The 110881-nt window shown below is 43.7% G+C and overlaps 2 protein-coding genes across 3 annotated transcripts in view; one reads left to right on the plus strand and one right to left on the minus strand.

The window, feature by feature from the left end:
• The window catches only part of LOC137304748 (E3 ubiquitin-protein ligase ARIH1), a 53695-nt gene extending 44177 nt beyond the window's left edge, over positions 1-9518 (minus strand). For both annotated transcript variants that reach the window (XM_067973442.1, XM_067973441.1), the window contains exons 1-2: positions 9078-9518; positions 1448-1515 (exon numbers count right to left, since the gene is read on the minus strand). In XM_067973442.1, the coding sequence (XP_067829543.1) occupies positions 1448-1515; positions 9078-9365 (356 nt within the window). In that variant the 5' untranslated portion in view covers positions 9366-9518. The remainder of the gene's footprint in view (positions 1-1447; positions 1516-9077) is intronic.
• An 18811-nt stretch (positions 9519-28329) lies between these two features.
• LOC137304583 (chondroitin sulfate proteoglycan 4-like) lies at positions 28330-84050 on the plus strand. The gene is made up of 12 exons (XM_067973228.1): positions 28330-28403; positions 29937-30064; positions 43501-43569; positions 46448-46611; positions 51189-54746; positions 63436-63897; positions 64317-64493; positions 71055-71253; positions 72203-72334; positions 72927-73105; positions 74484-74667; positions 78729-84050. The coding sequence occupies exons 1-12, from the start codon at positions 28330-28332 to the stop codon at positions 80651-80653; spliced, it is 7251 nt and encodes a 2416-aa protein (XP_067829329.1). The 3' UTR covers positions 80654-84050.
• Positions 84051-110881: the final 26831 nt, after the last annotated feature.

Consider the following 110881-nt stretch of genomic DNA (forward strand, 5'->3'; position numbering starts at 1 on the left):
AAAACTTTTGAAAATTTTCAATTTGAAATATTATTTCTACTGGGGCTAGTAACTGTTAATTGTTGGCAATTTTTCCTGTTTCAATGCATAATCTGTTTGTTTGCAATGATGGAAAAACAGGGGGGGGGGGGGGGGGGAGGTGTCACGATTCCATCTAATTTTCTAGCCGGGCCCTGTTAGAATGGCTGGATACAGTAATGTGAAACCAGCACAGACACAAAGCTTAGTTGGAAAAGCAATCATTGCTCAAACAATGGGAAAGTCCCACACTGGGGGACAGTACTGTAAACCATTGCTGGGCAAGTGATAAATGGGATATGGAAACATAAGTAGCACTCTACATAGCATAGCTTTGCAAGTGGATTCAAAGCTTTCTTTAGGTCATCTTCAGCACAACATATCACTGGATCCCTGTGCCAGAAATGCTGTGGTCAACTTTCAAAAGAGAAACACTGAGGGACCAGTCAGTCCGTGCCTACTGTTCCCTTTGCATTCAGCATACTTTGTTTTAAATTAATAACTCCCATCTGAAATTGGCCCTTCTGCACTTTCAGTTTAAATCCACTATTGAACACCTGACCTCTCCTGAAAACAAACTTGAAATGAGCAAATCTCTGTGCATTCATAATCTGTAACTGAAGACAGAATTTGGGCAAGAGATTTTACTGTCAATAATGTGGAAAATATCCATTTATTCTGGAGCCGATGTTTGTAAACTCTTGGAGGTTAGATACCCAGTTCAACAGATCACCAGACATGCCAAAAGAGTTCAAGCCTGTTGAGACAATTTTATATTTAGTGCTACTGTAGCTTGGAACTTTAGAGGCTCATGTCCTCGTGTCAGGTCCCCACATTTACATTGCTAAAACTGTCTCTCTAATCCTGACCGCACGTTTGTGGGGCTACAATTCTGACATCAGGATTTAGCGATATAAACGCGGGGATGTGGTTCACATACACCAATCTCCTGCCAACTAAACTACGGAAGAGCTAAATGTAAAAGCACCTTTAAAGATTTTAGAATTCTTCACTCCTATCAAAGGCTCTGAAAATGTCAAGTATTGTTACTATAGCTTTACCCCGGGCCTTAAGAGAATCTCTCCTTGGATCAGCCCGAGAACATCTCATCACAACATAACGAGCTGAGGCCAGCTCGCTGACCAGAGAGCAGGCTGCTGCAGCCAAATGTGGTTTCCATGACTTTGCACAATCAATCAGTGCTCACCAGGACCTAACTTTGATCCTTTCTTGTGGATATGCATTGTGTTTGCTGTTTTCCATTCAAATGGGTCAATCCAGTTAGAAGGATATCTGTTTCTAGCTGGGAAGAGCTACTTGTTCACTCCAGCTTGCAAAATAGTATCTACATATACTCCTTATCCCACAGCTGATATCCTTACACTGTACACAGGCCCATTACCTTCCCCACTATAGACAAACTGCTTACCTTTCCATTAGTTTCTCCTTATCCCAGTTGAAGTGGCTGAGAAGTATCCTCGTGATAGTGGCTGGATTCTGGGGGTAAAACACAGGATCGAATTACACAATGCATTTACTCTGAAGCACATTTCCTGTGACTGAGGCCTTTAAATGTAGGCAGAAATTGGTGTCAGTGTACTTTGGGTTTCATCAGTTACTAAATTTTGTACTAAGGGACATACAGTCTACATATGAACAACATCCAGAATTGTCATACTGGTACTAATGCTCCACAGCAGAAAGAAACCACCTCAGCCAATGGACCTATAATTGCATGATGCATTTCTTGTATGAAACACTTAATTCCAACTCCTCAAATAGCACCCACCAGTGCCACTGTGGCTCCTTTGGTACCAATTCCACCTGAGTCAGAAGGCTGTGGGTTCAAGCCACTTCAAGCGAACACATAACCTAGGCTGACATATAGTGCAATACTGAGGGTGTGCGGCATTATCGGAGATGATGTTAAACTATGGCCCCACCTGCCTGTTCCAATTGATACCTGCGGGTTAAAGATTCAATTGCACTAGTCATGCACTAGCATGATAAGGGGTTGCATAAATGCATTTCTCATTCACCACTACCACCATCAGTAACAAACCTGTAGCCACTCTAAACACTGGGATTTTTAGCATCACCTAGCAATGACTAAACATGGATAATCCCACCCTACCTAGCAGCACAAAGAATGGGAATCCATCAAAACACAATCGTGCATTATAATGCAGAAGAGGCTATGAGAGTCTCAAATTGCCGAGTAACAAAACGCTAGTGTGCTTTCAAGACCTCTCAGAAAAAATCTGCCAACAGAGACAACCCTGGTTATAGGTACATTAATTTTCATACATACAAAGCTGTTTTATTTTTTAAAAATTAATTTTATAATGCATTACCATATGTCCTACCTCATAGGAGCTTATGAAGTGTGTGACTCACCCTCGTACATACTACAATCTGGAGTTGACAAAGCTGGGAGTGCAACATTGTAAATAAAAAACTCCCACTAAAGCAGTGATTCTGCCATAGAAACACATGGGTAACATACACTCCTCATTCACCCTGTCGTTCTAATAGGGGTGTGAGCAGTCAGGGTTCCTTCAAGGATATGGTACCACATGTGCCATGTGGACTGTTCCCACCTCCATCATATTGCAGACGACGTTATAGAATTGCACCGTAACTTGTTCTGCAAGGCACTGGCAACAAACACATAGAATGGGGAATTTAAACACTTCAGATGCAGCATGGCCAAGAGAGAACTTAGGGGTAAGGGTGGGACACGGCTTGTTATGCTATATGCAAAAAGAAGGGGGAAGTCTTGAAAATCAGGCTCCAACCTTTCTCTGTGTGAATTCCACATTGTATTGCCCAGTTTGCTGAAAGGTAAACCCACGGCAAAAACCAACGGTTTGGTGTAGAATCCATGGTAGGAGTGCTAAACACAAAGTGAATCTGCCAGAGATGAAAGCTCACTTGCACTAGCTCTGAACTAAGAAACAGGAAGAGCATGCAGGATATCTTAAAAAAAAACAATCAGAAGCTGATGTCCAGCAATCTGCTATCACCGCTGTAAGACAGTCTTTGCCAGCCGTGGCTCAGCGGGTAGCACTCTCGCCTGAGTCAGAAGGCTGCGGATTCAAGTCCCACTCCAGAGACTTGAGCGCAAAATCCAGGCTGACACTCCAGTGCAGTACTGCACTGTCGGAGGCGCCGTCTTTTGGATGAGATGTTAAACAGAGGCCCCGCCTGCCCTCTCAGATGGACATAAACGATCCCATGGCACTATTTTGAAGAAGAGCTGGGAAGTTATCCGCAGTGCCCTGGCCAACATCACTAAAACAGATGATCTGGTTATTATCACATTGCTGTTTGTGGGAGCTTGCTGTGCACAAATTGGCTGCCATGTTGACGACCTAAGGTCATGAAAGGCGCTATCTAAATGCAAGTCTTCCTTATAACTATCCTGCCTGAATGGTACATCACATGACCTTGAAAAATAAACTGTTCTTTGGGATATTCTTCATTTAATAAGTGAAAAATTATGAGTTGGTCACATGAATGGAGGAAAATTTCCAGTACTTCTTTTCAACCATAAGGCTGCTCTGTCAGCATTACGACAGAGCACTGATTTACAGTGGCTGAATAAGCCAAATTCAGGTCTTAGTGCATGGGATTTTGTCCATATTTCCTCGAGAACCAAAGCCCTTCGCGGCTAATGAATTACATATTGAAGTGTAGTCATTGTTGTTATGTAGGCAAATGCAGCACCCAAAAGAAACTAATGAGAAAAATGCGCAGTTTATCTGTTTTGGTGGTGTTGGTTGAGGGAGGAATGTTGGCCAGGGCACCAGGAGGACTTCTTGCTCTTCTTCAAATAATGCTTTGGGATCTTTCACATCCACCTCAACAGGCAGGGCCATTAATTTAATTCACATCTGAAAGACTGCGCTGCCAACAATGCAGCACTCCCTTAGAACTACAGTGAAGGTCAGTCAAGATTATGTGCTGAAGTTCTGGAGAGGGGCTTGATTCAGAGGCAAGCGTGCTACCGTTTAGCCAAGTATACAAACCTGATATACAAACCAACAGCACATCAGTAAGCTGGCCACAAAGCAAAAGCTAATGTAGCATCTCGAAGCTGCTGGATAAAGCTCTAGGGACCTTTGCGAGCTACAATGAGACAATGTCATATGCGGAGAGAAACCTCAAGTTACGATGTAGACCACCCCCCCCAATACAAAACTTGGTTTTTGCAACAATTTCTTTTTTAAATGACTGAATAGCTGGAACCGAACAGGCACAAATACCTTACAGCTCATACAATATACATTACACAGAGAACAGAAGAGTGGGTGGGAACCATCAAGAAAACAAATCTCGCCATGGGGTTCAGAGTACGCTGTAAACCTTAGCAGCAAAGCTCTTTATGAAACTCTTAATGGGACAACGTCTCAAGAGATTTTTTTCCCTGCTGTAGAATGGTCCAATTCACCGGGACGTAAATAAGTGAGAAAGAAACCATCCAGCAGGATAGAAGATTACAGCTAATATTTTCTAGTTTAAAGTAACACACACATTCACAGAATTACAGCACAGAAGGCAGCCATGAGGCCCATCCAGGCTTTCTAGCTCTCCAATTGGAGCTATCTTAACGAATCCAAATCTCCGTGCTTTCCTGTATCCTTCTATAATCGTCCCTTTCAAATACTTCTCCAGTTCCCTTTTGAATAACATTATAGCATCTGCCTCAATAGTCACTTGTGGTAAAGCATTTTAGCCATGCCCAATAAACAAACCAGCAGTGTTCTGACTAGGCTTTTTTTTTAAGAGCATTGGTATCATATATAGGGGCCCATGTAAACCTAGGTGCAATATTCTTTACTCAACCCCTCAAACTGCTCCCACCATGCAATACAACTCAACATGCTCTCTCCAGACACAGCCCAAGTTTGGAAGGATAGAACATATACTTCATATCACTGGGTATTTTTCACAGCTCAAGATGTGTCAACAGTTATAACACGGTATAGATGTATGTATTATTTTCATTAACAAGAGAAAAGTGACTTGTGAAGCCATTGAATGTGACTCTGCTACATTATTGCACACATACCCAATCTGGTTAATTCAGATCCTTGCTCCATAGAAGCCCGCAACAGCAAAATGAACATTGAAATCTATTTACAGACTGTACACTGGCTGTATGAGCTGGAGGAAGAGAGCAACATGTCATTCTGCAGACATTTAAATGCACATTTAAACCGGGACCGTCCACCATTTTAATGATCGCTTGATGGCTGTGACAAAAAAATGTTGAACTCACAATAAACCACACACCACACCGACCGTTGCTGTGGGAAACTTTCGCTGCTGTGAGCAGTGGCCATCAACAACACGATTCATGTGCAAACAGCTCCACCCAGGCACAAATTTCAGTCTCCACTGGGCAGAACAAGCTGCTGCCACCACGGCTGCTCTGGAAGACAGCAGCAATATAGCTAACCGTGAGCAGTCGAGGATTGGACCGTGGCCAGGAGTCTGGCTGCACACTCACCATAGAGGCAAGCTTAAAAGTAATACATTCCCAAAATGACGGGCAGGCTTAGCATCACCTCACTCAAACAAAGGAATAATCACCCATACTGTTCCTGGGCAGCGCAGCAGTAGCACTGGAATTCAAGGCAACCATTCACCCTGCTTGGAACCCGTGTCTCTGTGACTCCAACACCATTTGTTGTCAATCGTGAAGTGTTCCAGCCAGAAAGGGTTATTCTGATCAGCTGCTTATGGGGTGGAAAATCTGAGGTTCCATCCTTCTAACGGAAAATCTGTAACATTTTTGAGCAATTGTCAACGTTGTCACCGGGCGTGCTGGGTAACGGAGTCGCGATACTTATATATCAAAGGGTATACATTATACATGAGGAAATAATCACAAATAAAATAATAAACATTCAAATTGTGCAATACTCAGTTCAACCCTTCAAAATGCTCCCATCCCCAATGACAAAACTGTCACCCCAGTTCGTCACCAGCCTAAAATATTCTTTCAAAACACAACCCAAGTTTAGAATTACAGAACCTAGAACTGTGCTGCTGGCTGCCGTCCAAGTGGTCACACTAAAGAGAACTCCATACTCCCACCATCATGTTATGTTGAAATCCTAGTACAAAATCTCAGCGAACTAGGCCATTCCTGGCTAAGGCCAAAAACGTGTGTGTGGAAAAGTGTGAGCATGTGCCCAGCCTCACATTTGGCATTAGGGCGAGTGTGAGAAATTAACTTCCTCTTCTGAAGGAAAAAGGGGAAGGTTTTCTGAACTATCTAGAATGCAAAGGTTCTGCAACCCCAGAGAGAGCTGGAAATTAAAGCATCAGCCAGTCACTTGTCCCAGGATAACATATCAACAATATCATCCCTTGAGGCAGGGTTATACTGCACCAGCTGAGTGTACAATCACAAGACTACAGGCAGAATTAAGCCACACAGGACTCAAATTAAATCAGAGCCATGCACAAAGATTCTTTTCCATCAGTGTTGCAAATCAAGTCAAAGCAGAGTTAGAATTTATGAGTGAAACGGAACACTGCTCTAACATAGAGTATCAAAACTCGAAGAAAAGCTCCCTTGACAGTTCCACTGGGAAAAGCAACGTGTAAACGAGCCACACAGACCAGTCACAGGTTTGATACTTAAGTTGGTATAGGGTAGGGAGTAAAGAAAAAAAGAAATCCAGTGAGGTTCCTATGGCCCGATCGCTGGAAAGTGTGTGCGTGTGTGGTCATGAACAACATGGTGCCACTCTCTCCGTGGCCAAATACACTGACACTCAGAGTGTAAGAATGGCCATTTGGATGAGGTACCAATGCACAACCAGCACGCATGGACCTGTGCCCCGGTGAACATTGGTACACTCCAGAGGAGGGGAGCAAATTGGAGGGAGGGAGAGAAATCTACTTGTACTGAATTGGAGCCCGGGCAGCAAATCTTGGGAACCAACCCCTGGAGGCCAATTAAACTTCTGCTCAAAACAGCTCTTCAAGCAGCAATTTGCTTTTGTAAATAACTTGGGGAATTTTATTTTCATCACTCTAGAGGTTGTTGGATTCATTTCTAGTGATTCCGCCATTGCCAATCAAAAAAAAATTACCCTCCCTCCAACCACACAGGCTCAGCCATGTACTGGGCTCTACTGAAGAAAGCAGTGTAATTGCATTGCTAAAGGAATACAAAATCCCTCAGCTAAATGAGGTGGGTCTTTAACACTTCAAATGTCAAGTTACAGTCACAGCTGGATGTTAGTTTCTAAAGGATATCTCCCTGTCACCGCTCACTGCCCGGCTGCACTCACTGGACTTCCAAAGGTTGCCTCCAGGTCAGCACCTGCAAGGCACAAATCTTCTGGATTCATTCCAGAGCTGTTCAACCCCCTGGAGCATTTACAAAGAACAAATTCTCCTCCTCTCCCCAAGTCTCAGTGGGCGATTGCACTGGCTGGTGTGGAATCAATCACACAAACTAGGGAAATGCCATGCTCAAACCCTGGCCTGTGCCGAGTTAGCTGGCATTAGCCTGCAATAGTGATGCTGAAATTCATCTCCACATTCTAGGGGGAATAAAGAGTTAAACAACGTTCCCACTCCTGATTGTTCAATGACCCCCAAGTACACGGATCTCAGGTAAAGACCAGATTAGGCTCAACGTTTACCCCGTTATGAATAGCCTACCCACACTTGTTAGCTTCAAACCCAAAGCTGCTGGTCCTTAAACAAAGAGCTTGCATGGTTGGAATACCTAGTGCAGTCACTAGGCACATTCAGCAAATTAAAGTTTCACACCACTGAAAACCAGTGACAAACACGGATACAGATTTTGCTAATAGAGCAGTGAATCACATTTAGGTATTAACATAGCCAACAATTTGAATCCTAGAAGGTTGGTGACCTTTCAGTGCTGGCATTTAATCCAAGGTCTGTTACCAAGCACATTAATGAGCAACAACTACTACTCTAGGTCTTCAAAAATACATGGCATGAGTACTGGAAACTGGCCAGTGTTCTTAGACAACATGAATCTAAAAGAGCCCATCTACTAACAGGGCAGTAATGGAGGGGGGGAGCAAGGAACGGTTCACTGGAAGCCTGGCCAGCGAATGGTCCAAGCTCTTCCAGGACTAAAGCCAAAAGCCCATATAAAAACTCAAACCTCCAGCTCAATCTACTCAGTGCTCCAATCCACTTTAAAATGTTGCAGTCTGAGTGCTACATGCTGCCTTGTGGTGGGATCATATCTTTCCCAATTGTTGTACCCAATGTTTATTAAAAGAGGATCTCAAACCTCATGCTTTTTGTCCACCTGCGCAATTTGCTTTTCTTTTCTATTGAGACATCTACGAAGTGGCAAAGCACACAGCACAGAACATCAACAAGGTTGAAAACTACAGGCAGTTAACTTGGTTGTTACCAAAATTAATAGCTCAAACTATCCAAATATCAATTTCAACCAGTACAGTAGAATTGCTCTGCAATCAAAATCACAGGCATAAAAAACCCCAAGAAACTCCAGGTGATAAATTGTGAACTACCCCAATTTATGGAACTTTCCCAACCAGAAACATTAAACAGAGGGAAAATACTGATCAGTGGGGTCAGTATTATATCATATGGGGCTGCATGAAGATCTCATTCTGCAGATCCCCAACACTACAGTGGGCATTGGGCAAAGCAAGGATCAGATATGTACAAACTGACCAGTGAAACAAGAGACTCCGTCACTGCCCTCCCGGTTTGCTCAAACTCCCACAGTGAACTCCAGAACCCTGTTCAAACTCCCACAGTGAACCCCAGAATCCTGCTCAAAATTCCCAGTGAACCCCATTGACTCCCCCTCACTCTGTCCCCAAGGTCTCGGCCAGCATTCCACCCCCTCGTTTTCAAACCTACACCTCCACAGCACTCCCTCTCTTCTCCCCAACCCTACTGGGGATTTTCCCCGGCTCCTTGTGTGATAGTCATGTCTAGGCCCGGGGCCTCTTGAGGCCTGCTTACTCGGGCTTTTAGCGTGTTTTCCTGCGGTGCACTGGCCGGATCAGGCTTACCTCGATGACCTCGTTGACCTCCCGAATACACTCCACCATGTGCTGGACGATCTGCTCGGCGCTCAACACCTCGTAGCGGTAATCCTCCTCCTCCTGCTCGGCGCCCAGGCCGCCCAGCCCACCGAGGCCTCCAAGGCCGCCGCCTCCTCCGCCGACCCCGTCGCCGTCCTGTCCGGGCTCCAGGCCGGGTTCCTGCATCTCCACCTCGCCGATCTCGAAGTTATCCTCGGGCTCGCTCTCCTCGCTGTACTCATCCTCATCATACATGTAGCCCTCGTCCGAGTCCATGTTCGTGTCGGTGCCGGGTGTGTGGTGCCGATGTGTGGGGGTGTCCCTGCCTCAGGCTCAGGCTCCGCTCCGCTCTCCCCCCGGCAGCGCTACCGCAACAAAGGGACTGGGCCGCGCTCTCTCTCCCGGCGACACCCGCGCCTGCGCCGCCCGCCCTCAATCGTCACTTCCGCCCCGCAAGCGCGGCCGCATCCGCTACACAATAGTGCCCCCCTGTGACGTCACCCTCCCGCTCGCGGGTTCGCAGGTTTCGCGCCCAAGGCGCGCGCGCCCTCCCTCTCTCCCGCCAGCCCGTTCGTCCGCCAGCTGCTCGCGCCCGCCCGGCCGCTTGAGGGACGCAGTCATCAGTCAACTGCTTGCTGCCGGACAGTCTCACATTTACTGACGCCAACTCTCCACACTCAGTTATCATACACTTTTTTTTTTACATTCACCACACTTATTTTTATACTCTCCACACACTCAGTTTTTCCATTCTCACCTCTTTCAGACTCACACATTCACTTTTTGATTCAGGCACTCTGCCCCTCTCGAAGATTTTTGCACAGCTTCTGTGTCACAGCTTCTCTTACACCACACTGATTCTAATTCACATCTCCTGTCTGCCAACTTTTTGCTAGCTTACCTGCTCACGCTTACTCAGCCTCTCATATTTGTCATTGTCACTCACCGTCAATCATGCATCCACATTCTGTGCCAGCCAAACACTTATTCACACTTACAGTCAGTCTTTCACACTCCCACACTCAGCCTCAAACATTCAGTCATATTCTCACTGCTGTAACTAGCACCCAGAATGGTCGAGTCAGGCAGTCCCAAAAAAAAACATTCAGCATGAGTCAACTTGCCAGTTTCCCAATCCTGCTTCCTGATGGAGAGGTCAGTCTGACTCCCTCACCTTCCCCATGCAGTGGCTCCAATGCTGTGGGAAGTAGAATGAAAAGAGGCAAAAAGGAGAAAGAGGTAAGAAAGAGGAAAAATGAGGAAAGAGTAACAGGAGAAAGAAGAAAAGTGAGGGAGAAGAGAAATAAAAGTTGAGAAGAGACAAAAGTGAAGGAAAGAGCCAGAAACAAGTGGAGAACGACTTGTATTTTATGGGAAAATTAGTTGTTTAGCATGAAAGAGCAAGCTGAGCTTCTTGGAACTAGTGCAGTTACACCTTTCTAAAGTTATGGAACACTAAACATCTTCCACTGTCCCACTTGCGCTTTTTCTCATTGACTCTCAGTCACACATTCTTTCACACCGATTTACTACCTCAAAATCTCTAACTCTTACTTTCCTACACTTTCTCTCTTTCATACTCTGTCCTTCATTCTCTGATATACTCTCACATGCATTCATTACATGTGCATTTTCTTACCCCTTCTTATTGTCACACTCTGTCTCTCACACCGCTTTGTACTCTGTGAGTCTCAGCCATGACACTTACAGTTTCACTCTCATTTTCCCACATTCTTCTGTCACTCTCACACTTAATTTGCAGCTTTTGGTAAATTTTCACCTGAATTCTACCAGGTAGTAGATTAAAATTTTCGACGGGAAAAGAAATAACACCCTCTGTTTACATGAGGAGAAACTGTTTACCGCATCATCTCCAAAGCCACCAATTTTTGCCACTGAATGGGATGTGGACCGAACACTTTTCCCAACATGACTACAGGCTTCCTCTCAATCAAACCTGATTTAAAAACCCCACATAATCTTCATTTTTCTTTCCATTTTGGAAAATGGCTTTGATTGGGCTTGCTGTAAACATCCATCTTGCTGAGATGGAGTGCAAGGAGCAATAGGTCTGAGTGTGGAGGATTTGGCTTATCTAAGGAGCTGTATCTGAAGCGGTTTAGATTAAGATTTATAGAGCATAGATGAAGTATCTTGAGGGTATCTAAGGAGCAATGTTTGAGGAGGTTTATGTTTTTTTGCTGAGAATATGAGGATCACTTCTGTAAGTTCCACCCCTCTTCCTATAGTTGTGAACCACAGCAGCCCTGTTTTTTCATGAAGTCCCTTCAAGATCCTGTGGAGATTTTTTAAATTCATTCATGGGATGTGGGTGTCACTGGCGAGGCAAGCATTTATTGCCCATCCCTAATTGCCTTTGAGAAGGTGGTGGTGAGCCGCCTTCTTGAACCGCTGCAGTCCGTGTGGTGAAAGTTCTCCTACAGTGCTGTTAGGTAGGGAGTTCCAGGATTTTGACCCAGCGACGATGAAGGAACGGTGATATATTTCCAAGTCGGGATGGTGTGTGACTTGGAAGGGAATGTGCAGGTGGTGTTTTCCCATGTGCCTGCTGCCCTTGTCCTTCTAGGTGGTAGAGGTCGTGGATTTGGGAGGTGCTGTTGAAGAAGCCTTGGTGAGTTGCTGCAGTGCATCGTGTGGATGGTACACACAGCAGCCACGGTGCACCGGTGATGAAGGGAGTGAATGTTTAGGGTGGTGGATGGGGTGCCAATCAAGCGGGCCGCTTTGTCCTGGATGGTGTCGAGCTTCTTGAGTGTTGTTGGAATTGCACTCATCCAGGCAAATGGAGAGTATTCCATCAAACTCCAGACCTGTGCCTTGTAGATGGTGGAAAGGCTTTGGGGAGTCAGGAGGTGAGTCACTTGCCGCAGAATACCCAGCCTCTGACCTGTTCTTGTAGTCACAGTATTTATGTGGCTGGTCCTAATACTGCTAATACAGACAGCACCTTGTATACAGGAGGTTACTAAAGCTATAGCAACATATTCTTTTGTTATACTTCAAAAGTGCTTCATTGGCAGTGAAGCCCTTTGGGACAATTCTGAGGATGTGAAAGATGTTATATAAGTGCAAGTTCTTTTTCTTTCATTCAAGTTTTATACAATTTTTAACAAAACAAGTTGTTACAGGAGCAGAAAATTTGAAGCTGGTTCAGTAGCTTAGTGGCGTGGAATGCTGCTCCAGACTGAGCAGAAAGAATCCAGAATCAATTCCTGGTCTCTGCTGAATTAACTGATCTCAGCAGTAGAGGTGCTACGTTGGGCCTCCGCGCCCTGGAGCTTCAGAGGGAAGAAAATCACTATAAATGGCCTCCGTTGAAAAGTATTCATGCATGGTGAGGATGAGCACTGGACTGGGCTCAGCTGGGATGCATGCTCCCATTGAGTTCAATAGCTTGCATCAGACATTTACTGTCTGAATTCACCATGAAGAATAGTCATTTGGGCGCATGTCTACGTAATGGTTTCCCCAGTAAAAATCAGTACCTTTAGTAGAGATGAAAGGAAATAAGAAAATTGCAGTTGTTGGGAGAGCACCTTGCTGGACAATACAGGCCACCAGTTTTCTAGCCTCAGGTGAGCTCAGTACTCATCCTGCCCATTCAGGACATCACATTGCAGTCTTGTGCAGACCCCCTTCAGCTAGTGGAAAAGATACCTGGCCACGGAATGAAAGTTGCAATTGTGACTTCTAAACAGTTGCACGTACAAAGTTGTTTTTGTATTGCCATCAGCGCTCTGAAATCCACCTGCAATGTGAATAAGACAAATTCCAATGCACCTGGAGCCAACGTATGCAGAACCACTTCTACATGTAGTTGTTCTGTCATATAAAAGAGAAAGGAGCCCAGGTGACTTACTGTCACGCTGCAAACTGATTAAGTTGCCTTTGGGTGGTAATAAAGCTGGTTTGTAATTTCTAACTGCATTAATATGATGTTAAATCTTTTATGCTGGTGGTCTAGAAACATCAATTTAGCCAATTATTCTTACGCTGCACTTTCTGAATAGTTACTGGGTGTATTCTGTGGGAGTTATAAGCCCTTATTCTACACCATCAGACATCAGTCAGATGATTGAAGCTTTCTTTAAGATTTTTCAGAATATGCCAATCAATATGAGTGCGAATACCATACTAATGACGTGGAGGCATCATATATGAATTCTGATCTGTTGCATAAACATTGGTGTGCACTGCAATGTGTGAAATTAACCCCTTTTGTATCACATTATTCTGAATGCATTTGTTGGACATTGTTCCAAGGATAACATTGATGTGGATAAAATAATTTATCTTATTCAACTGGCCCAAGTCAAAACAACCTCTATATGAAAACATTAATGATAGCAGCACCCACAGGATAAATGAGCACCACATATGACTGAGCATTCCAGAAAATATAACAGTTACACATAGAAGAATGAACATCCAACACATTGAAAATTCCAGTTAACATGTGAACTGCCATACGAGGGGAGGAAGCAGATGCTGGAGACTGAAGTGCAAAAAACAAAGAACTTTTATTGGAAAAATACTGTAAGTAAATGAAATGTAGCTCAATGTCAAATTTTGTTTGATAATGCTCCTGTGAAGTGCCTTGGGATGTTTTACTATGTTAAAGGTGCTATATAAATACAAGTAGTTGTTGAAATATCAGCTTGTTTTCTAAAATTGATGCACATAGCAACTTAGTTATCTCTGTCAGGCAGTAAATGTAAAGCAACATGTAGCACTTTAAAAAAAACAAGTATGTTTGCAATGTCCACAGCACAACAATAATTCAATTCACTGCAGCAATGATATGTACCACAGTAAAACATAGGAAAATCAGATTCCATCAGTGAATATAATTTTAGATCATAAATCATACTAAAACTGTGTCACTAAAATACCGACAGCTGGGAGCCCAAAACTGAATCATTAACAAAGTGACAGGGGCCATCGCAGCCACAGTGAAACTGGATGGCCGTGCAGAAACGCTTTCAAGGTTCTAAGTAGAGCTTTGAATGGCAATATATTGAATTAAAGTGGAGGATCATTGCTGGTTAAGCACCAGTGTGAAGATTGAAGAATCAATCTATTCCACCAACCATGTTCAGCCAAGTTTCAACATTACTAAATTTGACCAAATCAATGTGAGTCTGAGTATCACCAAATGACACGTCGCACTAGCACTGACATTGTCAATCAGCGCACGCCTTCTTGCCTGATCTGGGATGTTGGTGGGTTATAAATGTGCCAGCGTTTGTCTTTTCTGGCTGATATGTTCCCTAGTCTTGTTGCAGAACCTTCTGACTTCTTCGTTGTTCCACAGAAAAAGCTCACAAAGAATGTCTGGTCTTCTCGCTGCTCAACACCACAGTACAGACCCAGTTCCTTGAGTTTCCTCTCACCCAAGGATTTGATATCCTCCTGTGCCCCATTGCTGCCCTCATCTGAGAAGCCAATAATCTCAAGAATGGTTTCAACAGAGCTGGATGACAATGGCTGATGTGTGGAGGCGCAAAGGACATTGTGCCATTAAATATTTTGGATAGCACATGTATCGAGACATAGCACATTCAGAGAGACTTGGGTGTCCTTTCAGAGAGACTTGGGTGTCCTTGTACAAGAAACACAAAAACTTAGCATGCAGGTGCAGCAAACAATTCGGAAGGCAAATGGCATGTCGGCCTTTGTTGCAAGGGGGTTGGAGTACAAGAGTAAGGAAGTCTTACTACAATGGTTCAGGGCTTTGGTGAGAGCTCACCTGGAGTACTGCGTATCTATGGAAGGTGGAAGGAATCTTAGAGGCGGTGTAACAAAGGTTCATTAGATTGATTCCTGGGATAAGAGGGTTCTCCTATGAGGAGAGGTTGAGTAGAATGGGCCTATACTCTCTGGAGTTTAGAAGAATGAGAGGTGATCTCATTGAAACATATAAGATTCTGAGGGGGCTTGACAGGGTAGATGCTGAGATGTTGTTTACCCTGGGTCTATACTGTGGTGTTGAGCAGCGAGAAGACCAGACATTCTTTGTGAGCTTTTTCTGTGGAACAACGAAGAAGTCAGAAGGTTCTGCAACAAGACTAGGGAACATATCAGCCAGAAAAGACAAACGCTGGCACATTTATAACCCACCAACATCCCAGATCAGGCAAGAAGTCTAGAACTAGGGGGCATAGTCGCAGGATAAGGGCCATTTAAGACTGAGATAGGGAGGAATTTCTTCATTCAGAGAGTTATGAATCTTTGGAATTCTCTACCCCAGAGGGCTGTGGATGCTGAGTCGTTGAGTATATTCAACGCTGAGATAGACTGATCTCTGGACAATAGAGGAATCAAGGGGTATGGAGATCGGGCAGGAAAGTGGAGTTGACGTCAAAGATCAGCCAAGATCTGATTGAATGGTGGAGCAGGCTCGAGGGGTCATATGGCCTACTCCTGCTCCTATTTCTTATGTTCTAGGAAACACAGGACTGCTGCAGACACCAGATTGAGAAATAATTTATACAGATCAAAATCCACATGACTTTATTGATGTGAATTAATGTCTTTTCAAATTGCTGTTGACAAGCTGATTCAGGACAATGTTATGAACATTACTTTTAAACTACTTTTCCTTTACGGGGTGATTCTTTTGGGGAACAAACTACATTTTACACTTATCAGATTGCTGAGACTAGTGAAGGATGTTTTTCCTTGAGGAATATGTTGAATTCAGGCAACATAAATGTGTGTTTTTTTTCAGTTTAGGGTTTCTGTGTTGTGCATTGAACCATTTTTTATTGTAATCTACTTTCCTGAGTTCACTGGTATGTTCGTATAATGCTATTACATTTGTGGAATTTTGGAAACTGTTAACCTCCTTAGATATAAGTCTATGCATATGTTTATATGTTTGCCCTTCTGCGAGTTGGTAGTAAAAAATGCATCCTTGATTTTCTGTAATTCTTTGACTAAGTAAAACATGAATGGCATTTGAATTTAGTTTTTGCCTCCATTTCATAATCTTTACTGCCACCAAATTATGATGTCACATTCATTAGGATCATTCGTGTGGCTTGTTGTTGTTGCTGAGATTTTAGATTTGAATTATTCCAACTAACTTCTAGTTGGGTGTCATAATTTCCTAAAAATGGTAAAATGAAGTGCTGGATATGAGAATTTGCAGGTGTTCCTGGCTGGGTAATCTAAGATGGTCACTGCTGGAATACTGTCTAAAGTACTTAACACCTACATGCTCGGAAATTACTCCCATAAAAGTACAGAACAAAGGAGAAAAGAAAGAAAGAAGACATAGAGACAAAGGGAGCAGAAAGGCAGATAAGGAGACAGAGAAAGAAAAAAGAAAACAGGGACACAGCTATTAAAGGAAACAGACAAAGGAATCATAGATTAAGGATATATAATCACAGAATTTTACAGCACAGAAGGAGGTCATTTGGCCCATCGCCTTCATGCTGGCTTTCTGAAAGAGCTGTACATTTAGTCCCATCCCCTGCGTTTTCCCCATATCCCTTTGAAAATTTTATTGAAAATATTTACCCACTTCCCTTTTAAAAGCTATTATGAATTCTGTTTGCAGGACTCACAAAAATATCAGTCTCCAACGTAGAGTCTGCAGGAGTTATCAACTTTATATTAGGCACTCAATATTACAAAGAATGTACAGCACAGAAACAGGCCATTCAGCCCAACAGGTCCATGCTGCTGTTTATGCTCCAAGTGAGCCAATATAAAATTGCCTAGTGAGACACAGTTCAGCATCTCAATTCGTTCCCTGTTAGGATTCAAAATCGACTCATTCTCAAGTTCTCCAGCACTTAATTGCCCCAACCAGAGAAGAATGCAAACCTGTAATTACCTAAAGCACAACCTGTAACTGTCATCCAGAAAACAAATAGTTCTTGTCATCCAGCTCACACATCAAGGCTTGGGAATTTTACAAAACATTTTAGAGTTTGGAATTCGAATTGTTGGTAACTTGATCACTCAATTACCTTTGAACAGAAAATGGCACTTTATGTAATAAGGGTACTGCCTCTTCTTGATTCTGGATTTCGATTTAACACAGCAGTAAATGTTTGCGGCTAATGCATCAGGAATTGGAATGAGTGCAATTGTTTTGCTCATTGCTTAGAGTGCTTCTCAATAAGGAATCTTACAACACCAGGTTATAGTCCAACTGTTTTATTTGAAAATCACAAGCTTTCGGAGGCTTTCTCCTTCGTCAGGTGAGCTCACCTAACGAAGGAGAAAGCCTCCGAAAGCTTGTGATTTTCAAATAAAACAGTTGGACTATAACCTGGTGTTGTAAGATTCCTTACATTTGTCAACCCCAGTCCATCACCGGCATCTCCACATCATCTCAATAAGGAGCTTTTTACGTTGGCGCTTGTTTTGTTTAAATCGTGGAAGAATAGCATCCTGCGCCAGCTCCTCACATTTACGTTGTTAAAACCAGCTCCCATATCCCAACAATAGAATCCTTAGACCCACTGTCAATAACTACAAATTGTATTTATATAGCGCTTTAATGTTGAAAATGTCCCAATGCATTTTACAGAGGGGAATAAGATGCCATTCCATGGTGGGAAAAATAGAAGTGATGACCTAAAGTTTGGTCAAAAAAATTTGCAAGGGCCGACGTAGCCTCGGTTTAACGTCTTATCTGAAAGATGGCACCTCCGAGAGTGCAGCACTCCCTCAGTGCTGCACTTATGTTTGAGCCTGGAGTAGGTGCTTAAGAAATCTCTGGAGTGGGGCCTCAACCCACAACCTTCTGACTCAGAGGCGAGAGTGCTACCACTGAGCCAAGGCTGATACCTTGTCCGATATAACCAGTCCAGTATCTGAGGGTCTGTCTTGAGGGGGGAGACGGGGGTGGCGTGAAGTCTGGTTCTACGGATGCCAACAATATGGTGAAGGTTCAGCTTCGAGCCAGTGTCTGGCAAAGACCTGGCCACGAGCCAGTGGGGGAGTGAAGTCTGGTTCAGGAGCTATAGAGTGAGTGATCCAGGAGCTGTCGGTGGAGCAGAGTATGGACCAGAGGCTAGTGGAGTTTAAACCTAGAAACCAGCAGAAGAGCAAGAATGGAGCCCAGGAAACCTGGTGTCAGTGGAGCAAGAACCAGAGCGCAGAAGCCAATAGAGCAAATAGAAAACAGTAGAACAACTCGATGGAATCCGGCGCTAGAGAAAAGCATTTGAGGTTGGGGCAGTGGTCTCCAAGGCAACAGGTAGGGACTGCATATGGAATTGGCAGCTGGAGCATCCCCAGTCGAAAGCAGATCCAGCAAAGGGGCAAGACGGTAGTAAAATAAGTAGAGGAGCAGCTGAAAGCAGCGATTCCCAGTCATAAACCAGGGAAGCAGCAACCAGATTAAGAGGCGACAAGGGAGAAGCCGTTCCCGTTACATAGTTGATGTTGTGCAACATGGTCAGGAGGACAGCAGGACTTTAAAACTGCAGCGGCCCGAGCCGATGGACGTAAGGAGGCTGAAAGGTGCCAGTGGACCCCCAGGTGGTGAGGGGGGGTGCTTTCTTTGATAGTTGCTGATGAGGTCCAAGTCCAAGCAAAGGTTAAATAAATTGCTGGGCTTTTTTTATTAAACCAATTGGGATGACACTAAGTTGCCCCTGTGTCATCCAGCAAAAAAAATACATAAAATCATTGTAACAACTGCCCTAGGGGACTACTAATATAATAAAATAAACAAACGGTCCAATTTACATAACATGCTTAGTAAAGCAACAGAAAAAAAATTGGAAATGATTCAACGATTAAATTATATTATCAGTGTCTAGGAGACACTCTATACCCAGCAGTGCCCATCGGTCGCTTGAAGGCCTCAAGCATGCTACCTCTCCAAGGTCACCCGGCCACGGGCAATGCCGTGGAAGAGAGGCGGGATGCTAGAGCATCCGTCCATCTTGGATCTGTAAATTGCTGTTATTGCTGAGCCCAGGAGTAGACCCACGAGATGGGAATAAATTGCTGGGGGCAAAAGTCAGAAAGGAATATTTAACTTTCCTGGGGTAAGGAAGGGAGTTTTAGCAATGTACACATGGGGAGCCAACACATGGGCACCATTTTTCCATGATCCAAACTAAAGCAGCACAAGCATCAAAACACTAATAAGTAGGTCAGTTTCTACTGCACGTAATTAAAATGCAAAAACGGCCATCTTTTATGAAAAAATGACCTATTTGTTTTTTTATAAAAAACAATTTATCAAATCCAGAGATGTGAGAGTTACCTAAGTTTTTCTAACAACTCATCAGTGATCACCAGAAGATGCAGCGTCATCTAGCAGCACTACTTAAATTGTGAAGATGACTCATGGGCATACCATCGTGGACAAAATAGGTGAGTCAAATGCTCGATTTATATTACCGTCTTCAGAAGCAGACCACCTTTTGAAGGCAGAGCTGTAATATAAGCCAGGCAATGCCAGTGAATTCCAGAGGCAACGAGACCCACCTCAGGTTGGTTTCTATGGGACCTCTGGGAGCAAAGCGCCAGTAGCAGCAAACATAGGCAGGCGCTGGCAATAGTGCTTGATGCTGCTGGCTGCCATTCTTCTGGCTACAGATGGGCCCACTTGTACAGGCAGCAATGGGATTTGTATATTGCTGCTCTGCATGGATATTCTCCCTGACATGGAGGCACGATCCAGGCGGGTCAGAATCGTAATGCTGCGAATGAGAGTTTTGAGCATCTCCACAACCTCTGAATCCAGTTATCACAGATATTGTGATATTTCACTTCTGTGTCTTGGGTTCACATCCAGCCCAGACTGATGAGATAAAGTTCTTCTTCCTCTTCTGGTTGAAAGGGCTCTACATTAAATGAGTTTTGACAATCTCCGCACAATTCCTCGTGGCTATGAGCTCGCAACACAAAACTGACACTTAATTGGCAATAAATTTGCTACTAGCATGGCTGTTGTGGCAAACGGAACTATCACATTGGTTTATTTGGGGAAGAAGGGATGGGGGGGGGGGGTGGGGGGGGAAAGAGAGGTTGGGCTTCCCGGACATTCTTAAGGTGAATTGAGAGAACTTTATCTTGAGGCTGGCTGTGCTACATATGATGTGTGTGCTTGGTAGTGACAATGGGTGAAATGGAAAAGTGTGCGATTGCCGAGCACTAACATCCCTTTTCTAGGTAAGCACAAAAATAAAATAAACTTTAGGATATAACCTCACTTAATCTTTCTCTGCTGAAAGGTAAGGGCCCTGAGCAGAACTGTTATGAAAACTCTAAAGCCCAGGTGTGAGGGAAAATAATTCTGAGGGGTTGTCACTAGAGGGCATTGTTAGTCTGCGGCCTGATCAAGATAAGAGCAATGCAAAGAAGCCCTGTTCAAGGGCAAATAATGAGAAATGCAACAGCTATTAAGAATTATGACAAAAAGACTCAGGAGAAACATGTAATGTATTTTCCTCTTTTCAGCTTTTTTTTTTAAAAGTGCTGGTGCAGAAAATATTTAAATTATACAACTGCCAGCAGTCTATTCTTTGTCCCATCTTTCCAGTGGGAAAACTAGAGCAATTGAGCAACAACATGAACACGTGGCAATAAATATCCCTTTGAAGATTAGCAATGAAAACAGGACTTCTACCAAATGCTAACAGAATAACAGTCATGGAAACCAATGTGAAATGAATCCCCTCTGTACACTCATGCAAGTGCAGATTCTCTTCAATCAGGCAGAAGTGTTGCTGAACACACCAAACGACACTTATGATAAGCTGCTGCCCTCCAGTGGCTGTTGCTGATGATTCTGACTGAATAATGTCCCAAACCAGGCCTGATTTACATCCCACTCATCCAAATGGCAAAGGGGAGACTCCAGCCACACTTCAGTATCTTGCCTAAGTGTCTATTACCTTCTTGTATGAGCTTCATCAGCAAGTGCCAGCAGCCCAATTGACAATGGATGTTATCACAACTAATGGGGGTTAGACACATTGACTTTTCATTGATTTGCCACACTACACTTGTTGAATAAATAGTGCTAGAAGGTCAAAAGTCACAGATATTAAATAATCTACCTTCCAATTCATTTCATATTCCCTGCATAACCAGAGGTACAAAATATAATACTCGAAACAAAATTAATACAAATATTATAATACTTTTCAGAGAATCATTTCAGCTCTTACCTGTGATTGAATAAACAGACTATTTCATTGGGCTATGGTTGGGCATATATAGTGAAAACCAAAAGCTCAAAGCAAAAAAATATTAGATTAACTTGCATCTTTCCTTTTTCACCAAATGTCTTGGCAATAAGACATATTACTACTTAAAATTCAAGACTTGTTTTCTAGAAATCCCCTCCCCAATTAAATGGTGGTACAGTCCTTCCAGGATTTCCCTTCTTTAAATTAACCCTTCCTCTGTTATTTTTGTTTTTATGTTCTCTCAGATATAAAACATAGAAGGGATTCATCAATCCCAGACAATTACAAAATAAACAAGCAATGCAACATTTTAAATGTAACAATTTCACTTGTCACGTAAGCCCAATGTTATCCTCACCCTCAGTCCATACATGCATACTTTCCAACAGGAGTTGCTGGATAGTATCAGGAGCTGAAATCTTGGCCGATATTTCTCTCCTTAGCCCAGTGGCACTGAAGCCAATTGTAGCACTTGTACCACTGCCCCAGCTGAGATCAGCTAACTCAGCAAAGAATGGGAATTGAACCTGAGACCTTTTTGGTCCCTTTTCTTTTAGGTGACAAATGACATATTCTTTTGACAAGCTTCTAAGATAACCTGGCTACCTGAGAGGGTGAGTGTTACAACATACTTTTATATTTTGGTGCTAGTTTCAGGAAGTCTCCTGGAGCTGCTCTCCCAGGACCACTCAGCATCATCTCAATCAAATGTCAGGCAGAAAGGGAGCTGTCAAATCTGATGAACGCTCCTAAAGTCCACAAAAAAGTGAATACATAGGAACAGGAGTAGGCCATTCAGCCCCTTGAGCCTGTTCCACCATTTAATTTTGATCATAGCTGATCTGTATCTTAATTCCATCTACCCGCCTTGGTTCCGTAACTCATTATACCCTTGCCTAACAAAAATCTATCAAGCTCAGGTTTGAAATTTCCAATTGAGCTCCAGCCTCAACAGCTTTTTGGGGGGAGAGAGTTCCAGATTTCCACTAACCTTTGTGTGAAGAAGTGCTTTCTGACATCACTCCTGAACAGCCTAGCTCTAATTTTAAGGTTTAAGGACTCTCCCACCAGAGGAAATAGTTTCTCTCTATCTACCCTATCAAATCCTTTTATCATCTTAAACACCACAATTATATCACCGCTTAACCTTCTATACTCAAGGGAATACAAGCCTAGCCTATGCAATGTCTTCATAATTTAACACTTTTAGCCCCGGTATCATTCTGGTGAATCTGCGCTGCACCCCCTTCAAGGCCAATATATCCTTCCTGAGGTGCACTGCCCAGAACTGAATACAGTATTCCAGATGAGGTCTAAGCAGAGCTCTGCATAGCTGTAACATAACTTCTACCCTTTGTAGTCCATGGGGTGCCTCCAAGCCACCAGAACAAAATTAAGTCAGAAAGTTTATACTACTAATTGCAGCCAGCAGCAAGAAAACTGTGTTTGTTGTTGGCTTCAACTTTTAAATGTCAACGTAGTTTGATTGAAAACAATCATCTTCCATTTGCCTGAAAACAAGTATAAAGCTACAGGTAAGTCTACAAGTTCATCATAATCCATCACAGCCATGTACGTATGTTTTTTAATACTCATTTTAAAGGAATATTGTAAGGAAGCCTCAATTGATTTCTGTCCTTAGTTTTATATAATTTCAAGTTGCTGCTCTCTTCATTAAAAACAAAATGGAAGCCAGTACTAGCTAGGCTGCAAGAAATACCTAAGGGGGGAGAACAATGGCAGATGAAATTTAATACGGACAAGGGTAAGGTACTGAACTTAGGAAGAAAAATGAGTGACACATGTACTCCGTGAATGGTGTTGAAATAGCTAAGAATGAAGTAGAAAACACTCTACAGGTCTCAGCAGACTCACCACTCAATATTCCAACCACTGTGGAGCAACAATCAACGGGTAATGCTGCACTATATAGCAAAGAAAGTAGAGTACAAGTCAAAGAAAGTCATGCTCAAACTGCATAGAGCTCTCATAAGATCACATCTTGAGTAATGTGTCCAGTTCTGGTCACTGAAACACAAACCCAAATTCTGGAGGCAGTTCAGAGAACAGCAACAAGACTGATCCCTAGCATCAGAGGACTGAGGTATGAAAAAGGACAATAAAACTTAGGCTCTTCATCCTTGAAAGAATGTGACCTTATAGAGATATACATATAGTAATGGTATTGAAAAGGTATTTCCAGAAAATGACTTCAGACTAAACCAAGAAATTAGGAGAAAGGAACACAGGCTCAAACTAATAAAACATAAACACACTGATGTGATGAAGTTCTTCTTCACACAAAGAATGATAAACCCATGGAACAGATTTTAAATAGGGTGGTTGAGGGTCAGAAACAGTGGAATCATTTAAGAACTACAGTCTGTCTGGAGGGATGAGCTAAGATGGGACAAATAGCCTTCCTCATCGATATTTATCTTGTGAAAGAGGAAATTTCTTTTGACCAGAAATCAATTAAAATAAAGGTAATTTGATGGCAAGGCCACGTGTTTTAAGTGTTAATGGATGCAGCTTGACAGGCAGATGTGTAATTTTTAGTTATGGCAAAATGCAAAGGAACACATTGTTTGCCAAGGAGTTTTGTTTGCTTGATGGCTTCAAAAGAAATAGGTTTATGTCAATGAGGTCCCACAGGATAAATATTCCAGTTCACCAGATTCTGAGGACAGTGGAAGACTCACGTATTCTATGTGTAACTCTTATCTTGAAAGATAAACTTGAGACTGAAAACTGTGTACCAACAAAAGGAAAGGCTCAGCTGATTCACCAAAAGGAATTCTTTCATTCCACAAAACTGTAAAAATGCAGTTTTCTGAAAAGGGTATATTAACCCTTTGTGGACTAATTCCAGTTCTCTCTCGAAAATATTTTGCTGTTAGTATTTTGCCATTGTCTTTTTGCTTTTGTAAATAATTTTAGTTGTAAATTAATCCAGAACAATGGTTAAGCATATATAAAGTGGTGTAATGATGTGATATTATCTGTCATCTGGATTGGCAGGAGATGTAATGGGGATTCCCCATATTCTCCAGTAAGCCATTTACTGCAATCAAGATTTGCTATTCGATCTGAGCTATGTTAACTGAAAAATGGCAGAGAATAAAGATGTATGTTTCAGTTCACAGGAGACCTTGGTCTGTTTACAAAAAAATTGTTGTCAAACTATTTACACAAAGGAAAGATGTTGAGGAAAAACCATGAATTGTGAGGATCAGTAAAGTCACTTGTCAACCACAGATGATGCATGGCTCAGCAATACATATTTAGGAAAACAGTTGGCTCAGCTAAACTGCTTCATAACAGGAAATGAACAATTTGACCTTCGGGAACAAATCAAAGCCATAGGAGATCCATTGTGGAACCAAGAAAATATGAAGGAATATAGTCACAAAAGTCAAGAACTATATGTTCAAACTCTGATCCATCAAAACACACACACACCCAGCATGTCCCAATGGCAAAGAATGCTGAAATGTTTTGGGTACTGTGTAGTTGCATGGCATTATTATATTGAATATTGTATCACTCTATACTAGTTCATTGAGTGTAGTTAACCAAGCAAGTTGGTTCTATCATCAGTCAATTGACTACAACATCCAACTACCAGCATCCACCATGCAATTCATGGATGTTACAGAAACACTCCATTAGTAAACTGTAGCACCTAGTCCAGTGTGATTGTCAGAGCAACTTTGAATTCCATTGTGCTTCAACCCACTGCCTTCAGAAGCTCATACTATAAAGGATCCCTGTAATAATCCCTCCTTCAAAGCTATCAATTACCCTTTTTAAAGAGTTCGAGAGCAATAGTGATCGGTAATAAAATTACTTATTTTGTTTGCTTTTTACTATATAAAATTAACCAATAATAGTTTTTTTCATCGGATTTATTCAATAAACTAGTGGATCTCCCGTTGCATTGGCTGTGGGCTAAGGAAGAGGACAGTCTGTTCATCTGGCAGAGCCAAGTGTGGGGATTGTAAGTCCAGGTGGAGATTTGCATTGAGGCTTACAGCAAGTGTGGGTTCTGGGTTGAGGTTTGCAGTGTGCACTTAGTGGGCCTAGGCATTGTGGAGATGGGTTGACTTACAAAAGAAAGAAAACTAAAGTTAAACCTGGGAGTGGAAAATAGGCAGAACCAGGTGCATGCATAGGGGGACCCAAAGCAGAGCACAAGGGCCTAGTATAGGTGGGGCCCTGAAGGGAACTATAGCCAGATCCAGGTGTGGAGCAGGGCATAGGCTTCCTAAATTGAGTCTAAGGCTTGTGGAGGTCCGTGTGTCTCCACATCACCATGCTGTAAATGGAGGTGTATGTAATCTCCCTGCCATTTTATTCCTAGGGACACATGCTGTACCTCTCTCAGAATTCAGCTCATGTAACACTATTATGAAAAGCCTTTCTCTCAGTCTTGGGGAGAAAGGTTTTGCATAATACAATTGATGAAGAACAAAAGTAGGAAATAACCAAAATAGACAACTAGAAAGGAGAAAAGCAGAGACTTATCCAATGAGTAAAAAGAAAATTGACGATAGACTCAGTGGTCACTATGTAGACAATGTTCATAATTGTATATACACAAAAAGTTTTATTATAAAGATTGTCACTTATCATTTCTATATTGTCTCCTAATCCTCAGTGCAGTGAAACTGGTTACCAATTTTTTCTAATTTCTCCCCTTACCTGTTCCCCTAATGGTGTTAAGTGGATGGTGGTTAACCCTCTAATGCCTTGTCCAAATGGCCCTTATTTATGTATAAGTTTGAAAGTGATTGCTGGCAGGCTGTTCAATTGTTATATCTAAGCCCAATCCTGTCTTCACCTGGCATACAATCTCTCTCCCCCCATTAGGGATCACTGAATAGTGATCAGAAGTTGGAACCTAGCTTATTTTCCCTTCTCTAACCAAAGCTGATTTTCCCTTCAACTCAGTGTGCTGTAACCAGTTGTAGCACTCTACAACTGCTCTAATGACCATTTTCAAATAATGTATTGATTTAAAAAGATGGAGTTTGTGCAGTGAGGTAGCTTTGTACCCAGCATTTATTTTCTGATACAAATGTGCAGCACTTTTATCCTTTGTTCTCAATTCCTTACTCTAGCATATAGAAAATGGTTTGTCTTTTTAAAGTTTTGTTCTCAGGATGTGGCCAATACTGGTACAGTTACACTTATTGCCATCCCTACTTGCCCAAGAATCAGAATCATAGAATGATTACAGCACAGAATGAGGCCATCAGGCCGTCGAGCCCATGCCAACTCTGCAAGAGCAATCCAGTTAGTTCCACTCCCCCGCCCTTTTCCCGTAGCCCTGCAAAATTTTTCTCTTCAAGTACTTATCCAATTCTCTTTTGAAAGCCACAATTGAATCTGCTTCCACCACCTTGCAGGCAGTGCATTCCAGATCATAACCACTCGCAGCGTAAAAAAGCTTTTCTTCATGTCGCGTTTGGTTCTTTTGCCAATCACCTTAAGAAGGTTGTGATGGGCCTTCCCCTTGAACTGCTGCAGTCCTAATGGTAATGGTGCTGCCACAATGGTGCTAGATTGGGAATTCGAGGTTATTGACCCAGTGACCCCTGCTCGAAAGTGCATTTGTTTGGATGTTGGGTGAGGACAGGATCCAGTTGCCTGTAATACACTCCACGGTCATGCATCCTGCTGCACTTGGAGGCACACTAGGGCTTGGGTATGAGCTGTTGGTGCCCATGGAACTGTGTCCCAGTAAGAAGGTAGCGCCTTTGGGAGAGGAGGGTCAGGAAGTGGAGGGAAAATGTGGAAAATAGTCATTTGGCTCATTTTAGTTAGATCTGCATCTTATTTAGTTCTTTAGTCATTTTGCACCGTTTAGCCATTATGACTGAGCTTGATTCAATGTGGAAAATGTGAATTTTGGGGGCAATCACATCAAAAGTGGGATTCCCACCAAAGCAAACACTAGTGGTAACTAAGGCAGTAACTCCACCCCAGGCAGGATGGTTGTGGTTCGAGAGTTCGTTATCTCCACATATTTTAAACATCAAATTAAACCACACAGAGAACGGTTAGATTGACTCATCCCTTTATGAATGAAGCTGTGTTGAGCCCCCATAGATACATCGTCTTTTTAAAATATCCTGGGATTGTAATGTGAGAGAGTCTCTGTGTAAGGGATTGGTCTTTGGAACAGTGGGCTAGTCACTCCCACCATATACATACAGACTACTGGAAAAAACTTTAGAAGGGAGTTGGAAAGTGCACGAGAGAGACAGATGGCTCCGAGAAGGGGATCCGTTTTGCTGGCGACGTCTTCACTGCTGCATCTCTTGCACATTCTACTTTCCAACATTGCATCAACCTCTGGAGGTGAGTGATTTTAATTCAGCTTTTAAACAGTTTTGCAGCTCTCTGGCACGCTAGCTTTTCTTTACAACAAATCTTTGAGATGGAATCAGTTATTTGCCGATAGAATGAAGTCTGAAGTTGTGCGTTTTACTGACCAGTTGCTGACACTTTAGTTACACAAAGTTCTTTTTCCTCCTCTTGGACTATGTTGCCTGATTCCACGTGTTATACTGTCTTTAATTCCTTATAAGATCATCGCAGTAATTATCTGATGTTCTGTCTGGTGTCTGCAGTCTGTATTTACTATTTCCACAAGCAGTTCCGGTTAAATAGTAACGATTCCTAGTAACGGCTGTCATCTGTCACTCCGCCAGTGGTGCAAATTGCCTCCTCTGTTAAAGGGGTAATGCTAACCGAGATAGAGCAGGCTTCAGTACAGTTAAATGTAAAATATCTCCGCAGGTCCCTTTAAAATGCCACAGCAATGTTATCAACAAAACCAATTGGTTCGAAATATTTTCAAGCATAACACAAAGCCTAGCTCAATAGGAACCCAGAGAGAGGCGGTACACCTAGAGTTAATTCACAGTGTGCTTCCAAGAACCGAATATACATTGGGGTTACAATTATATGTGGTGCTGTATGTATAATACTGTTATACCTGTTTTTACTTAGTACTATACACTATATTTATGGTAGAAATGGATGAAGCACAGAAGTTTACAGCTCAGAGGGAGGCCATTCTGCTCTTTGTATTTATTGTGACTGGTTATAGGTACGTCTGCTGGATATATTACCTCACTGAAGCACTGTGACAATAGAGAAGCTTTAACCTCAGTGTTGAACCCCCTATAAGAAGAGCTACCTTGCTGTGACTGAGTTTGTGACAATGAGGTCTGAGTGCAAAGGGAGGATGGTGTATTTTGGCTTGAACTCATTTGGTCTGGACAAGTGAAATTGGAGCCTTGTCATTGAGAGTAGACCTGTTCAAGTAAGAAAACGGTTGAGGAAGTTTGCCTTCACTACAGTACTACTATTGATCCCCCTTAGGAATAACAGTGGGAATTTCACGCCAATTGCAGAAAATCCCACTAACCACAAACTGGCATGAAGAAATCGGTTCAATAAGAACTGCAGATGGTAAGGCTGAATCTAGGCGTGGTATGCTTAGCAATGAATTGGAATGACTCATGTGCGTGGGGTGTGCATGGCCTAAGGTTGGAGTGACTCATGGGAGGTGTGTGTATGACCCTGAGATCCATTGAACCTCCCTGGTCCAAAACCAGGGAGGCAATAAGAATGTGATGTAGAAGGTATTAAGTTACAGGAAAAATAATCTCCATGTTAGAAAATACAGCAATGTAATATTTTCTTCCTGTGACTTATGCACTGTCTAACCGGTTCACTTCAAATCCAGCCCAGGGATAAAATTTGAAGTTCAGACCCTAGGTGTGTTACCTAAAATGGTGTATTGTTGGGACTTGGGCAAAGCTGTTCATTACATTTGTTACAGGAGCCCTTTTGAGCTCCAGTACCTCTGCTAAACTTCCTTTCCATAAATAGACCTGATTCTGTGGGCATACACAATCCAAACCACTCATGATTGTTGCAGTTAACTGACATCAGAAATAATGTTTAATATTACTGAGGTAATTTCATGTAAATAGATTTGCAATAACACACATAGATGTTAAGATTTGGAGCCACTGTGCAGTCTTCAAACTCTTCAATCTTCATTCTTTATGGCTTTAGTTCCATATAAAGTAGAACGTCAGCCCAGATGTTGGCTCCTGCAATTGAAATAATAACTTTAATGGAGGCAAACTTTCAGAGAAATTGGTGGGCTGTTGGCCAAGGCAAACACTAAAGTGCATTTACCATTATAACTGAAAGTTACAAAATCTCTAAAAATACTCTCTACAATCTGTTAATATTTACATGGTCTTATTTGGCTTTAGTTTTTTAAATTTTAAGACCAGAAATGAGTAGTCTGGATACACCCTTAGTGTAATCAGCGATGGTAATAAATAACAGCACGTATTCATTTTGAATGCATCTGCAGAAGAATAATGGACAACAGGGACACTTGGAAGAATCATGGACTAGAAAGTGGATAGTGCAGTGCCCGTTTTTAAGGCAAAGAAACAGGTGCTGAAGGGTCCAGTGCAACCTGCGCCTGCTCATTCTGTGCCGGGTGTGCATTGCACACCATATTGGTTAGGTCACCCTGTAGTCGCTCAGGGCATTGGCCTGAAACAATCGTTAGACCCATTGCCTTTGCAAATTCCGGGCCTAATGCCTATTTCAGGCCCCTTTCTGAAATTTGTTCACACCTGACCACAGCATGTACTGTTCACGCTCTGCTCAGTTTTATCAGAGGCACAGTATTCAAACTAGTGGTCTTTAAAGAGACCGCTGGAATCTGCCACCAAAAAGGTAAGTTGCAAATTGTTTACTTACCTCTATGTGGAGCAAGAAGGAGCATAAGTGCTTCTTCTGACTCCACATTAAAACTTTGGGTCGCTACCGGTCACCGCTCGCCCCCTTCCCAGACTCACAGTTGTTCCAGTGCCGGCATTCCCACCGGCTGATTTTTATCTTCTTCGTGAAGGCACTGCCTCTTGAGGCATGACTGGCATCTCCAGCACGCCGGCCACATCCTGGTGTATTGTACTCGCTCATCAGTTTCAGTGCAGCAATTTGCATTTGCCACTGGGTTCATGCCCAAAGTCGGGCCCATTTATTCCTGTACAATTGCCCCAGCCACTCATGGGGTGACCTCTTTAGTGTGAGGCCTGAGGGCCTTTGCCACTGTCCATGTGTTTTAACATTTTAAAGACTTGGATTTTGTTTTGTTCCTTGTTAATGGGGAAGATATGTCTTGACCTCTCAGGAAACCTTTGATGATCTCCCAAAATAAGTTTGACAATGTGAGTTATTTAATTGGCGATGATGTAGATTGAATGAGCTCCGAGCAGCGCGGAGTTTAGTCTCCACTGTACCCTGTTTTCAACTGCATCTCTGAAGAAATGTTGGCACATTTGAGATGGTTCCTTCTCTCTGTATCTCACCATCTCTCATTCCTCTTTCACAGCTCAAAAAGATGTCTCTTTGGTCCCCTCATCAGGGTCTTTTTCACACCACTGAGTTTCTTTCCCTCTCTTTTCACCAACACTGAACAGAGTCTGTCTCTTTATGTTATAATGATTAACATTTGTAGCCACAACAATTAAAGTGCACCCCCGATAATTCAATGGATAAATACACTATCTATCTAGTGAGGTACTGAACCATACTAACCATAAAGTTCCCAGTTTCGATCACTGATCATTAATGAATTAGCTGGTTTCAGTTTGGGTAACAGCTGGGTTCTACAATTGGCCTCAGCACTTTTCAAGTATAGAGTGGAAAATTAGCCAGTGTTCCCATTCCTGAGCATTATCCAGTGACTCCTGCTGGAGAGATCAGGTGGGGATGGTCTTTGGGTGGAGAGGGATGGCCTTGGCTTCAATGCCCTTCACAGCTGAATAGCTTGCTGACACTCATTCACCAGGCTCACACATCAGGAGGTGGCCAGTATATATGGAATTGTATCACAACATGAGTCAGAGAAGATGGGAGAAAATAAATCTAAAAAACTTTGCATAGATTTAATGCCACTTGGATGTCATTTTTTAATTGTAAGATATTTGCCTTGAGTAGATCAGTTGGAATAAATTTTGTAGAAGACTTTATGAGATGAAGTTCTCCTGTTTTAATGTCAGGAGCTCTGTCTCCTATTGATTGCGCAGTGGAGAATTGTACAGAAGCCAATAGCTTGGCATAGAGCTGATAGTACAATCTACATGAGTCTGCCTGTAGTATACTGTCTGCTTGCTCCTATTCAGTGTGATGCACAGGGCCCAAGGTCCATACTGCAGGACATCTCAAAAGCTGAAAACAACAACATCAACTTGTATTCCTTACTTTGGAATGCAAAGAATGCTTACAGTGTGGAGAAGAAAAAAGTGAACACCAAGCGGGAGGGAAGAATAGGCAGATTGAATTGGGATAGGACCAGAAAAAGTAGAAGAGAAAAGTTTTGAGAAAACTTTTGAAAGCAGTAAAGGAGCAGTTACAGTGGAAGGATTTGGGGAGGGAGTTCCAGAGGACAGAGGCAGGATGGCTGAAAGAGTGGTGGGATATAGAGGATGGGGAACAAGGAGCAGACCAGTGTCAGAGAGATAAATCAAGAAATAACGATTAGGTGATGCCAAGCTTTGATTTTAAAATCCTATGGATTATAGTAGGAATGGAAGAGTGGGAGGTGAGGAGTCCCATAGTTTTGAGGTCTAGGAAAGAATAAATTAGACAACAAAGATTGTATGGTGAGTTTTGAATTCAATGTGGTGAGGATACAGACAGGGGGAAATTTAGAATAACACTGACCATGGTAGTATTGATAATCGAGAGACAAAACATTTGTGAGTGAGAGACATGGCTCAAGACCAGTGGTGAGAAACAGATTGCTTTTTTTTGTAGAGTGAAACAGGGCCAACTGTGCATATAGCCTCCCATTTATGGACTGTTACAGTTAACTACTCCAGTCTCTGACTGGTAGAAGAGGTACACTGGTATGATCTCAGTCTGGTCAGGGTGAGTATATGAGGAAATATCTCACTTGCTCTTGTTTCTGTTTTTTTTATATATAAATGCTTTTCTATAAGTAATTGTTAGTGTTTGGTCCTGAACTAGGGCCGATGGACTGAACCAGTAGGATTCTTTCTTGTTGAAATTAATCTTTTACAAAAGGATTCCCAGAGAATCCTTATACTGACAGCTCTGTTTTAAAAAAAACAAATCTTTGTATATTTTACTAAGAACAGATTGAGAACATGAGGCATTTTTATAAGTTCTATTTATTAGACTTGGTCCCAGTAGGTGTGATATTAGACACTTCTTAAACACAGTTGGGTAAGGAAAAGCACAGTATGCCTTAACTTCAACTGTTCCTCACATCCCATTACTGGATTGAGTCATGTCTCATGAGCTGTACTAATTCTCATGATAACTGTAACCTTCCTCCCACCTGTAATTTTCAAACACATTTGATGCAGGTAAGATTAACTGAATTAGTGCCATTATATAACTAAAGAGACTGCTACTCTATGAGTTTGGCATCAGTATTCTGGCACAATGTCCAGGAGAACATATCCTGAGCTCCTATGGGTTCTCAAATTCACTTTTTAAAAATTCTAAATGGCAACTCTGTTAGTGAGGGGGTGTCCACTTGGCAGGATGAGAATTTCCAACAACGGGTTTCCTAACTCATTGGCTGCTGCGGGTTAGAGAAGAGTAATTAGTTACACTTGAGCTTGGAATCGAAAGGGCCCAACCTTTAACTTCTCCAAATCTAGAGTTTAAATTTGACATGACCAATATCTGATTGACAAAGAATCTGAACTGAACTGAGTAGGACATGATGGTTCCTGAGCTACTGGGCCCATGGTAATGCCAAGTTGAGAATGAATAATATAGGATTAGTGAGTTTCACTACATTTGTTTCTGGAGAGGGAGCAACAGTGAGAAACCTTGCCAAATCTATCTTCAGGAGATTAATGGTTTGTGTAGAAAGCATAAGAAATAGGATTATAAATGATCTGTCGAAGAAACAAGCTTAATTGAATGGCCTTTTCTCACTTCACGTTATCTTACATCCTTAGAGCACCAGGAACATGGAAGCATATTCCTTCACCATCAGCTAAGAATCAGAAATGGGCTAGATTTTCTGCCCATCCATAGAATGTTGTCAGGCAATCATATTCATACCCCCAGCACTACACGATTTGGGATTGGAGGAATTTAACACATTAATTTTTGTTTACCATCACTCCTGGCCAATAGATGCAAGCAGACTTCTGTTATCTATAAAATGGCATGCACTGGCATTTCCTTTTCAACGATTCAAATTTCAACATTTCTAAATTTGGAATTTTGCCTTAAATTTGAATTGGCTGCAGATTCCTAGTGCACATTTTTGGCTTCAGCTGAACCTACTAATGTTGAATGTTAACTCTTTGTTAGCATTCTGGGAAAGCCTTCCATGATCACTGGGTGTTCAAGGACACATTCTGCATGGTTCACCTACATTCAGCTTTCAAATGACTTCCCTTCTCCATTCTTTTTTCATTCTGTTTTAAATTGTATAAGTTAAATCTGGGCCCATTTGCTTTTTGTGGTGATTTCCCTTACAGCAGGAACTTGATATAAGTTTGTAAGATTGGATAAACAGTTCAGTTCTAAAATAGAACCTTTTGCATTGATCTAAAGTCACAGTTCTAATTGAACACGGGATTATACTGATGAATATTACTCTTTCTCTTCTTCACTTCACCTGCAGAAAGTGAATGTTTGTGTGTGAGAGAGTCTTGGTATCTGTCCCTCTTTCATTGTACTGTCCTTTTTGACACAAAGTCAATCAGCTACTGGAATCTGAAGCTGAGCAAAATTGTCTAAAAGCTGTTGGTGATGACATGATAATAACAACAACAATTTATATAGCACCTTTAACATAGAAAAATGTCCCAAGGCAATTCACAGAGGCATTATAGCCAAAGGCAATGGAGGGATCGATAGAGTTGGTGAAGAAGCAGAGCTGGGATTGGGGTCAAACCAGGGGGAATGACCAGTATGGGAGAGAGTTTTTATTGCGGACTAGGGCATCAAAGGTGGAGGTGAGCGAGTAGCTGAGCAAATGGACGATTGCATAAGTATTGTGGCAAATGGAGGGCCAAAGACTAGGCAGTTGGTAATATTCAGTAAGGGACTGAGTGGTGCAGTGGGAGAAGAGAGCAGGAGATCACTCAGTATTTTTGGAGCAACCTGCGGTTTATTGTGGAGCATTAGGCATTTTCTCTTGTTCAGATCCAGCACTTATAGGAGTAGATCTTGACTTTGTGCGATAGTGATAGCGAGTTGGCAGCCTGTTTCACATCTCTTCTGATTTTTATTTCCATTGACCAAAGCGGGCTGCCAACTCGTTATCATCTGTTTTACACTATCCCACAAAGTCAAGACCTATCCTATAGTCTTTTCCAGATGAGACTCCAGGGAGGCCTCAGTACCTCTCAGATAAACCCTGCAAATCCCCTGCAGATAAATGGCCACAATATAATTAACATCATAATTATTTATGTCCCTGTTAATTATGGCTAATTTGACTCCATTCATTTCCTGGGTAATAATTTCTGTTTATCGGTATTGAAATATAAAAGAGTCCTATTGCTGTAAATATGTTTCTTTTTCCAATTTTCTCCCCTCCTTTCCTGAAGATGCTGTCTTTTGCTAGGGTATGGTTTCATAGGATTCAGTGCATTGTTCAAGTGTCTATTTTTCACATATGAGCCAAGACAGTGAGCATTGGCAGGCTAGTTGACTATGAGGATATCACAGCTGAGGCCAATCTGACCGTACCCAATTTTCACAAACCCGTACTTTCCACCAGAAGTCACTGTGAATTGTTTCAAGGAGGGAAACGAGACTAATACTGGAACTTGGGGCTCTAAGTTCTGAAAAGAGACTTGCAGAATTTATCACATCTGTTAAAAGAAAACATGTACACTACCACTTCTGTTCAAGACAAGCAATTCAGTCTTGGGAGCTGTTCAACCACCTTTAACACCGCTGCCAACAAAAAGATAGAAATGATAAACAACAGCAAGTAATATTAAGCTTGTATATCTTAAAGAATAACACAGTGTGCAGTTTGCTACAAGCCAATAACGCATCTCGTTGTTGATGAATAGCTCAAGCTACGCTCTTAGATGACATCTCAACCCCTTATTTATTAGTATCCTTTAGCCGATTGTAAATGTGTGGCATCTATAAAATTAAAAAGAAATAACTTATCATGTCCTCTGGACACCTCAAAGTGCTTCACAATCAATTCATAACTTTTGAGGTGCAGTCACTGCTGTTATGTAGGCAAATGTGGCAGCCAGGTCCCACAAGCAGCAAGTGAAATGAATGATCAGTAATTGTTTTTTTTTGGTGGTGTTGGTTGAGGGAGGAATGTTGGCTAGAACTCCCTGCTCATCTTTGAATGTTGTAGTGCTTTGCGATTTTTGTTTTATGTCCACTTGAACCACCAGAACAGGCAGACAGGGCCTTAGTTTAAAGCTTTATCCAACTTTACCCCGAACTTTGCAGCACTCCCTCTGTCCTGCACTGAAGTGTCGGCCTTGATTATATGCTCATGTCCTGAAGCATAGTTAATATACACAGGCACTACCAGTAACCGAGTGCGTATTATTACAAAACCTATGTTTATGACTTCTGCATACCGTTTAACAGTCCTGTCTGAATTGGGATGTCCTGACATGAAACATCCTCACTGTGAAGAGCAGCAATAGCATGCACGACTTTCAAGCTGACAAAATAAGCTGTTTTGGCAGTTCTATGGCAACCTGCACTGCTGCACCAAGTGCTGACCAAATTCCACCCTTTCAACACATTGCAGATTGTGAAGTATGCTGTTATACTGCAGTAAAACAGTGGACTATTTTTCGAACTTATAAGTAGACATAATGTTACATAGTGAAGAGTCAGGCAGGGGTTGGTAGAAGCAGTCCCCTGGGGGGCTTCAGCTGTTGCACACAGTGTGGGGATAAACTTTTAGAAGTAGGGCTGTTTTTATTTCTGTTGTAGCAGTGTGAGGTGTTGAGTACTGTTGTAGAAAAATACCATAAAGGGGTGGGAGTTCTGCCTTGTGGTTTGTTACGCTTTGTTAAGGATGGAGATCCACTGCTAACTATCTGCCAAATTAAAGAATTATTCTTTTTTTTATATACAATTAGGTACTTATAAAATTCCACCAACATTTCTTTTGCTCATCAAGGTTAGGGATGGAACCTTCTATTTTAGGCATCTAGCATCAGCACAGATTAGATGCAGAGTAAAGCTTCTTCTACTTTTGCTTCAACAATGTGTCTCAGTTCTTACCTCAGGAGGACAACTACCACTGGATCTGTGTGACATTTTTCTATTTCCCATAGCATCCACCTTTCTGGATCTCTGAGTGAAATTGTCAGTTTGTGAGCAGTTTTGTGTTGTGGGCCCATGTCCACTAGGAACTGAATTGAGACGACACAATCTCTTTTCATATAGGAACTTTAGAGTCAAAAGACAGGGGAGACTTTCATGCTATTAGTCTGGGCTGGAACTGAACATGGATCCCAGAGACAAAAGGCCAGTGTGCTAACCCATTCAGTCACCCAGTCCTTCTCTCCTATTACAAAGTTAGTTACATAAACAGTATGAAATAAGTAATTCTAATGGAAGGGTGGATGAGAATTGGATAACCTAGTAATTAGTACACCTTTCCTTCTTGAACCTGAATTCAGATCCAGCCCAGAAAGTCTCCGATGTGAAATAACTTTAGTATAAAATAAATGGTAGATCTACTTCCAGAAGAATGAAGGGCAAGAGTTGATTTGTGTGTATTAAGGGATGGAGATCAACATCTTTTAATATGAATTGGAGATGGCATATCAATAGTATTTATTATTCTGACCTTTAGGAATCTGTGGGCCACAGTGACCCAGCCCAGTTTCTCTTGGAGTTTTCTTTCTTTACATCCTTTGACAGAAATATATTTTAGGCATACATTTTAAAACCAAATCCTGTTTGTCCAATCTTATGGAAACCAAATTATTTGTTAGTCATTCTTTCCAACTTTCAATGAAAGGCCAAAGTTGTTTCACTCTATGTCACAATCAGCATATTCCTCAGCATATCCACAGCTAAAAATACATGGGAAAAAATAAACTTTCCACCCATACAGTTCTTGAGAGCTCACATTACACCAAATACACTGGAATTGCCAGCCTGTGTAATTGCACAGGATACATTGGGATTGTCTGACTATGGGATTTTATGAGAAACACTGTGATTGCCTCCCTGGGGTTACAGTCCATCAGTGCCTTTTAGTAACAAATAGGTACCATGTGTCAGTGCCACTAAGTGATAATTTGATTAAGTGGAAAACTTTGTGCCTGTCCTTGGCTGTTACTAAAAATAAATCAGTCTATGAATCTGAATGTATCTGTGTTTGTGTCAAACTGAGTGTGAATGTATGACTGTTACATATGTATCTGTTAGCATACGAGACTACTGTCTGCCTGTGGTGTGCAACTGAGACACTGAGCACGTGCATCAATAGTTGTGACAGTCTGAGTGCAAGTGTCAGTGATCATGAGTGCAGACATCAGTGATTGTGAGATTCTGTGAGTGCATGCATTACTGATTGTAAGACTCTGAATTCATGCAGTAGTGATTGTGAGACTGTAGGCATGCATGTGAGATTGTGAGTGTATGCATCGGTGATGGTGAGACTGAGTGCATGCATAAGTGATTGTGAGACCAAATGCAGGTATCATTGACTGTGAGACTCTAAGTTTGTGCAACAGTGATTGTGAGAATCTGTGAGTTGCATAGAGGGGATGTGATTGAGATCTTTTAAAATGATGAAGGGATTGGATACAGTCCAGTTAGATAGGGTGTTTGAAATTGCATCCCTAAATAATTAGTAGGCAAAGGATTAGGTAAAATGCAAGAAGCATTTGTTTCTGCAGAGAGTTATCACTCCCTGGAACAAATTGTTGAGACATATGGTGAGTAAAAAGTCACCACAGTCTTTTAAATGGGAATTTGACAAATATTTGAAAAGAAGACATTTCTTATTATAGAGGATAAATTGTTAGTTAGTTGTGATTATGAGGAGTCATGGGAAACTGCAGTCTTCGGGAGTTTTCATGGTTCTCTTGGGAAGCTGGAGAGGAATTTCCTAATTTTCCTGAATTGGCATCAGGTTTTTGTTTGCCACTCCCAGGAGATAGGGTGGTTAGGGAATTTGTGAATGATGTCTGTGTTTGCACCAATGACTGGATGGGGAAGTCTGAATGGGCCTGATTGTCTTTTCTCACCCTTTTTGTATGTTCCTATTTTACTGATTCTCATTGGAGTTTCATGCTCTTGATATTTTGGGGCGGGCTTGGTGGACCAGCTGATCTTTTCCTGCCTGTCAATTTTGTATGTTTGTATGATGACAACTGCAAACCTGTATTACTGATCCTCACTGGAATTCCGTGCTACTGATCCTCACTTGAATCCCGTGTTACTGATCCACACTGGAATCCAATTCCTTATCACAATTGCACAATGTTAAACTGTATCCCCACCACAATCCAGCAATTCTACTGCGAATGTTTTTTATTATTGAGACATTTAGTTGAAGGGGCAAGTCCCATGGTGAGGACGCCAGCAAATCTGAAAAGACTGGAGGATGAATTCACCAATCATGCTCTCCCTGCAGGAAGTGGCAATGTAGCAATGAAAGGACCCACACTCCCTTTGAGAGTGCAGCATCGATTAATTTACCCTTAGAAGAAAAGACAAGATTAATGAAAATGGAGGTTAGATTTGGAAGTAAAACAAGCAGAAAATTGAAAGAACAGTTAAAGGAGAGTTTGTTCAATAAGTGAGCATGCAGAGAAGTGTATGGGATGAGTATTTGGAACCGAGGAGGAACAAAAGAGGAAAGTTCACAGGAGCCATGGTCACAGTATTCATAAAACAGAGAAAGATAAGAAAGTTTGTGATGGAGAGTTGCAATTATGGTGAACAACGGCTTAAGTATCTACCCATTCTGGTACCATGCACCTTGGGCAAATCCGCAGGCACTGAGTGTGATGTTTCAACAACAATTTATATTTACCAAGCGCTCCTCATGTGCCGGAACAGTGCTTAACAATAAGGAGAACAGGGATATGGTGGACCCACTTGAGCACAGTTGGTTGTTGAGGAGTTAAGAGGTTCTCCACCCTTCAGAATAATGGTACTTTCTTAACAACTTCCTGCTTTTCCTTTATTGTAACCATCTGTGTCGGCAAGGCCCATTCTGTTCAGTGACTCCAGTCCCTGTGCTACTGTAAAATAGACTCGAGGGTGGCACGATGCACACTTTCCTTGCATCTGGTGTTAATTAGTCCAGCTTTCCAGTAGTAACTGTTGGTAGCCTAACTGGCGGAAGGAAAGATTCCCTTGTGTGGTGACAAAATTGAAAATCTGTTATAAAGAACCAGTTTACAATTTGGTTAAATATATCGTACAAAAGAAATCCCCTCCTCTATGGGAAAGGCCCCAAATTTATTTTTTGCAAGGCTCCTCCGAGGCTAACTTGCAGTGTGTGATTTAACATGATCTTTTTGTTAGTTGTTTTCTATGCACCTTTAGACGTAACAACAATATGAGGAAAAGTAACCTCCCATTTCAACTTATACACACAAATATTAACTTCAAGGAAGAAGAAAAGAACACGTGCAAAACAGGATAAACAACTAACAAACTGACCAGCAAAAAAAAACCTAATAGTTGATTCTGACTAGGAAGGACCAATTCCCTCTCTAAAGTCCCACACAAAGTCAGGGTTTTTCCCTTTTGCTGACTATCCAAGCACATACATAGCATGCCATAATTTCCTATACCCAAGGGTTTTCTCAATCCCTCTGTACATTTGCTCAAACGACTTTAGTTTTCCTTGGTATCTAAAAGCTAGTAATCCCAAATTAATATTTACTAACAGTACATTTCATACTGAAAAGCATAAGACATGGGCCTTGAACATCTTGTCAATATTAACAATGCGGAGATTTTTAAAAAATGAATAATGTACAAACAGGATCTTTAAAATGCACATTCACTTCATGTTTCTGATGTCTTTTAAGCCTCATTTGGGTTAGCAAAGCTCTATCCAAACAGATGGATTTAAAGATCAGAGAACTGCATTTTATTTGGGAATAACCAAGAGAGATGCATTTGTTTATTCAGAAATATGAAGTTGGAGGAGTGTTCCCTTGGGTAGAATGAGAAACCCAACCTCCCACATTCAGAATTATTCAGCCATCCATTAAGGGAAAGATAACAGTGGTTGAGGACCAAATAGAAAGGTCATGTTGCACCCCTCAAATTTGGCACCCCTTCCGTAAGGAAGAACTCTGGAAGCCATGACAAGCCTTGGCAAACCAACTTGATTATATTTAAAGTGAACTTTCCGATTACTCAGAAGCAGAGAATTTATTAACAAACTTACTAATAGCAAAGAAATACTCATTTTTATTGTTCGCTATCTGTCTACATTTATATAAATATAAATTTATAGAACAATGTTTCCTAAATTGGTTTTTTGATGGATATTTTAATCCTGTTGGATTTTTGCCTTTTAGTAAGTAATTCTCAGCAGGAAACGTTAAAAATCAAGTGCAGATTTGCACTGGTGATCCTCCAATTTTCAAAGTGATTCACAAGATGAGCATATTCCAAGAGGGACAGTTGTCGGGGTTGGAGTGCAAAACAGAATTAAGTAAACAATACTGTTTTACACGTTAATTACTGGGATCTGAGAGACAAGCTTTACAGTTGTTTATCCTTGACTGCTGGCCCCTTTGTAAAGTTCCAGTTTTGTTTATTGTTTTTCTTTTTTCCCTATTTCCCCCTCCTCTACTAAAGATTCTGACTCCTTCTGGGATACGGTTCCATTGGTAGCAAAAACCCTTCAGTACATTACCTAGGTGACCATTCTCCTATACAGCTCAGTACCACACTGAGGGATGCATTTACTTACTGAGCCACCTGGGTGGGCGGTTGTTTTTTGCACTTAATATAGTGAGCAAGCATTCAATTTCCAGCCCTATATACAGATTGTGACTATGTTCTGGTGGAATGTGCACGCTGTTGTTTCAGAGAGTTACAGTTGGCTGATATTTTCAATGTTTCTCCAGCACATTGTTCCTGCTCCAGCTGCATTTTTTCCAACAGGTCCAATAGTCTCTGAGTTGTCACTAAACTGCTCCTCGCCATATATCCAGTGCTCGCACTACACCCTATCCGTGGTTTACAGCATTTGACTCTTTGAGTACACTAACCTGAAAAGGAATCGGCTGGTGTGAGATTCTTACACTTAACAGTCATTGTACTTGAAAATTAATAAAGATGTTTGATGTGAAAAGATGACGTATAAATTCCTTTCCCAATGATGTCTCTCTGCTGCTGGCATTTTTACCTAATTGTAGATATATGAATGTTGATTTGCGTTTTTTTTTTAGTATTGCTATTAGCAGCTTTCAGAGTGATGATATATGAATTCTGTTTGATCATTGAAAGTCAGCCCAATAGGGGTTTGTGCGAATCACAGAAACGCATGGCATTAACACACCACATTTTTACAAAAGCAACAGTTTGTTTCAATCCATTCCTGAAAGACAAATTGCTCTGCATTCAGGACCTATCTCATGTTTCACTCTTAAGAGTAAATTCTAGCTATTCAACCCAATGACTCAGTTAGTAAATGCACCACCTGGTACGGTACTGAGCCTTACAGAGCGTGACTGCACTGTCCGATATGATACTGAACTATAGAGACCAGGACTACACTGTGTGGTGTGGTATTGAGCCGTATGCACCAGGAAGATCCTAAATTCAATCTCCAACCTCTGTTGAGCTAGTAGATCTCAGTCAGGATGGTGATTCGGGGAGGGGCTACCTTTGGTCTCAAGAGTTGCACCCTTTCTCTTCTGGCTGCTGTTTCAGGCTTCGGTGGTCATTTACAGAGTAGCAATGGTAGCAATCTTAGGCCTACCTATCCTTTGGTTGGGGAATAGTGTCCCAAGGAGTCCGTAAGGATGAAGTGGGGAGGAGAAAAGTGGGTATGTTGTAGGGAGAAGAAAATAAACAATGTGTAGGGCAGTTTATATCCTGTGGTATTCAGGCCTCATCAAACTTCTCCTTGAAACCCACCACCTGCTCTTATGACCTCCTCCCCATCCCAGTTCCTGACTTTCCAACTTTCCTTCTTTGCCCCATGCTTGCTGATATAATCAACCTCTCACTATGTTCTGGCATTCAACCATTATCATCCCCTCCTTTAAAAAAAACCTACCCTCAACTGTTAATTGTATCCATGTGATTTATATCAATTAGTGTTAATTTTATCCAGGCTGTGCGTATCAATTGGGAACTCTCTTGTATCCATTTGTAAGTGAGCTGATCTAGGGTGTAATGTGGAGCTCTGTGAATAAAGGCTTGGAAGCAACCAAAGACTAGGCTTTAGAATTCTATCCTTCACCACCTGGCTATCCAATTTATAACATCAACCAGTCCACCATCTCAACTTTCTCCTTATCTCCAACCAGCCTTTTCTTTCCAAGGTCCTCTTGTTTTCAAATCCCTTCACAGCCTCACCCCACCCTACTTGGGAATTCTTCTCTAGCTGTACATAGCAGTCTGCACACTTTGTTCTTCCAGCTCCGGATTATTGTTTGTTCTACATGCCTTCCATGCCACCATAGAATCATACAGCATAGAAGAAGGCCATTTGGCCCATTGTGCCTGAGCTGGCTCTTTGAAAGAGCTAACCAATTAGTCCCATTCCCCTGCTTTTTCCTCATAGCCCTGCAGTTTCTTCCCCTTCAAGTATTTATCCAATTCCCTTTTTAAAGATACTCTTGAATCTGATTCCACCACCCTTTTAGGCAGTGCATTACAGATCATAACAACTTGCTGCATAAAATAAAATTCCCCTCATCTCCCCTCTGATTCTTTTGCCTTAAATCTGTGTCCTCTGGTTACCAACCCTTCTGCCAGTGGGAACAGTTTCTCCTTATTTACTCTTATCAAAACTCTTCATATTTTAGAACACCTCCATTAAATCTCCCCTTAATCTTCTCAGCTGTAAGTAGAACAATCCCAGCTTCCCCAGCCACCATCAGAGGTTAGTTTTCCAACCAGGATGTGTGCCCTCTGGAATTCTCTTCCGCTTTGTCTTGCTACCTCACTCCCAGCCTGCAAAGGTCTCCTAAAAACCTACCTCTTCGACCGTGACTTCACACCTATCACTCTTGTCAAACAACGTAAGTTCTTTTAGATAAGAAGTGCTATATAAATGTAAGCTGTTATATATCAATACTCTAGGACAGTCACAACCAACCACAAATGAGTCCCATAAGCAAGACAATTGTAATGTAAAAGTTCCCTCGAGAATTCCATGGATAAAGGTCAAAATAATCAATTAAACAACTGCGGAACATTTTGAAGTTCCTGTTTGAAAGAATACACATAGTACCAACAGACTTTACTTTGCAGCCTGATAATGGGGACAGGTGGACACTGTATTCCTCTATGGGGAAACAAAACACTGCAACATTGAATGAGTGGGTTAATTTAAGAAGGTTTGTGGGAGGAGGGGGAGAATGATTAGCTTTTCACTTCTGGGTTCAAATCTGGTTCAGACTGATGGGATGAAAATCTTTAAGGATTCTTTGTGAATTGAATTTGCGCAGTCTCAATTCTCTCTTGCTGGGCAAGGGCCAATAGCACAAAATTTAACTTTTACCAATACTGAATTGGCAGTTTCACTCAGAGAGCCCACAGGAGGCTGGTTCCATTCCACAGTACCAAGTCTAGGTCAGCACTGAATAACCTAGAAATATGGTCAATCCTAGAAGCAATCAGACCTACTTCTTGCTATAAACCCTCGAGTTACAATCCTGAATGAAAGAATGCAAAGGACAGAGATATCAACATTGTTAGAGGTTTCAAGGCTTTGCATTTTGGCAACTTTGGCTATCTTAGTGTTAACTTGGTTAACTTTCTCTCCCTATCCAGAAGGTGCTGACTCGTGCTGGCTTATTCTTTTGTAGATTCTGTCAGCCCTTCAGTACCTTGTCCAAGTGGCTATTTTTCGAGCGTGCATAAGCCTAGATGGTTCATTCCAACAGGCTATTCAACTACAGAAGACATCACAGCCAATACAGTCCTTTTCTCACCCAATTTACATATGTATGGACCTTACAGCAGAAGTGTTTAGATAATGATCAGGAGCAGGAATATAGGACAATTTCCCCCCTCCCTACCCCAGGATGATTGAGGCCAATTGTACACCAAATGCTTATCCCAGTTGATATCAACTAACTCAGCATAGACCAGGGATTGAAGCTGGGACCTTTTGGTCCTGTGCAGTAATTGGGGCACTACAATTGGCCTCATTGCTCCTGGGCTGAGGAATAATTAACCAGGGTTCCTTCTTCAATCACTGTCCAGTGATCCCTGCTGGAAAGTGTGAATGTCTGGACGTCATGTAAGGATATGATTTTGCTTGGCCACGATGCCCTCCATAGTCAAATAGCTTGCCAAAACTCATTGTCTAAGCTGATACGTGAAGAATAACAACTTGATCGAGGTACGAGGAGATGCCCAACATCGTGGAACTTAAGCCAGGGACTGTCAGCAGCTTCTGGAGAAAAGGGTCAAAAAGCAGGGGAACTGAAGCCGGACTAACAATAGTACCAAACGAATAGCTAATGCCAAAGAAAGTGATAACAGTACTGATATCATTCCATTAATATCCCTGTCATTGTTGAATACAGTGTAAGGTTAAAATACATTGAAAGCTGCAGATTCTACGTAAGCAGCTGAAATGTCAAATGCTCACCCTAGAATTAAATTTACATCTGAAAAAATTGCCCTTGTATTTGAAAAGGACACTGTTTGTGGTGATTCTTTAATGTACGTTTGCTTTTGAAAGCGTGCATGTCCTGTGAAGTCTCTTAGAAGCTTGGTGCCGCAGCTGCAAGCAGAGATCCTTTGAGTAAGTCCTAATCACTTGCTATAAGGCACAGAACTATTGGGTCAGTCAGGGCGAGAGTGCTCGCTATCCTCAAGGAAGGCTTTGTGAAGATCTTGGATCATATTTCAATGGCACTGCTGCCCAACAACCTAGTTCGGTCTTTTAGACGTTCTGTCAGAGAAAAAAAATAATCTGGGGGAAAACTAGAGTTACTCAGGAAATAGTGAGTCATTCTATTGGGCCCATCATAAAACAGCACTTGTACTCGCTCAGTGCTTCTGCTCCACACAAGCTGCTGAATAGCAGACTGGAGCCAAATCACCAAGATTTTTTCCGTATAAAAGAATGGAGCCTTTTTAGCAACTTAGATTATAGATGTTCTGGAGAAAAAAATACGCACGCACACACACTCTCTTTTTTTCTCTCCCCAGCCACCCACACTGTTTCTTACTCACACTTCTTTCTCTTTCCCTAACCACTCATACTCTCACTTGCACATGTTTCTCTCTCATTCGCACACTTCTCTCTTTCTCAAACTCTCTTCTCTCATAATCTTTTTCTCGGATATGTTTTTCTCCATCTCGGGCGCACTCCTCACTGATTTGTTGTTAGCTTGCTCTTTCTCTTGTAATCTTTTTAAGTGTTGTGTTTTTACACAGCATTACTTAAATGCTGTTGTACAGGGCCTCCCCCATGGCTCAGCAGGTTTACATGTGAGAAGCTGAGCCAAAACGACCTTGAAATTTGACCCTCTACCTTTGTAGAGTTCACTGATGATGGTGGTAGTAGGGGTGCTACAACTGAACTTGGCATCAATGGACTAAGGAGTGGAAAATCATCCCTGATTCCTATCCAATAATCCTTGCTGGAAGTGTGCCTGTATGGATGGCAAGTGAGAACAGAATTGGGCTTTGCAGTGATACCTCCAGTGGTTGAATAGCTGTCAAAATTTACACATGAATAATGGCTATTTGGGCAGGAAACAACCAATACTTGCGGAACTGTATCCCAGCAAGGAGTCAACATCTTAAGGAATAGTAGGAGGGTAGAAAATAGGCAATAAGAAAATTGCTCGTGCCTTATTGCTGTGTCTGACTGGTCTGTCTAGTGTTGCTTTCTCTGGCCTCATGTAGATTGATATTTTATCTTATTGTTTGTTGCAGTGTCTTTCTTTGGAGACAGTTATGTGGAGGTGAGGGAGCTTGGGGCTTTTACTTCCAGCAGGCTCTCCATGAAGTTCCTGACCAGTAGACGCAATGGTCTTCTCTTTCTGGCTGCAGGCCACAGTGACTACCTGCTGATGGAGTTACATGCTGGAGTACTACAGGTACAGTATTATGTGAAATAGTGTGCATTTAATCCAAATGTGAGATACAGCCATAATAACCATATTCATAGCCTTTTAGATGGGTAACTCAGTGTAAATAGTTTTTCACACTTAGAGAAACAGGGCTCAAAATAATTGCCAGAATAAGATTAAAGGAGAAGAAAAGACCTTGATTAGTACTTTCAGCACACAAGTATATCTTGCTTTCCCTGTCATGGAAATGAACCATTTTGAGTGCCACTTGTATTCCAAGGTGCTATGCTAATGTTGTGATATGGATTTAGTCCATGTGCATCTCAGAATGGCTACGTGCACTTATGGGGGAATCTGCTGTTCAGACTGGTCCGAAGCCTAGGCTGGGATCCTTCAGCACTGGCTGGGTACTACTGTGCATTCAGCCACTAATACGTTTCCTGACTTGGGTATTTCCAGATTAGGTCAGTTTGAAATGCTGATTTCTGTCGAAGTGCATGGAGCTATTCCAGCACTGGGAATTTCCTCGGGGCTTATCCCGCTCCGCCACCTTGGCGGAAGTTCTACGGAACCCCCACTTATATACCTAAACAGGGTTTGCACCAAAGTTACAGCGGCAGAGCGGGAAAAGCTCTGAGGAAATTTCCCAGCGCAGGATTTGTTTGGATTACCTGCATAACATAAGAAAACATGAAACAAAAAGGACCATTGAGCTGTAATAAATTAGATAGCCAGGTGGTGAAAGATAGAATACTAGAGCCTGGACTTCAATTGCTTCCAAGCCTTTATTCACAGAATACATTACATACCGAGCACCCTCTGGATAAGCTCCCTCCTATAAATGGATACAAGAGAGTCTCCAATTGATAACCACCATCTGAATACAATTAACAGTAATGAATATAAATCACATGGATACAATTAATGTTAGTATGTTAAGTCTGTTTATTCCAAAAGCCATGTATGATTTGCTGTATCCCCTTATCCAAACCAATTTAATCTCCTGAAGAAAGATTTTCCCTGCCCCCAAAAATAAGTGGAGCAGAATTCAAGGATATCTATCTAACTTCACATCCTGACCATTTGCTCTTCCTTAATCCGTCCACTTAATTGGTGCAGATTCCTTTTGCCTTAAAACTTTCCATTTTGTGTACACACAAGTCAAGCTAGTATGAAATAAATGTTCCATCAAACGATGGATTCAAATATATAGAATGTAGTGACAGCTACATGCAACAATATTTAATGCAACTCTGTTTATTTCACAGAAATATTTGTGTGTATTGAGCCATATTTCTAGTTGCTGTGTGAGGTCCATGTATTCCAATATGTATGTGCCCTGACCATCTCTGTCAGTCGCGCTGATCATAACGGGGTTGATTATACGCTCCCGTCAGCAATGGCTGCCTGCTGCTGTTTGAGCGTTGACCACACCTGTAGTGCAATGAGCTGACCTTGCACTATAAAGTGTGGACAGCTCAATTAAATAAATTGCCAGCATACGCGATGCCCTGGGAACATGCAGGAATCAATGGACAGAATTTCCAATGCTGACAGCTGCTAAAAGGCTGGTGGTTGCCTTTAAAGGGGAACTGGCAGAAGCAAGGTACCAAACTGGGGTATAGCCTTAAGAAGCTATCTGTAAGTGGAATTTTTGCAAAGCAACCAATAAGATGATCAGATTACCAAGTAAACAGGTGATGAACAAAGAAGCACTGAAATATGGCAAACAAACTCAGCAGCTATTGACAGCAAGGTCAACTAAAGTACGGAAAAATAGGAAGGGCCTTCCCATACAGCACCGTTCCATTCAGGCACAGAGCGTCTGGATCATTGTCCAGATACCCCAAAAGCCATTTCCCCAATTAACATAAAATTTGGACCTGTAATGAGCCTAGTGGACATGCATTATTTTTATGTGCTGCCCATCAGGTGGTTAGTAGGTCTCATAATTATCGGCTCAACAAGATAAACTTTTCCTTTATTGACATTGATCACTGATTTTGCCTTTCAGGGGTTATCTCTGAAGAGGTTTCCCGTTCCCCGAACCTATTTTAATGTTTTAGATTTGGGATCTATTGGAGGGCAGATGAATTCTGATTAAGGACCCTGCCACTGAACTAGAAACTTAGACCTGCTTGACTGCATCTAAACTAGTTCTATTTGTGCTCCGGATGAGGGAACGTGGACTGCAGCTGCTACAGAATTCTATATAGTATAAACAGTATAATCACATTAGTAATTATTTATACTTAATGTCCAACTAGAGTTAATGCAGACAACAGATTTCCAATAGCCTAATGCATGCTTTGGCAACCCAGACATCGCCTAGAATACTGTCCCTTGTATGCAGAAGTTTTAAATGGAAAATTATCCATCACCTGCTGAACCAGGGTTTCCAGACACAAATTAGGCAATGGGAACTGTTAATACAGTGGCAATCACTAGGGTCGATATCTTGAGATTCCTGACCATAGGTGTATCGTCTTTTCATGCCAACTAATACAAACACTAAAAAAAAGTCTACTGATACTGAAATATTCCATTGAAAATATCCTGTTCATTAAGGTCCCATGTATAGTCAATTCAACCTCAAACTGATTTCTCCACCAGAATACTTTGCTTCTGTCTTCACAAAAGAGGGGGACGATGCAGACATTGTAGTTAAGGAGGAGGAGTATGAAATATTGGATGGGATAAATATAGTGAGAGAGGAAGTATTTTTGAAAGTAGATAAATCGCCAGGCCCGGATGAAATGTATCCCAGGCTGTTAAGAGAAGCAAGGGAGGAAATAATGGAGGCTCTGACCATCATTTTCCAATCCTCCCTGGCTACTGGCGTGGTGCCGGAGGATTGGAGGACTGCTAACGTTGTACCATTGTTTAAAAAGGGAGAAAGGTATAGACTGAGTAATTACAGGCCAGTGTGCCTAATCTCGGTGGTGGGCAAATTATTGGAAACAATTCTGAGGGGCAGTATTAATTGTCATTTAGAAAGGCACAGATTAATCAAGGACAGTCAGTATGGATTTGTTAAGGGAAGGTGGTGTCTGACTAACTTGATTGAATTTTTTGAGGCGGTAACAAGGAGGGTCGATGAGGGTAGCGCATTTCATGTCGTCTACGTGGATTTTAGCAAGGCTTTTGACAAGGTCTCACATGGCAGATTTGTCAAAAAAGTAAAAGCCCATGGGATCCAAGGGAAAGTGGGAAGTTGGATCCAAAATTGGCTCAGTGGCAGAAAGCAAAAGGTAATGGTTGACGGGTGTTTTTGTGACTGGAATGCTGTTTCCAGTGGGGTTCCGCAGGGCTCAGTACTAGGTCCCTTGCTTTTTGTGGTCTATATTAATGACTTAGACTTAAATGTAGGGAGCATGATTAAGAAGTTTGCAGATGATACAAAAATTGGCCGTGTAGTTGATAATGAGGAGGAAAGCTGTAGACTGCAGGAAGATATCAAAGGGCTGGTCAGGTGGACAGAAAAACGGCAAATGGAATTCAATCTGGAGAAGTGTGAGGTAATGCATTTGGGGAGGGCAAACAAGGCAAGAGAATGCACAATAAATGTATTGTAGAGGAATGTGTAGAGGAACAGAGGAACATTGGAGTGCATGGCCACATATCCCTAAAGGTAGCAGGACTGGTAGATAAGGTGGTTAAGAAGGTATATGGGATGCTTTCCTTTCTTAGCTGAGGCATATAATATAAGAGCAGAGAGGTTATGCTAGAACTGTATAAAACACTAGTTAGGCCACAGCTTGAATACTGCGTACAGTTCTGGTCACCACATTACAGGAAAGATGTGATTGCACTCGAGAGGGTACAGAGGAGATTTACAAGGATGTTGCCAGGACTGGAGAATTTTAGCTATGAGGAAAGATTGGATAGGCTGGGGTTGTTTTCTTTGGAATAGAGGAGGCTGAGGGGAGATTTAATTGAGGTGTATAAAATTATGAGGGGCCTAGATAGAGTGGATAGGAAGTGGATAGAGGTCAATAAACAAGGGGCATAGACTTAAAGTAGTTGGTAGAAGGATTAGAGGGGAGCTGAGGAGAAATTTTTTCGCCCAGGGTGTGGTTGGGGTCTGGAACTCACTACCTGAAAGGGTAGTAGAGGCAGAAACGCTAATCACATTTAGAAAGTACTTGGATATGCACTTAAAGTGCCATAACGCACAAGGCTACGGACCAAGTGCTGGAAAGTGAGATTAGGCATGATAGCTCTTTTTCGGCCAGCACAGATACGATGGGCCGAATGGCCTCCTTCTGTACCTCAAATTTCTATGATTCTGTGATTCCTACCCCCTTTTGTTCTCTGAGTCTGATTTTAGCTCAGTTTCTGCTCTTCTTACTGGAGCTTCTCCCAATCCTTCCACTAAACAGACATTGGTACCTTAAACTCTATATAACTTGAGACGTCCCTCTCGTGTGCTTTCCATTCAATGTGCTGCCCGCTCTCCTTGGCTTCAGTCCACACTTTACTATTGGTGCAGAACTAATACAACACCAGGGTGTACTTACTCCTGCAGAGCTCTAACTATCTTGCTGTTTCTAACCTGTGTGATTCCCATTAAAAGTAATTTTTAGTATGTTTTAATTTTTCAGGTGAAATTAGAACTTGGATCTGAAGAAGTAGTATTGCGTTCTCAGTCCGGCCTGAAGCTTAACAATCTCATTTGGCACAATGTTTCTCTTGTGCATGAGAACAAGACTCTAACTTTGACTATAGATGAACTCTTCACAACTTCTGTGGAGGTGCCTGGCCATCTTAATAAACTGAATGTCGACAATGGCCTGTATGTGGGTGGACCTGGGGAGACGAAGATCCCTTACTTGTCGAGGGCATCCACTTATTTTAGAGGCTGTATTTCCAAGGCTGTGTTCAATGATTATGACATCTTATCCTCGCTTGCATCACACCCTGAGTATAAAACTGTTTACGAGGTAGAGGATGGATGTAGTAATATATTTGTAGCAGAGGACGATTATCCTATCAACTTTCTAGGACCAAAATCCTATATCTCCTTTCCAAGCTGGAATGCAAGAAAAGAAAGAACATTTGAATGTTCTCTAAAGACGATGATTGTGCAAGCCCCTTTGCTTTACCATGCAGGATGGCAGACAGATTTTATTGCCTTAGAAATTGCAGATGGGCATCTCCGTGTTTTAATTGACAATGGAAGTGGAATTGTTGTACTAGACAATAACCATTTTGTCAGTGACGGAAAATGGCACAGTGTTAAACTGTTATTTAATATGAATCATGTTCAAGTTACAGTAGATGATAAATTATCTCAGAATCAACTAATTGACAATAAGAAGACACATCTGGGTCTCCAAGGGCATCTGTTCATTGGTGGAATAGACAACAAAACTTCATATGAATTAATTAAACGTGGACTCTCCTATGTGCTGGTGGAAAGAACAATGTCTGGCTCCTTTATTGGTTGTATTCAAAATATACGGGTGAACTTTGAGAAGAAAAGCTTGGCAGATGCACTAGTCACCAGAAACATTGATACTGTATGTGAAGATGAAGAGGGTGAGGAGATGGAGGAAGGTGAGAATGAACTGGAAGATGAGGTTTCAGCAGTACCAATTCCAAGTTTTCGGGAGGTTCTGACTACCAATCCACCATGTTTGCTTAGTAAGAACATGTCTAAAGTCTTTAGTAATTTTACTAAACTGTTAGATCTGACACCATTGGTTGTAAAAGAATCAGGAAATTCCACTTTGGAGCTCAATAATGTTCATCCCACTATTGATCTGAGCAGAATTGGAGTGAGACATTCCCAAGTACTTTTCAAGATAACTCAGGATGGAAGACATGGGCACCTGGAACTGAATATTCCAGGTGCAAAAAGTAGAAAAGCATTTACCCTTTTGGATGTGATCAATCATCATATAACATACCATCACGATGGGTCTGAAGGGTCACTTGACCAGTTAACATTTGAAGTATCTGTTAATAGTAAACAAGAGATCCCTAACTGTTTAAAACAGGGTCAACAGTATATTTTTACTATAAAGATCATCCCAATCAATGACCCACCAGAACTAATCTTTCCAAATGGGAATCTTATGATGATTCTTAAAAATACTTGGAAAACCCTTGGTCCAGATGTCTTTCATACTGTAGATGTTGACAATGTTTGTGCGGAGTTAAAAGTTATAGTAGTTAATAAAGAAGATCCAGGTTATGTTGAAGATGTGAAAAATCCTGGCCAGAGGGTTGGAGAATTTTCATGTCAAGATCTGAAAGCAGGAAATATTCGCTATGTCCACAGTGGGGCCAAAGTTTCCCAATTATTACTTCAGGTCAGTGATGGAGAAAGAATAAGCGACACAACTCCTTTGAGAATAATGGCCTTGAAACCTGATGTGCAAGTGGGCAACAACACTGGTTTAATTCTTCCACAAGGAGGTGTCGGTCTAATCACCATTAGCAATCTGTCTGTAGAGACCAATGCAGTCAAGCAGAAGGTGGAGATTTTGTATAACATTACTGAGCCATTACATTATGGTGAGGTACAGAAACTTGACACGAACGGGGAATGGAAACCAGTGAAGCTGTTCCATCAGCGCAATATAGAACAGGGTCACCTTCGATATTTCAGCACAGATCCTGAGTTTCGTAAACAAGACATAACTGAGAAACTTAAGTTTGCAGTAACAGTTGGACAGAAAATCCTTGAAGACAATATATTTTTAATAAAAATAAAGAGGGCCAAAATAACACTGTTAAGAATATCTCCAAATGAGTTAAATAATGTTAGACGAGGAAAGATTACGCAAAATGAACTAGAAGCTGCAATAGAAGGGCAGACAGTGCCTGCTGATCTGTTCAGGTATGTTATTCTAAAGTCTCCTAATAAAGGAAAGCTGCTGGTGCTGAATGAGGAGCTAAAAGTAGGTTCCACCTTCACTCAGGAAGATTTAAAGCAAGTAGGTCTCACTTATGTAGCAACAGTTAGAAATGCTGAAGAAACCCAAGACAGCTTCCAGTTTCAAGTTTTTGTTGAAGATGAACACTCCCCAGTATATACTTATCCAATATTGATTGGCATTGACCCAGAGGTACCAATTTTGATGAGTACGGCATTGGTTGTGGTAGAAGGGGGTACACAGACCATCACCAAGAATCAACTTTTCACCATAAGTCAGAGCACCGCTGCTTTTGTGTACAATGTCACCCAGGGTCCACAGCATGGGAAACTGATCACACAGACAGACAGTGAGGAACCTGTCACAATCTTTACCAATGATGACATTCTCCAAGAGCGGTTGATGTATAAGCATGATGACACTGAAACTTTGGAAGACAAGATTGATTTTGTTGTTGTGGAACAGCCTAAAGACGATGAACCTGAGGCAGACGTGATTCATGGCACCTTGAGTATTTCTATAAGACCAATAAATGACCAGCCACCAGTTCGAGTGGTGGACAGGACATTTAACGTGACACTAAATGGCCAACACTTGCTAACTACAGCTGAACTTCGTTTTCATGATGCGGATTCAGATTTTGATGATTCCCAATTGATTTATACTAAATGGGGGATCTCCAATGGTAATATCGTCTCTGCAGATGACACTGCCCGCGAACTCTCCCGTTTCAGTCAGGAAGACATGGAGAAGAAGCGTGTGTTGTTTAAACATCATGGAGCTCATCGAGGGAAGTTTCAGCTGCAGGTGTCTGATGGAGTGCATCAAACCACGACTGTCTTGGAAGTGCATGCATTAGATCCATACCTGAGAATAGTCAATAATTCCATGTTCTTGGTTCAGAAAGGACAAAAGTCAATTATCCATGGCCATCTCCTTGGTGTGGAGTCCAATATGGACATTTGGAGTGAAGAGGAAATAGTATACCAAATAACAGTTCCACCTAGTCATGGAGAAATTCTAGTAAATGGTGAGCTGGAACTTTCTTTCTCACAGAAAGATATAAACAGTGGCCAAGTGGTCTACCGCCATGACAACAGCAGGCATTCAAGAGACTCTTTTAACTTCCTGGTTGAAGTGAATCAGATCAAGGCAAAGGGAACTTTTCACATTTTGATCTTTATGGAAAGTCATCAATACCCACCGACTGTGGTCCACAATAAAAAGCTGTTTGTACACCAAGGAGAAGCAAAGAACATTTGGAAAGAGCAACTCCTCGTAAGTCTAATTAAGCTGAGTTTTTTTCTTAATTCCTTCCAATATTTTCCCCTCTTCTCCTGAATGCACCAACTCATGCCTGGTTACGGTTTCATGGGAAAGATTAAAGTGAGATTCACTAAAATGGTGTTTTGTTCCTTTTGAGTAAGATACTGCCATTTATGTAAAAAGCAATATATACAACTAAAATGGCAGCATGCAAATTGGGCCAAATGCAACTATTGTGCAACCCAAGCCCCTGAACCTAGCTCACTCGGGTTTAGAGCTCAGCTTGTTGCTGGTGCCTCTGTACGAGAGGTATCACATTTCTAGTAAAATAAATTGTATGAAGATTGGTTACTTTTGCAGCAAAATGCAATGTGACAGTAGTTCTACTTGAAGAGATCATTTGTGCACAAAGATGTGTCTGTTCCGAGTGGATAGACTCCTCCTTCTGCAGGCTGCCACTATCCATTCTGAAAGAGATTTTTGGGGTTGCTAATTCACAGCAGAGAAACTCTGCATTATGCGCTTGGATTTTTAAAAAATTGAATAGCTGCCACCACATGGATCTGATTAGCTACGTCTGTTTTAGATCAATGGTTAGTTTGGGAGCAGTTTATTACTAGAACCCCCAACCTATAGTTATTTTAAAAGACTAAAAGAAATATTTTTAATTGCATCTAGTTTAGGTGACAGGAAGCCCTTAGGGTGCTAACAAATAAAACCGTATTAGTCACTAGAAAGAAATTGCCAATCTCTTACCAGACAGACTCCTGCAGTTAGGAGGTGTGTAACAAGTTTCTACATTATTTGCTTATGGTTACATCACTGAGTTTAAATGCAATGTGCATCTAGAACTTATTTCTTAATCACATAAACATAATATTAAACTTGGCCTTGGTAAACTGTTGTTACTGCACCATTTAGTTTTGATTGTTCTTGACTTGTTTGACTATTATAGCCAATGTATTACTTTTAAACATGGAAGTGCCAGCTTGGCTCAGTTGGTAGGAGTTCAAGCCCCACTATAGACCTAAGCATGTAATCTGCATTGACAATTCAGTGCAGTACTGAGGGAGTGCTGCATTGAGGTGCCGTCTTAGTTGAGACATTACACCCAGGTGGTTTGCCTGTTCAGATGGATTTTTAAAAATTCCATGGTACTATTCGAAGAAGAGCAGGGGAGTTCTCCCAGTCATAACCACCATTCCTCCTGACACCCAAAACAGATTAATTGGTCATTCATTCATTTCCTGTTCGCAGTATTTTGCTGTGCATAAATTGGCTGCCGCGTTTACCTATATAACAACAGTGACTACACTTCAAAAGTAATGTGTTAGTCGGTAAAGCGCTTTGTGATGGCGCGATGATGTGAGAAGGCATTATATAAATGGAAGTTCTTTTGTTCTTATACCGTTTCAGTATCACAATGTATGAGCTGAAATCTCAAAATACTGTCCAGTTCGGAGAATCTGGAATGCTGTGAAGCTGCTGGTGGTTTAAGGGTTAATAAGTTTTCCTTTACTTCTAGATTCTGATCAACAAATAGAAGAATTAAAATTCTCAGCTCCTGTTCCTTACTTGTAATCCACTTCATGTTTAACTTCTCCCTTCTAGCAGTTTCTGTGCTCTTGTCAATCAAATAAATAATTAACTAACTCTCCCATTCATATTCCTGTCATTTCATCCCTGAATTTCATAGACGATAATTAATTATACTCCAATCTGTGGTTCCAGTCTAATTAATTAACAAACTAAATTGAATCCTCTGTTATTCCTTGCTTCTCCAATTAAATCAATAAATAATGAATTGTTTGCTATCTTCCTTCGTCATTAACTGACTATGTAATAAATTCTGTGTCAGCTTCCCAAATAGACACTTAAGATTCTTTAGCTGCCCCTTATTTTGCTAATATTTCCCCTTTCTCTCTTCTGAATGCATTCATTCTTGCTGGGGTACAGTTTTTCAGGCATCATCCAAGTAACCATTCTTTATGTGTCCACCTCGACAATGAGTGTCAGCAGTCATTCAGTCATGGGCGGCATATCACCAAATCCAATCCCATTCTCACCTAACACCCACGGGTCAGGATAGTCATCAGGAAGGGAACCCTGACTTTTGTCCCCTCCTTATTTCCAGGGACACCGAGGACAATTGTGGCACCCAACTTCTGCCCCAGCTGAGATCAGCTATCGTAGCACAGACATTGAATCTAGTCCCTTTGATCCATATAGCTTAGCTATAGTCTGCCTTTACCAACTGAGCCATCAAGGGAGGTCCTTAGCTACCCCTTAACTTCCTATTAAACTCTGCAATAAATAAATATTCAGATGAATGAATGTCCTTCCCTGATAACTTATTCCACAACTCTATTACCCTTTGGGTGAAATCATCCCTCCGACTACCCTTTCATACTCCTACTTCCTCATTTTTAATTTGTGTTCCCCGGGATTTGAACCCTTCACCACAGGGAACAATTTGCCCGGATCAGTTTATCAATTCCCTTCATAATCTTAAAGACTTTTCAATTTCATGACCTTGAAGACTTCCCTTTCCCAAAGAAAACAAACTCGACTTCCTTAATCTTTCTGCCTCACTTAAAGTGGAATCATCTAGAATGTTCTGAAGAACTGCAGGTTCTCTCAGTAAGAAGATTAAAAACCAGGGGGCATAGATTTAAAGTGATTGGTAGATGGATTAGAGGGGAGCTGAGGAAAAAAATTTTCACCCAGAGGGTGGTGGGGGTCTGGAACTCACTGCCTGAAAGGGAAGTAGAGGCAGAAACCCTCAACTCATTTTAAAAGTACCTGGATGTGTACCTGAAGTCCTGTGACCTACAAGGCTACTGACCAAGTGCTGGAAAGTGGGATTAGGCTGGCTGGCTCATTTTTGGCCAGCGCGGACACGATGGGCCGAATGGCCTCCTTCTGTGCCTTAAATTTTCTATGAGTCTATGATTCTACCTCCTCCCCTTGTTTTAACCCCTGTCCAGTTAATTTCTGAGCCATTTCTATATTATTTTATTCCTCTTTTTCCATTATGTGCCACACATTTGAGGTTATTAATTCTGCTTTTAATTTTTAGCATTGCAGGCAACTTTTTATATTTTATTAAATTTATAAGTTATTGATCAGTCAGTTCGTCAAACACTGGATTGGGAGCCAGAGACCCTTGGGCTTGAATTGCACAGGGTTCCCTTGGCCTCTCATCCTTCAGAGGTGAATGTAGGGGTAGATATAGAGCAAGAGACAGTTGAGGGTGTGCACAGTGCTTGCCAGAGTGTCACAAGTACTGCCTACAGATACTTGTTGGTAGTTCAGTACAAATGGGAATCAGCACTGCCTCACACCACCATCTGGTGGTGATGTGACAAGTTTTGCTCTCTCTCACTCTGCAACTATTATAGTTTGGCCTTTTAGATGGTACTCAGGTTTTGGAAATGTGCTTTTATTTTTGCTTGTTTACCCAGAAATTGTTTTATAGGGATGTGACTCTGTCTCTAAGTAATCGCTACCATTTGCTTACTTGCAATAGCGGCCAATCCCTACCACTGTGAGAATGGACCCATTATTTTTTGCATCAAGGTTTGAACTTGACCTTACCCTTTGTTCATTCCATACTAATGAGATGGAACAGTTGCACATCTTCTTGCCCACTACGGAATCTGGAATGACTTTCATGGTTTTATTGCCTCTCATTTAACTTGCAGAGGATTGCCTGTGAGAATGCAATATCCAACTCCAACTTAAATGCTACATGTCAACTGTCTAAAGAAGCTTTCATAGTACATAATTACGGTCCTTGCATTTAAATCCAGCAGGATAAGTTTGAAAAGGGAAATGTAATACTTGGAAAAAGCGTTAGCTTATTCTTAATTCATTTAACTCTTGCATACTTTCTTTTATTTATCTTTAACATAAAGTGCTAATTCTACCAAGAGTGCTAAATATTCCCTATGGGAAGTTTATCATCTTATTTCTCAGTACTGAGAAAGTGGCTTTTCTTCCTTTTTAGATCTTTTTATTTTAGGTTTTTTCCTTTAATAATTAGTTTGTACAAGGCCCTGGTACAGCCGCACCTGGAGTACTCAGTACAGTTCAGGTAACAACAGTAACAACTTGCAAATATACAGTGCCTTTAACAAAGCATTCAAATACACTTCACAGAGGTGTAATCAGAAAAAATTGGATGACAAACCAAAGAAGACGCTATTAGAAGGGGTGACCAAAAGCTTGGTCAAAAAGGTGGGTTTTAAGGAAGATCTCAAAGGACAAGAGAGAGGTGGAAAGACGGAGGGGTTTAGGGAGGGAATTCCAGAGCTTAGGGCTTGGGTGGCTGAAGGTATGGCCACCAATGGTGGAGCAAAGGGAGAAGGAGATGGGAGTTGGGGGGTGGGGGTTGTAAGACTGGAGCCAGTTACAGAGATGGGGAGGAAATTTGAGGTGTTGGAGGACCAGTAGCCAACATAGCCCACCAAGGACAGGGCTGATGGGTGAACGGGACTTGGTGCAGGATAGGATCTGGAGCTGACAAAGATATGGATGAGGGTTTTAGCAGCAGATGGGTTGAGGTAGGGGTGGAAGCGGGTGAGGTTAAAGGTGGAAGTAGATGGTTTTGTGATGGAGAGGATATAGGGTCAGAAGCTCAGCTCGAGGTCGGTTGTAGAATTTACAGCAAAGAAACAGGCCATTCGGCCCAACTGTCTGTGTCAGTGTTTATGTTCCACATGAGCCTCCTCCCAACCTACTTCATCTCACCCTATCAACATATCCTGGAGCAGTTGAGAAAGTCTCAGTTGGGTTTGAACCCTCACTAGTGAATATGGGAGGCAAGTGGAGATGAAAGGGAAGTTGGAGATGGGGTGGTAGTTTTCAAGGACAGAAGAGGTGTGACGATGGCGGTTTTGAAAGGAAGGGGGACAGTACCTGAGGAGAGGCAGCCATTTACAATGTCAGCTAGCACGGGGGCCAGGAAAGGAAGTTGGGTGGTCAGCAGTTTATTGGGAATGGGGGTCAAAGAGCAGGAAGTGGCCCTCATAGACAAGATGAGCTTAGAGAAGGCATGAAGGGGATAGGAAGCAAGCTACAGAAATGCATGGGTTCAGGGCTTGGGCAGGGGGGACTCTTGGGGCAGGTTTGGCTTGGTGAGCAAAGAGAAAAGCAACAGAGGCAGCTGAACTGATTATCTCAATTGTAGTGACAAACAAATCCATGAGTTCTTCACACTTGTTGGACGTGAGGGTAGAGGTGGGCGGGGGGGGAGATGGTTGGAGAAAAGAAGCCCGGCGTTATCTATGCTCTGCAGGATGATCTTAGTATAGTAGGAGGTTTTGGCAGAGGAGAGGCCCAATAGCTCTTGATGTAATCCAGCCAGATGTGGTGATAAGTGGCTAAACCAGATGTGCCCCAGATACACTCAAGTGTATACCCCTTGGACTTGAGGGAGTGAAGATGGGGGCCGTACTGGGGGAATGAGTGATCGGGATCATGGGAGTAGAGAGGCCATGGAAGATGGCAAGGTAGAGGGGTCATGGTACCACAGCAAGAATATTCAGGCATTGAAGGTAAAGCAAAAAGGGCAACCAATCTAATATGGTTCAGGGAGTGGAGGAACTATGGAGTTCCTTCAAGGAGGTGATTTCTAAATGCAATGGACCAATGTGTGCCCATGCAAAACAAAGGTACCAAGTTTAAAAACACTAAAGCCTGATTGGACAGGACAACTAAGCAACCCATAAAGATGGAAAAAAGACATTTAAGGCCATCAAGGAAAGTGACACAGAATTAAGGTGGATTCAATATCAAAAGGCATGCCAGGACTATAAAAAAAAGGCATTAGAATAGCAAAGGAAAATTTCGAATTGAACATGGTGGGAGAAGTGAAGGGTTAAAAGTGTTTTAGTTACATTAAATGCAAAAGAAAAATGAGGGATGGAGTGGGATCCAGTGAGGACATGACAAACACATGCTACACTGGCTGCAGAAGTGCTAAATAAGTTATTTGGCCTCAGTTTTTACTAAGAAGCCAAATAACTTATTTGATCTGGAAAGGGAACTCAAAGGTGTTGCTGAGGTAAGTTGTGACGCTATTCACATCACTTCCCGCATGGTTGCCGAACAGCTGTGCAAACTTGAGGTAAATAAATTTCAGGGGCCGGATAAAATGGATCTGAGGATCCTTAAGGAATGAAGGCAGGAAACTGCAGGAACTCTGGCACAAATCTTCCAGAAATCACTGAATACTGGAGAGGTGCCTGGGGACTGGAGAAAGGCAGATGTTACTTCTATTTTTAATAAAGGGTGATCAAGGGAACTACAGACTAGTGGGTTTGATGTCCTTTGTGTGTAAAGTTATGGAAACCCTTATTAAAGATAAGATCATGGAACATCTGGACAGAAATAAAATCATAAAAGATTGCCAATATGGGTTCTTTAAGGGGAAGTTATGTCAATCAAATCTACTGGTTTTCTTTGAGGGTGTGACAAAGGAGCTTGGTAGGGTAAGGCAGTGGATGTGGTGTACTTGGATTTCAGTAAGACCTTTGGTAGAGTTCCTTTGGAAAGGCTGGTACTGAAAATAAAGAACGCGGAAATCAGTGGAAATATTTTACAATGGATACATAATTGGTTGTATCATGTGACTCCAGGATGGTAGAAGGTGAACTCGATGGACTTTGGTCTTTTTTAATCTAGCAATTCCTATGTTCCAATATATCCAGCTGAATAGACCTGAGCTATGAGGAGAGGTTGAAGAGCCTGAGATTGTTTATACCGGGGAAGAAAAGGGTCAGGAGATTATTCAAACATTGAAGATACTTAAAGGAGTGGATAAATTGAACGCCAAAAATCTGTTTGAGATTGCCACAAACACTAGAACTGGGGACATGAGCTGAAGGTTAAACGAGGGAAAGACAGTTTCGATTCAACTACTTTACACAGAGAGTAGTGAACGTGTGGAATGGACTCTCCAGGGAGGTGTTGGAGGCGGACAGTGGAATATTTTAAGAGAAAACTTGATAGCTATTTGAGGGAGTGGGTGTTTGAGATTCTGGGACCGGATGGATGGACTGAGGAGTCTTTCTTCCCCTGTACTTTCCCATCGTTCTTATGTAAGAAATCACATTAATGAGATCCTGATGTCTGATATTAGCATTTGAACATTTTGACAGAATTGTAAGAAATTTTGCTGTCTGCTATTTTAAAAATGGTGTTAGCTGGGGGGGTGTTGCTTCCATTAAAAAAGCACAAAAAAGAAATTTCCTGAAGAATGAATCCTCGGCCAGAGGCTAACCTGCCATTAGATGAGTTTTGTATTGCGCTAAGGCTATACTGATGATGCAGACTCCTGATGTGCCTTTCTCGTGCAGCCTATTGTAACCCAGGATGCTGTGATTTGCTAAGGATCAACAAAGACCAGTCTTCCTGGTTACTGATCTTAATGAATCTCAGCATGTTTACATTCAGGATGCAGCTGGCTGCACAAGACCTGTATGTTATGAGCCAGTAGTATGGCAATAGCAAGAAGCCAACATGGCCACTAGCTTAAGGTCTGAACTATGTGCTGTACAGATGCGCCCCATAATTTATAAATGTCTAATATATAATTTTTAAAATGCTGTCTGGGTCACAACATTGAAAATTCCGATGGAAAAATTCGATTGCGTGTCATTATCCACCTGCAGTACCAGTTATGCCTGCAGGTGGCGCTGTAAATGGCCGTTCTCCATTTTAAATCTGTCACGGTGACGTTAGGTGGAACAACAGGTTTTGGTATTGCAGCTCCAGACAGTGACCAGCAGCCTAAGTCAGATAGGCTGAGTAACAGGCAGCTTCTCCACCAATGCCCCATCGGTCACAACCTCTTACAACTGAGCGGAGCAGTATCAGCCAAAGCAAAGTAGTTATCACAACCCCCCTCAAAGATGTCTTCACCCCCTCCTACCAGATTCTCAGGAGGAAACTGTAATTTCTCCCCCAGCAATATAGTTGTTTAAAATTCCCTCCTCCTTTTGTTGATCCTCGTCCAACTGTCTGACTGCCTCCCTTGCGCCCTCAGTGCTAGTGGGACATTGCTACATCTTAAATTGATGCTGCACCAGTGAGGGACTCTCCACCACCACCACCCCATCCCCCTCCCCGACACTGCACCCTACGTTGCAGTAATTTTGTGGGTTGATTGGGAAGGAGCTGCCCCCCTCCCCCCACACTGAGAATATTTTTAGGGCACGCACGGGAAGGAAGGTGTTATGTGGCCATTCCCCCATCTCCCATTCAGAGAAATCTCTGGGCCTAGGTTATTATTCATTAGCTGATTGTCAATTTAAACCGTTTGAAAGTAGTATTTCCCCAGTGAAACTTAGTGTTGCAGATACTATTGCTGGATGGATCTTGGGGAATGTCTTCATCATTACCAGTACCTTTAATACCCTGTGAGATTGTTTATTGAAAGCCAACATGAGACTGTCTTTCATTGAAGTCTTGTAAGACCCTTCTCTCAAATTGATGCAAGAATGTATTCTCTTAGGAAGAATTGTAAGGCCAGGCACTCTCAAAGCTCCATGGCAACAAACACTTTTGCCTCATGTGTAAAGTCATGCAGGTCTGTGATTGGTTGAATTCGTTGCCTGTTGTTAACTGAATCACCAAACTATCATTTGTGTTTTAAATTAATGGCAATGTATTTTGTGTTTTGTGCTTTCTTGGACAGGTCTCTCATGATGACAGTATTCCATCAGACTTGATCTATTCTGTGAAAGCTCCTCCCGTCCATGGGCATTTGATCATGGCCACTGATGTCTGGCCAGCCAGCCGACAGGAACCCCTCAAGTCATTTTCTCAGGATGATATAAACAGAGGCAGAGTTCAATATGTTAATTCCAGATTCAGTCGGCAGGGGGATGCGTTCATCCTAGACGTTTCCAATGGATTTAAGACAGTGGATGGACTAACAGTATTGGTAGAGCTCATTCCTGATATAATTCTCTTGGTGACCCAGAATATCTCAGTAAGAGAAGGTGATACACAGGCCCTCACTGGAGATATCCTAAACATTTCCAATTACCTTACCTCTTTGAATTTGGAATTCTTCATTACCAAAGCCCCTCAACATGGCAGAATTGGACACCAAAGACTTCCTGAAGACAGTCTTTTTTCTTTTACTATGAAAGAGGTAGGTTAGCTGGACGCAAGATGGGACCTACTTACAACAGTGCATTCTGCCAATCGTGTATGAGGACTCAAATGCACACTCAGTGTACGTCTTCAAAATGCTGCCCTGGTGAATTTCACAGGAGGCTGCTTTGTTTTAGAGGTGCTTAAAACTGATCCAGATATTTCTGGTCTTATTTGTCTTAAGGAATTAGGTAATGTTCTAACAATCTCCAGGTATGGTGCATCTCTGATACCTGCTTAGTATGGGCAGTGGATTGCAGTAATGACCAAAGTGTCAATGATATGCACAAAATACCCATTGATGGGCAGGAACTGGGTTTGTGATGTATATTGTGCTCTATCGATTTAAACAGTTTGCTAAGTAGTTGCTTTGCTGTTTCTGAGATCTTCCTAATGTTCTTTTTCTGCCCATTTTAGGTCAAAGAAGGAGCAGTGTTTTATTCTCATGACAACAGTGAAACGTTGACTGACAGCTTCACTGTGATTGTCAACGCTTCAGAGATTGGCAGACAGAGTGAGCCAATGACAGTGACTGTGACTGTGGTCCCCGTTAATGATGAGGCTCCTGTTGTCACCATTAATACTGAATTGAAGGTAACAGTGTTGCTTATACTTGCACCCCACTCCCGCAGTGAGATTACTGGGTAATAAGAATCGAGTGTCCAAACAAATTCACTGGGAGGAATGAAACTGTCTGATGACATCCCCAAACTCCCCATGTTTGGGATGGAGAGACAGATGATTTTCAGCTCTGCTGTCAGATACAGGCGGTGGGGTATTTGGAACTGCCACAGCCCCTTTTAAGTATTACTGGAGGGATGGTGTAGCTTTAAAAGATATCAAAATAACTTCTAGCCTTGATAAATTCAAAAGCAATCCTTTCGTGTAGATAAAATCTATCTTAATGAACATGATGTGGAGATGCTGGTGATGGACTGGGGTGGACAAATGTAAGGAGATGCACAACACCAGGTTATAGTCCAACAGCTTTATTTGAAATCACAAGCTTTCGGAGCTTTGCTCTTTCGTCAGGTGAAGTCTGTTGGACCACAACCGGGTGTTGTGCGTCTCCTTACATTTATCTTAATGAACACTGACATTTTTCTTCAGGTCTATCCTAGTTAAGAACTAATTACATTTTTACATTTTTTTGTGAATTTTGCATTCATCAAGGAGAGGGATATGAGTTCCAGGAAATGGAACACTTCAAACTTTTTGCACCCACTCTATGCCAATATTGCTGGGAATGCCCACCAGGTGGCAGTGTTTCTGGGAACGGCCACCAGGTGGCGGTGTTTCTGGGAATGGCCACCAGGTGGCGGTGTTTCTGGGAATGGCCACCAGGTGGCGGTGTTTCTGGGAATGGCCACCAGGTGGCGGTGTTTCTGGGAATGGCCACCAGGTGGCAGTGTTTCTGGGAATGGCCACCAGGTGGCGGTGTTTCTGGGAATGGCCACCAGGTGGCGGTGTTTCTGGGAATGGCCAACTGGTGGCAATATTTCTGGGAATGGCCACCAGGTGGCGGTGTTTCTGGGAATGGCCACCTGGTGGCAGTATTTCTGGGAATGGCCACCTGGTGGCGGTGTTTCTGGGAATGGCCAACTGGTGGCAGTATTTCTAGGAATGGCCACCAGGTGGCAGTGTTACTGGGAATGGCCACCAGGTGGCGGTGTTACTGGGAATGGCCACCAGGTGGCGGTGTTACTGGGAATGGCCACCAGGTGGCGGTGTTACTGGGAATGGCCACCTGGTGGCGGTGTTACTGGGAATGGCCACCAGGTGGCGGTGTTACTGGGAATGGCCACCAGGTGGGCGATGTTGCTGGGAAGGACCACCAGGTGGCAGTGTTGAGCTATAATTTCAATTGTTCAGTGCCAACTCACTGATTTTCTCAGCATAGTGTGAGATATATAATCTATATTTGACCCTACGGACTGATAACATCATATATGCATTCTATATCCATTGATCCTTTGTTGCTATCTCTAGCACATCTGGCAAAATGGAAAATATTGAAATGTAAAAGCCAGACCAGTGAAGAATCTGTTAGGAACATAGGAACACAGGAACAGGAGTAGGCCATTCAGCCCCTCATGCCTGCTCCGCCGTTTGATAAGATCATGGCTGATCTGTGATCTAACTGCATATACCCACCTTTGGCCCATATCTCTTAATACCTTTGATTGCCAAAAAGCTATCTATCTCAGAATTAAATTTAGCAATTGAGCTAGTATCAATTGCCGTTTGCAGAAGAGAGTTCCAAACTTCTACCACCCTTTTTGTGTAGAAATGTTTTCTAATCTTGCTCCTGAAAGGTCTGCCTCTAATTTTTAGACTGTGCCCCCTACTCCTAGAATCCCCAACCAGTGGAAATAGTTTCTCTCCATCCACCCTATCCGTTCCCCTTAATATCTTATAAACTTCGATCAGATCACCCCTTAACCTTCGAAACTCTAGAAAATACAACCCCATTTTGTGTAATCTCTCCTTGTAACTTAACCCTTGAAGTCGGGGTATCATTCTAGTAAACCTACGCTGCACTCCCTCCAAGGCCAATATATCCTTCCGAAGGTGCGGTGCCCAGAACTGCTCTCAGTACTCCAGGTGCGGTCTAACCAGGGTTTTGTATAGCTGCAGCATAACTTCTGCCCCCTTGTACTCTAGTCCTTTAGATATCAAGGCCAGCATTCCATTAGCCTTATTGATTATTTTCTGCACCTGTTCATGACACTTCAATGATCTATGTACCTGAACCCCTAAGTCCTTTTGGACATCCACTGTTTTTAACTTTTTACCATTTCGAAAGTACCCTGTTCTATCCTTTCTGATCCAAAGTGGATGACCTCACATTTGTCTACATTGAATTCCATTTGCCACAGTTTTGCCCATTCACCTAATCTATCCATATCCCTTTGTAATTTTATGTTTTCATCTACACTGCTTACAATGCCACCAATCTTTGTGTCATCGGCAAACCTAGATATGAGACTTTCTATGCCTTCATCTAAGTCGTTAATAAATATTGTGAATAATTGAGGCCCCAAGACAGATCCCTGCAGGACTCCACTAGTCACATCCTGCCAATGTGAGAACCTTCCCATTATCCCTACTCTCTGTCGCCTTTCGCTCAGCCAACTTCCTAACCAAGTGCGTACTTTTCCCTCGATTCCATGGGCTTCTATCTTAGCTAACAGTCTCTTATGTGGGACCTTATCAAATGCCTTCTGGAAGTCCATATAAATAACATCCATTGACATTCCCCTGTCCACTACTTTAGTCACCTCTTCAAAAAATTCAATCAGGTTTGTCAGGCACGACCTACCTTTCACAAATCCATGCTGGCTCTCTCTGATTAACTGAAAATTCTCGAGGTGTTCAGTCCTTAATTATAGACTCCAGCATTTCCTCCACAACAGATGTTAGTCTAACTGGTCTATAATTCCCTGGTTTCCCTCTCTCTCCTTTCTTAATCTAATTATGTTCCAGTGGCTGACTTTATCTACCCTTTGGCAGCTGTAATGGAATCCTATTGTTAGGGCTAAATCCTGACCTTTACATCCAGTAAGGACAAGAAATCTTGAGGATCTATGTCAAGGAATTCTGGGGGACTGTTTGAATGGGCTATATGGAAGTTTTAAAGTGTAAACCAGTCAATGCTAAGACTGTCAGCCTCTGAAAGAGAAGACGGGTTAATGTTTCAGCTGTAAGCCATTTCTCAACTTTCTCCACTTACGCAGACATTAGCTATTCAGGGTTTTAATGATTTTTTTATCAACAAAATTTGACACCGAGCCACATAATGAGATATTAGGATCGGTGACCAAAAGCTTGGTCAAAGAGAGAGGTTTTAAGGAGTGTCTTAAAGGAGGAGAGAGAGGCGGAGAGATTTAGGGAGGGATTCCAGAGCTTAGAACCTAGGCAGCTGAAGGCACGGCCGCCAATGGTGGAGCAATGAAAATCTGGAACGCACAAAAGGCCAGAATTGGAGGAGCGCAGAGAAACAAGCATCAAAACTGAGGCCCTGGTCCTATCCCCCATCAGGGAGGTCAAATGCAGATTAGGTGATTGTTTCGCAGGACACCTGTTCTGACTTCGAGTGCGACCCTGAGCTCCCTATCATTTATCACCTCAATTCTCCGTCCCACTCCCACTCCGACCTTTCTGTCTTTGCTCTTCTACGTTGTTCCACTGAAGCTCAAAACAAGCTCGAGGAACAGCACCTCATCTTTCTATTAATTACCTTACAGCCTCCTGGCCATGATATTGACTTTAACAACTTAATTCCTTAATTATAGTTCCCATTTTCTCTCTGGCAGTGGGTGCTGCAATCTAGGTTGGGGATACTGGGGTTTCCGAGGATAGAGAGGAAGGAGCAGGTTGCTGCTTTGGTGACGACCTCCCACCGGAACAGTGCTGGCAGGTGGTCTAAACCCACCTGGCTCTTGGGCCACTGGAGCATCGGCCCATCCCCGATTTCCATCACTCCACCATGGGCGGCCGTGCCTTCAGCCGTTAGGCTCTAAGTTCTGGAATTCCTTCCCTAAACCTCTCCGTCTCTCTACCTCTCTATCCTCTTTTAAGACGCTCCTTAAAACCTACCTCTTTGACCTGTCCTAACATCTCCCAATGTGGCTCGGTGTCAAGTTTTGTTTGTTGATTGCTCCTGTGAAGCGCTTGGGGACATTTTACTACATTAAAAGTGCTATTGAAATGTTGTTGTTGATGAGCCTGCTTCACTTTACCAGTTTTTAATGCTTTCATTTCTACCTCCCTATCCCCCATTTAGCAATCCCCCTTCAGGTATTCACTCTCTCTGTATACTGTACCTCCTTTTATTTCTTTGATTTCTCTCATTGTGCCTCCTTTTGTCTCCTGTGAATATCACTTCTGCCATTTAACCATTTCCTGTTCTCCAGCTAAGCACTTTACAGATCATCCCTGTGTATGTGGTCGTTGTGGGGTTTTTTTCCCCTCCCCCTTTCCCTGTTCTGTTCCTTTTTAAATACCGTTTGTCTGTAATACCTCCCAGTTGCGAGGAAGGGCCCATGCCCGAAATGGTGACTCCTGTTCTCTCCACAGATGCTGCTGGACCTGCTGAGTGTTCCTGCATATTTTTTTTGTTTCTGAGACTTCCTTTGTTAATTCTTGTAAGGAATCTTTCAACACCAGGTTATAGTCCAACTGTTTTATTTGAAAATCACAAGCTTTCGGAGGCTCACCTGAGGAAGGAGAAAGCCTCCGAAAGCTTGTGATTTTCAAATAAAACAGTTGGACTATAACCTGGTGTTGTAAGATTCCTTACATTTGTCCACCCCAGTCCATCACCGGCATCTCCACATCATTGTTAATTCTTGGTAGGGAAGTAATTAAAATAATAAAAGATGTAATGTTTAATTTTAAATGCAAACTATATGGATGTGCATATTGCATGTAGCTGAGGTGACATTGCTGCATTGTGTGTTTGAGTGTAACATAATCTCTACCAAATGGGAGAAAATATTTCATGAATATAAAGTGATCACTGGTGATATGAGTGATATAATCCATCAGTCTGCAAAGAACGAGGGAGGTGCTTTATCATAGGTCATTCAATGATGAGAAAGAGAATTATGAGTATAAATGATAGATGTGAATCTGTTAAGCGACCATGCTTCAAAACATCTTGCTGGAATGATAGATCATGGACATTAGAACTCATGTTAGCTGGAGCGATATGTCCCGTGTATATTGTGTATTCTTAAGCTAATATTCCTTTGAGGATTCATTCTGCTACACACTTAGTGAGTCTGCTCATTGCTAATACTCCCTTCAGAGGCTCTCCTTCATTAATACTTCAAATAGGGCATGCTGTTAGTTGATACTCCTCTGGGACTTGCTGTCAGTTAATACTCCTATGACGCATGCTGTCAGTTAATACTCCAAAGTGGCATACTTTCTGTAATACTCCAATGGGGCATACTGTCAATTAATATTCCAATGGGGCATCTTGTCAATTAATACTCCTATAGTGTATGCTATCCATTAATATTCCCATGGCCCATGCTGTCTATTAATACTCCAATGCGGCATGCTACCCATTAATATTCCTACAGCCCATGCTATCTATAAATACTCCAATGGGGCAGGCTATCCATTAATACTCCTGTGGCCCACGTTGTCTGTTAATGATCTAACCCGGTGTGCACTCAACTAATATTCATTCTGGACTGGACATGCTGTTTGAAATTATTCTTTCTGCGCATGTATTCATACAGTCCTTAGTAATACTGGTCGGTATGCTGTCTGATAATAGTCCTACATTAGTACTCCTACCACTCAAATGGTCTTCTAGTATGTTAATCAATAATTAATATGTTGGAAATCACTATAGTTTGAAACATCCAAGAGTTAAGCTGCTCTGGCCTCTTGTTGATTGAGTGTCCCCCCAATGCAATGTGCTGTAGATTGATTTTCTCATTGACTCTGATCAATCATTTTACCCATTCAAGCAATCAGCTCCTTTCTGAAAACTTTATTTTCTTTACACTTTCTTTCTGGTTAGAAATGCTTTTGTGGCTGAAGCTCTACTCTCCATTTTAAAGTGCTGGGAATAAATTGAAATATAGGGGATGGTGAGGGGCTTCTATCTGACACGGCCTAGAGAGGCTGAAGGATATAACCCAGCAGAGAGTGGGGTGGTTTAAGGAGAGTCTGTCTGGTGGAAGCTGGAGGGAGAGCCAGTTTGATGAATCCGATCATTATGGGGAATCATCGTAGCATAACATTCCTCGCCATGGCACAGCTTTACAAACACCAAGCAAATACTGCAATTCCAGTAGGTACATATTGCACAGCATTTGATTATCATAACGGGTACAAACAACAACTTGCATTTATATAGCGCCTTTAACGCAGTAAAACGTTCCAAGGTGTTTCACAGGAGTGATTATCAGACACAATTTGACACGAGCCACATAAGGAAATATTAGGACAGGTGACCAAAAATTTGGTCAAAGAGATAGGCTTTAAGGAGCGTCTTAAAGGGGGGGGAGAGAGATAGAGAGGTTTAGGGAGGGAATTCCAGAGCTTAGGGCCTAGACAGTGAGTGGGCTCTTGAGGCCCTGCACCTTTAAGTATTTTTAATAGCAGGGAAATATTTTCTTTTGTTATTCCTAGATGTGGGAAGACGGCGTTGCTGAGATTTCACAGGATTTGCTGAACAGCGAGGACCAAGATTCCCCTGCAGAGGAATTGGTTTATTCCATCAGGCCTCCATCCAATGGCCATGTGGCTCTGGAATCATCCTTGGACGACAGCATTTTGGAGTTTACCCAGGCACAGATCAACGATGGCCAGATCACCTTCGTGCATCACGGTGAGACAAGAATCATTATTAGTCATCGAGCCAGTTGGTTGCATGTCCTGGTTAGTCAGCATCCTCTGCAGTCAGAAGCAGCACTGACCTGATCCCCAATATCACAATCCTAGTCAACCCTACCCAACACTGGCAGTGAACGGGACGGCATCATTGGTGTTCACGGACTGAGAATAAAAGTCATATGAAGTTAACACAGATGGAAGCTGGGCTGGGAGGGTTAGGTACCAGAGTGATCAGTTGGGATGGACTGAAAGGTGCCTTCTCAACGTTGACTTTTCCTAGGTTCTTAAGTCAGTGTGATTTCAGAAACAATAGGCAGCAGCCAGTAGTGTATGTCCCCCCCACCCCTCCCAGCAGTGTGTCCCCCTCCCCACCGCAGGTCATGTGTGCGGCCCCCCCGCCCCCGGTGGTGTGTGTGTTCCCACTCCCCCTGGTCATCTGTGTTCCCCCCCCCCCCCCCCCTCCGGGGCAGTGTGTCACTCCCCCCGACCACAGGTCATGTGTGTGTTCTTCCAAACCCCCCCCCTCACCGGCAGTGTGTGTTGCTGCACCTTACAAAACACAAGCTTATTGTCAGCTAACAATCATCTTCTCATATAGTCTTTTCACTTGCTGCTGTCCTTGGTGATTGAGGGGAAGCTAGATAAGCATATGAGGGAGAAAGGAATAGGATATCCTCCTAGGGTGGGAGAAGGCTCATGTGGAGCATAAACACCGGCACAGACCAGGTGGGCCGAATGGCCTGTACTATGGGGCTCGGCCCTTCACCTGTGTTACTCAACTATAAAAAATTGTGATTAATAAAATAGAAAATGCTGAATGGAAACAATTGTACAACAAATGGTTTACATTTCTTCTAACCAGTCAGTAGAAGGCAGATAGGAAACCTCGTGTGTAATATTAAGCGTGTTATAATCTGCTTTTCCCTTTGTGCCTCTCATTCCAGGATCGCCGTCTGGAGGATTCAGCTTCAAGGTGTCTGATGGAGTGAATCATGCACCTGTCCAGCTATTTACAGTCAGCGCCAGACACTTGGACATTGTGGTTGAAATAGAGGAGCCTCTCATTATTTACCCGGGTAAGGGCATGGGTCGCAATAAATAGTGTGCGCTACATCAGACTGCAGGCACTGAGAGCATTCGTGGCTCCCTCACTGCCACCCTAGCTGAGGACAACCAGTTCAGAACCATGCAGGGAAGGAAACTGGGATCTTCCTGTTCTGTGCGGCTCAGAAACTGGGATCTTCCTGTTCTGTGCGGCTCAGAAACTGGGCTCTTCCTGTTCTGTGCGGCTCAGAAACTGGGCTCTTCCTGTTCTGTGCGGCTCAGAAACTGGGCTCTTCCTGTTCTGTGCGGCTCAGAAACTGGGATCTTCCTGTTCTGTGCGGCTCAGAAAATGGGATCTTCCTGTTCTGTGCGGCTCAGCCTGCACTAGGAATGTTTGAACCGCTCTGCCATCAGGAAACTCTACTGAGACCCTTAACGATGTCTTTTGAAGAATATCACCACCGAGAAGATACCGACCCACATGCTTGGACGGGACATGGTGCATGGTGAGTGGAAGAGGAGTCCAGAGGAAGAGAAATAGCTCACAAGATTGTGTTTGTGAGCGGTTGGGAATGTAGAAATCAAACCAATAAAAATTCTCACTTTTCTTTTCATGCCCCCCAGGAACACGCCATCCAATCACAAGCCAGCATCTGAAAGCGAGAACCAATGATGATGATGATAGCAAAGCAAACCATCGACCAATCACATACGCGATAGTGACCGCTCCAGCCATGGGACAGCTAATCGCAGTCCAAGATGGGAATGTCACCAAGAAAGTTTTCAACTTTACCGAAAAAGATGTGAGTTCAGTATTCCTTCCCCTCTCTTCCCTGGAGAATCTCGCTGAACAGATTCTTACATGAGCGCAGTTACTTAGACCCGTGATCAAGCTCCCCTGGTGGCTCAGCTGGTGAATGAATGGCCCAGTGTGATGCTCGTGTGACCTTCAGGTGAGGGCACGATCAGGCTTGCTTGTGATGCCCCCCACGACCAAATAGTCCAGCAACACCTGCCAAGACTCGTACATGAAGAATGGCCACTTGGGCTCGGTAGTGAAGGATCTGCCGATACCTTCAGCAGTGCAGAGGAGAAAATTAGAACACAGATAAGATATCACATAAATTACCCTGGAAAAGGCTGTACAATATAATCTGAACATTAGCTCTTTGGTTTAATGGGTTGCTGCTGAAGTGGAACTTTCTAACTCATGTTATCTGTTAGTGTCAGGAGAGATAAACGATTCCCTAAAATCTCGTAGCACATACTCCATGCTGGAAGAAAATAATTAATATCCACATTGGAAATAATGCCAAATCATAGACTGTATCGACAGATCTCAAACCAGCCCAAAATGAATGGGCATCATTATCTTTTCTGTCAAATTACTGCGAACCTCACCCACACGATGTCTGCTGCATAAGGGCAGTGATTTGCTTTACAGTTCCTTTAACTGTTCGGGTCCCGGAGCTGTTGGACCAGGCCGAGCCTGGGCCACCCCTGCCAGGCCAGGAACAGGGTCATTACAAGAGTTCAAATTTTTCAATTAACATCTGGGTAGTGATAGTAACCAGGCTCTGGGGTCTGGGTAGTGATAGTAACCAGGCTCTGGGGTCTGGGTAGTGATAGTAACCAGGCTCTGGGGTCTGGGTAGTGATAGTAACCAGGCTCTGGGGTCTGGGTAGTGATAGTGACCAGGCTCTGTGGTCTGGGTAGTGATAGTGACCAGGCTCTGTGGTCTAGGTAGTGATAGTAACCAGGCTCTGGGGTCTGGGTAGTGATAGTAACCAGGCTCTGGGGTCCGGGTAGTGATAGTAACCAGGCTCTGTGGTCTAGGTAGTGATAGTAACCAGGCTCTGGGGTCTGGGTAGTGATAGTAACCAGGCTCTGGGGTCCGGGTAGTGATAGTAACCAGGCTCTGGGGTCTAGGTAGTGATAGTAACCATGCTCTGGGGTCTAGGTAGTGATAGTAACCAGGCTCTGGGGTCCGGGTAGTGATAGTAACCAGGACGTAGCCCTGGGTCTGGTGATCACATCCAGGTTCTGTTTTACAGATGGTGCCAAACCTGAGGCCTGGGGACAACTGACAGAGGGGAGATATGCAGGGTGGGGGATAGTAACACTTGTTTGGGATAATGTCAGTGACCAGCATTCACAATGAATTCTCTCCTTCTCCAATAGCTGGAAGCTGCGAGCATTTTCTACCAACATGATTGGCCTAAGGAGCCATTTTGGAAATCTCAGGATTCGTTCCAGTTCACAGTTTCCTCTCCCCCAGCCGTTACGGATAGGCAGACCCTGACGCTGTGGATCACCTTTGAAAACCATAGTCCTGAGCATGGCACTCAGCTGTGGAGCAATAAAGGTAAAGTACGGACAGTTTTAATTTTCCTGTTTTCTTCCCTCTTCTCCAGGCAGTAGTGACACTTGGGGTACAGTTCCACAAGCATCAACCTCAGGTGGCCCCACCAATGGGGCCAGTGGCTCGGGCAGGGTACTGCAGTTTACTGGTGCCTCATGCTACTGCTGTCTCTGTCTCAATCCCTAGCGCCGTCTAATTAAAAATGTCCTGGGCAAACAAGGTGCTCCTGGTGTAATGCAATGTCTTGGCAGCATCGAGCAGCTCTCATTCCAGCCAGCATTCAGTGTGGGAGAGGGGATGTGCAGTTTAAACAAAGTTCAGGGTCAAAATCAGTTCAGAAGGATTTCATGTCAGTAAAGACCATTTTTTTTTGCGAATGCAAGTGGATTAGTCTATGCGTGAGAGAGTGACTGCTGCTGTCGGGGATAAGGTGGCTGCATTTTCTTCCTCCAAAATCAGGAGGGACTGAGTCATTTTTAAAAAAAAAGGTTGCAGGCTAACATGAAATGGAGGCACAGTCAAGCACGCACAAACATGAGACACAGTGGTCATGTCACCGGACTAGTAATCTGGAGATATGAGTTCAAATCCCACCTCGGCAGTTTGGGAATTTAAATTCAGTTCATTTTTTAAAAAATCTGGAATAAAAAGCTATTATTAGTAATGGTGACGAGTGTCGTAAAAACCCATCTGGTTCACTAATGTCCTATTGGGAAGGAAACCTGCCGTCCTTACCCGGTCTGGCCTATATGTGACCCCAGACCCACAGCAATGTGATTGATTCTTAACTGCCCTCTGAAATGGCCTAGCCTTCTCAAGGGCAATTAGGGATGGGCAATAAATGCCGGCCTTGCCAGTGACACCCACATCCCATGAATGAATTTTTTAAAAATGGGCTCACTCACCCATCCACAGACATGAAACGCAGGTGCACTCATGCAGGAAACATGGCCCTGCACAACGGCCACTTGCACAGTGCTTTTCAAACAAAAACACACAAGTGGGGGAATTGCAAGTGTGCAGTTCACCACTTCAGCTGATTTGTGATCCCATACTTTGTACCTTTGCATTGCTCTGGGGGCCCTTCTTGTTCAAAGGAGTGCGGACTCCCAAAGGGTAAAAGATGCTAAACATTCGCTGGGCCGCTCCAGTGCAGGATAGAATTGTTTGACAGTTTAGAGGGTAATATGGCGCTTTCCTCATTCATTGCTGACCCCTGTACTCCATTAATGACGAGAGGCATCACAAGCTCTCTCCCAGGCCTCAGTTTCTGGAACCCTTTGCTAGAAACGTTAACATATTTTTAAATTTCAGATCAATGAATCATACAGCACAGAAGGAGGCAATTCAGCCCATTGTGCCTGTGCCGGCTCTTTGAAAGAGCTATCCAATTAGTCCCACTCCCCCGCTCTTTCTCCATAACCCCCAGAAGCTGTTCTTTAGAGTTTCTGTTTTGGAGTCAGTATTTAATATTTGTCATTTAATGTTCAGTATTTGGTAAATGACCGACAGGTGGGGCAAGTGATTTGCGATTTCCATCATCCGCCCAGAAACGGGGAATTTTCAGCAAAGTTCAGATTTTAATGCAAAGCTTCGGTACTTGGGCAGCAAATCCTGCTGAGCATAGTAAACTGGTCGGGTTTGTAGCGGGATGTTGCAGCACATCAACTCATACCCCTACGACGGGTTTGTACAGTGAATGAAGCAAATACACCAGAAGCATTAAGAATGTGGACTGTGTTGAGAAAGTTCCTTGGGTTCTGACGTCACTCAATAAACATTGCTTTCACTTTAATCAAATGGAACTGTTTCACGCTCCAACCATCTAGAAAGGGACTCACACCAATCCTTGGAGAGGAGTAAAACAAGTATTTGAGGATTGCATTTCCTCTCTCACAACTTCTGTGTTTCTTTCTTTCTCTCTAATTCGATGTGATTCCAGTTGGAGGCATTCAGTCGTGCTGAGGTGCAGAGTTGGGGAGATTGCAGGAAACTGCACCTAGGACCAATTTAGTAGAGCTGATAAATAGCCTGCAATATGTAAATAATAACGGGGGTCCAGGAAATGCGGCATAGTTTAGAAAAGGCAAGTGCTTACTTTGCAACTGAATTAAATAAATAAATAACTGCCTCCTGGCAGTCTCCAAGACACAGACGATTTGTTGACTTTTCCACAGCAGTAGAGGGTGAAACAGGCAATGATTGCTCTCCTCCAGTCCCAACATTGAATCAGAAACAACACAGTCAACTTTTCTTTGTCTATCCTCCTCTACATACTGCAGCATAAACCCCATGTTGATAATTCGGAAAATGTTCCAATCCTCCTTAGATGTGGGGGTGGTGCAAGAGGACTAGAGATTGCAAATGTTACTCTTGTTCAAAAAAGGGTGTAAGGATAAACCCGGCAACTACAGGCCAGTTTAACCTCGGTGGTGGGGAAGCTTTTAGAAATGATAATCCGGGACAAAATTAATAGTCACGTGGACAAGTGTGGATTAATAAAGGACAGTCAGCACGGATTTGTTAAAGGCAAATCGTGTTTAACTAACTTGAGTTTTTTAATGATGTAACAGAGAAGGTTGATGAGGGCAATGCGGTTGATGTTGTGTATATGGACTTTTAAAAAGCATTTGATAAAGTGCTGCAAAATTGAAGCCCCTGGAATAAAAGGGGCAATGGCAGCATGGATACAAAATTGGCTAAGTGACTGGAAACAGAGAGTAGTGGTGAATGGTTGTTTTCGGACTGGAGGAAGGTAAACAGTGGTGTTCCCCAGGGGTTGGTTCTAGGACCACTGCTTTTTTTGATATATATTAATAACTTGGGTGTACAGGGCACAATTTCAAAATTTGCAGAAGACACAAAACTTGGAAGTGTAGTAAACAGTGAGGAGGATAATAATAGATTTCAAGAGGACATAGACAGGCTGGTGGAATGGGCGGACACATGGCAGATGAAATTTAACACAGAAAAGTGCAGAGTGATACATTTTGGCAGGAAGAACAAGGAGAGGCAATATAAACTAAATGGTACAATTCTTAAGGGGGTGCAGGAACAGAGAGACCTGGGGGTATATGTGCACAAATCTTTGAAGGTGGCAGGACAGGTTGAGCAAGCGGTTAAAAAAGCATACGCGATCCTGGGCTTTATAAATAGAGGCATAGAGTACAAAAGCAAAGAAATTATGTTGAACCGTTATAAAACACTGGTTCGGTCGCAACTGAAGTATTGTGTCCAATTCTGGGCACCGCACTTTAGGAAGGATGTGAAGGCCTTAGAGAGGGTCCAGAAAATATTTACTAGAATGATTCCAGGGATGAGGGACTTCAGTTATGTGGAAAGACTGGAGAAGCTGGGGTTGTTCTCCTTAGAGCAGAGAAGGTTGAGAGGAGATTTGAGAGAAGCGTTCAAAATCATGAAGGGTTTATGTAATGAGAAACTGTTCCAATTGGCGGAAGGGTCGAGAACCAGAGGACACAGAGTTAAGGTGATTGGCAAAAGAACCAAAGGTGACATGAGGGAAAACTTTTTTACGCAGCGAGTAGTTATGATCTGGACTGCGCTGCCTGAAAGGGCAGTGGAAGCAGATTCAATTGTGGCTTTCAAAAAGGAATTAGATAAATACTTGAAGGGAAAAAATTTGCAGAGCTACGGGGGAATGGGACTGACTGGATTGCTCTTACAAAGAGCTGGCACAGGCTCAATGGGCCGAATGGCCTCCTTCTGTGCTGTAACCATTCTATGATTGTGTGTTCCCGATATCGATGATGCTCCCAGTTATTGAGGGGTCTAGACTGGGGAGCCCTGGATTTAAGATTAAATGTAAGAAATTTAGGACAAAGAGCAGGAGAAACTTTTTTACACAGACGGTTGAGAGGCTGTGGGATGCCCTCCGGATAGTATTTAAAGCAGAGACCATGTCAACATTAGAAATAGGTTGAAGGAAATGAGAATAAAGGGATATGGGAACAGGGCTGGCACAAGATTAGGATACTGCTCATATAAAGGATAAACACCAACACGGACTGGTTGAAATTAGCAAAATGCCTTTCTTTTTTCCCCAGGTCTTGTACTACCTGAAGGTCAAAGTGCAGCAATTGACCAGTCCATGCTGGATGCTTCGAACCTTCTGGCCAGTGTACCAAAACCCGACCAGTCAGCCTATGATGTGATATTTGAGGTGACCGTGCAACCAGTCCATGGGTTTCTCTCATTAGCTGACATGGGAAAGGTACAGCACTTTACACAGTCTGACTTGTCTGATTCTATGCTGGAGTATACACACAGCAGATCGGAGGCTCTAACGGATAGCTTCACTTTTCGAGTCTGGTTGAGTCCAAGGGGAAAGCCATTCTCACTTCCTGCGGATGATGGAGCTACAATTGTTATTTCTGAGCTCTTCAATATAACTTTAGTGCCAGTGAAAGATCATCCTCCACAGATTGTGACTACAGGCCTGACTCTGCATGTCCTACAAGGCTCCAGCTTTGTGCTGACTCAAGATCACATGAACACAGTTGACTTTGATAACTTACCAGAAGAAATTCAATACAATATCATCACGGGGCCAGACAATGGCTTCTTTCTACATCAGGTTAATGACACCAGGGCCATAAAGCAGTTCACACAGGCGGATATCAATGCTGGCAGAGTGCTTTTCAAAGCAGCTGGGCAGCCAGCTTCTAGCACATTCCAGTTCAGTGTCTCCGACGGAAAACATTCAGCAGTTGGGGGTTCTATCGCTGTCGAAATTACGCCAGTGACCATTAGTATGATCCACAACAAAGAAACTATATTACTGCAGGGTGATGCGGCAGTGCCCATAACCAGGGAGGAACTCCTGGCAGACGCCAAAGAAAATGATATTATACTGTACAGAATAACCCAGTCGCCAAGGCATGGAAACGTAATTGTAAACCAGGCTATTGTGACCGAGTTCTTGCAGAAGCAAATTGATGATGGAGAAGTAAAATACCACATGACAGACCTCTCTGTTTCTCAAGACAGCTTCCACTTCAGCGCACTGACCCATGAGGGCAATGTATCAGGTACCGTGAATATTACAGTGCAGCCCTTAGTAAGGGTGGCCCATGACCTAAACTGGCCCAGAAGCACCACCGTTTTGATTGACACAGATGTTTTGGACGCTAGTGAACTGGCCAACAAAACCCAGAGCGTTCCTTCCTTCAATGTCATTCAACAGCCCAAAGCTGGAAAACTAATCAAACTGTATGGACAGAATGGAACTCAAAGCCACCTTGTGAATAACTTTACCCAGTCTGACCTAGAAGATGGAAATATAGCAATGGAAGTGTTTGATTATGGTGAGGCTGGCCCTAACCCCAAGATTGATGGCTTCCAATTTCTCTTGAAAGCTGATGGAGTGCCACCTGGCATAGGTGTTTTGGCATTTAGGCCAGTCCCTTACATACCTACTCACCATTACAATGCCACACTGCTTAAAGTCTCCTCCCTGAGCGGTACTAAATTACCAAATTTCAACAGCAGCCCCACAGTCCAGGAAGGTGATGAAATGGATGTGTATTCATCTACTGTAACGTGGAGTCCCTTTGGAGCTGATAGAAAAGACAATATGCCAACATCAGATAGTGTAGTAACAGGGTCCCAACCAACAGCAAGCAATGAGAAGGTTCTTACATCAGCAGAGAATAATCTCACAGCTATTATCATTGCCGTCATCCTGATCGTATTGCTGTTGCTGATTGCCACAATAATCGCAATTTGCATTACCAAACGCAACAAAACCGGAAAGCATAATGTGCAGATGCCTCCGTCAAAGCCCAAGAATGGTGCGGTGGAGAAAGAGACCTTTAGGAAGACAGAGCATGTTCAATCTGTCCCTCTAGTGAATGTCAGGCCACTAAACGGCACGGAAACACAATCCAGCAGTGGGCACGTGAACCCTGAGGTGGGTCAGTTCTGCAGGACGAGCAATCCTATTCTGAAAACAAACCAGTACTGGGTGTGATCCCTGCACCAGCACACCCACTCTGTCATCCTATCCTAGGATGCTGCTTCAAGTGAGTTACTAAAGAGATGCAATCACACCATTATCAGCACCTTATGAACTAGAGGGAATAAGGTTCTCACTGTGCCTCTGCTTTTACATCACAATAGAGAACATTCTAGAACCCCAAATGGAAGGAAAAACATCCCCCTATTGGATGGGAATTCTGCCTTGTCTAACTGTCCTGTCGGAGGGTGATTGCTTGTTTAGGTCACTTTACAAGCCAGTCCCTTAATGGATGGCAGGGATAACCCATTCCTCATTTTTTAAAAAAAACCTGATTTAAACACCAAAATAATATTTATTCCCATTTTATTGCAAGCCCTTGTAGGTGCTGCTATGCTGTGGTACTGCCATTACTGACCCTTTAGTGTGACAGCTGAAGTGTCCAGGTATTTACTGGGAAATGTTCTATCTGTTGCTGTGAAATAGTTTCAGAAACGGTAGAGACACAGCCACGAGTATTCGGACTGACCTCGGTGAGCATGTGGTGGGAGTTGGGCTGTATTTGCAGCGTTCTGCAATAAGATCATTGAAGGTTCGTTTCACAGGGCCAAAGATTATTTAATAGGACATTGCTCTGGTTCTGAATGTTTTCTACACTGTAATAAGAAACGCAGACATTTTCACACAGACACACTATCCTTACAGAAGCTCTCCGCTAATGACAGCATCTATTTCATTCAGACCATAGAAGCCTGCAGAGATTCCCAATGTCAACCATTTTAGTTCTGATTGCTTCCGTGTGTTAAACAGAAGTTGGTATATTGCTGTAAGTTTTTAACGTGCTGATGATTAATTATTTAATTCTTGATTCCAAACGGTCCTGTTCTGATCCAGTAAAGAACAGTGATGAGACAGCACCTGCAGCGTAACACACCAATTCATCCACCATGCGCTCCTCAGCCTGTAAGTTTTCGTTGCCTTCCTGCATTAAACTGCTCGCTCACACAAAACTACTAACCACCCAACTTCCCTTCCTGGCCCCCCTGCAGCTGACATTGCAAACGGTTTCCTCTCCTCAGGCACTGTCCTTCTACTATTCTAAACTACTATCATCATCCCCCGTGCTCAAAAAAAAAACATTCTCGACCGCTCTGTCCTCAAATATCGCCCCATCTCCAATCTTCCTTCCCTCTTCAAAGTCCTTGAATGTGTTGTTGCCTCCCAAGTCTGTGCCCATCTCTCCTGCAACTACCTGTTTAAATCTCTGCAATCAGGTTTCTGCCCCTGCCACAGCACTAAACGGTCCTAACCAAAATCACAAATGACATCCTCTGTGACTGTGACCGTGGTGCACTATCCCTCCTAATCCTTCCCCACCTATTTGTAGCCTTTGACATGGTTGACCACACCATCCTCCTCCAACACCTCTCCTCCGTTGTCCAGCTCAGTGGGACTGCCTTCACCTGGTTCCACTCTTACCTATTTCATTATAGCCAGCGCATCTCCAGTAATGGCTTCTCTTCTCACCCTGTACCGCTACCTCCAGAGTCCCCCTTGGATCTGTCCTTGGCTCTCTCTTCTTCATCACCTACACACTGTCCCTTGGCAACATCATCTGCAGACAAGTCAGGTTCCACACGTACGTGATGACAACCAGCTCTACTGCTCCACCACCTCTCTTGACCCCTCCACTGCCTATGTATTGTCAGACTGCTTGACCGACATCTGGTTTTGAATGAGTTCCAATTTCCCCCAGCTAAATATTGGGAAGATCAAAGCCATCATTATTGACCCTCCCCCATTGCACCCATTCTGTACACGAGCCACTGATTCCATCCCCCTCCCCGGATACTATCTCAGGCTGAACCAGACTGTTTGCAAACTCGACATCCTACTCAACCCTATGCTGAGCTTCTAACCCCATATCCTCTCTATCACAAAGATCACTTACTTCCACCCCTGCCTCAACCTATCTGCTGCTGATACCCTCATCCATGCCTTTGTCTCCTCCAGGCTCGACTATTCCAAAGCTCTCCTAGCCAGCCTCCATTCTCATCCCTCCTATTTCTGTAGCCTCCTACAACCCTACAGCCCCCGCCCCCCCAAACTCTCCACTCCTCTGAATCTAGCCTCTTTCCTTTGCCCCACCATTGGTGGCTGTGCCTTCAGCTGCCTAGTCCCCATGATCTGGAATTTCCTCCCTAAACCCATCTTCTGCATCCCTCTCTCCTCCTTTTAAAACCCTCTTTAAAACCCCAGCTCTTTGATCGAGCTTTTGGTGACCCCTCCTTCTTTGGCTCAGTGTCCTTTTACTGAATATGCCTTTGTGAAGTGCTTTAAACTTCACTTCACAATGCCCACAGTTATGCTGAGGTGGTGTGAGAATATCTTCTCAAAGAAGTCTTGCAACTCCACTCTCTAGATCTGGTTTTTGCATGAGTGTAATACAAAAACCAAGTACAACTGGACCATAGAACAACTTTTTAAAATCCTCAGTTGCTGTGTAAACAAATGGCTGGAGTCTGCCCCTGGGTGAAGATACCAGCCACGATTCTGGCTACGACCCACAGCAGATGGGAGTCTCAGTTCCAGCTGTGTCTCACGGAAGAGCACACGACTTGCAATTCCAGCCATGAAATGTAGTTTAACTCGAGCTCATGATTCCAGCCTCATCCCACAAGAGTGTTGAGTGTTACAGTGATAACAGTGGCCTCTGATTGTTTTTTTTATCATGACTTACACAACTGTGGAGGATTGGGCTCTAGGTTCACCCCAGAATACTGCACCGTGTTAAAATCGGCAGTGGTCCATTCCCATCAGATTGGGCCTTCTCGGGAAAATAGCAACCCTGCTGAAAAGTGTGCAGCAAAATGACTGTCTTCAGGAAAATCCGGCCTGAACTGTTGCATTCCAACAATAAGTAAAGATGATGAAGGCAAAGGTTTATTCATGTGGAACCCGCACTCGATACAGCAGCATCCATTTATTCACCGCTCTGAACATGTTAAAATTAAACTGCATTAAAAAGGGTGTTGCTAATAATTCTGATAATGAAGATTATAGCGAACAGCCACAGTGATCTATCAGGAAACCAACCAAATTTAACATAATCCCTCCAGAACAGATTCCCGTTTTATATAAATCTTTCTCCTAATCTTGCAAGAAATGTTATCAAGTACAGCAGGTCCCAGAATTCCCACGCTGGGTGAAAATTGAACCTTGAGTTCCAATGAATTCAGTGAGCTGAAAATCCTGGAAACTCGTGAAATCTTCCAGGAGGAAGTTGGGACCAATAAAAGGAGCTGAGTGTAAATTCAGTACTGAATGTCCAAGCACATGTTTGTGTTATATAAAATTGGCGAACACAATGTAAATTTCTCATGCTGGATATAATAAAGTAATTGTTCTTGTACCAGTGTGAGCTTTCGTTCATTTACACAGATCTACCACTGAACACAAAAGTGAGAGTTCCCTATAAGACTCAGCGGGTAAATATTTAAAACGGTGTATGGTACTGAGCCAAATGAACCAGGAAAGTCCCAGCTTTGAGGTGAGTTACCTGACCTTAACTAGTACAGTGCATCAATTGGCCTCAGTGCCCCTTGGGTTAGGGATGGGGACATTGTCCGGGGTTGCCTGGTCTTGATTGCTATCATGGTGAAAAGTGGGGCGGGAAGAATCACAGGCGATGCCCCCTTAGTCGAATAGCCTGTCATTGCTTACTGTCTCGGTTCATATATGTAGAATGGTCACCTGGATGAGGTATCAGAGGGTGGCAGGACTCAATGGAACTGTATCTGAGCACCTTCAGAATAGGAGGGAATAAAATTGGAGAAAATAAATACTCCTGCAATCCTTGAAAGGGTAATGGGTCACTGAAATGAGTCAGCCTGTGTCCAACACTCTACAGCTACAATAACTTTCCACTATTCTAATGACTGGACCTTAGAGAGTCCTGAAAACAGCTTCCAAATGAATTTGGCCTATTCTTGAAGAATACAATCTGTCATTATAGGCACCCTCCAGGGTTTAGCCCTTTCAGGCCCTTTTAAGGGTTAAATTGGCGGGAATATCACAGGAAGTGGCAGATGTTTTAAATTAATTCTTTGTATCAGTATTCATGAAAATGGTCTGGAAAACCCTGGCTGACTGTAGAATCTATAACGTGTGCAGGTCAGCAGAGTCTGCGTTATGAAGAAATGGAAAGCGTTGACTATAGACAGGGCACCTGGACCAGACCGTACACACTCTAGAATCCCCCATGAAATTAGTGAAAGGTGAGATTCTGATCAATTATCCATAATTGTAGAGCTACCCAGGACTGTAGGCTGACTCCTGTTCAAATAGAATTGAGATATGAATCGGAACTTTACAGTATTGCTGTAACATAATGCCTATCTGAAGAGGTTAAGGGTCAGAAGAAGTCAGCATAGTTTTAAAAGCAATAAATCACAGGAATGGATGATGCAGTGATCAGATGTCAATTCCCCTCTGAGACCTGATAGAACAAAAGTCTCTTCTCCCTGGTAGTTTACCGATCCCTAGTGAAATGGGTTTGGGATCTAACCTATGTGTACATTCTCTCACACACACACACACACACACACACCGCTACACATTAACAGCCACACACACACAAACACATACAGAGAAAAACAAATCATACACAGACAAGACCAATACACGCACACAACCACATCGACAGACACGCACATCTACATATTCCTGTTCACATGCACACACTCACATGTAAGCAAATACTCGGACAGTATCTACACAGATATACATCGAGCACAGGGCTGGAATGCTGGCCAGTAAAAGGGGGCCAAGTCATTTCAATTACATCTGGACTGGACTGGATTCAAACTCTGGGCCATGGTGTAAAAAGATTTCTAACTCAATGTACTGTCAGCTGACATACCCCATTACAATGACAGACAGTGTCAACTCCTCCCTGGCTCAGTTCACACACCCACAGCTCTTACAGACCCAGGGGGAAAAATTCGATAGGGCCTATTATTGGGTGTAGGAAGCACGATCCGTTAACCCACGCCCAATGGCCCCTGCGCAGGCAGGACGAGAACTTCATCCGACCTCAGTACTCACGTCAAGCTGCGTTGAAATCCAGGTCTTGCACATCGATTGAATGCAATTTGCATTTTCCACCATCAGGGGGAGCCCCAACCTCTTAAAGGGAGGATGTCTCATAAAATCTCTTAAAGGTAGCTGGTACCTGTTATTTGTTAAAAATAACAATCTGCTGTCTGAACGGAGATCAGACATCACACACATAAAACACAGCTGCAGGTCCCATCTCCATGTTTACACACTGATGAGTTACGTTAAAACATTAAATAAAGGTTGCACACTACTAAATCCCACGTCCTCCAATCTGCATGCCAGACCTCACCAATCTGCCGATCTGAGTTGATACCAGGCCTGAGAGAGTATGTGCACCAGGGTTCTCTGATGATGCACTAGCGGCTTTGGTGCAAGAGTTGTGCATTTGCCCAAAAGGCAGTGGGAAGCAGCAGGAGACGAAGTCAATGCCAGGCGCACAGCATCATGAACATGGATGCAGTGCAGGAAGAAGTTCACTGTTTTGACACAAGTGGTCAAGGTTAGTGAGGTCAATTGTCAAGTGGCATCACCTACCAACTGCACCACTAGCCACAATCACTGCTCCACGCACTACAACCCCCATCACCCACCTACCAACAACTCTTTCCATCAGTACTCAACTCTTCCAACCAGATGCTTCCTCTCACCCTTACACATTACCTCTGTTGCAAGCCGCTCACCCACAACTCACAGGCCATACACTGGCAGCTATTCAACCAGGATAGGCACATCACCCAGACACACGTCCTGCTTTCTTGCAGGAGAAGGTGGTGCATATCAGGAGGCAGCAAGTGGCCGTGGCATTTAGCCCCTCAAGCCTGCTCCACCATTCAATGAGATCATGCTGGACCTGTGACCTCACTCCATATACCCACCTTAGCCCCATACCCCTTGGTGCACAGAAATCTATCTCAGATTTAGAATTCACAATTGAGCTAGCATCAACTGCCGTTTGCAGAAGAGCGTTCCAAACTTCTCCCACCCTTTGTGTGTAGAAGCCTTTCCTAACTTCACTCCTGCACGTCCTGGCTCTAAATGTTAGGCTATGTCCCTGCGTCCCAATATTCAAGTATAGGAGACCTCCAAAAACAGTTACAAATGTCTCGGCAGCCAGAAGCAATAATCCAGCCACTTACCTGTAAATCTTGCATGGTCCCTTTAAATAGTACTGGTGGGGGTCCTAAAGGCACTCTAAGACACATTCAGATGGTTGTGGTTAAGACTGTGCGTTGAGTTGAGCGTTAAGTGCCAAAATAGTGTCTACCACTTTAAATCAGCGCTGCACACTGATTGTCTCCATTTTCTCCTTACTTTACATGCAACCGGCGTTCGGTATTTGCACCTGTGCTAACTCCTATACCAAGATGGCATCCGCCGCAAGTCACACTTGAAACGTGCGTGCGCAGCCAAGACGGCATCTTGGATGTTCGAGAGGCTGCATAGTGCCGAAACAACGGGCGCTACACGGCCCAATTTGGTGCCCCCATTGTTTGAGCTCTCAACATGTCATTGCCCGCCTGCAGACATATCTCAAAGAGCATGTGGTATGGAGGTGGATACAGTACACCAGAAATGTCCAAGCCTTTGTTCGAACCAGAGAGCCTCAGGGGCCACATATGAAGTTTAAATCCATGTTTCTGTGAGTTTGCATACATTTCAAATTGTTGATTTGGGTGTTCTGATTTAAGATACACCCACCAATGCAGAAACAGCACCACCAAGAACAGCCACAAAATTCAAACAGGACAACTCAACGAAAAAGAGATATAAGCGCAAAATGGAAACTCAGCTCTCTGGGCTTTGAGGGGCGGATTGCCAGAGTTTGGGGGTTGTTGCTCACAAGCTACTGTTTGCTAATCCCTGGAATAGAGGGGTGAGCTTTGATGTACTGAACAGCCTTTTTCTCCTTATGAGCCTTATTGTCTCTGAGTAAATCTAAGGGCTGTAGGGAACTGTATAATGTAGAGAAACTAGCTATAGCTAACAGGGTATTAGGTTGCATTAATAGAACCATTCAGTTTAAATCACAGGACGCTATTTTGACACAATGCAGGTCGCTGGTCAGACCGCATCTAGAGTACTATGCCCGTTTTTGCTCCCCCCACATGGTGGGTGGTATAGTGGGCTTGGAAAAGGTCCAGAGGAGAGCTACGAGAACTATTCCTAGCGGAAAGAACCTTTGCTACTCAAATAGGCTTAAGGACCTTGGTCTATTTAGTTTAGGGTAGCGTAGACTTAGAGGCGACCTGATAAAGGTCTATAAAATAATTAAAGAGCTGAATAGCGTTCCTATTGATAGATTATTCCAGTTTAACAGGTTGGGAGGACCAGGGGACATGAGTTTAAACTATGGAAGAGCAGGAAAGATTGGATATTAGGCGGTTCTTCTTTTCCTAGAGAGTAGTGAGCCTCTGGAATGTGTTGCCGGCTGGTGTGGTGGGTGCTGACTCTCTGCCTTCAAGAGGGAGCTGGACCGTTTCCTGACTGGGGCAGAGGTCACATCATATAGAAGGGAATTGTCTTTTTTAGATAACACTTGGCTCATGTGATCTCCTGGACTGGCTTCGATCTCCTGAGGGGGTTGGAGAGGAATTTTACAGGGTATTTTTTCCCTTATTGGTCCTAGGTATTTTCTCTAATTTTTTGACTCTCTCAGGAGTTTACATACTGTGGGGAGGGGGGAGCCGGAGGAGAGGGAGGAAGTGTCTGGTCATGATGGCCCGGCCATCATGGTGTGGGACAGGCTTGATGGACCAGCTGGTCTATTTCTGCCCGTCAATTTCGTATTTTCGTAAAGAAAAAAAATGTTTTTGCAACAAACATGTCGACTTGAGAGTTGAAGCAATGCATTAGACTCATTTCAAGAAGATTAACCATGAGATGTCACACACTTCTAATCCAACAGCAGGTATAGGTGAGCGTGTGTGAGTGAGTTAGAGATGTTTGTACTTATTATGGGTCTATCTTTCAGTTGTGGAAGCAGAATAGGGTCACCACCTTTAAAAAGCCAGACGTATGGGGGTAAATTGTAACAGGGAGCTGGAGTGCGGTGGCGGGGGGGAATTCCCTGATAGGAAACCTGGAAGTATGGGGTTCACGTAAGGGCATCTTTCAATTTTTTTCAGTAGGTTTCCCGCCCAACAGCCAGCCAGATTGACAGGCTGGCTGTCAGTCGAACGGGAGAGCAGCCATGGAGTGAACGCAAGCAGGTAAGTCTTAGATCGGAGGGGGGGAGGGGGTTGGTCATCGTAGGGGAGTAGGAGTTCGTTATGGGGGGGTGGTCGGACATGGGGAGGGGGTCGGCTGATTGCGTGTGGTGGGATCGCGGCAGGTAGTCTTGTTGGGCCTGGAGGATACACTCCTGCTCCTCCTGGCCCACAGGCAGTGCAATAAAGGTTGATCTGGGCCTTCTCGCCTCATCTTACATGGCGAGAATTAGAAGGCCCGGGAATCCCGGCCCCCAGGAGTTAAAAATAAATAAACTATTAAAATGGAGGCCCGCAATCTCCTTAAAAGATTTCACTGACCGACCTGCCTCCTGAGAGCGGGTTGGTCGCCCGCCCCTCGATTCGCCTCTGTTAAAACCAGAAGTGGGCGGGTTGGGGTCGGGTTTTACTCTTTTACAATTTTTACCTTCCCACCAGCCCCCAACCCACCCGTTCGTGGGGTTAAAATTTGCCCCTTGATGTTCAATTTACATTTTAGTAATCTCCAGACAGCCCTCTTAACTTATGGACTGACCAGTCCAAAATTTGACAGCTAGTGACTCTCAGATAAAGACTGACTTCTACGACTTGGGGCAGCACTCAGCTCCATTAAAACACTTCTTCGACAACACTTCCCAACCCCGCGACCATCACCACCTAGAAGGACAAGGTCAACGGATGCATGGGAATACCAGCATCTCCAAGTTTCCCTCGAAGTCACACACCATCCTGACTTGGACATATATCGCCGTTCCTTCATCGTCGTTGGGTCAAAATCCTGGAACTCCCGACCAAATAGCACCGTGGGAGCTCCTTCACCACACGGACTGCAGCGGTTCAAGAAGGCGGCTCACCACCACCTTCTCAAGGGCGACTAGGGATTGGGCAATAAATGCCGACCTTGCCAGCGATGCCCACATCCCCAGAATGAATTTAAAAAACATAGAAAGTAGTTGAGAGGGTCAAACAGCTGGGCTGATGCTTCAAGCCCATTCACAGTTCATTGGGCAGCAAGCAGAGCGAACAAATGGATCAGGAAGGACTCCATGGCCCATACTCTCTCTCAACACCAGATGGTGGTGTGTGCATACTGGGACAGTGAGAATCACTGCCAAACAGGAGGTTGGACACAGCTGGAGATCTCTCTGATTAATATGATGATTTGTTTATTATCAGGCAAGATGTCAGGAGTGCAGGAGGAGAATCAGCAAAAATGACACTACACAGGAAGCACACATTATGATATCACTCACAGCCAATCACAAGCACTGGTATCCGCCCAGCAAGTCAGCCAGGAACTCAGAACCCAATAGCTGTCAGTGTCAGAGCAGTTAGGTAAGACACCATCCCTAATAATCCTCATTGGTAAAGAATGTAAAGAGTGCTGGCTGGGGAGGGGAATGTGCTGGATACACCATTTAACAGTAATACTCAATTTACCACCATGTTTGGGACAGAGATAAGCAAAGGGACATCTTGGTACTCTTGTGCAAAAGGTGACATTAATGGGTGATCCCTAGCCGGCAATTTAACAGGTGAAATAGCTGCTTGCCCCATCTCACACCCTAGTGTGTACACTCCAATCAACAACGTCTGTATCTAAACAGCCACATTATCTGCAGTCATTACAGCTGCATATCCCACACCCATTTCTGTGACCCCATTCTCCTCACAGTAACACACTCTGGTACACCACACACCTCTCACTGTAACATTCTCTGATCTAACCCACCCCTCTCACAGTAACATTCACTGATATACCCCACACCCCTCGCTGTAACACTGATATACCCCTCGCTGTAACACTGATATACCCCACACCCCTCGCTGTAACACTGATATACCCCACATCCCTCACTGTAACACTGATATACCCCACATCCCTCACTGTAACACTGATATACCCCACACCCCTCGCTGTAACACTGATATACCCCACATCCCTCACTGTAACACTGATATACCCCACACCCCTCGCTGTAACACTGATATACCCCACATCCCTCACTGTAACACTGATATACCCCACACCCCTCGCTGTAACACTGATATACCCCACACCCCTCACTGTAACACTGATATACCCCACATCCCTCGCTGTAACACTGATATACCACACACCCCTTGCTGTAACACTGATATACCCCACACCCCTTGCTGTAACACTGATATCATAGTAGGTACAGCACAGGAGGAGGCCATTCGGCCCATCGTCCCTGTGCCAGCTCTTTGAAAGAGCTATCCAATTAGTCCCACTCCTCTGCTCTTTCCCCATAGCCCTGTAAATTTTTTCCCTTCAAGTATTTATCTAATTCCCTTTTGAAAGCTACTATTGAATCTGCTTCCACCACCCTTTCAGGCAGTGCATTCCAGATCATAACAACTCGCTGCGTAAAAAAATGTTTCCTCATGTCGCCTCTGGCTCTTTTGCCAATCGCCTTAAATCTGTGTCCTCTGGTTACTGACCCTTCTGTCACTGGAAATAATTTCTCCTTATTTACTCTATCAAAACCGTTCATGATTTCTTTCAAATCTCTCCTTAACTGTCTCTATTCCAAGAAGAACAACCCCAGCTTATCCAGTCTCACCACATAACTGAAGTCCCTCATCCCTGGCATCATTCTAGTAAATCTCTTCTGCACCCTCTCTAAGGCCTTGACATCCTTCCTAAAGTGTGTGGTGCCCAGAATTGTACACAATACTCCAGCTGAGGCCTAACCAGTGTTTTATAAAGGTTTGGCATAACTTCCTTGCTTTTGTACTCTGTGTCTCTATTAATAAAGCCCAGGATCCCATATACTTTTTTAACAGCCTTCTCAACTTGTCCTCCCACCTTCAAAGATTTGTGCACGTACACCCTCAGGTCTCTCTGTTCCTGCACCCCCTTTAAAATTGTACCATTTAGTTTATATTGCCTCTCCTCATTCTTCCTGCCAAATGCATCACTTCACACTTCTCTGCGTTAAATTCTGCCATGTGTATGCCCACTTCACCAGTCTGTCTATGTCCTCCTGAAGTCTGTTACTATCTTCCACATTGTTTACTACATTTCCAAGTTTCGTGTCATCTGCAAACTTTGAAATTATACCCACTACACCCAAGTCGACGTCATTAATATATATCAAAAAGAGCACTGGTCCTAATACTGACCCCTAGGGAACACCACTGTATACTTCCCTCCAGTCTGAGAAACAACCGTTCTCCAATACTCTCTGCTTTCTGTCCCCTGGCCAATTTTGTATCCACGCTGCCACTGTCCCTTTAATCCCATGGGCTTTAATTTTGATAACAAGTCTATTATTTGGTACTTTATCAAATGCCTTCTGAAAGTCCACATACACATCAATTGCACTACCCTCATCAACCAATATACTCCACACCCTTCACTGTAACACTCTGATATACTCCACACCCCTCACTGTAACACTGATACACCCCACACCCTTCACTGTAACACTCTGATATACCCTGCACCCTTCACTGTAACACTGATATACCCCACACCCCTCACTGTAACACTGATACACCCCACACCCCTCACTGTAACATTCTGATATACCCCCCACCCCTCACTGTAACACTCTGATATACTTCACACCCCTCACTGTAACACTGATACACCCCACACCCTTCACTGTAACACTCTGATATACCCTGCACCCTTCACTGTAACACTGATATACCCTGCACCCTTCACTGTAACACTGATATACCCCACACCCCTCACTGTAACGCTGATATACCTCACACCCCTCAATGTAACACTCTTATATACCTATATTCCTCATTGTAACGCTCTGATATACCCTACACCCCTCACTGTAACACTGATATACCCCACACTCCTTGCTGTATCACTCTGATATACCCACACGCTTGCTGTATCACTCCATGTGCGTGTTACTCCAGGATATCTCTCCTATGGGGTGTGGATTTGACCTCCGGTATTGTTCAGAGTTGGTTTTCAGGCACATTGCAATCTGCTGCAGTCTCAAGTCTGTCTTTTGTATACAGTTTTCACTTCTCTTGTCCCATTGGTTCCTGATTGCACAGTTTCGGCAGCCTGTGGATTGCTGTGTTTAAGCCAGCCCATCCCCTTGGTTTCAGATGACGTGGCTTTGGAATTCTAAAGCTCAACACTTAAAGCAACCTAGCCCGGCCTTTTTTTGTTGTTCATTCCCCTCCCTCCCCAACCCTTCCCCATTTCTCTCCTGTTTCCTTGAAGATACTGACTTATGCTGGGGTGTAATTGCATTGTTTCTGACCACTCTCCAGTACCTCTCATGGGTGCTCATTCCTCATGAGTCAGCCTAGACCCTGAGTGCCAACATGTTATTCGACCAAGGAGGGCTTCACCTGATATCTGCACACAAGCGCTTTCCAGCAAAGGTCACTGGAAACGATTTCGAGCCAGGGTCCTGGTTGATGACGTCCATCCTCGGCCCCAGTTACACTGAAGTGAGCTGAGAGTTTAAATAGTTGCTCCGCTTTCAAAATGGCTGCAGGAGATTAAAAGTGAAAAGGCAAAATAGAATATGTTGGAAAGAGAGTAACATTAGCATAAAAATAAGCAGAGAAAGGGAATAGGAGCTATTAGAGAACAAGCACATGAGGGGCATTAGGCTGGTTGTCTCAGGTCGGAAAAAAACCCACTGGAGCAGAAATGATGGGCTGAATGGCCTAATTCTATGCTGTACTATTCTAATTTTGCGATGGTTTGGTCCTATTTGGAAGTGGATCTCCTTAAAGGTTTGGTAATAATTCCGTACCCAAGTCACATTGTTCAAATCTATTTGTAATTCTCATAAATGAATCTGGTTAGAATGACTCTCTTCCCTAGACACAGTGTTGTGGTGTGCTACTGTGAATGAATGAGTGTCCAGTTTTGTTCCCGAGTCTATGATGAGTTGGTCAACGTCGGTCTGGCCACAGTTGGCTTCACGGTTCCTGGGAGGAGAGCTCAGTAAGTTTCCAACTTCCGATTGTTACCCGGTGAAACCCCTGCTGGGAAGTGAACCTGTGTGGGTATTGGGAGAAGGATTGGGCTGGACTATGTTTGGACAACAGGCCAATGGTCACAATCACTAGAGCATCACGGAATCCAAACCTCAGCACGGGACCATCAGGAGAAGGGGGGGAAAATTGGCACAAGACACAGATATCAATCTGAGGAGAACAACATGAATCCAATCGACATTCAACCGTACTGAGTAACCTCACAGAGAAAGCCACATCCAAATGTGATTCCTAAATTCCAGTTACATAGGCTCATTACTGATTTTGGAGAACTGTTTGCCAAAGGAAAATGTCTAATATTCTTTCCTTGGCCACAGCTGCTTCACACCGAATCGTCTCAACATTCTTCATGTGGTGAGTGTGTGATTCAATCATGGTCTTTGTGTTAGAACATTCTCTCACAAGAATATAAGAAAGCACATGGAGGGAATTCAAGATTGTGAGGGTCTCATGGGTGGTCCACTGATGGTGGAGCAGAGGGCAGGACTGACAGTAGATCAGAAATGGAAGAGGGGAAGGTGCGAGCAGGGATAAAGGGCTGGAGTAGGCTGCAGAGGATGAGTGGAGGGAGTTATAGGAGCGAGGGAGGATTTTGAAGTCAATGTACTGAGGGATGGGGAGCAGGCAGAGGTCATTGTGGACAGGGGGATAGGTGAATGGGACTTACTGTGGGATAGGAATTGGGCAGCAGGTGTGGCATGGACTTTACCTATCCAATAGACACCAATCCCTATTGTTCAGGAGGTTATTGTTCATGTTGGTGAGGGTGTTTCCAGCCAGTCCAGAGAAACTCAGAGTACGTGAGGTGTGGTTGAAATCACGCAAGGGACTGAAGAAAAAATATCTTGTGGAACGCTGTTGGCTACGTGCCCTCAAAGAAAGAACCTGCATTTATATAGCTCCTTTCACGACCTCAGGATGCCCCAAAGCGCTTCACAGCCAATAAAGTACTTTTGAAGTGTAGTCACTTTTGTAATGTTGGGAAATAACAATTTGCACACAAGGTCCCACAAACAGCAATGAGAAATGAAAAGATAATGTTTGTTTTTATTCGTTCATGGGATGTGGGCGTCGCTGGCGAGGCTGGCATTTATTGCCCATCCCTAATTGCCCTTGAGAAGGTGGTGGTGAGCCGCCTTCTTGAACCACTGCAGTCCGTGTGGTGAAGGTTCTCCCACAGTGCTGTTAGGAAGGGAGTTCCGGGATTTTGACCCAGCGATGATGAAGGAATGGTGATATATTTCCAAGTCGGGATGGTGTGTGACTTGGAGGGGAATGTGCAGGTGGTGTTGTTCCCATGTACCTGCTGTTCTTGTCCTTCCTGGTGGTAGAGGTCACGGGTTTGGGAGGTGTTGTCGAAGAAGCCTTGGCGAGTTGCTGCAGTGCATCCTGTGGATGGTACACACTGCAGCCACTGTGCGTCGGTGGTGAAGGGAATGAATGTTTAGGGTGGTGGATGGGGTGCCAATCAAGAGGGCTGCTTTGTCCTGGATGGTGTTGAGCTTCTTGAGTGTTGTTGGAGCTGCACTCATCCAGGCAAGTGGAGAGTATTCCATAACACTCCTGACTTGTACCTTGTAGATGATGGAAAGGCTTTGGGGAGTCAGGAGGTGAGTCACTCGCTGCAGAATACCCAGCCTCTGACCTGCTCTTGTAGCCACAGTATTTATATGGCTGGTCCAGTTAAGTTTCTGGTCAATGGTGACCCCCAGGATGTTGATGGTGGGGGATTCGGCGATGGTAATGCCGTTGAGTGTCAAGGGGAGGTGGTTAGACTCTCTCTTGTTGGAGATGGTCATTGCCTGGCACTTGTCTGGCGCAAATGTTACTTGCCACTTATGAGCCCAAGCCTGGATGTTGTCCAGGTCTTGCTGCATGCGGGCTCGGACTGCTTCATTATTTGAGGGGTTGCAAATGGAACTGAACACTGCAATCATCAGCGAACATCCCCATTTCTGACCTTATGATGGAGGGAAGGTCATTGATGAAGCAGCTGAAGATGGTTGGGCCTAGGACACTGCCCTGAGGAACTCCTGCAGCAATGCCCTGGGGCTGAGATGATTGGCCTCCAACAACCACTACCATCTTCCTTTGTGCTCGGTATGACTCCAGCCACTGGAGAGTTTTCCCCCTGATTACCATTGACTTCAATTTTACTGGGGCTCCTTGGTGCCACACTCAGTCAAATGCTGCCTTGATGTCAAGGGCAGTCACTCTCACCTCACCTCTGGAATTCAGCTCTTTTGTCCATGTTTGGACCAAGGCTGTAATGAGGTCTGGAGCTGAGTGGTCCTGGTGGAACCCAAACTGAGCATTGGTAAGCAGGTTATTGGTAAGTGCCGCTTGATAGCACTGTTGACGACACCTTCCATCACTTTGCTGATGATTGAGAGTAGACTGATGGGGCGGTAATTGGCTGGATAGGATTTGTCCTGCTTTTTGTGGACAGGACATACCTGGGCAATTTTCCACATTGTCGAGTAGATGCCAGTGTTGTAGCTGTACTGGAACAGTTTGGCTAGAGGCGCAGCTAGTTCTGGAGCACAAGCCTTCAGCACTACAGCCGGGATATTGTCGGGGCCCATAGTCTTTGCTGTATCCAGTGCACTCAGCCGTTTCTTGATATCACGTGGGGTGAATCGAATTGACTGAAGACTAGCTTCTGTGAAGGTGGGGATATCGAGAGGAGGCCGAGATGAATCATCCACTTGGCACTTCTGGCTGAAGATGGTTGCAAACGCTTCAGCCTTGTCTTTTGCATTCATGTGCTGGATTCTGCCATCATTGAGGATGGGGATGTTTACAGAGCCTCCTCCTCCTGTTAGTTGTTTAATTGTCCACCACCATTCACGACTGGATGTGGCATGACTGCAGAGCTTTGATCTGATCCGTTGGTTATGGAATTGCTTAGCTCTGTCTATAGCATGTTGCTTCCACTGTTTAGCATGCATGTAGTCCTGAGTTGTAGCTTCACCAGGTTGGCATCTCATTTTTAGGTATGCCTAGTGCTGCTCCTGGCATGCTCTTCTACACTCCTCATTGAACCAGGGTTGATCCCCTGGCTTGTTGGTAATGGTAGAGTGAGGAATATGCCGGGCCATGAGGTTACAGATTGTGCTGGAATACAATTCTGCTGTCGCTGATGGCCCACAGCGCCTCATGGATGCCCAGTTTTGAGCTGCTAGATCTGTTCTGAATCTATCCCATTTAGCACGGTGGTAGTGCCACACAACACGTTGGATGGTGTCCACAGTGCAAAGACGGGACTTTGTCTCCACGAGGACTGTGCGGTGGTCACTCCTCCCAATACTGTCATGGACAGATGCAATTGCGATAGGTAGATTGGTGAGGACGAGGTCAAGTAAGTTTTTCCCTTGTGTCGGTTCACTCACCACCTGCCGCAGGCCCAGTCTAGCAGCTATGTCCTTCAGGACTCGGCCAGCTCGGTCAGTGGTGGTGCTACCGAGCCACTCTTGGTGATGGACATTCAAGTCCCCCACCCAGAGTACATTCTGTGCCCTTGGTACCCTCAGTGCTTCCTCCAAGTGGTGTTCAACATGGAGGAGGACTGATTCATCAGCTGAGGGAGGGCGGTAGGTGGTAATCAGCAGGAGGTTTCCTTGCCCATGTTTGACCTGATGCCATGAGATTTCATGGGGTCCGGAGTCAATGTTGAGGACTCCCAGGGCCACTCCCTCCTGACTGTATATCACTGTACCGCCACCTCTGGTGGATCAGTCCTGCCGGTGGGACAGGACATACCCAGGGATGGTGTTTCAGTTATATTGGTTGATGGATAAATATTGGTCAGGACACTGGGGAGAACTCCTCTGCTCTTGTATGAATAGTGCCATTGGATCTTGCACATCTACCCAGTGATACTGTACCATGTGATTCACACTCAGTGGCACCGCACCATGTGATTCACACCCAGTGGCACCGCACCATGCGATTCACACTCAGTGGCACCGCACCATGCGATTCACACCCAGTGATACTGTACCATGTGATTCACACCCAGTGATACTGTACCATGCGATTCACACCCAGTGATACTGTGCCATGCGATTCACACCCAGTGATACTGTACCATGCGATTCACATCCAGTGATACTGTACCATGCGATTCACACCCAGTGATACTGTACCATGCGATTCACGCCCAGTGATACTGTACCATGCGATTCACACCCAGTGATACTGTACCATGCGATTCACGCACAGTGATACTGTACCATGCGATTCACGCCCAGTGGTACTGTACCATGCGATTCACGCCCAGTGGTACTGTACCATGCGATTCACACCCAGTGATACTGTACCATGCGATTCACGCCCAGTGATACTGTACCATGCGATTCACACCCAGTGATACTGTACCGTGATTCACACCCAGTGATACTGAACCATGTGATTCACACCCAGTGATACCGTACCATGCGATTCACGCCCAGTGATACTGTACCATGCGATTCACACCCAGTGATACTGTACCGTGATTCACACCCAGTGATACCGTACCATGCGATTCACGCCCAGTGATACTGTACCATGCGATTCACACCCAGTGATACTGTACCGTGATTCACACCCAGTGATACTGAACCATGTGATTCACACCCAGTGATACCGTACCATGTTTCACATCCAGTGATACTGTACCATGTGATTCACACCCAGTGATACCGTACCATGTTTCACATCCAGTGATACTGTACCATGTGATTCACACCCAGTGATACCGTACCATGTTTCACATCCAGTGATACTGTACCATGTGATTCACACCCAGTGATACCGTACCATGTTTCACATCCAGTGAATCTGTACCACGTGATTCACACCCAGTGATACTGTACGTGTTTCACACCCAGTGCTACTGTACCATGTGATTCACACCCAGTGATACTGTACCATGCGATTCACGCCCAGTGATACTGTACCATGCGATTCACACCCAGTCATACTGTACCATGCGATTCACACCCAGTGATACTGTACCATGCGATTCACGCCCAGTGATACTGTACCATACGATTCACACCCAGTGATAATGTACCATGCGATTCACACCCAGTGATACTGTACCATGTGATTCACACCCAGTGATACTGTAACATGTTTCACACCCAGTGATACTGTACCATGTGATTCACATCCAGTGATACTGTACTGTGATTCACACCCAGTGATACTGCACCATGTCATTCACACCCAGTGATACTGTACCATGTTTCACACCCAGTGATACTGTACCATGTGATTCACATCCAGTGATACTGTACCATGTGATTCACACCCAGTGATACTGTACCATGTGATTCACACCCAGTGATACTGTACCATGTGATTCACATCCAGTGATTCTGTACCGTGATTCACACCCAGTGATACTGTACCGTGATTCACACCCAGTGATACTGTACCATGTGATTCACACCCAGTGATACTGTACCATGTGATTCACATCCAGTGATACTGTATCGTGATTCACACCCAGTGATACTGTACCATGTATTTACACCCAGTGATACTGTACCATGTGATTCACATCCAGTGATACTGTACAGTGATTCACACCCAGTGATACTGTACAGTGATTCACACCCAGTGATACTGTACAGTGATTCACACCCAGTGATACTGTACCATGCGATTCACACCCAGTGATACTGTACCATGCGATTCACGCCCAGTGATACTGTACCATGCGATTCACACCCAGTGATACTGTACCGTGATTCACACCCAGTGATACTGAACCATGTGATTCACACCCAGTGATACCGTACCATGCGATTCACGCCCAGTGATACTGTACCATGCGATTCACACCCAGTGATACTGTACCGTGATTCACACCCAGTGATACCGTACCATGCGATTCACGCCCAGTGATACTGTACCATGCGATTCACACCCAGTGATACTGTACCGTGATTCACACCCAGTGATACTGAACCATGTGATTCACACCCAGTGATACCGTACCATGTTTCACATCCAGTGATACTGTACCATGTGATTCACACCCAGTGATACCGTACCATGTTTCACATCCAGTGATACTGTACCATGTGATTCACACCCAGTGATACCGTACCATGTTTCACATCCAGTGATACTGTACCATGTGATTCACACCCAGTGATACCGTACCATGTTTCACATCCAGTGAATCTGTACCACGTGATTCACACCCAGTGATACTGTACGTGTTTCACACCCAGTGCTACTGTACCATGCGATTCACGCCCAGTGATACTGTACCATGCGATTCACACCCAGTCATACTGTACCATGCGATTCACACCCAGTGATACTGTACCATGCGATTCACGCCCAGTGATACTGTACCATATGATTCACACCCAGTGATACTGTACCATGCGATTCACGCCCAGTGATACTGTACCATGTGATTCACATCCAGTGATACTGTACCATGTGATTCACACCCAGTGATACTGTACGTGTTTCACACCCAGTGCTACTGTACCATGTGATTCACACCCAGTGATACTGTACCATGCGATTCACGCCCAGTGATACTGTACCATGCGATTCACACCCAGTCATACTGTACCATGCGATTCACGCCCAGTGATACTGTACCATGCGATTCACACCCAGTCATACTGTACCATGCGATTCACACCCAGTGATACTGTACCATGCGATTCACGCCCAGTGATACTGTACCATGTGATTCACACCCAGTGATACTGTACCATGTGATTCACACCCAGTGATACTGTACCATGTGATTCACATCCAGTGATTCTGTACCGTGATTCACACCCAGTGATACTGTACCGTGATTCACACCCAGTGATACTGTACCATGTGATTCACACCCAGTGATACTGTACCATGTGATTCACATCCAGTGATACTGTATCGTGATTCACACCCAGTGATACTGTACCATGTATTTACACCCAGTGATACTGTACCATGTGATTCACATCCAGTGATACTGTACAGTGATTCACACCCAGTGATACTGTACAGTGATTCACACCCAGTGATACTGTACAGTGATTCACACCCAGTGATACTGTACCATGTGATTCACATCCAGTGATACTGAACCATGTGATTCACACCCAGTGATACTGTACCATGCGATTCACACCCAGTGATACTGTACCATGTTTCACACCCAGTGATACTGTACCATGTAATTCACACCCAGTGATACTGTACCATGTGATTCACATCCAGTGATACTGAACCATGTGATTCACACCCAGTGATACTGTACCATGCGATTCACACCCAGTGATACTGTACCATGTTTCACACCCAGTGATACTGTACCATGCGATTCACACCCAGTGATACTGTACCATGCGATTCACACCCAGTGATACTGTACCATGTTTCACACCCAGTGATACTGTACAATGCGATTCACACCCAGTGATACTGTACCATGTGATTCACACCCAGTGATACTGTACCATGCGATTCACACCCAGTGATACTGTACCATGTTTCACACCCAGTGATACTGTACCATGCGATTCACACCCAGTGATACTGTACCATGCGATTCACACCCAGTGATACTGTACCATGTTTCACACCCAGTGATACTGTACCATGCGATTCACACCCAGTGATACTGTACCATGCGATTCACACCCAGTGATACTGTACCATGCGATTCACACCCAGTGATACTGTACCATGCGATTCACACCCAGTGATACTGTACCATGCGATTCACACCCAGTGATACTGTACCATGCGATTCACACCCAGTGATACTGTACCATGCGATTCACATCCAGTGATACTGTACCACGTGTTTCACACCCAGTGATACGGCACCATGTGATTCACACCCAGTGATACTGTACCATGTGATTCACACCCAGTGATACTGTACGTTGTTTCACACCCGGTGATTCTGTACCATGCGTTTCACAACCTGTGACACTGTACCATGTGAATGTGGCAGTGCTACAGTGTTTCTCTGATCCTTACCAGGTAATACATACTCTTGTACTTATTACCTTGTTGCTAAGTATTGGCAGAATTACAGACAATTGAACACATGGGTCTGTAAATAACATATTTGTAGCACACTGCTGTGCTATATTGGTTTGATTTCAGAGGCCGTTCCCAGTAGGAAAAGCTGAGTGAATGCTCTTCGCATGCTGGATCAGCTCCCAGCACTGACTCTGGAATATCAATTCTACTGAATCTCCTGTTTTGATTTGGAGGAATTCCTACAGCACCATCTCCCCACACTGCACTGCGATCTGAGACGATATTAAGCACATCCGGGTTGGCTTCACTCTACCAGGGATCACATTCTCCGGATTCCAGGAATCTATGGACCCCCAGCTGTAGTTCGTGCAGTCAGCACACTTCAAACAGAAGTCATGTCCCAAGGGATCATCGAGTTGCAAGAATCTGGCATGTGGCTCCCAGCCCAGCGTTCTGAGATTCCAATCTTCCAATCTGCCAAATTAATTCTTTTTGGATTCTCAAGCAGAGACAGATTTAACAGGAAAAATGAGGCTCACTTTACAAACCTCCCAATCGTAAATAACACGCTCTTCAAAAATGTAATGGGAACAGGAAACACAGACAAGACCTTCTCTGTAGTCAGTCCCTGTACATTAATATGTTTGCTCCATTGCTCAGTTACAAAACACTGGAATATCTCACAACTGGACCACAGGTCCTCTCAATGCATTTCACTAAAAAAGCAGTCATTTTGTCCCCCGGAGGGTGCTCACTCTTGCTGCCTGGATTTCACAGGTGTCAGTCACTCTCCAGTACTTCTTCCTGGGTAGGCCCAGGTAAATGAGTGTTTGGTTATTCAACAGTGGGGGCATCAAAGTGGAGTCTGATTCTGTTCATACCCAGCACCAAAAGACACCAACCACACACACCAACCCCACCAACCACACACACCCCCGCAAAGACACACACCAACACACACACACCAACCAAACCAACCACACACACACCACACACACACATCCACACACACACACACACACACACCAATCACACACACACCAACCAAACCAACCACACACACACACCACACACACATACACCAACCACACCCACAGACACACATCAACACACACACACACCAATCACACACACACCAACCACACACCCACAGACACATCCACACACCAACACATGCACATACACACACCAACCACACACACAAATCACACACACCCACACCCACCCACGCACAGACACACACCAACACACACACCAACCACACATACACACCACACACACATACAGGGTGACCATCTTGCAGGAGACACTGGATAGAGATCAGGAACCCTGGCTGATTTATTTTCCTCTCAGAGGCATTGAAGGTAATATTGTTACCCCAACTTACTGCTACGGCTGGAACCCACTAACAGGAATTGTCCCTTGGACCTTCTTGGTCTGTGCGACTGCGTTTACTCACTGCACTACCAGGAAAATAAAATAAACTAAACTCTTACTGTCTTTCTGGAATGAAACATTTACTGTGACAGAGTGTAAACGGAAAGTGCATCTCTCACAAGGGGGCCCATGTTATGTACAGCTGAACTCATCCCGATCCTCCCCCACTGCCCATAGAAATGTCTCCATTTGACGCACAATAGAAGAACTGGATCTGCAGGGAAACAGGAATAATTGGAGCTGGAGACTGTGAAATGTGAAATTTGTTTTTAAGGTTAGACCAGAGATAAAACAGGACCTTTAACAAAGGGACTCTCCCTAAACTTTAGCCTGCCTTTTCTCTTTCAGAAATTGTACATTTGGGGCATTTTCTATTTTTATTGCAGATTTCTGGAATTTGCAGTTTTTCTGTTTATTATAAATGTGATTGTCTGGGGATTTCTTGGCCTGATGAAAACAAGATCATTAGCGTTTTTTGGGGGGTTATATTGATTTCCTTTGGGGACCTAGTTGGGTAAATGTCTTGTTTTTCTCTGTGCATTTATGTAACTTATTTATTGTAATAGGAACATAGGAACAGGAGGAGGCCATTCAGCCCCTCGAGCCTGTTCTGCCATTCAATTAGATCATGGCTGATCTGTACCTCAACTCCATTTACCCGCCTTTGCTCCATATCCCTTGATACCCTTACCTAACAAAAATCTATCGATCTCAGCCTTGAAAGCTCCAATTGATCCAACATTCACAGCGTTTTGGGGTCAGAGTTCCAGATTTCCACTAACCTTTGTTTGAAAAAGTGCTGCCTGATTTCACCTCTAAATTGCCTAGCTCTAATTTTAAGATCGTGTTCCCTTGTTCTGGACTCCCCATCAGAGGAAATGGTTTCTCTGTATCTACTCTATCGAGTCCTTTATCATTTTAAACACCTCAATTAGATCACCCCTCAAACTTCTAAACACAAGGGAATACAAGACAAGTTTATGCAACCAGGCCTCATAATTTAACCCTTTCAGCCCTGGTATTATTCTGGTGAACCTGCATGGTACCCCCTCCAAGGCCATGGTCTAACTGCATTTCCCCAGGCTCCGTTCTGAAGAAGCCACTTACAAAGTGACATTCAGAACTATACGGACTGTAACATCCTCACTCACTGACCTGACAGCCGGGGAACCTGCAGATACGGGCAACTGTGACACACACACACTCTCTCGCAAGTTGCTTCCACGATAAAGGATGGACTGGAGGGTTCTGCTGATCCTGTTCATTGGATCGTGAAACATTGTGTTCCCGGAATGTACACCCTTGCTGTCCTGTCTCCGTGCCGTGCAGCTTCTTATCAACATAGGGAACATTGGAAAACATGGAACAAGAAAATCCCATTGGGCTTGCTCATTCCACATCACATGTACACTCTACCCTAACATGGGCTCCACCACATTTAAGGATATAATTCCTAAGTTCAGATCATTTACATCCTTTGAAATAAGTAAAGACCATGGCAGCCGTAAGAATGTGAGCTGGTTTTCCCTTTTTTTTTAGTTTGGAGCTCTTTGTTTCCAAAACACTGGCCCATTTCTGCAATAGACAACAGTGCCGAAATGCAGACACTCTCAGTAATGTGTCCCAGCTGGAATCATTCTTACATCGGAAACCTGGGGACAATTAAAGTTACTGGGCATGTAAGAAATAAAACCAAACATCAATACCCGTGTGGGGGGAGGAATGCTGGGCTATAGTTCAAACTCCACAACACCAGCTGCACACAATTCAGATACCAGGCAGCCTGTGCTACAACGTAACACTGATAACAGGGCGGAGCTGAACAGAGCATTTCATGATTTATGGGGTCCTCCATAACCTGATATGGGTGTGTCTGAATGTACATAGCTAATATCTGCATTTATACTTCCGTAAGAGAACCAGGAGTGACTCGCTCCCAAGTTCACTCTGGGTTTGGAGGGGTTCCAAATCAGCTTGATGCCAGTTTCAGGGATGACCCACTGTGTTGTGTAATTCTAAACCTGAACTTCAGAAGGGCAGTTCATATTGCAGTTTGGGATGTATAGTTTATGTGTCAGCCATGGCTCAGTGGGCAGCACTCTGGCCTCTAAGTACCGAGAGAATGCTGCACTGTCGGAGGTGCCGTCTTTTGGATGTGACGTTAAACTGAAGCCCCGTCTGCTCTCCAAGGTAAAAAATATCCCGCGGCACTATTTTGAAGAAGAGCAGGGGAGTTCTCCCCAGTATCCTAGCCAATATTTATCCCTCAACAATCATTAAAACATTATCACATTGCTGTTTATGGGAGCTTGCTGTGCACAAATTGGCTGCCTTGTTTCCTACATTACAACAGTGACTACACTTCAAAAGTACTTAATTGGCTGTAAAGCCCTTTGGGAGGTCCTGAGGTCATGAAAGGCACGATAATTACAAGTTCTTTCTTTCTTTCTAGATGTGAAGTTCTCCACTGCTGGGGACTTAACACCCACGGTTCCAATGTGAAAACCGCTTCACTGTGGCACTAAAATTGCTGCGAAAATCTACTCTTGGATTATTTGATATTATAATCACCCTGAGTGTCACTTAAATTCAACTACTGTTCCTCCAAAGGCTCAGTTGGTAAATGCACCACCTAATGCAAGGGCCCCAGGGTCCAAACCTCGGTTGAATTAACTAATCTCAGCTGGGTGCTGGGTCATTGCAATTGGCCCCAGTGCCCATGGACTTAGGAAAGAAAAGTCGGCCAGGATTCCTCTTCTCCAGTGACCCCCTGCTGGAAGTGCGTGTGGCTGTTGAACGAGAACAGGATCGGGCTCAGCTGCGATGCAATTGAATCTCTCTAGTGGTTGAGGCATCTGAGGGCAAGAACTTGCCTTTCTGTAGTTCCCCTCATGTGCAAGAAGATGCCTCAAAGCACTTTACATTGAAAAGGAAAAGAAACAGCGAATGCCAAGCAGGAGAGGTAGAGGGAAAAGTACAAAAGGAGCAAACAGTTGAAGAGACAGGTATTGAAGAGATTTTGAAATCAGAAAGAAGATGGCAAGGTGTAGAGAAGTAGTGAGATACCTCCACAGGACAGGAATCTGGGCATCGTGCCTCAGGAAGGATATATTGGCCTTGGAGGGGCTGCAGCGCAGATTCACCAGAATGATACCGGGGCTAAAAGGGTTAAATTATGAGGACAGGTTGCATAGACTTGGCTTGTATTTCTTTGAATATAGAGGATTAGGGGGTGATCTAATCGAGATGTTTAAGATGATTAAAGAATTTGATAGGGTAGATAGAAACTATTTCCTCTGGTGGGGGACTCCAGAACAAGGAGGCATAGCCTTAAAATCAAAGCTAGGCTGTTCAGGGTTGATGTCAGGAACCACCTCTTCACACAAAGGGAGTGGAAATCTGGAACCCCTCCAAGGCCAATATAGCCTTCCTGAGGTGCGGTGCCCAGAACTGAACGCAGTACTCCAGATGTGGTCTAACCAGAGCTCTGTACAGCTGTATCATAACTTCCATCCCTTTGTATTCCAGCCCTCTTGAGATAAAGGCCAACATTTCATTAGCCTTTTAAATTATTTTTTGTATCTATCAACTAGTTTTTAGTGATTTCTGTACGTGGACCCCTAAATCTCTCTGCTCCTCCACAGTTCCTAGCTTCTCGCCATCTAGAAATACTCTGATCTATAGATCTATACTCAGGTCTCTGCAGAACCACAGGAGTTCACATAGGCTCAGACATTAAGAACAGCAATGTGCCTGTGGAACTGAGCAAAGGGTCAATGCCTACTGGAGAGAAGGGTAAAAACCAGAGGTCTCACTTTGTTTTGGTATAATTGAACCGTGTTCTAATATCCAAGTTTCTTTTTTATGAGAGATCTTATACAACCACTTGCTCTCTTGCACGATGGGTTTATCGCCCGAGATTTGCTTTTCTGACCATGAAAATGAATTGAAAATTTTAATAGCTCAAGACTTGCACATCATGAGATATATAAGGAGAAAGAAGTGAAATTTAACTTCAAAAATTGAGCCTCAATTACATCTTAGAGATTTCAACTCAATTGTTGCGTCCAAAACTGGTACAATGCCAGCCCTGGTGGCTCTGTGTGTGTAACCTACACTAGCAGGTGTCAGGTTGTCAATGGCTCATTTCCCGTATTGGTCCCTGTGGGGTATAAGAATAATCACATAAGCTTCTTGTGTAATCACTTCAAGTTGTTCTCACTGCCACTCCCAGTGAGACAGACAGGCCTCTAACCACCAGCACTTCACCCTAGAGTTACACCAACTCAAGTTGCCCTCTGCAAACAGTAAACAGGCAAAGGGAGGCGGAAGGAGTTGACTGAGAGGGCGGAATGAGGCGGGACTTGTCATTTGATAGGAGGGAATCAGCTCCATGGCAACGGCAGAACCTGCCTCAGGTTGCAATTCAGGTTTGGTGAACTTCTACAGCCCCGGTAACATGATCGAAATGAGCTCCATCCTAGCTTACAGCAGCCGCCAGACCTGACTGACGACAGCAAATGGCTTGGGGCGTTTAGAGATGCTCCAATAAATGATCGCAACACAAAGCAGCCACTCCACTGTGCGTGTGAGTTGTGCTTTTTCATTGTTGCTGTACTTGCTCGGATGGGGGAGGGAGCAAATAGGGCGGATCAGGCCGCGTTTGGTTCAGCTCCACTTGTTAGTCGGAATGCAGAGGTAATCGGCTAATATTATCAGTCTGAGATGCTTCGACACTACTTAATGTCTCATTTACCTCGCAGCGCCGCCAGTAGCTTGGAGTGTAGCTAGGGACAGCGCTGGGAGGTAAGTCGGTGGAGAGGCCCAGACCCAACTTCCTGAAGAAATAAAAACAGAAAATGCTGGAAAACACTCAGCAGGTCAGGCAGCATCTGTGGAGAAACAGTTAACGTTTCAGGTCAATGGCCTTTCATCAGAACTGGAAGAGAGGTCTCTGGTGCCTCTGGAGGTAGCAGCACTGGAGCTGAGTGATCACTCTGTCAGGACAGGCCAGCATTATAAATGTACGGAGTCGTACAACACCAGGTTATAGTCCAACAGCTTTATTTGAAATCACAAGCTTTCGAGCTTTGCTCCTTCGTCAGGTGAGCTGACGAAGGAGCAAAGCTCGAAAGCTTGTGATTTCAAATAAAGCTGTTGGACTATAACCTGGTGTTGTACGACTCCGTACATTTGTCCACCCCAGTCCATCACCGGCATCTCCACATCATGGCCAGCATTGTAGGCTTTGCTGGCTGCTCGCTTCTGTCCTTCACCGACCATCAGTTTGGGAGAGACAGCAACTTGAGCTGGTGCAACTCTAGGGTGAAGTGCTGGTGGTTAGAGGCCTGTCTCACTGGGAGTGGGAACAACTTGAGGTGATTACGCAAGAAGCTTATGTGATTATTCTTATACCCCACCGGGACCAATACGGGAAATGAGCCATTGACAACCTGACACCTGCAAGTGTAGGTTACACACACACAGCCACCAGGGTTATAGTGATCAAACAGAACACGTTGGGCCTACAGTACTTGGTGCGAGATGTGTCACATGGGAAGCAGGGGTGGAGTTTGTCTTGCCGAGGTCCTGTGTAAAGCTTCGGTTTGGGGCCCCCTACATTTTACTGGACAAACTTATCTCTGGATCCATTCGAAGCCCCTTGCGATCGCACAACAACTTACATTTATTTAGCACCTTTAATGTACTAAAAACTTCCCAAGGCCCTTTATAGGAGTGTTAATCAGACTATATTTGACACCGAGCCACTTAAGGAGATATTAGGCGACCAAAAGCTTGGTCAAAGAGGTAGATTTTAAGGAGCGTCTTAAAGGAGGAGAGAGTGGTAGAGAGGCGGAGGTTTAGGGAGGTCATTCCAAAGCTTAGGGCCTAGGCAGCTGAAGGCACAGCCGCCAATGGTGGAGTGATGAAAATCGGGGGATGCGCAAGAGGCAAGAATTGGAGGAACACAGAGATCTCGGGGGGATGTAGGGCTGGAGGAGGTTACAGAGATAGACAGGGGGCGAGGCCATGGAGGGATTTGAACACAAGGATGAGAATTTTAAATTTGAGGCATTGCCGGACCGGGAGCCTGGACTGAAGGAAGGCAATCGGATGGTGGTAGTAAGGACGGTGATGATAAGGATTGTGGGACTAGGTGTACTGGGAACGGGGGAATGGTTAAGGTAAAGCACTTTTGGATGAGCTGATATCTGAGAGCTCTGGCAGCTGGGCGAACTGGTGGTCGATGCTGCTCATGTTCTTCCTCCTCCTCTTACTCCACTTCTTGCTACCCAGGTGCAGGTAAGGACTGGTCCCTCATGATGGCAAAGTTATGCAGCATGCAGCAGATGACAATAAATCTGGATACCCGCTCAAGGGTTGTACCGCAAAGCTCCTCTGGAATGGTCCAGGCAGCAGAAGCGTTGCTTGAGCATGCCGGTTGTCTGCTCGATGATATTTCTTGTAGCTGTACGGCTCGCGTGTAGGCCTGCTCTGCAGCTGTGCCCGGGTTCCTGACAGGAATCATGAGATATGTCCAGAGGAGATATTCCTTGTCACCCAATAGCCAGTCTATAACCTGCCGGCCTGGTTGGATTAAAAGTAGCACAGAGGACTTGCGCATGATGAATACATCATGACTACTGCCAGGAAACGAGCACGGACCTACATGTGGTCACAAACCAGCTGAGCATTGGGGGAGTTGAATCTCTCTCTATTAAGAAAGATGCCAGGCTGGTGATAGGGAGCACGTAAGACAATGTGTGTGCAGTCAAGGGCACCTTGAAAACTGAGGAAGCCTGCAAGGGCCATGGTGACCCTGACAGCCACAGGCAGTGCTGTCCATGCCCTTGTGCGAGGCTCCAGTTGTGGCTGCAGCAGGTGACATAACTCGGTGACAGCCCCCTTGGTGAAGCGAAGGTGCCTCATACATTGCTGCTTAGTGAAGTTCAGGTAGGAAAAGTGCTCCCTGAAGACCCACAGTGGGTATGGCCTCCTGCGCTGTGCCCCCTTCCTCCTCCCTCTTCTCCCAGTTTCCCCGGCTCTTACCTGTCTTCGTCGCAGCTCCCCATCCTCCTCCAGCCCCAAAGGAAAACCTAACAGGCCCCCTATGACTGCAATAAAACTGATCTGAAAAGCAGACAAAAACAGTCCAGCACCAGCACAAAGTTGTTAGCAGAATTTAGTTGTAGAACACAGAAAATCGCAAAACAAACGCCAGATGTTAACCAGAAGCCTAAGAAATCAGACCAGCCACTAACCTGCAAGGAGTGGATGGGCCCTTTATTTAGCACACCTGCAGGGTCCTTGCTGCCTGTTAGTGCCATGAGTTGCTAGGCCAGATTATCACGGGGCGAGACAGGCACTGGGGCAGATCAATTTCACAAAACGAACCTACAAGCGTAGGACCACTTTTAAGTATTATAATGAGCAGCTTAAATACTTCCGGCGCCCACCCTGG

The sequence above is a fragment of the Heptranchias perlo genome, chromosome 38 (genome assembly GCF_035084215.1).
Source record: "Heptranchias perlo isolate sHepPer1 chromosome 38, sHepPer1.hap1, whole genome shotgun sequence".
NCBI classification, from domain to species: domain Eukaryota; kingdom Metazoa; phylum Chordata; class Chondrichthyes; order Hexanchiformes; family Hexanchidae; genus Heptranchias; species Heptranchias perlo.

Bases quoted from the DNA above. Each gene is read 5' to 3' on its own strand.
- LOC137304583 (XM_067973228.1), top strand. From the start codon at position 28,330: ATGGATGAAGCACAGAAGTTTACAGCTCAGAGGGAGGCCATTCTGCTC. The intron at 46,612-51,188 runs GTACAGTATTAT...TTAATTTTTCAG, and splicing joins TACATGCTGGAGTACTACAG to GTGAAATTAGAACTTGGATC. The intron at 64,494-71,054 runs GTAACAGTGTTG...TGTTATTCCTAG, and splicing joins CCATTAATACTGAATTGAAG to ATGTGGGAAGACGGCGTTGC.